The sequence below is a fragment of the Oncorhynchus mykiss genome, chromosome 2, assembly GCF_057628025.1.
Source record: "Oncorhynchus mykiss isolate SJ-2025 chromosome 2, ASM5762802v1, whole genome shotgun sequence".
NCBI classification, from domain to species: Eukaryota; Metazoa; Chordata; class Actinopteri; order Salmoniformes; family Salmonidae; genus Oncorhynchus; species Oncorhynchus mykiss.
Window position 1 is genome coordinate 35,094,513 of NC_143023.1, and position 141,462 is coordinate 35,235,974.

A 141,462-nucleotide genomic window follows, 5' to 3' on the forward strand; every position below is an offset into this window, starting at 1 on the left:
AGAATCAACAACAAGTGGGACACAATCATGAAGTGGAACGACATTTATTGGATATTTCAAACTTTTTTAACAAATCAAAAACTGAAAAATTGGAGGTGCAAAATTATTCAGACCCTTTACTTTCAGTGCAGCAAACTCTCTCCAGAAGTTCAGTGAGGATCTCTGAATGATCCAATGTTGACCTAAATGACTAATGATGATAAATACAATCCACCTGTGTGTAATCAAGTCTCCATATAAATGCACCTGCACTGTGATAGTCTCAGAGGTCCATGAAGAACAAGGAACACACCAGGCAGGTCCGAGATACTGTTGTGAAGAAGTTTAAAGCCGGATTTGGATACAAAAAGATTTCCCAAGCTTTAAACATCCCAAGGAGCACTGTGCAAGCGATAAAATTGAAATGGAAGGAGTATCAGACCACTGCAAATCTACCAAGACCTGGCCGTCCCTCTAAACTTTCAGCTCAAACAAGGAGAAGACTGATCAGAGATGCAGCCAAGAGGCCCATGATCACTCTGGATGAACTGCAGAGATCTACAGCTGAGGTGGGAGACTCTGTCCATAGGACAACAATCAGTCGTATATTGCACAAATCTGGCCTTTATGGAAGAGTGGCAAGAAGAAAGCCATTTCTTAAAGATATCCATAAAAAGTGTTGTTTAAAGTTTGCCACAAGCCACCTGGGAGACACACCAAACATGTGGAAGAAGGTGCTCTGGTCAGATGAAACCAAAATTGAACTTTTTGGCAACAATGCAAAACGTTATGTTTGGCGTAAAAGCAACACAGCTGAACACACCATCCCCACTGTCAAACATGGTGGTGGCAGCATCATGGTTTGGGCCTGCTTTTCTTCAGCAGGGACAGGGAAGATGGTTAAAATTGATGGGAAGATGGATGGAGCCAAATACAGGACCATTCTGGAAGAAAACCTGATGGAGTCTGCAAAAGACCTGAGACTGGGACCGAGATTTGTCTTCCAACAAGACAATGATCCAAAACATAAAGCAAAATCTACAATGGAATGGTTCAAAAATAAACATATCCAGGTGTTAGAATGGCCAAGTCAAAGTCCAGACCTGAATCCAATCGAGAATCTGTGGAAAGAACTGAAAACTGCTGTTCACAAATGCTCTCCATCCAACCTCACTGAGCTCGAGCTGTTTTGCAAGGAGGAATGGGAAAACATTTCAGTCTCTCGATGTGCAAAACTGATAGAGACATACCCCAAGCGACTTACAGCTGTAATCGCAGAAAAAGGTGGCGCTACAAAGTATTAACTAAGGGGGCTGAATAATTTTGCACGCCCAATTTCAGTTTTTGATTTGTTAAAAAAGTTTGAAATATCCAATAAATGTCGTTCCACTTCATGATTGTGTCCCACTTGTTGTTGATTCTTCACAAAAAAATACAGTTTTATATCTTTATGTTTGAAGCCTGAAATGTGGCAAAAGGTCGCAAAGTTCAAGGGGGCCAAATACTTTCGCAAGGCACTGTAAATGTTTCCCCTTAAACCCCCTTAAATGGCTTTTTTTCTGGCCACTCTTCCATAAAGCCCAGCTCTGTGGAGTGTACGGCTTAAAGTGGTCCTATGGACAGATACTCCAAGCTCCTCTGTGGAGTTTTGCAGCTCTGCAGCTCCTAGACCTGGTCCCTCAGTTTTGGTGGGCAGCACTCTCTTGGCAGGTTTGTTGTGGTGTCATATTCTTTCCATTTTTTAATAATGGATTTAATGTTGCTCCGTGGGATGTTCAAAGTTTTGGATAATTTTTTAATAACCCAACCCTAATCTGTACTTCTCCACAACTTTGTCCCTGACCTGTTTGGAGAGCTCCTTGGTCTTCATAGTGCCGCTTGCTTGGTGGTGCCCCTTGCTTAGTGGTGTTGCAGACTCCGGGGCTCAGTTGACAATGGATCTGATCGGACAGCTCAGAGCCTCTGCTCTTTTCTGTCCATAAAAAACAATTGGATTGGTGGAAGAGGCAGGGCAGGGCAGGGCAGGGCAGGGCAGGGCAGGGCAGGGCAGGGCAGGCCAGGCCAGGCCAGGCCAGGCCAGGCCAGGCCAGGCCAGGCCAGGCCAGGCCAGGCCAGGCCAGGCCAGGCCAGGCCAGGCCAGGCCAGGAGCAAGGAAGGAGGGTGTGGTCAAGCAAGGCATCAAGCAAGGCTAGACTCTGGGGCCTTTCAGAACAGGTGTATATATACTGAGATCATGTGACACAGATTGCACACAGGTGGACTTTATTTAACTAATTATGTGACTTCTGAAAGTAATTGGTTGCAACAGATCTTATTTAGGGGCTTCATAGTAAAGGGGGTGAATACATATGCACACACCCCTTTTTAATTTTTCATTCTTTCAACTTTTCTGAAAAAGTAATTTAAAAAAATTTCATTTCACCAATTTGAATTATTTTGTGAATGTCCATTACATGAAATCCAAATAAAAATCCATTTAAAATACAGGTTGTAATGCAACAAAATAGGAAAAACTCCAAGGGGGATGAAAACCTTTGCAAGGCACTGTATGTACACTAATGAAGTAGCTAGGACTGCTAAGCCTACAATTATGTACACAAAATATATTTATATATATATACACTACCGTTCAAAAGTTTGGGGTAATTTAGAAATGTCCTTGTTTTTGAAAGAAAATCACATTTTTTGTCCATTAAAATAACAGAAAATTAATCAGAAATACAGTGTAAACATTGTTAATGTTGTAAATTACTTTTGTCACTGGAAACATCTGATTTTTAATGGAATGTCTACATAGGCCCATTATCGCAACCATCACTCCTGTGTTCCAATGACACGTTGTGTTAGCTAATCCAATAATACAATTTTAAAAGGCAAATTGATCATTAGAAAACCATTTGCAATTGTGTTAGCACAGCTGAAAACTGTTGTTTGGATTAAAGAAGCAATAAAACTGGCCTTCTTTAGACTAGTTGAGTATCTGGAGCATCGGCATTTGTCGGTTCGATTACAGGCTCAAAATGTCCAGAAACAAATAACTTTTTTCTGAAACTCGTCAGTCTCTTCTTGTTCTGAGAAATGAAGGCTATTCCATGTGAGACATTGCCAAGAAACTGAAGATCTTGTACAACGCCGTGTACTACTCCCTTCATGGAACAGTGCAAATTGGCTCTAACCAGAATAGAAAGAGGAGTGGGAGGCCCCGGTGCACAACTGAGCAAGAGGACATTAGAGTGTATAGTTTGAGAAACAGATGCCTCACCAGTTGTCAACTAGCAGCTTCATTAAATAGTACCTGCAAAACACCAGTCTCAACGTCAACATTGAAGAGGCGACTGGGAAGACTGAATCTGCAATAGGTAAGCAGCTTGGTTTGAAGAAATCAACTGTGGGAGCAATTATTAGGAAATGGAAGACATACAAGACCACTGATAATCTCCCTCGATCTGGGGCTCCACGCACAATCTCACCCCGTGGGGTCAAAATTATCACAAGAACGGTGAGCAAAAATCCCAGAACCACACGGGAGGACCTAGTGAATGACCTGCAGAGAGCTGGGACCAAAGTAACAAAGTAACAAAAGAATGCTGAGTTGTGAAGCATGGGGGTGGAAACATCATGCTTTGGGGCTGTTTTTCTGCAAAGGGACCAGGACGACTGATCCGTTTAAAGGAAAGAATGAATGGGGCCATGTATCGTGAGATTTTGAGTGAAAACCTCCTTCCATCAGCAAGGGCATTGAAGATGAAACGTGGCTGGGTCTTTCAGCATGACAATGATCCCAAACACACCGCCCGGGCAACGAAGGAGTGGCTTCGTAAGAAGCATTTCAAGGTCCTGGAGTGGCCTAGCCAGTCTCCAGATCTCAACCCCATAGAAAATCTTTTGAGGGAGTTGAAAGTCTGTGTTGCCCAGCAACAGCCTCAAAACATCACTGCTATAGAGGAGATCTGCATGGAGGAATGGGCCAAAATACCAGCAACAGTGTGTGAAAACCTTGTGAAGACTTACAGAAAACGTTTGGCCTCTGTCATTGCCAACAAAGGGTATATAACAAAGTATTGAGATAAACTTTTGTTATTACTTATATACTTATTTTCCACCATAATTTGCAAATAAATTCATTAAAAATCCTACAATGTGATTTTCTGGATTTTTTTTCTCCTTTTGTCTGTCATAGTTGAAGTGTGCCTATGATGATAATTACAGGCCTCTCTCATCGTTTTAAGTGGGAGAAATTGCACAATTGTTGGCTGACTAAATACTTTTTTTGCCCCAATGTACTTTGTGCATGACACAAGTAATCTTTCAAAAATTGTTTACAGACAGATTATTTAACTTATAATTCACTTTATCACAATTCCAGTGGGTCAGAAGTTAACATACACTAAGTTGACTGTGCCTAAACAGCTTGGAAAATTTCTGAAAATTATGTAATGGCTTTAGAAGTTCTGATAGGCTAATTGACATAATTTGAATCAATTGGAGGTATACCTGTGGATGTATTTCAAGGCCTACCTTCAAACTTAGTGCCTCTTTGCTTGACATCATTTGAAAATCGAAAGAAATCAGCCAATACCTCAGAAAACAAATTGTAGACCTCCACAAGTCTGGTTCATCCTTGGGAACATCTGTACAAACAGTAGTACGCAAGTATAAACAACCATGGGACCACGCAGCCGTCATACCGCTCAGGAAGGAGACACGTTCTGTCTCCTAGAGATGAACGTACTTTGGTGCGAAAAGTGCAAATCAATCCCAGAACAACAGCAAAGGACCTTGTGAAGATGCTGGAGGAAAAAGGTAGAAAAGTATCTATATCCACAGTAAAATAAGTCCTATATTGACATAAACCTGATAGGTCCGCTCAGAAAGGAAGAAGCCACTGCTCCAAAACCGCCATAAAAAAGCCAGACTACGGTTTGCAACTGCACATGGGGGCAAAGATCATCATTTTTGGAGAAATGTCCTCTGGTCTGATGAAACAAAAATAGAACTGTTTGGCCATAATGACCATTGTTATGTTTGGATGAAAAAGGGGGGGGCTTGCAAGCACGGGGTGGCTGAATCATGTTGTGGGGGTTCTTTGCTGCAGGAGGGACTGGTGCACTTCAGAAAATAGATGGCATCATGAGGGTGGAAAATTATGTGGATATAATGAAGCAACATATCAAGACAACAGTCAGAATGTTAAAGCTTGGTCGCAAATGGATCTTCCAAACGGACAATGAACCCAAGCATACTTCCAAAGTTGTGGCAAAATGGCTTAAGGACAACAAAGTTAAGGTATTGGAGAGGCCATCACAAAGCCTGACCTCAATCCAATAGAAAATGTGTGGACAGAACTGAAAAAGCGTGTGCGAGCAAGGAGGCACAGAAACCTGACTCAGTTACACCAGCTCTGTCAGGAGGAATGGACCAAAAGTCACCCAACTTATTGTAGGAAGCTTGTGGAACGCGACCCAAAATGTTTGAACCAAGTTAAACTATTTAAAGGCAATGCTACCAAATACTAATTGAGTGTATGTAAACTTCTGACCCACCGGGAATGTGATGAAATAAATAAAAGCTGAAATAAATCATTCTTTCTACTATTATTCTGAGATTTCACATTCTTAAAGCAAAGTGGTGATCCTAACTGACCTAAGACAAGGAATTTTTACTAGGATTAAAAGTCAGGAATATTGAAAAACTGAGTTTAAATGTTTTTGGCAAAGGTGTATGTCAACTTCTGACTTCAACTGTATATATAATTTTAAAGGAGAGAAGGATCATCTTAATGTGCCACTTAACCCATTTTGTATCATTTTGCATAACAGTGTGTATAATCTGGCAAAATGATATCAAATGGATATGATATCATTGTGCCATTATTTTCATCAGTCAAGCAGTACGTTCGTTCTTGTATTGTTATACACTGCAAGAGCTTTCTTCCACTCCATGACATAGCTCTAGTCCAAGCCGTTGAGTGCTAACGATCTGGACCAGAGCTATCCATGACATACCTCACTGAGAGATGAACTCAGATGATCTCCAGGTAGATAGCTGTTTCAGTATTATTGTCATTGGAGGCAGGGCTTTGTCTGTCTCTTGTTCCTCTGTCCACCGTTCCCCCTTGACTCTCTCCTCCTCTTCTCTCCCCTCCTCGTCTCTCACCTCTTCTTCTCTCTCCCCCTCTCCTCTCTCCACCTCGTCTCCCCCCATCTCGCCTCCCCATCGGATGTGTCTGAGACACAACATAATGTGGTCAATCAGCCATTCAATTGGATATTTATGTTTCAATGGATAATAAAGCTACTGTATTGCATTGTATTGTAACATACCCATTTACAAGCAAAAATATATTTTTGGTACAATAGTAGGTGTACCTGTTTGGTCTGGACGAAAAGAGGGGTGCAGTTCTGGTAAACCAGCTGGTAACTGCCATTGTTGTAGATGTTGGTGACCTCAGTGCAGTTGATGTAGAGGGGCATCCGATCCTGGTAGATCCCCATGTCTCCAGGATACACCGGAGGTCTGCAGGTCAGCACACGCCTTTAAGGAATGAAGTTAAAGACAAGAGTTTGGATTAGAGAGGACATGATCATGAAACATCTACTTTTAAGATGTAATATTTCTACTCTTGCAACGGTTTTATATGTTCCTCTTTCATAATTCTATTCAATGTTATCTTAAATAAAACAACATATGTTTGATGTACTGGTATGTCATTTGGTTATTCCAAGTTTGTAAGACATCTGAAGTAACTGAGGCACAATGGTGGCAGACGTTAGAGAAGTCAGAGAAAGCAACTCTCAGAAAATATGTTTCTTACTTTCCTGACCTCTTTCGACAGCAGAACAGGAGGAGTAGAGAGAGGAGGAAGGTGGCCAAAGAGATGCATACTGCAGGTATCACTTTCCACAGCAGAGAACCTGTCAGTCAACAACAAAAACACAGCTATGTAAACTAAAGATACCACCTTTTTTGCTCTTCAACTTTCAGCCAACAGATGATCTTATCTTATATTATACTGTATTATTATATTATATTAATGGAACAGGTCAACCACCAGTTACATTGCAGGAATCATTCATACATTTGTAAGGATAATCTGAAAGAATAGGCCTTAGCGACCTTGAACGATTCATGCTTAGTATTTCACCCTCATATTTTACTCACAGTACAGATGCTTCCTACAATACACCATGTATAATGTGTGTGCATCTCAATTGTGTTTCCCTGTTTCCACATGTCCTCGCCTTCTTCTCAATATATATTGGAGGACAAGGTCAGAGGATCCTTTCCTCTGACCTTCTCCTCCAATGCGTTTTGAGAAGGAAGCGAGGAAAGGGGATGTGAGGAGTAAAGGAAATACAATTAATATGCACCCATGTATTTCTCTTGTGTGGTGTGGTGCCCCGATGCTTACCATCCTCTGCCTGAAGCAGTGTGTGGGAGTCATTGCCCAGTGCATTGATGGCGAAGCAGACTACCCTCAGTGGAGTGTCCATGTGGCCCTTCAGCATGGCTGTTAGTGTACCATTCTCTGAGCCCACTGATGTGTTGTATCTGTATGGTGGAACACTACCGTTGACACTCCAGGTGACGGCAGGCCGGGGGTTGGCGTCTACAGAACAGCGACACAGAACCTCCAACCTTTCCACAACACAGTAGGAGGAGAGATGGAGGATGACAGGCTTGTCTGGGGGATAGAAGAAGGGAGAACGAGAGAGAGAGAGAGAGCAATAGAAAGAGAGAGAGCATCATGGAAGTATCAGGGACGTTAGAGTACCAAAATATTGTTCTTGTATCACAATGTAAAGTGTACAAGTGTACAAACAGCAGCCGTTTAAATCCATACGCAGGAATTGGAAGTAAAATAATCGATCAAACATTGACTGTATAAAATGCTTACATTGAATGTTTAAGGAAGTCAATTTGGACTCTGCCCGTCCAATTAGGTTCTGGGCTGTGCAGCGGACCCTCATGTCTCGGGTCACATTGTACACCCGGACCGTAAATGTGCGCTGGTGAAGGTCTACAGTTAGCCCATGTTGGGTGTATGACCACCTGTACTCTGTCACAGGCGGGTCAGCTTTACAGGAGCAGGCCAGTAACACGTTCAACCCCTCCTGGACAGTCAAGGTATGGACCTGGACTGTGACATCTTTTGGAGGGACTTGAGGAGAGATGCAATAGCAATCAAGGCCAGTATTCATAAAACATCTCTGAGTTGGAGTCCTGATCTAGGATCAGCTCCCCCAGCCTATAAAATATTTTGAATTAAGTAAAATCTGATCCTAGATCAGTAGTCTGAAACACTATGAATATGGTCCCTAGCTTAGCATTGCAAACAATCATACATTTATATAGAAAGTACTTACATGTCACATGGAGCTCCTTTACGGTGTATACTCTTCTTCCTCCTGGATATACTGCCTCACACCTCATTCTGGGTTTGATGCGATACGATGTGATAAAGGTGAGAGAGGTCCGTAGTGTAGGCCCCTGACCCTGGGGCTGGAGTACATGCGGCTCCCCGTACTCGCTGCTGTTCTCCTGAGCTCCTCTCTCCCACCGCCACTGGAGGGTGGGGGCCTGGGAGGGACAGGAGTAACTGATGCTGCAGTTTAGTGACACCATCTGTCCTTCTGTAGCTGCCCTCACACCGCTGATCACTGGGAGCTCTGGGGACTCTGTCAGTGATGGGGACAAAGAGAGATAAGAACTGACTTGATGAACATAGTCTAAATGGGGATAAAGTAAATGTTTAGTCCATTAGCATTAGCGATAATTCAACTCAGTATGTGTAAAAATTGGTGTATTAACATGAGCCATATAAAATAACCCTCTTATCACGTATTAAACATGTTAACAACGAAAATGATAGCAGTTACTTTATCTCTATATAATAACAGATGAGAGGCAGAGATTCTGTTAAGTAACAATAGATTATAAAACATTTTGAACATCTGCTCTTCCAGTGACATAGACTGACCAGGTGACCAGGTGAAAGCTATGATCCCATATTGATGTCACCGGTTAAATCCACTTCAATCAGTGTAGATGAAGGGGAGGATTTTTAAGCCTTGAGACATGGATTGTGTATGTGTGCCATTTAGAGGGTGAATTGGCAAGACAAACGTTTTTGAACAGGGTATAGTAGTTTGTGTGAAGAACTGCAACGCTGCCGGGTTTTTCAAGCTCAACAGTTTCCCACAGTTTCCCGTGTGCATCAAGAATGGTCCACCACCCAAACGACATCCAGCCAACTTGACACAACTGTGGGAAGCATTGGAGTCAACACGGGCCAGCATCCCTGTGGAACGCTTTTGACACCTTGCAGAGTCCATGCCCTGATGAATTGAGACTGTTCTGAAGGCAAAGGGGGGATGCAACTCAATATTAGGATGGTGTTCCTAATATTTGGTATACTCAGTGTATGTAATTCTGTGCAATGAGATCCCTCTCACCTGACACAATGATGTTGACACTCCTCTCCTTCCCCCAGTCTTTCTGTCCATGGCCCTTCAGCGCCAGCTGATAGACATTGGAGTCAGCCAGGTGGACCTTGTCAATCATTACAGAGCAGTCTCCATCGTCCGTGTTTCCCTGGAGGGATGTCCGGCCCTGGAACTCCTTGCTGACCGTGGATTTGTCATCCGAACTGAAAGCTGTACTCCGCAGGAGGAAGATGTGACCAGTCCTGTAGCGCAGCCTCACGCCCACCACCTTCCCCATGGAGTGAGAGGCTGGAGGAGTGAAGGAGCAGGGGATGACCACGCAGGAGCCTGCCAAGGCAGGGACATAGTTTGGGACAGAGGGCACTGGGGACACAGCATAGGTGTCCTTCCAGAAGCCTGTTGGGATGAAGTAGCAGAGAAACATGAGCTATACTGAAAGTTAAAGCCCCATAGTGCAACAATATGACTTGGCAACAATGTGACTTTGCAACTATGTCACTGTCTGGTAGATGTGAATAAGATACTGTACAAGTAAAAATAGTAGCACCACACTATAACAGAACAGAAGTAACAAATAGCATCCTACAGACAATTAATCCTAGCTAAAACTAAATCTTAAAGTCATGCTATGGAGGAAGAACATTGTGTTCACAGTACAATCAATTATCAATGAACAATGAAATTAAATAGAATTGTACAAAATTAAAAGAATGACTCTCTGTCCAGCTGTTTGTTGCCGGGTAGTCTGGTACAATGTGGCATGGTGGGACATTTCACAATAGAGATAAATTAAGAAAAGGGGAAGGGGCATGCTTCGTTTTGCTTTGCTTGCATTATCATCCTACTGTACCAACGTGGTCTCTGCGCTTTAACTCCTTATTCTGTCCCCTTTTATATGGTTGATTACACAATTGCATCAGTGAATGGATAGAATTGTACATAAGTAATTTTCCCTCTTTTTATAATAGTCCTGAGCCTCAATACATGGGGCAAACTGCTCTGCAGCTCATTTTTGTCATATCTAAAAAATAGATATATATTTGTCAATATATCCCTTACTTTATGTTAAAATGCCACAATATAAAACTGGATTACTGGTCAAATCTCCATGTTGCATCATATGTAATGTTATGTCACTGTAAGCAAGTGACCAACTTACAGTTAGTTGAGGAGTTGTTAATTAAGATAAACAATTTTGACTATCCCTATTATCCTAGTGATAAGGCTCTTCACATTTTAAAACATGGCAGTTAGTATTTAAATATAACATCATAAGCAACTCACCAAAGATCACAGTACACAGCAGGAGCATTCTGTCCAGACACATGACTAGAAGCATGCTCAACAGACACAACAGAGGGAAGGATGGTGTGATGGAAGAAGAGGCGAGGAGGAAGTTGTTTTGGTTTCATAATGTCACGGTGACATGAACTTATTTTAAGACCCCTAACAATTTCCCCAATAGTTTAAAATACTATACAGTTACGCTAACAGATTTCAAAGTACGTCTCATATAATATCGGAATTTGTATAATTGTAATACATAGGCCTATAAAACACTCCTTGGCTGGCACACCACTTGCTATTGGCTTATGATCTTGCCTATGTTACTTGGTCATCGCTCATCCATATATTTATATGTACATATTCTTATTCCATTCCTTTACCTAGATTTGTGTGTATTAGGTAGTTGTAGTGGAATTGTTAGACTACTTGTTAGATATAACTGAACTGTCGGAACTGGAAACACAAGCATTTCGCTACACTCGCATTAACATCTGCTTGCCATGTGTATGTGACCAATGAAATTGAATTTGATTTTGATACATTGTGAGTCTGCGCATTGCACGGGCCAAGGTGAAAATACAGTAAGTGATGATCCTACAATCGTATGAGAAGAATAACTTTTAATACAGTCGGCCATTTTAAAAGAGGCCCATCACCCCTGAGACGGAGGAATCCATTGCCTAAGTGTCTAAGGAAAGAGAGACATCAGCAGTTATGTGTGTGAGGAGATGCATGAGGACAGGTGTGACTCACACCCATGCTGCTAGCTGTTTCCTAACATCACTAAATCTCTTCCCATTGACTCCCACTCATTATTAGCTGTAGGCCGTTGCATTCATGCAGGGAAAACAATCTTATTTTGGCATAAATGTAGGTTGATAATGTCGATTGTAAAATTCTATAGAAAGTTCATAATTAATCAGATAAATAAACAGTGTGACCTGAATTTTAGCCACTGACGTTTCATAGGTGGGCTACAGAAAATGATTTTGAACCTTCCAACAAAGTCCCTATTCCTAGTTTTAAATAAATATACTGAATAATGTTAGTGCACAAGCCAGGACAAACATTGCATGGAATGTTTTTCACGTAAAGCTGTAGTTCTGAAAATATCTATGAAAAACAATGTGAGGTCAAGAACAAGGTGAATAAAATGAATAAATGTCAGAAAAACTCTGCATGACTAAAGGTCAAGAGTGTCACGGTCGTCCTCCTCTTCATCTGAAGAGGAGAGGCGAGAAGGATCAGAGGACCAAAATGCGGCGTGGTATGTGTTCATGATGAATATTTAATAAAAGAACGCACTGAATACAAAAACAACAAATAACGACCGTGAAGCTATAAATGAGACCTGTGCTGACACAAGCAACTAACATAGACAGTCATCCACAAACAAACAGTGCAACCAGGCTACCTAAGTATGATTCTCAATCAGAGACAACTAATGACACCTGCCTCTGATTGAGAACCATACAAGGCCAAAACATACAAATCCCCAAATCATAGAAAAACAAACATAGACTGCCTACCCCAACTCACGCCCTGACCATACTAAATAAATAAATACATACAAAACAAAGGAAATAAAGGTCAGAACGTGACAAAGAGGGAGAAGGTTCAACCCATGTTAAAGGTGCAAAATAAGCAGTTACTTGGAAATTAAAAAGTAAATATATATATTTTTAATCGACCAGCCAGGCTGCAGACAAAACAAAAAGAAAGGAAAAGATCACTATTTTACTTGTTTATCTTTATTGTGCATGTAGAGTGAGATTGTAGACTGGAGCAAATGGTATCATTCCAAGCACAATACAATCAGTTTTGGGAAAGGGGCCAAAATCAGAGGAGGCTTTCACAATCACAAAGTTGACTCATGGGTATTCTGTATACCCCTTATATTCTACATATGAATTTACCTTGGTAAATGAGTCTGACCAATCGGAATCCGCACTTCAAGATTGTTTTGACTCAGTGGGTGAGTTTATAAGGAAGTGCATTGTAGATGTTGTACCCACTGTGGCTACTAAAACCTACCCTAACCAGAAACCGTGGATGGATGGCGGCTCTTGCGCAAAACTGAAAGTGCGAACCACCACATTTAACCATGGAAAGAGGACTGGAAATATGGCTAAATATAAACAGTGTAGTTATTCCGGGGCCGCAGGGTAGCCTAGTGGTTAGAGCATTGGGCTAGTAACCGAAAAGTTGCAAGTTCAAATCCCCGAGCTGACAAGGTACAAATCTGTCGTTCTACCCCTGAACAAGGCAGTCAACCCACTGTTCCTAGGCCGTCATTGAATATAAGAATTTGTTCTTAACTGACTTGCCTAGTTAAAAAAATAAAACAATTCCCCCTGCAAGGCAGTCAAACAAGCAAAATGTCGGCATGGGGACAAAGTGGAGTCACAATTCAATGGCTCAGACACGAGATATATGTGGCAGGGCCTACAGGAAATCACAGACTACAAAAAGAAAACCAGCCATGTTATGGACACTGACGTCTCGCTTCTTTGCCTGCTTTAAGGACAATACAGTGCCACTGCCATGGCCTGCTATGCCCCCCCCCCCCTTTCTCTGTGGCTTATGTGAGTAACCCTCGCAAGGCTGCTGGCCCAGATGGCATCCCTAGCCGCATGCTCAGACCAGCCAGCTGGTGTTTATGGACATATCCAATCACTCCCTATCCCAGTCTGCTTCAAGATGGACACCATTGTTCCTGTTCCCAAGAAGGGACAAGAAAACCGAATTAAATGAATACCGCCCCATAGCAATCACTTCTGTCATCATGAAGTGCTTTGAGATACCTTCACCTTCACCTTACCTGCCACCCTACACCCACTTCAGTTTGCATACCGCCCCAACAGGTCCACAGATGATGCAATCGACGCCTGCCCTATCCCATCTGGCCAAAAGAATGCTTTTCATTGACCACAGCTCAGCATTCAACACCATAGTACCCTCGAAGCTCATCATTAAGCTGGAGGCCCTGATTCTCAACCCCGCCCTGTGCAATTGGGTCCTGGACTTCCTGACAAGCTTCCCCTAGGTGGTGAAGGTAGGAAACAAAATCTCCACTTCGCTGACCCTCAACACTGGGGACCCACAAGAGTGCGTGCTCAGCCTCCTCCTGTACTCTCTGTTCACCCATGAATGCGTGGCCATGCACGCCTCCAGCTCAATCATCAAGTTTGCAGAGAACACAACAGTAGTGGGCTTGATTACCAACAACGACGAGACAGCCTACAGGGAGGAGGTGAGGGCACTCAGAGTGTGGTGTCAGGAAAACAACTTCTCACTCAACATCAACAGAACAAAGGAGTGAATCGTGGACTTCAGCAAACAGCAGAGGGAGCACCCCCCTATCCTCATCAAAGGGACAGTAGTGGAGAAGGTGGAAATGTTGAAGTTTTTCTGTGTACACATCACAGACAAACTGAAATGGTCCACCCACACAGACAGTGTGGCGAAGAAGGTGCAACAGTGCCTCTTCGACCTCAGGAGGCTGAAGAAAGTTGGCTTGTCACCTAAAATCCCGACAAACCTTTACAGATGCACAATCAAGAGCATCCTGTCAGGCTGTATCACCATTTGGTTCGGCAACTGCAACGCCCTCACCCGCAAGGCTCTCCAGAGGGTGGTGCGGTCTGCACAATACATCACCGGGGGCAAACTACCTGCCCTCTAAGACACCTATAGAACCCGATGTCACAGGAAGGCCAAAAAGGTAATCAAGGACAACAACCACCCAAGCCACTGCTTGTACATATTCTTATTCCTCCCTTTGGATTTGTATGTATTAGGTAGTTGTTGGGAAATTGTTTGATTACTTGTTAGATATTACTGCACTGTCGGAACTAGAAGCACAAATATTTCACTACACTCGCATTAACATCTGCTAACCATGTGTATGTGACCAATAACATTTTATTTGATTTTATTTTATTTGGTTCCTGTACTTTTCAGTGTTCTGGGCACTGTTGTCGTGAAATGGAAAAGAATCATGAAGATCAAATAAGATTATTTGTACAAAAATCTAATACGTAATCTAATAAGGATCTGGTAAGATTGTACATGTTTTGCATTATATTTCAGTGTTGTACAGTATTTGTACATGTGTTGACTTAAATAATATGCCTTATATGACATACACAATTTAGTACATGATTTTGGGGAATTTCCCCAAAAGATATGGTATGCCATATTTTAGAAACAATATATAAATTACATGAGTATTTTATGAATATTATAAGAACATGTGATGTTCTGAGAATGCAACCTCTTCAAAATAAACCCTTTCCTTATAGGTTTTACTTTTTTTTAAACATGCCAAATACGAAAAGAAAAATATAATATTTGTATATACATTTTCATTTAAAGGCATGGATTTCCATGGTTAAGCATGGGCAGCACTTCCCATTGGACAGTTGATTTATCTTCAACTATGCCTTTTGTTCTTCCATCAAGGTTTTTCACCATGCCCAGCCCTGCTTAGCTTAGATATTTGTCACTGACTACTGTACCAATGTGCTTTCATGAGAATGATTGCTGAAAGATCTCCACTTAATAACTAAATAGATTCACTGCTGCTATCAAAGTCATTCCTCATCCTCTTCCTCCCCTCATCCTCTCATCCTCCCCCTACTCCTACCTCTCCTCCTTTCCACCACCTCCTTCTCTCCTCCTCCTGCTCCTCCTGCTCCTCCTCTCCTCCTTCTGCTTTCACCCTTCCTCCTCCTCCTCCTTTCCTCCTTCTGCTTTCAACCTTCCTCCTTCTCCTCCTCTCCTCCTTCTGCTTTCACCCTTCCTCCTCCTCCTCCTCCTGCTTTCACCCTTCCTCCTCCTACTCCTCCTCCTCGAGGCGGACTTTGCTTCTTTTTCAATAAGTGTTACATTGCATGTGTGAATGACATCAGGCGGTGGTATACAAGTGCTTTGAAATGTGTATGTTCCATGTATGTGAGACCTTAGAGGTCTCAGCTTACAGGTCTCTCGTATGTTTTTTTATGCAAAACATGCAACAGCTTTTTATTAACATTATTCAAGTGCTTTGACATTTGTGTCCCATGTATGTGAGACCTTACATATCTCTTGCATGTTTTTTATCCAATACATGCAACATTTCTGTTGTCTAAACGTAAACCTCCCACATAAGTCAGATATTACAAGAATCTTCTATGAATCTTGTAAGTGTATTTGCTGCCATATGTGTTACTTACAAGTTCCAGGTAGAATTCATAAGAATCTTGTTAAATTATTCTATGTTTTCCATGTGGGCAGCGTTATTATCATAGCCATGAGAAGCGGTCTATCTAACACATTATAGAGTGATAAAACCGGTTCATAGACACATGATTGAACTGTGGACCATGGACTCCTTGAGCTGCTCTGTATTCGTAGTTCTGGGCGTGTCACTACCATTCCCACCATCTAACAGGTAAGACCGAGTATTCATACAATCCCTGCATACAGTCAACAGTATTTGGTCTAAAGAGTGCAGGGTGCAGTAGTGAATGTAGGCATATCTTCTGTTCAGGTAAGGGTTCTTACGGGCATCTCTTGCTGTTTTTTGTACCTCAGGGTTTTTGGCTTCAGTGTGGATGTTATGTTCTACAAAGTCGAATAACCAACTTTTTTTCTTAAACAATTCGAATGCGCTGTATAAGGATCCATATAAGCGGGCTCCCGAGTGGCGCATTGGTCTAAGACACTACATCTCAGTGCAAGACGCCTCACTGCAGTACCTGGTTTGAATCTAGGCTGCATCACATCCGACTGTGATTGGGAGTCCCATAGGGCGGCGCACAATTGGCCCAGCGTCGTCCGGGTTTGGCCGGGTTAGGACATCATTGTAAATAAGAATTAGTTCGTAACTGACTTGCCTAGTTAAATAAAGGTTCAATAAAAAATATAAGATCTGATTTCTATCTCACTTTTCAAATAGGATGTGCTGTAGCTCTTACTAGCTGGTCTTCTTTAATGATTATATACAGTACATGGATGTCCAAAACAATCGATCATGTGACACCATTCATTCCTATGTGAAGACTCAATAGAGCATTGAAGCCAAATGAAGTAGGTTAAGATGAAGTCTCATTGAGACATAACATGTGCAGTTTGAGCTACTCCAGGAAGTGACGTCGCAGGCTAGCTCAGTGCTACCCCGTCTCATATGATAACTAAAGTTGAAGGCCGACCGGGGTACTGCAGGCTGCTATTAGCAACTAAATTATCCTTATAACTTCTTCTGTGTGCAATTTTGTAAATAATCAGTTCTAGGACATACATTTGGTGTTTACTGGTACTGGTACCATGATTGTCTCCAAAAAAATGTTGTATTTATATGAAGATTGACCAAAAAAAATGCTATTTTTCCATTCCCTATAATGGGGGATCCCAATGCCTGCAGTTCCGCAGTCGGGCTAGAACTTCCGTGACTTTAATGAGAGAGGGCAGTCTTCTCCCCAGTCTTTTTATTAGTACAATATAAAATACTTTGCAACCTAATTAATGAATGTTGCAATATACAGTAAATAAAAGTAATTCAGATTCATCATTAATTCATAACCATACACTAACATATCTGCAGCACCAGCAGCACCACACCTCCATTGGATAATGACCTCTACAGCCCAGCAGCTGCTGCACTCCCAGCGGGATGTGCTCCTGGAGTGGACACGTGTCCACCCTGCCCCCCTACTACGCTGGCTATGTGACGCCAGGGTACTTTCTCACGCCCACTACTTGTCCCTGCTGGAGCGTTCACCCTCCAATGCCGTTGCGCAGGCCCTGGAGACGGTGTGCGCAAGTGAGGAGAGCAGCCGCGGCTTCCTGCAGGTCCTGAGGGAGGTGTGTATGTTGATGAACCACAGTACTTACAGTATAATAACCTGATATGTTACTTACGTTAAGCAGGGCATCGTCGTAATTCTGTTCCTGTATCTAACATAATGGTGTCCTGTGACTGTTTCCTTGTCTATATAAGGTGCAGGACTACTACTGTGAGGAGCTGCAGGTCTGGGTGGAGAGACACTGCAGGGAGAGGACAGAAGAGATGAAGGAGGCCAAACCGGTTAGAGTGGAGGGTGAGCCTGGCTGCAGGGGAGTTGTAGCCTGGTCGCAGATCTGTTTGTACCGTCTGCCAACTCCTATTTTCATTGGTTAGCTGAGCACAAACAGATCTGCGACCAGGATAGGTGGCAAGGCAGTGTTGATGTTTGTAAAAAAAAATACTGATGGTTGTAATAGTGTTGTCATTGAGGTTTAGCCAAAGGCAGGCTTCTGATTATGTTTGACAAAAAAATAAGACAAGATATTGGCAGTGTGAGCCAAACCTGATGCTGAAAAACTGGAAAATTAATGAATTAATTGTGACTGAATGCGAAGTGAAAGAGTTGATAAAGAATAATTATGTCAGATTTACTTATTGAACTATAGAACATTATGGGGAAATGATTAACAGAGTCAATTCAGGCTTGCAGTATTCAACTGAAGTGCAATTCCTTGAACTGTGGCAAAGCCTCTAATGTCTTGCCAAGGTCTTATCTACTGCAGATTGGACTGGCAAGCGGTTTGCATACATGCTCATCCTTGCACAGCGATAGAAAAGTCATTCATTGTAGCCTGTATATAGTAGTCAATAAAATACTCTGTCAATGTGACAAAACATTCTGTTGAGTTTCCATCTGAGATGGCATTTACATAACAATGGCTAACTGTGAACTTTAACACCTTCTCACAAAGCAACAGTCTTGATGATGCGAAGGTTGTTGATCATGCTCGCCCAAAGTCTTTAGTGTTACACTCCTAATGGAAAAACACTTACACTCGTGCTTACATTAATATAAAACACTGGCGACACACTGGTATAAGGTAAGTCTTAGGTGGAAGTACAGATAGTGTCAAAGACCTTTTCATTATCAACAAAGTCTGGGACAACATCTCACCTGATGCCGAGTTATGTTTTTCTAGTTTACGTCCATGCATTTTTTTCTATCTCATCTCTACAGAGAAGAAAAAGCCAAAAAGCCCCATTTCAAAACTGTTCAAAGGCAAGAGTAAATTCACTGTGACCCCTGAGGTCAAAGGTAATGAATTCCATTATCATCCACCATCAATAGTAAAGATATGAGATGATGAATCAATTATCACTAACATGCTTTCTAGTGTGCCCAAATGACACACATCAGTAATATGACACAATTAAATGTATTCAATCTCCAGGTAGGGAAAATGTATCTTTCAAACGTGTCAAATGTATAATTTAAATCGTTGTCTTGATAATTTAGTTGAGGAAGGGTTGAAACCTCGGCGGAGTGTAAAATCTTCTCATCTCAGAGGTAGGTTGATAATATTAAGAGTTGGGCCAAACTGTGTAACACTGACATTGAATTGACTGTTGAATCAATATTTGCTTATAAAGACATTATAATACACGAATTGCAGCAACATTTCTCGTAGATATGACTTGAGTATCTTATTGTAATGTGTTAGGTATGTGTGCCCATGTTGCGTGTAATTTACTTGTCTCTCTTCTATTGCAGTTCCCCTTTCAGCTCACAGAAATACCCTTCTAGAACGTACAGAACGACTTACATCTTACGCAGAAGGGGGAAGACAGGCCGCCAACTCTGCTTCTCACATTGAGATCCGATACACTGATCTCTTTGTGACCGAGGACAACGAGTCATTTGACAGCAGCCAGCATGAGTACTTCACCCTGGCCAGTCGACGGGCACGCATCTACGCCCACCAGGCCTGCCAACGCATCTGCCCTCGCCACCTCCTGAGCCCCCAAGGCACCACAGGGCGCCCACCTAAGCGGGTAAAGGTGAAGGGCATCGCTGGCATCGGCAAGAGCGTGGCAGTGCAGAGGCTGGTCTATGAGTGGGCGCTGGGGAAGCACATGCGTGAGTTCACCTGTGTGTTTGACCTCCGCTTCCGCGAGCTGAACCTGATCAAAGCCCCGCTGAGCTTACTGGACCTGCTCGAAGACCGATTCCGCTACTTCAAGACTGTCCTGCCAGACCTTCTGGCCTCGCCAGGTCCCTTGCTCTTCATTCTGGATGGGCTGGACGAGTTTCAATACCAACTGGACTGGAATGCTCCTGACAGGGACATCGGCGTGGACTCCAAGGTGCCTGTATCAGAGCTGATGATGGCATTGATCAAGGGGAGTCTACTCCCAGAATCCTCGGTCATCCTGACATCCAGGCCTTCCACGGATGCTCCTAAGCGGTTCTTCCAGCGTTGCTGCGTGGTCCTGGGATTCGAGCAGGACCAGGTGAAGGAGTACACCTCCAAGTTCTACAAGGACCCCGAGGTGTCTGAGAAGGTGTACAACTACATTGTGGACAATGACAACCTCTTTGTGCTCTCCTTCATCCCTCTCTATTGCTATATCATCTGTACCGCCTTGGCTGAGTTCTTCTCCTGTCAGGAAGATAGTGACTCACGGTCTCTAGAGTTGAACCCACCTAGGACAGTCAGCGAGGTTTACTACTGCTACCTGTTTACAGCCATCAAGCACCATGCGCTGAAAGGTAAGGCGAAGAGGAACACCCTCAGATCGGAGGTACTTTCTCTAGTTAGGCAACAGCTGACGAACCTGGGGAGATTAGCTTACGAAAACCTTCTAAAGAGTAAGATCATGTTCGACATACAGGACCTGGAACGTTATGGTCTCACGCCAGTAGATATACAGAGCACCTTCCTCAGTCAGATCCTGGTGCCTCTGAAAGAGGAGAGGGTGGAGATGTTTTCCTTCTTCCACTTGACCGTCCAGGAGCATCTGGCCGCCCTGTACTGTGCGATCAACCTCTCAAAGCAGGGTCACATAATCCAGGCTCTGGACTTCTGGTGCTTTGGTGAGATCCCCCCACCTTCCACCTCCCCAACTCTCCTACTGAGCCAAGACCTCCACCTGGACCAGACTAGGGTGGAGAACCTGCAGATGTTGACTCGCTTCTTCATGGGGCTTCTCCGGGCCAGGCTGGGGGGGCAGTTAGATGGGCTGGTGCTGGCCCCTCTGGAGGTGGGCTTGGAGGGGGTGGATATCCCCACCAGGCTGGGTATCTGGTTCCAGAACCAGTTTAAGGGTAGGCAGCTAGCCAACCAGACGGCGCTGAATCTGCTCCACTGTTTGATGGAGCTGCACATGAAGGAAGTCACCAGCAGGGCGTCACCAGAGATCCGGAGTCTGAACCTGTTCAAGATTAAGATGAGCGTGGTGGACTGTGCAGCATTACACTATGTGTTGCAGTTCTCCCCACATAGGCTCGAGGAGCTCAACCTGGGATACTCCAACATCGGAAACAGAGGTCTTAGCAGGCTAGCTCCGATATTGCACCGCTGTGAATCTCTTTAGTGAGTATTCATAGCATTTTCTTGTGTGACACAGCTCTGCACCGCCTGTTGCAAATGTTTGATCATTAACAGGGACTAACTGATGAGAAGTATAGTAATTAACTCATTAATGTAGGTAACTATAATTTGTATTTTTTCTCAGTCTGCGATATAACTGTCTGGAAAGGGAGGCAGCAATCCTGGAATCTGCAGTGTTGAAATCAAACGAGTGTCAGGTGAAGAAGCTTTTGTAAGTGACTCTGAAAATAACATCATTTCATTTCTAACACTGTTTCATAGCGCATCTATCTCGCCCTTGAACTCTTGACTCCTCTATTTTGTACAGTATGTGTGGTAACAACTTGGGTCCAGAAGGGGTTCTGGAGCTGTGGAAGGCCCTGGAGCAGAACATTACACTGGAGGAACTCTACTTGGACATCACTGGCATCACAGAGAGAGGAACAGAGAACATTGTCAATTGCCTCAGCAAGAACACCTCTCTGAAAACGCTGACGTAAGAGAAAGGGGAGAGAGAGATGGGCTATCTTTTTGTAATTTTTCTTTTATCTGACTTAATATTACTGCATTGTTGATGAAAAGCTTGCAAGTAAGCATTTCACTGTACTATTTATATCTGCTGTATACTGTGCAGGTCACAAACACACTTTGATTTGAGGTTGACAGTTTTCTCTGAAGTTACAATGGGTGTTGACATACTGCCATCTAGTGTATTTCACAGTTGCTGCTATGATAACATCCTGTCTGACCTGTTATGTTCTCCTTCCCAGCATCGTGGGGAATGACATTGGGGAGGTGGGGAAGAGGAGGCTGAGGGAGCTAGGGCATCGACGGCCGGAGCTCCAGATCATTGGGAACTTTGTGGACGACCTAGGACTGCTAAACGCCTACCTGGACTGGGTAGAGGAGATACGGGATGACCGGGACCAGATGGACTCAGTGAAGAACGCAGATGCCCTACAGTCCATCTTGAAGGGGCTGAGGGTGGGAGCAGGTGGGGAAAATGGGGAGGGAGGGGAAGGAGAGAACACAGCCAAAGCCCTGGAGCTGGAGACCAAGATCTTGGAGCTTTTGAACGCTCCCGCTCACCTGGCTGGAGTGAGATGACTTCACTTAACCTTTTGCTCTGTGAGGAGCACAGGTTATCCACAAAATGAGATGACTGATCAAGTCTAAATGGGCAAAATAAAATGCAGCCACACCTTTGCATCGTCACAAAACCAGAGAACAACCTCTGTCCAGTGAATTCCACAAAGCAAGCATATTGCATGTAACAAACTGTTACATGACCTACAGCATGGTCAAGCAAGTGAATGTTTCCAAAATGTTCTGACCACTAAACAACTATTGATTCAGAACCACGGAGAGTTACCACGAGTCTCAAAGAAAACAGGACCTGCCTCCACTATTCCAGCACCATTTCAACTTCAACACTTCAACCACATCAAATCACATGTTCTTAGTTTAACACAGTGACAATTAAAAGATACCAAAAACTATTTAGTCCATTGAGCAAAATATGATGTGGCTGTCCATGGTTCTAATTTCTGTGTGTGTGTGTGTGTGTGTGTGTGTGTGTGTGTGTGTGTGTGTGTGTGTGTGTGTGTGTGTGTGTGTGTGTGTGTGTGTGTGTGTGTGTGTGTGTGTGTGTGTGTGTGTGTGCTATTGCATGTAATTAAATATGTTGACTCACCCTACTTGTTGATGAAACGGTCAACCACTCTGTCATAAAGTACACGCTTTTATTCTTTGTTGTCCTAGGCTACATTTCTGTGAATGACGTATGCTCTCAATTCGATTTGATAGGAGTGACACCAAATTTCAAGCTGGCTTCCCTACACACTTTTTTTGATGCGCCAGGACCATTCACAATTGCGCTCGCTCAGTTTAGTTCAATGCAGATTGGCACATTTCTGAATACTTTTTTTTATCAAGGGAGGCCAAATTCTTGCTGGCTTCCCTTGCATTCTATTCAATGCAATTGGCGGCAGCAATAGATGGACAGAGATGGACAGACAGAGGGGCGCTGTTTTGCTCGCTTAGATACTTTGTCCGATGAGATACATTCAGCCTCTTGTCGAATTGAAGGAAAATGATAAAACACAGAGAGATGAAAGATAAATTTAACTAGGCAAGTCAGTTAAGAACAAATTCTTATTTTCAATGACGAACTAGCAACAGTGGGTTAACTGCCTGTTCAGGGGCAGAACGACAGACCTTGTCTGCAACCTTTTGGTTACTAGTCCAACGCTCTAACCACTAGGCTACCCTGACGCCCCACATTTTTAATGGTAAAACATTTTTGGGAAGCCTGGCTTCCCTTGGCATCCATGAATACACGCCACTGCCTATATGTCACACGGGACTAGGTGGGTGAGGAAGGAATCAGGCGCAGAGAGTTCCACTGGGAAAAAGTACTCTTTAATAAGGCACAAAAATAGACAAGCCCAACAACACAGGGCCCGGACAGTAAATGAGACTACACAAAACACAGGGTGCCAAGTCCAGAAAATTACACATCTCTACCTAAACGCACACGCGTAACACAAAGACAATCCCGCACAAAACAAGCGCGGGTACACGTACTTTAAATTAGGAAGCTCATTAAGCACATACAACAGGACACAGGTGAAACTAATAAGACAAAACAAACAGACAAACAAAAAAGGGATCGGTGGCGGCTAGTAGGACGGTTGGAGCCAACTTCGGTGGAAGTCATGACACTATAGCCCTAAATCCTAGCCCTTTTATACTTTTCTAATTGGGCCGTAGTGATTATGTTGCCATTGCTGTAAAAGCTGAAGGTGTAATAAAGCTCCTTTGCGTGTACTTTGCACTGTCTCTGTGGTAATGTTTGCCCGGGGATTTTAGAACTCTGCAAGTGACAAACATTGTTTCTGTGAAATTAAGTATCAGCTGAACAGCACTGACACTGAGAGCACTGACACTGTTACATCTGATACATTTACAGTAATTAGTGTCATGCTGAATGTAACTTGTGAATTAACACATGCAGCTCTGAAAGTTCCTAATTTTCTCAGTCAGAGAGTAGCAGTAAAAAATAAATACAAAAAATACACAAATAAAAAGACAATCCCAGCATGGCCAAATAGCTCTATTTTCATTTTGTTCAACATATGTAAACGCCTGGAGATTGCTCATTGGCATTTGGCTTGGAACATGTGCTTTGGTCAGATGACGTAAAAATTGAGCTCAGCAGTGCTGGGTTTGGCGTCAACATGAGAGTGCATAAGCAGAAAATGACCCCATAACTACTGTCAAATATGGACAATATTTGTTATGGTCTATTTTTGCTTCCACTGGTCCTGGGGCCCATGTTAAAGTCAACAGCATCATGAACTTTACCCAGGATATTTTAGCCACAAACCTGATTGCTTCTGCCAGGACTCAGGAGGCTCAAACTTTGGCCGCAAGTGGATCTTCCAGCAAGAGAACGACTCAAAGTACACATCAGAATCCACAAAGAAATGGTTAATTGGCCACAAAATCAACAATTTGCAATAGCCATCTCAGTCTCTGGACTTGAAACACATTGAAAACCTGTGGTTTAAATTGAAGAGGGACGTCCAAGTGTGGATATCAAGGATTGGATGGATTCTATATGGAGGAATGGTCTAAAACCCCTACCAATGTTTTCTACAACTCAAGCATTGTAGAAAAAGGCTCAGTGCTGTTATCCTTGAAAACAAGGTTGTCAATCATTTTGACCCTATTACTTGTTAAACACACTCTTTCTCTGTGCAATTGTATTAGTTTAAAAAAGAAACATGTGGCGCATACAATCCAGCTTAATTGATTTTCTAACTGACATTTTTGATCATCTTAATCAAGCGTGCCAATTTCAGACCCCACTGTACTTTACTACTATGTGTTAGAGAAACGTAGCTACAGTATGATTACGCAATACAAAAAAAAGTCTCACTTCCCTCCAAAATATCCTCATAGTATTGATAATGTGTGAAATAATGTGTCAAGTGGAGGATAGAAACAACATTTCCAAACCTGCTTGATTGCAATGAAATCCCATTAATGTCTAGGTTATTTTGTTTTAGATATTTTGCACAAAAGTATCTTTCAAATCAAGTCAAATCAAATGGTATTTGTCACAAGGTGTAGACCTTACAGCGAAATGCTTACTTACAAGCCCTTAACCAACGATGCAGTTTTAAGGAAAAAAAAACACCAAAAAGTAAGAGATAAGAATATCAAATAATTAAAGAGCAGCAGTAAATAACAACAGGTGGAACCGGTACAGAGACAATGTGTGGGGTCACCGGTGTCGAGGTAATATGTACATGTATGTAGAGTTATTAAAGTGACCATGCATAGATAATAACAGAGAGTAGCAGCAGCGCAGAAGGGTGATGGGGGAGTCTTATGGCTTGGGGGTAGAAGCTGTTTAGAAGCCTCTTGGACCTACACTTGGCACTCTGGTACCGTTTTCCGTGCGGTAGCAGAGAGAACAGACTATGACTAGGGTGGTTGGAGTCTTTGACACCGCCTGGTATAGAGGTCCTTGATGGCAGGAAGCTTGGCCCCAGTGTTGTACTGGGCCGTACGCACTACCCTCTGTAGTGCCTTGGGGTCGGAGGTCGAGCAGTTGCCATACCAGGCAGTGATGCAACCTATCAGGATGCTCTCGATGGTGCAGCTGTAAAACCTTTTGAGGATCTGAGGACCCATGCCAAATCTTTTCAGTCTCCTGAGGGGGAATAGATTTTGTCGTGCCCTCTTCACGACAGTCTTGGTGTGCTTGGACCACGTTAGTTTATTGGTGATGTGGACGCCAAGGAACTTGAAGCTCTCAATATGCTCCACTCCAGCCCCGTCGATGAGAATGGGGCGTGCTCAGTCCTCCTTTTCCTGTAGTCTAAAATATACACTGCTCAAAAAAATAAAGGGAACACTTAAACAACACAATGTAACTCCAAGTCAATCACACTTCTGTGAAATCAAACTGTCCAAGCAACACTGATTGACAATAAATTTCACATGCTGTTGTGCAAATGCAATAGACAACAGGTGGAAATTATAGGCAATTAGCAAGACCCCCCCAATAAAGGAGTGGTTCTGCAGGTGATAACCACAGACCACTTCTCAGTTCCTATGCTTCCTGGCTGATGTTTTGGTCACTTTTGAATGCTGGCAGTGCTTTCACTCTAGTGGTAGCATGAGACGGAGTCTACAACCCACACAAGTGGCTCAGGTAGTGCAGCTCATCCAGGATGGCACATCAATGCGAGCTGTGGCAAGAAGGTTTGCTGTGTCTGTCAGCGTAGTGTCTAGAGCATGGAGGCGCTACCAGGAGACAGGCCAGTACATCAGGAGACGTGGAGGAGGCCGTAGGAGGGCAACAACCCAGCAGCAGGACCGCTACCTCCGCCTTTGTGCAAGGAGGAGCAGGAGGAGCACTGCCAGAGCCCTGCAAAATGACATCCAGCAGGCCACAAATGTGCATGTGTCTGCTCAAACGGTCAGAAACAGACTCCATGAGGGTGGTATGAGGACGTCCACAGGTGGGGGTTGTGCTTACAGCCCAACACTGTGCAGGACGTTTGGCATTTGCCAGATAACACCAAGATTGGCAAATTCGCCACTGGCGCCCTGTGCTCTTCACAGATGAAAGCAGGTTCACACTGAGCACATGTGACAGACGTGACAGTCTGGAGACGCCGTGGAGAACATTCTGCTGCCTGCAACATCCTCCAGCATGACCGGTTTGGCGGTGGGTCAGTCATGGTGTGAGGTGGCATTTCTTTGGGGGGCCGCACAACCCTCCATGTGCTCGCCAGAGGTAGCCTGACTGCCATTAGGTACTGAGATGAGATCCTCAGACCCCTTGTGAGTCCATATGCTGGTGCGGTTGGCCCTGGGTTCCTCCTAATGCAAGACAATGCTAGACCTCATGTGGCTGGAGTGTGTCAGCAGTTCCTGCAAGAGGAAGGCATTGATGCTATGGACTGACCCGACCGTTCCCCAGACCTGAATCCAATTGTGCACATCTGGGACATCATGTCTCGCTCCATCCACCAACGCCACGTTGCACCACAGACTGTCCAGGAGTTGGCGGATGCTTTAGTCCAGGTCTGGGAGGACATCCCTCAGGAGACCATCCGCCACCTCATCAGGAGCAGGCGTTGTAGGGAGGTCATACAGACACATGGAGGCCACACACACTACGGAGCCTCATTTTGACTTGTTCTAAGGACATTCCATCAAAGTTGGATCAGCCTGTAGTGTGGTTTACCACTTTCATTTTGAGTGTGACTCCAAATTCAGACCTCCATGGGTTGATAAATTTGATTTCCATTGATAATTTTTTTGTGATTTTGTTGTCAGCACATTCAACTATGTAAAGAAAAAACTATTTAATAAGAATATTTCATTAATTCAGATCTAGGATGTTATTTTAGTGTTCCCTTTATTTTTTTGAGCAGTGTATAATTTTGATGTACAGTATGTTCTAAATGCAGCATAGTATATCGTCTGAAATTATTGTGCTTTACAAACAAATTGAATATACAGTGGGGCAAAAAAGTATTTAGTCAGCCACCAATTGTGCAAGTTCTCCCACTTAAAAATATGAGAGAGGCCTGTAATTTTCATCATAGGTACACTTCAACTATGACAGACAAAATGAGAAAAAAAATCCAGAAAACCACATTGTAGGATTTTTTTATGAATTTATTTGCAAATTATGGTGGAAAATAAGTATTTGGTCACCTACAAACAAGCAAGATTTCTGGCTCTCAAAGACCTGCAACTTATTATTTAAGAGGCTCCTCTGTCCTCCACTCGTTACCTGTATTAATGGCACCTGTTTGAACTTGTTATCAGTATAAAGGACACCTGTCCACAACCTCAAACAGTCACACTCCAAACTCCACTATGGCCAAGACCAAAGAGCTGTCAAAGGACACCAGAAACAAAATTGTAGACCTGCACCAGGCTGGGAAATCTGAATCTGCAATAGGTAGGCAGCTTGGTTTGAAGAAATCAACTGTGGGAGCAATTATTAGGAAATGGAAGACATACAAGACCACTGATAATCTCCCTCAATCTGGGGCTCCACGCAAGATCTCACCCCGGGGGTTCAAAATTATCACAAGAACGGTTAGCAAAAATCCCAGAACCACACGGAGGGACCTAGTGAATGACCTGCAGAGAGCTGGGACCAAAGTAACAAAGCCTACCATCAGTAACACACTACGCCGCCAGGGACTCAAATCCTGCAGTGCCAGACGTGTCCCCCTGCTTAAGCCAGTACATGTCCAGGCCCGTCTGAAGTTTGCTAGAGAGCATTTGGATGATCCAGAAGAAGATTGGGAGAATGTCATATGGTCAGATGAAACCAAAATATAACTTTTTGGTAAAAACTCAACTCGTCGTGTTTGGAGGACAAAGAATGCTGAGTTGCATCCAAAGAACACCATACCTACTGTGAAGCATGGGGGAGGAAACATCATGCTTTGGGGCTGTTTTTCTGCAAAGGGACCAGGATGACTGATCCGTGTAAAGGAAAGAATGAATGGGGCCATGTATGGTGAGATTTTGAGTGAAAACCTCCTTCCATCAGCAAGGGCATTGAAGATGAAACGTGGCTGGGTCTTTCAATATGATGATGATCCTAAACACACCGCCCGGGCAACGAAGGAGTGGCTTCGTAAGAAGCATTTCAAGGTCCTGGAGTGGCCTAGCCAGTCTCCAGATCTCAACCCCATAGAAAATCTTTGGAGGGAGTTGAAAGTCCGTGTTGCCCAGCAACAGCCCCAAAACAACACTGCTCTAGAGGAGATCTGCATGGAGGAATGGGCCAAAATACCAGCAACAGTGTGTGAAAACCTTGTGAAGACTTACAGAAAACGTTTGACCTCTGTATTGAGATAAACTTTTGTTATTGACCAAATACTTATTTTCCACCATAATTTGCAAATAAATTCATTAAAAATCCTACAATACGATGAAAATTACAGGCCTCTATCATCTTTTTAAGTGGGAGAACTTGCACAATTGGTGGCTGACTAAATACTTTTTTGCCACACGGTATCTAATAGTAGACATATTTTAGGGATGTTCTTTTAAACGTCAAACCAAATATTGAGTTTATTTAAAAAAAAAACATTGCTTGTTTACCCCTATCACTTCCGATGATTGTTAGCTAGCTCCTAGCGTTTGCTAAAGATAGCTGAAGTTTGTAGTTGCTGTTTAAAGAAAACCAATTACTGTTTCTCCTGGCCCATAGACTACTTTTAGGTTGATAAACCATCATCAAGTTGTAAAATGCTGAACTTCCCATTGAGGCCATGTTGATAAAACCATGAAGCACCAATCAACAGGAAGAATGCAGGACTTACCATCGTCCTCTTTTGACAACCTGAGAGAAAGAAAAACCTATTTACAGCAGTGATACTATGAGTTAGTTACTAATTATTGATGTTTCAATATAATGACTGGTGTTTTACAATATTCATAAATTTACTGTCTGAATTTGTACAAACCAACACCAACAGTTATGATGTAAAGGCAAACCATTGCTAGAATAATTATATATTCAGTCAATAGTTTTTAACTTCTTGAAAAAGAACATCACGGTAATTCCGTGCTAAAAGGTCACTTTAGAAATATAACTCTTGTTAGAAAGCCAATATCAAAGAAACCTCTTATGATTTTAATCATTCTCAAAAATAATATTGACTGTTGCACTTTGTGCAAAGAAGACCATTCATGTAAATACTCAAGTTAAAACTGAGATTACTTCAGTTGAGACGGACCTGCAGCTTTCATGTTGTATGGCCTGTGTGTTTGCAACACAAAAATGTTACTGATATACTTTACAGATGGTCTTTGAGTTAGCGGTAAAGCACCCATCAGTTCTGTTATTAATGCAGAAACACATATCCCAGTGATAAAGAGTGGTAAGGACACTTGACCTACATTTGGGCAGAAAAAGGATTGGTGTCTACAGGATCAGTGTCCCCCCGCGGGACAGTTGAGCTAACGTAGGCTAATATGATTAGCATGAGGTTGTAAGTAACAAGAAAATTTCCCAGGATATAGACATATCTGATATTGGCAGGAAGCTTAAATTCTTGTTAATCTAACTGCACTGTCCAATTTACAGTAGCTATTACAGTGAAAGAATACCATGCTATTGTTTGAGGAGAGTGCACAATTATGAACTTGAAAATGTATTAATAAACCAACATTTGGGCAGTCTTGATGTAACATTTTGAACAGATATACAATGGTTCATTGGATCAGTCTAAAAATGTGCGCATACACTGATGCTATCCAGTGGCCAAAATCTAAATTGAGCATGGGCTGGAATAATACATTATGGCCTTTCTCTTTCTCAGATGTAGTAAAAACAACAATATTTTCTTTAGTGTACACATGCAGCACTTGGTACTGTAGACTTCAGGGAGACTGTGATGCATTTCCAGTAAACTCTACCCACAGGTCCTACATAATCTGCTATAGACTATCCATCTTGATATCATTTTCCATGTATTATCTAATTTCTATTCACTGATGTGTAAGAACTGTCCATCTGCATCCTGTTTAATCAAACCAAAATGAAATTGGCAGAAGTAGTGACCTCATTGCAGTTTCGCATCCCTTTGCACATCAGCATGAAATATGTTTGTTTGGTAAAATATAGCCTTTGGTTACTGCAGTATAGCCTGCAGGGCTGCAGTATAGTGAAATGTTTTCAGTAGAAAGTATTTTTTTTTAAAAATATATATAATATTCTGAATGTATTTATGTTGTGATTCAATGTATAGTTGAAACTGAAATGTAATAAAAAGTACTTCATTGATGTAATTGGTTGATTGTTTTATAAACCTCAACAGCCTATCCATCACTAGCATCTGGACCCTACCAGACACTTAGTCACCTTAGACCCTTCTCATGAACATTTCAACTTTGTTGAAAGTGCTACATGTATAAAGAAAGACAATGAGAGAACCACATGCAGTATCTTTAACCTTTGGTCACAATGTGAGAAATGTGCTTACTGGCTACATACAGCACATTTTGTTCAGTGTCAATGTAGTGTCAATTACATATTTCTGTTTTCTGTTTCTATTCCCATTTCTGATTTCTCTGTGTGGATTTCAATAAAAAAAGTATATATATTTACTGAAAAGCAATAATTCATATTGCTGTAATATTGTATTTTTTGTATGTCATCATGATTGTTGTGGCATTTGTAGCCTCTGAAACATTAGAAATGTGTCCACTCGTCTGAGACCACTACACAAGCATGTGTTGTGCCAATGCTAAACAAGTGTATTACATATTTTTCCTGTCTTCTCTAATATGTGGTGATTATGTAGAAAATAAAGGATATTGAGAATCAAACATTCTGAGCCAGAGCTAAAGGGACAGTAGTTTTACAAGTGTCACAAAAAGACAACACTGGGCATAAAGAGTTTCCAAACTGAGACGTAGGTCACATTAATATATTGATAGACAGGTTAGAGATTGTTTCCCTTCTAGATTCTGCAAATATGGACAACCAAACATAGCTGTGGGAGTTAGGGGTGCTGAGCAGCGCCCCCTGATGAATCAGAAATCAGTGCACTAAGCCTTCATAACTCCTGTCTGAGTGGACAAAAATAGTTGTCAGCAGCGCGGGTAGAACAAAATCTCTTTCCAAGTTAGGCCAGAAAGGACAACCAAACAAATAGTAATAAAAGTACGATAGATGTTCTCCATATATAGGAAACCCGCAAAATAATTGATGCTTTCAAAGATATTAGTTTTTGATGGCATGATAGTTGGATTGGTCAAGTTGACCAATGTTGCTATTTCAGACAATATATGACTTAATTTCCAATGTAAATACCATTACACAATATTCTCAATGCTTTTGATCCATTTTGATGTGATTTTTATAGAATTTCACAATGTTCTACCATCAAAGCCTAATGTTGCATTTTTGCTGTTTCCAGAAATTCTTTCTACAAACAAAATTTAAAAAAAGAGATTATTTTCATAATCAGAGGCCTATTACAAGTATTTCTCAAGGGTAATAACATTTTTTTCTTCTAATTTGGATCTATGCTTGGGTCTCGCAGGGTTAAAGATTTATAATACATACAGCTTTGAAAGTTCCTCATTTTCCAAAGACACAGTCAGTCAGTCAATCAGTCAGACACAGTTGCAGTTGAATAGGACATAGAAACACAACATACTTCTTATTTGATCCTCCCTACTATTCTATCTGTTGGCAAAAAAAAGGTAAGTTATTTAATAATGTCATAATAAATGTATAGGAGCGAACATTTATTTACGGATCAAAATTGCTACCATTTTAGTGATTATACTCGGTAACACTTTACATTATGGTGCCCTTATTACTCAAATATATATATTTTTTTTGGTAATTGATTGGAACATTTTACTGTGTAGTAATTCCTGTAAGTACAGTGTAATAGGTGTTGTGATTAGTCATTGTTACACTGTGCTTGCCCTGTACTTACAGCAGTAACCCTTACCCTAAACCCTAAGTACAGGGTAAGTCCAGTGTAACAATGAGTAACTACAATACTTGTTACACTACAGGGACAATTACACAGCAATAAAGGCACTGGAATGTAAAATGAAACCGTTGAAGAGGAATTTACACTGTGTTAGCACCATCAAATCGTATTACAATCTGTCCATATACACCCTCGGGAAGAATATGTTGCATTTGTTTACATTTTGTGACAAGCAAGCATAAAGACATGCAAATGTTCATGTTCTCATCCATTCATAGAATGTTTGGAAATTATGTAGAGTCAGGTATTTGTAAAAAAAAATCTATATAAATACGAGTGGGAAAGTGGCCGTGCGTTTGGGCAATTAATAGACACTTCATTAAGTAAAAACACTGGACACAGACTGCTGCGCCATAACCAATCAGAGCTACACGGGCGTGTGCCATTCACTTTGATATTTTACTGCACTGGACTGTGTGTTTACAGGCAGCAGCACAGCACGGTTTTGGTTAAATCATTCTTTTGAAAGCAGTAGCACACAGCAGTAGTCACAAAATAAACCCTATCCCTCCACAAACAAACCTTTTGGAGTCCCGGAACGTCACAGGTGTTCACCCAAATTTGCCAGGACATTGTGTCATTGTCCCTGGAGGTTTTGTCTAGTTCCCGGTTTGTTCTGGAGATATCCCGAAGGTTTATAGGATGTTTTTAGAAGATTCTGTCATTGTCTCCTGGATATTTTTGTTTAGTTCCCGGCTTGCTCCGGGGATGTCACCTGATGCTCGCAAAGACCTGATGTGTTTTCAATTTACATACATTACACACTTTGACATACATGAATACATTGTGTGTTCATTTACAGTAATTATTATTCAACCTTTCCTGATCTGAACTCACACCCTCTTGGTTCATGGCATTCCGATCTTCTGGCAACGCCACCATGTCTGACTCAATGACGGATTTCACCTGTATTCCTACACTTAGTACTTCAAAGTAAATCTCAGATCTGTTAAAAATACACGGAAGGAAAACTATTGTATTCATCTGTAACGTTTTTCCTCCTCTTCTGACGAGGAGTATGAAGGATCGGACCAATGCGCAGCGTGGTAAGTGTTCATGTTATTTATAAGGAACAGAAACACAACAAAATAACAAAGAGAGTGAAACGAAAACGAAACAGTCCTGTAAGGTGCAGCAACACAAAACCGAAAACAACTACCCAAAACCCATACTGGGAAAACAGGCTGCCTAAGTATGGTTCTCAATCAGAGACAACGATTTACAGCTGCCTCTGATTGGGAACCATACCAGGCCAAAACCAGAAATACAAAACATAGAACAAAAACATAGAATGCCGACCCCAACTCACACCCTGACCAAACTAAAATAGAGACATAAAAAAGGAACTAAGGTCAGGACACGACATCATCATAGTGAAGTACTAAGCAGAAAGATCAGCAAATCCAGATGTTATGAGTTCAAATCTCACGGTCCAGATTCACATTTTTTAAATATGGATAAGAATGATCCGGATTCTGTAATCCACTTTTTTGCAATCCAGGATCAGATTGATCTAGATGTTTTTGAGCTGTTTTTTTTCTGTGAATTGAATAGATTTAAATGTTAGAATGTTAGAGTTTTTCAAAATGGAAATGTTTTATTCTGATCCTCCATATAGGGATCCGGATTTGGTAATCCAATCTGACCTTTAATCAGGATTAAAAGTTGTTTATTGCATTTTTCAAAACTCAAAGGTGGTGATTAGGATAGTTTTGATGCCGAAAATCAGGACTACCTTGATCCCATTCTAATCCAGATGAATCCATTTGAAAAACTGGCCCCTGATGACTGGTAAAGCAAATGTCTTGAGAACATTTTTACAAACGTCCTAACATGGTCCTCAATGACGTCCCGATAACTTACAGGGAACTCAGCAGCAGAGAGGAGGTCGTTCACTATCTTTACCAAGGCAGTTTCAGTGCTATGCATAGCCCAGAAGCCCGACTGGAGGGGTTCAAAAGTTCATGAGAGACCCTGTGCTGTTGGATTTGTGATGCTACCACCCACTCAAGCACTTTGCATGCATTAGCCTTGTACAAATCATCCTGATCTCGCAAGCTCACATTCTGTTTCGCTTCACGGACCGAGCTCACAATGGTGTGTACGAGGCTATATGATTTGGGCTAATGTGTTGTATGGAGATTACTACAGTTCCACTGTGATGCCTGGACGTTTTGGAATTCTAACCCCTGTTAAACTTTGCGTGTTTGAGCTACAGACTGCTGGACTATGACTCTCACAAGCCACACAAGAGTTGTTAGAATGTAAGAAGTTTCCAGGACATAGTGTCTATAATACTGTAATAAGCTAACATAGTTGCTGTCACAAACTCCAAACCCCAGACAGTTTTCACTGACTAGTTAGATATTATTTCCAACTGAGCAAACAGGTACCGGTACTTACAGCATTCTTATAAATACATTTTTCATTAGGTTTTTTACACCAATTTTTTTATTGACATTTGTCAAATCAAGTTCCATTTCCTGTAGTACACAATCAGCTCCTTTGTTGAGGGAGAGGTTGTTGTCCTTGCACCACACTGCCAGGTCTCTGATCCCCTACCTAATAGGCTTTCTTGTTGTCGTTGGTGATCAGGCCTACCACCATTGTGTCGTCAGCAAACTTAATGACGATGTTGGAGTTGTGCGCAGCCACACAGTCGTGGGGGATTAGGGAGTACAGGAGAGGACTAAGCATGCACCCCTGAGGTGCCCATGTGTTGAGCGTCAGCATGGTGGATGTGTTGTTGCCTACCCTCACCACCTAGAGGTGGCCCGTCAGGAAGTCCAGGAACCAGTTACAGAGGGAGGTGTTCAGTTCCAGGGTCCTGAGCTTCGTGATGAGCCTGGAGGGCATTATGGTGTTGAACACTGAGCTGTAGTCAATAAATACAATTCTCATATAGATGTTCCTCTTGTCCAGGTTGGAGAAGGCAGTGTGGAGTGCAATAGAGATTGCATCATCTGTGGATCTTTTGGTGCAGTATGCAAATTGGAGATGGTACAGGGCATCTGGGATGATGTTGTTGATGTGAGTCAGCCTTTGAAAGCATTTCATGGCTACAAAAATGAATGCTACAAGGCAATAGTGACTTAGACAGGTTACTTGAAGAGAGCAGGCGAGAAGATTGTTAGGTGTCCGACCCCATAGCAACCACCTGATCCTGGCAACCTATCAGTGGCCTGGTCACAGAGGTCACTGGGAGTTTGGGCAGACAGTTTATGACCCCCTAGTCTCTCTGGCAGCGTCAGGGGATGGGTGGAGTAAGTCTCACAGGCAGGGGAATCTATAACAGGTCTACCACTATACCATGAATAAATGCCACACAGCGGATGTTGACTGTAAAAAAAGGAATCCTTCATTTCACATGCAGAGGTAATACAAGCTAATAACTGTGTTATTCCCCCTGCTCTTCCCCGACAGAGACATGGCTGGCGCTTTAAGATTCCTCCTCAGTGGCTGTCTGCTGCAAGGTGGGTGGCTGTGGGAGTTGGGATCACTGGCCAAGATCAGGGGTGAAAGTAAGGCGGTACGGTCCAGTATGCCGTCCAGGCAAAATAAAGAGAGGAGGTACGCCGTACCGGTAATCATGACCCTATCACCATAATAATTTAAAAATATCATTAAAAAGTAGGCTATTACACTATTATGTATCATTACTGCATGTCAGAGGCTTGAAACATTTGTGAATTGACTTGAAAACGTGTGGTATTGCCTACGCTCCAAAATGTGATGTGGTTCGAGTGGATGAAGGTGCTCGGGTATAGCCTGGTAAAGGAGCCGTTCGGATTATGAAATCAGATGAAAACCTCATGACGGGTTGTGTTTATGACATAAATAAAGGTAATACATGTTAAATGTGAAATGACAAATCTTTACGACTAGGCCCACAGAGATCCTATTGAATTAACAGGGATTCTATAACTAATTCTATGATTAGGCCCATGAAAATGCACACATAAGACGTCCCGTACCGGGAAGGAATTAAACCTTCTTTCACCCCTGGCTAAGATGATATGTGCAGCAGCAATGTGTGGTAATAATAATTAATTAGTTCTTGATACACACTCACACCCTAACAAATGTCCTATGTTGATCATAAATATAAAAATTCTAATAAAGTGTCACCCAGCTGGAAAAATGGACTGGAGCGGATACACAGTACACCTAAAATACTGTCTTTCTTGAGTTGAATGAGTCAAATCGAACTCTATAAAGACTTGTGCTGTTGTGTGTGTGTGTTTTAGGTGTTCTCTGTGAAGATTGGACAGCCTTGATGCCTCAGAGTATAGAGGCTCTGAAGGGATCATGTGTGCGCATTCCCTGCTCATTTACACTTGGTTCCATAAAGGCAGTGGACTATGATCCCTGCCTAAAAACTCACTCATGTAATGCCATTTGGATGAGAGGGGGAACAGATAAGACAAACACAGTAGGCTCCAGTCCATCTGGGAACTTGAACCAGAAAGACTGTACTACAATCCTGGACAACATGCCTACTGGTGACAAGCTTTACTTCAGACTAGAATGTGGCAACTGTGTCAAGTTTAATTTTGGCACACCTGTTCAAATCAATATCGCAGGTAAGACACATAGCTATCCAATCAAACGGAATTACTGACCACACATGATTCTATACACTTTACCTTGACAAAAACTACATGAAATTGTATTTAACATATGTTTATTTGTAGACTTTGTTTTCACTTATCTTATTGAACAATTGATTGATTATCATTGATAGTGGGTGTGTTTGTTCCTTTTTGTTTCATTGAGCTAGTAACGTGTCTTTCTATTCTAGACACTCCCCCCACACCCACTCTAACCCCAGCTACAGTGGAAGTGAGGGAGGGGACCTCAGTGAGTTTGATTTGCTCTGCTGCAGCCCCATGTCCCTCTCTCCACCCAACTCTGACATGGACCCCCAGTCTGGGTCAAAGTGAGGAGGGACTACAGGAGAATCAGGATAAAACTCAAGTTAAGACCTCTTCTCTGACCTTCACTGCTTCATACCTCCATCATGAACAGAATATCTCCTGCACTGCTCTCTACAAACAACAAGATGGCAAGAATGTCAAATCACCTGAAACTAGTCTGACCGTCACGGTTCTATGTAAGATCATTTGGACTTTTTTTCCACCTCATATTAGCATCAGTTGTTTGGTTTTGTTTCAGTCAAACATGAATAACATTGTGTGCACTTTCTCTAAGTTTCTCCCAAGAACACCTCAGTGTCAGTCAGTCCCTCTGGTTCAGTGTTAGAGGGCAGCTCCATGACTCTGACCTGCAGCGGCAATGCCAACCCAGCAGTGAGCTACACCTGGTACAGAGTCAATGGAGTTCAGGTGACAACAGTGGGGTCTAGCAGAATGCTAACTATCCAGGTGTCTGCAAACAACAGTCAGTTCTACTGTGAAGCCAGAAATGACCATGGAACTGAGAACTCCTCTGTCATTCAACTAGATTTGCCATGTAAGTACTTGCACTATCTCAGTAGCAATGGGTGCAATGGCGGCACCACTAAATTCACTTGTCTCAAACGTTGTCCCTGTTTTTCAGATCCTCCCATGTATACCTCAGTGTTAGTCAGTCCCTCTGGTCCAGTGGTAGAGGGCAGCTCTGTGACTCTGACCTGCAGCAGCAATGCCAACCCAGCAGTGAAGACCTACACCTGGTACAGAGTCAATGGAGTTCAGGTGACATCAATAGGACATGGAGAGAAACATCAGACCCAGGTGTACACAGATCAAAGAAAGTTCTACTGTGAGGCTAAAAATGTCCATGGAACACAGAACTCATCAGTCTTTGAACTGGATGTTATGTGTAAGTATACAATGAAACTATGGATGGGCGCGAGTATTTGAGTACTCAGGTACTCGATTCAAGGTTTGTATTTGTTTCCTATAATCAAATGCAAGTATTTAGCTGGTTAAATTCATAAGCACTGACATTTCAACTCTAAGATGGATTTGATGTTTAGAGAATACAGTATGTCAAATGCAGTGAAAATATGTTCAGTTTGTTTTTCAGTTGTGTAAAGAATAACCAGCACAACCAGTACAACTTACATTTATTTTTATGAGAGTACTCAAACACCGATATTTTTTCAAATGCCCATCCATATTAAATACAAGTATTGAATATTTCTTTGCAATCACTTTGTACAGTTGAAGTCGGAAGTTTACATACACCTTAGCCAAATACGTATAACTTAGGATTTCATATTTCCTGACATTTAATCCTAGTACAAATTCCCAGTCTTAGGTCAGTTAGGATCACCACTTTATTTTAAGAATGTGAAATGTCAGAATAATAGTAGAGAGAATGATTTATTTCAGCCTTTAATTCTTTCATCACATTCCCAGTGGATCAGAAGTTTACATACACTCAATTAGTATTTGGTAGCATTGCCTTTAAATTGTTTAACTTGGGTCAAACGTTTCGGGTAGCCTTACACAACCTTCCCAGAATAAGTTGGGTGAATTTTGGCCCATTCCTCCTGACAGAGCTGGTGCAACTGAATCAGGTTTGTAGGCCTCCTTGCTCGCACACGCTTTTTCAGTTCTGCCCAAAAATGTTCTATATGATTCAGGTCAGGGCTTTGTGATGGCCACTCCAATACCTTGACTTTGTTGTCTTTAAGCCATTTTAAGCCAAGTATGCTTAGGGTCATTGTCCATTTGGAAGACACATTTGCGACCAAGCTTTAACTTATTTTGTGAAGTGCACCAGTACCTCCTGCAGCAAAGCACCCCCAAAACATGATGCTGCCACCCTCATGCTTCACGGTTGGGATGATGTTCTTCGGCTTGCAAGCCTCCCCCTTTTTCCTCCAAACGTAACGATGGTCATTATGTCCAAAAAGTTATATTTTTGGTTCATCAAACCAGAGGACATTTCTCCAAAAAGGATGATCTTTGTCCCCACGTGCAGTTGCAAACCGTGGTCTGGCTTTTCATGGCGGTTTTGGAGCAGTGGCTTCTTCCTTGCTGAGTGGCCTTTCAGGTTATATCGATATAGGACTCGTTTTACTGTGGATATAGATACTTTTGTACCTGTTTCCACCAGCATCTTCACATGGTCCTTTGCTGTTGTTCTGGGATTGATTTGCACTTTTCTCACCAAAGTATCTTCATCTCTAGAAGACAGAACGTGTCTCCTTCCTGAGTGGTATGATGGCTGCGTGGTCCCATGGTGTTTATCCTTGCATACTATTGTTTGTACAGATGAACGTGGTACCTTCAGGCATTTGGAAATTGCTCCCAAGGATGAACCAGACATGTGGAGATCTAGAATTTGTTTTCTGATTTATTTTGATTTTCTCATGAAGTCAAGCAAAGAGACACTGAGTTTAAAGGTAGGCCTTGAAATACACCCACAGGTACACCTCCAAATGACTCATTAACTCAATTGACTCAATTAGCCTATCAGAATCTTCTAAAGCCATGACATAATTTTCTGGAATTTTCCAAGCTGTTTAAAGGCACAGTGTATGTAAACTTCTGACACACTGGAATTGTGATACAGTGAATTATAAGTGAAATAATCTGTCTGTAAACAATTGTTGGAAAAATTACTTCTGTCATGCACAAAGTAGATGTCCTAACCGACTTGCCAAAACTATAGTTTGTTAGCAAGACATTTGTAGAGTGGTTGAAAAACAAGTTTTAATGACTACAACCTAAGTGTATGTAAACTTCTGACTTCAACTCAATTTATTTTGTTAGACTCCCCAAAGAACACCTCAGTGTCAGTCAGTCCCTCTGGTTCAATGATAGAGGGCAGCTCTGTGACTCTGACCTGCAACAGCAATGCCAACCCAGCAGTGAAGACCTACACCTGGTACACAATCAGGGGAGGTCGGGGGACACCAGTGAAGAATATGCCAGAGCTAACTGTCCAGGTGTTGACAGATAACAGCATGTTCTACTGTGAGGCCAAAAATGACCATGGAATCCAGAAATCATCTGCCTTTCAACTAGATATGATGTGTAAGTACACAATAAAATAAATGTGTATAATATATTTGTGAGCTATACACACAAAAACAATTGTTCTATATGGTACCAAATAAGGGTTATTTGGCTTGTAACCATAGCGGATCCTTTTTTTGGTATATATATATATATATATATATATATATATATATATATATATATATATATATATATATATATATATATATATATATATATATATATTTATGTTTATATATATATTTATACACAAAAATAAGCTTCTATAAATAACCATGCTCATAAGGTTCTAAATGGAACCTCTGTGGTGATAAACATAACCATTTCCTAAGGGTCTATAAAGAATCATTAATAAAAGGTTCTGAAGAACACCAAAACAGAGTTCCGCTATGGTTACAAGCCTTTTGGGGGCTACATAGAACCCTTTTTTCATGTTTTTTTATATAGAATCTTTATGGACAATAGTTTTATAAAGATACTTCCTCGGTCTCAAAGGTTCTTTGTAGATCTTTTTGAAAAACCATACAGGGTTCATTATTTTGTTTAACCATATCACGTTGTTAAAGTTCCAATGCAGCCATTTTTATCTCAATATCATATCATTTCTGAGTAGCAATTAAGTACCTAACTGGGATTGTTTTAAATAAAAATGTGTCCAAAAGAAACAAAAATATCTTCTTAGCAGAACAATTTCTCTGTCATCAAGCAGGCCAAAATTCCATCCCACCAAAACAGGCGGAAATTTCTGACCATCTTTTCAAGCAGTTGTTCCGTTAAACGGGCGTTATCATAAGTTTTTACAATTTCACAGTATTATTCCAACCCCATGGTGTGGAAATATAATCTGAGTGTACAAAACATTAAGAACACCTGCTCTTTCCATCACATTGACTGACCAGGTGATTCCAGGTGAAAGCTATGATCTCGTATTGATGTCACTTGTTAAATCCACTTCAATCAGTGTAGATGAAGGGGAGGAGACAGATTAAAGAAGGATCTCTAAGCCTTGAGACAATTGACACATGGATTGTGTATGTGCGCCATTTAAAGGGTTATTGGCCAAGACAAAATATTTTTGTGCCTTTGAACAGGGTATGGTTGTAGGTGCCAGGCGCACAGGTTTGTGTCAGGATCTGTAACCCTGCTGTGTTTTTCACGCTCAACAGTTTCCTGTGTGTATCAAGAATTGTCCACCAACCAAAGGACATCCAGCCATCTTGTCAGAACTGTGGGACACTTTTGACACCTTATAGATTCCATGCAAAAGTAGACGGGGACGGGGACTCAATATTGCAACTCAATATTAAGAAGGTGTTGCTAACGTTTGATATAATACATTTATATGAAACACAGGAATACCTATGTTTGACAGCACTGGGCTTTTAAAATTCTTTAGGTGTCATAATTGTGTTAATTGACAAGTTGAATCAGGTGTGCCAGCTCTAGAACAGCTGGAGACATCTGAGGAGAGAATTGTTCTCAGTTGACAGAAGGCCATACAGGAGTATTTCACAAGACACTGTGACTGACTGTAGTCATAATGATGATGAAATAGCATAACACAAAAAAGATGGAACTGGAACTGGAATCACACTCTCACTTGTGGTTGCACAAGAAGAGCTGTGAGCAAACCACATCCCAAAATATTTGAATGAGGTGCCGCCCCTTACATTTTAATTATCACTAAGAGAGGAAAGAGGAAAGAACCCTTTTCAGAAATGCAAAGAATCAATGAGGAGCTCAAAGGGTTCTTGGAGCCATTACCCTTCCAAAATAACCCTGGAGGAACCCTATTTTCTAAGTGTGTAGCCAGTATCATAACACACACTATGTTTACGTATTTCATTCAGCATCTGTTGTTTCTTTCCCCCAGACCCTCCCAAGAACACCTCAGTGTCAGTCAGTCCCTCTGATTCAGTGTTAGAGGGCAGCTCTGTGACTCTGACCTGCAGCAGCAATGCCAACCCAGTGGGAACCTACGCCTGGTACAGAGTCATTGGAGATCAGGTGACATCAATAGGACATGGAAACAAACATCAGACCCAGGTGTACACAGATCACAGACAGTTTTACTGTGGTGCCACAAATGACCATGGCACTAAGAACTCATCAGTCATTGAACTGGATGTATTGTGTACGTATAATTCTGGAACTATTGTTTGTGCTCAATTTTAGTTGTGAGGATAGCACCAAGTTTTAAAACTCTTTTTTTAAAGCCTTTTTACTATTTTTCACCTGTCTCTTCAGATCCTCCCAAGAACACCTCAGTGTCAGTCAGTCCCTCTGGTTCAGTGTTAGAGGGCAGCTCTGTGACTCTGACCTGCAGCAGCAATGCCAACCCAGCAGTGAAAAACTACACCTGGTACAGAGTCAATGGAGACCATGTGACACAAATTGCTAATGAAAGAGAGTTAAAAACGGAAGCATCTATAGACAACCACCAGTTCTACTGTGAGGCCAGAAATGACCATGGTACAAAGAACTCATCAATCATTCTACTGAATGTGCTATGTAAGTACAACATTACAAACATACTGGAGCCTCAAGTAATAACTTATTAAACAAACAAAAAAACAGGTAGAACATTTTAATTGCATATTCTTTGTTGTTTTTCAGACCCACCAAAAAACAGCTCAGTGTCAGTCAGTCCCTCTAGTTCAGCAATAGAGGGCAGCTCTGTGACTCTGACCTGCAGCAGCAATGCCAACCCACCAGTGGGGAGCTACACCTGGTACAGAGTCAATCAAGAACAGGTCACAGAAGTGGGATCTAGCAGAATGCTAACTATCAAGGTACCCGCAGACAACAGCCAGTTTTATTGTGAGACCAGAAATCGTCTTGGATCCCAGAACTCATCTGTCACTCAACTAGATGGGATGTGTAAGTGCAAAATTAAAACAAATGTACACAATAGTTTAGCACTATGGCTAGTGTCATAACACACTCTAAACTACCTGTTTCCACACAATATGCTTCTTCACATCTTCAGATCCTGCCAAGAACACCTCATTGTCGGTCAGTCCCTCTGGTCCAGTGGTAGAGGGCAGCTCTGTGACTCTGACCTGCAGCAGCAATGCCAACCCAGCAGTGAAGACCTACACCTGGTACAGAGTCAATGGGAGGGAGGGAGTCATTGTAGGATCTGGACAGAGCTTCACCTTCAATAAGATTGCTATCAATGATGGTGGGCGGTACTATTGCGAAGCAGAGAACAAGCATGGGGTGGACAACTCAACAACTACTTACATAGATGTGACATGTAAGTTGTTACACTTCTATATCCTGTGAACATACTTTAAAGGGGCAGTGCAGTCAAAAACGTGATAAAAAATATATATATTTCCAAGCACTGAGGTCATACTAACACTCTGAAATTGTGGAAACAATGCCCTTTTTGTGTAAGTGCTTAAAAAAAAATGTTTTTGAATACCTGGAATTTCAGCCTAATCATGTGGGATGGAGTTTTTGGCCCACAGCATGTCATCACATTCTGATGTAATTATTCTGACCAATGACCAGTCATCTTTTATTTGTATACAGTATGTATCCTCCTACTTTTAAGTGGTAAGTGGGGTAGGCTCTAGAGAGTCTGGACCAGGGGTTCCCAAACTTTTTCACTCAGGCCCCCTTCCAGCATTGGGAAATATCTCTCCCCCCGCGCGCACACAAAACGTCTATTTCTATGGGCACAAGCACGGTTCATGATACAACCTGTTCACACCCCTCTTGTTGATGGAGAGAACATTTTGCAGGTTTAAAGCTTATGTCCTGCAATTCTACACATTCTGTCATCAAGTGCAGAGAACATTTTGCAATTTTAAAACAACGTTTCTTGCAAGTCTATACATTTTGCCATGTCTAATGTGTATTCATGTGATATTTGAGCGTCACAAACATTACAACAAAATCTATGAGCTAAAAAACCTAGCTTAAAAAAAAACAGACGCTGACATGGGCTACTTAATTTGGACATTTCTGACAAGTTACAAATAGCTCTCCAAGGTATGAAATGACTGACATGACAAGAAGAAAACTGATGGTTCACTACCAAATTACGAAAATGCACCTTGTGCATTCTGTTATTACAACTTCCAAGTGTAAATTGAAAGCCGGACTGAGTTCCTTTAAACCCGTTCCATGACTTATTAAACATTATACAACGGGTGGGTCTAATCCTGAATGCTGATTGGTTAAAACCACATTCCAGTCGGTGTCTATTCCATAAATTACCACCAGCTAAATCTATGACATTAAAATGCCTATTTACTCTGTTCCATCTGACTGTGCAATCCACTGTCTCATCAGCCAAGCCAGGCACTTTATAAACTTGATCTTCACTATAAAAAGCATATTGACATTCTCTCACATTTCTTTTAGACTAACATTTAGTTTTCAACAGAGGACATTTGTATAAACCTTGCTGTCTATCTCTCTGACATTTGCAACATTGTTTCAATATTAAAATTAGATCTCCAGATGTCCCATAGTAATGACCTCGTCGGGATGACAGACAGGCAGGCAGGCAGCTTTTCTCAGCCATTCAAAATCATGAATAACATAATTTTTATGGATATATACAAAGAACTATCAATAGAAAACAGGTAAAACAAAACAATGTGTAATTAGGTTGCTGTCTTTCCAGATTCCGTTTAATGGGATTGTGTTAGCTGTGTTGCTGGCCAGCTCCTCTGAACAAGTGTCCTGACAAGAGAGTACATTTTCAATGCCAGGCGAAGTCGCGCCTTATTAGCTCATTGTTATGGATGTATCCAAATAAATATCACTAGAAAACAGCTTAAACAATCGCGGCTACTTTGCTGTTATTTTGTGGTTACACTGTTTGACGTGACTGTCAGTTAGCCGTAGTTGGCTAGCTAGCAAGCAATAGATAAGAACGTCGCCAGACAAGTATGGCAATGGAACATTTAGAACCAACGACTGGGTCGCGTCCATAGATACAGAACTGTTTCAATATGCTTTGTGTTGTAGTCACGGCAGACAAATATATATATTTAAGCAAACCTTACTAGGCTATTGCTACAAGAACAAAAATACTAAATGACTGGCTCGCGTCTCTGGCAACCGAACCGATAGAACGAACGATCAACCGGCTTGGATAGCAACCCTAGATATGTGTCGGGACTACGTCTTGCGGAAGGATGAAAGAGTATTAATAAATAGATCAAAATAATGTTTTTAATCAAAATATGTAAATCATTATTTGAATATGTTGGTGTCCCGTTGTATAAAAGTGATAATGCCCTCGAATGCCGGTGTTTGGAGGATATATTGGTACAGTTTGCCTGCCCTCAACTTCGTCTCGGCCCTAACAACATCGTGCCAATATATCCTCCAAACACCGGCTTCTCTGGCGTAATCACTTAATCGAACAACAGATATAACATTTCACTGCATCATTTGTTTTGGTTTTTCAGACCCACCAAAGAACACCTCAGTATCAGTCAGTCCCTCTAGTTCAGCAATAGAGGGCAGCTCTGTGACTCTGACCTGCAGCAGCAATGCCAACCCACCAGTGGGGAGCTACACCTGGCACAGAGTCAATCAAGAACAGGTCACAGAAGTGGGATCTAGCAGAATGCTAACTATCAAGGTACCCGCAGACAACAGCCAGTTCTATTGTGAGACCAGAAATCGTCTTGGATCCCAGAACTCATCTGTCACTCAACTAGATGGGATGTGTAAGTGCAAAATTAAAACAAATGTACACAATAGTTTAGCACTATGGCTAGTGTCATAACACACTCTAAACTACCTGTTTCCACACAATATGCTTCTTCACATCTTCAGATCCTGCCAAGAACACCTCATTGTCGGTCAGTCCCTCTGGTTCAGTGGTAGAGGGCAGCTCTGTGACTCTGACCTGCAGCAGCAATGCCAACCCAGCAGTGAAGACTTACACCTGGTACAGAGTCAATGGGAGGGAGGGAGTCATTGTAGGATCTGGACAGAGCTTCACCTTCAATAAGATTGCTATCAATGATGGTGGGCGGTACTATTGCGAAGCAGAGAACAAGCATGGGGTGGACAACTCAACAACTACTTACATAGATGTGACATGTAAGTTGTTACACTTCTATATCCTGTGAACATACTTTAAAGGGGCAGTGCAGTCAAAAACGTGATTAATATATATATATATATATATATATATATATATATACACTGAGGTCATACTAACACTCTGAAATTGTGAAAATTATTCCCTTTTAGTGTAAGAGCAAAAAAATATAGAAATATACACCACCGTTCAAGTTTGGGGCCACTTAGAAATGTCCTGGTTTTTGGAAGGAAAGCAACTTTTTTGTCCATTAAAATAACATCAAATTGATCAGAAATACAGTGTAGACATTGTTAATGTTGTAAATGACTACTGTAGCTGGAAACAGCTGATTTTTTTTATGAAATAGCCACATAGGCGTACAAAGGTCCATTATCAGCAACCATCACTCCTGTTTTCCAATGGCACGTTGTGTTACCTAATCCAAGTTTATAATTTTAAAAGGCAAATTGATCATTAGAAAACCCTTTTGCAATCATGTTAGCACAGCTGAAAACAAGGACATTTCTAAGTGACCCCAAGTGTATATGTTTTGCATTTCAGCATGTTCAGGTGGGATGAAGTTTTTGGCCCACAGCATGACATCACAATCTGATCTGATTATTCTCACCAATGACTAGTCATCTTTTATTTGCATGTGTATCCTCCTACTTTTAAGTCTAGACCCGGGGTTCCCAAACTTTTTCACTAAGGAGAAAATTTACCTGCCTGAATGCATAGTGCCAACTGTAAAGTTTGGTGGAGGATAAATAATGGTCTGGGACAGTTTTTCATGGTTCGGGCTAGGCCTCTTAGTTCCAGTGAATGGAAAGCTTAACACTTCAACATACAATGACATTTTAGACGATTCTCTGCTTCCAACTTTGTGCAAACAGTTTGGGGAAGGCCCTTTCCTGTTTCATCATGACAATGCCCCATGTATAAAGTGAGGTCTATACAGAAATGGTTTGTCAAGATTGGTATGGAAGAACTTGACTGGCCTGCACATAGCCTTGACCTCAACCCCATCAAACACCTTTGTGATCAATTGGAATGCCACTGCGAGCCAGGCCTAATTGCCCAACAGCAGTGCCCGACCTCACTAAGGCTCTTATGGATGAATGGAAGGAAGTCCCCGCAGCAATGTTCCAACATCTAGTGGAAAGCCTTCACAGATTTTTTTATGAGATGTCCACTTGAGCCAGCTATTTGCTGTTTCAAGTGGGGACTCTTCCGGCTGAGGAATAAGTTTCACACATACCAATGTGCTAAATTCACCCCTCAAACTTACTCAACAGCAACCCCAGCTTTGAGCTGAGCTCATCTGTAGATCTGAGTCACTAGGAGCTGCTGTAAAGGACGTAACACTGCTTGCTTAGCGAGTACTGCTTCCACCTGATTTGGCTCACACCAACCCTGATGTCAATACAGTTTTCTGTTCCTAAAACTAGAATCTGTTACGAATAGAGTGCAGTAAGTTTTGTAGATGTGACCCTTTGTCAAGGTTTCTAAAAGTTGTGTTGTTTACAAGGACCGCAATGGCAAATTGAGTTATTGCACACGCAACGCACACTTCACAGCGAAGGTGTTCCCTAACGGAAATGTGCAAATACATGCTAGAACCCACCAATAGGATCTTGCTAGCTCTTGCTTGGCTCTGCCCACCTCCTTGCTCGTTCTGCCCACTATGCTTATTTTTCCCCCATTGAAAACGACACAGAACTATCTCGGGTTAGTTATACATATTTTTGACTTAACTGTCTTCCTCCTCTGTTGTCTATAGTTTCTCCAAAGATTCTGCCCTCCTCTCGCTGCATCAGAACTGCTGATCAGATCAACTGTACCTGTGAGAGTCATGGGAACCCCTCTCCCAAAGTGGAGTGGCGATTGGCTGGACAGCCTGTCAATCACTTTACTAACACTGTCGTCAGAGAGCGAATGGGCAGCACAGGCCTGAGAAGCTCCCTCACCACCCACCAATCACAGGAGGAGGACACGCCCCCTCTGGTCTGCCTCAGCACCAACTCTGTAGGATCTTCCAGCCTCCAGTTCTGTATTCAATGCCTGGGGAGTCACCAGGGGCTGGGCAAAAGCGTTGAAGTTCTTGAGGGTAAGTGCTTTATGTAATCAAATGCCATACATACACGTTGTGCAGCATTTGGTGTTTTTCTGCAGTAAAAGCGATTTGGATCTGGTCAAAACATAATTGTATAGTATAGGTACTTTGAAATACACAAACCAGTCATCATCATTCATAAGGGATTTGGACACCAGAATCTTGATAACCTTGATAACAACTTTTGTAAGTCTATCGATGAAAGTTTTTTCTGTTCTCCCCTAGGTCAAGTTTCCTTGCCAATCTTCATCACTGCAATATTTGTTTCGGCATTAATGACAGCACTGATGTGTGCTTTACTGTATCTCCGAAGGTAAGGTCATCACTCTTTAAATGTTCCGGAAATACTGCATATATTTGTGTCTTTATACTTTTTGTGCTTTACATTAACTTAGTTCCTGACTCTGAAGTCAACACTTATTTATAGCTATCTGATTTGACCAGTTTTTTGTATGATGATTTCACAGGGTTTGGTATCCTTGTTTTACGGTACTCAGAGGTCATTACAAATATTACGACAGTGATGTGGGGATGAACCTAGTTCCGACCAGTGGTGAGAGGACACAGGTAAGCATCATCAGATTCATCCTGGAAATATGTTGATAATGAAATGACAACAAAACAAATCTGTTAAATGTCTATAAATGTATGTTATTGCAGGATCATCCTGCGCCAGAAGAAGACATATACGCCAACAGCAATGTACCGAGTCAGGCCAGGAGACAGGGACGCAAACAAGACCTAGAGGCCCCGAATCCGGGTCCCAAACCCCTGCCTTCCTCCAAAGCCATCTCTGAGACCGACCGAACCAGCCTGCCCAATCTAATCGCTGACACTGCTACAAATCCAGGAGAAGGCACTGCAAAGAAGGAGGGGGAGGATGTGTTTTATTCCAGTGTGATTTGGAAGAAGAAGAAGTGGATGAAGAAGAAGAATGAGGGGTCCGTGGACGGGGGAAGGGAGGCATCTAGCAGTTCCTATCTGGAGGAGGAAAGGTGTGTGCTGGGAAATGTAGGCAGACACAGAATAAGTAAGGTACTGGAGATGGATCACCTGCAGTTTCTCTAGTTTTTCATGAATATAATGTAGGTCTATTGTACTTTCACAGAGATATATTGCTCTTAATGAAAGTATAACGCTGTCTTTTTCACCACAAAACAAATAAAAACATGAAATGTCCACTTTATTGTACCCTAATGTAATTGTTCACAGCATTATGATGACCTACATTCTGTATAACATTTAATGTTGTCATGGTACTTAAACTTACTCTAATATCATTGAATGTACCAACACTAACAAAAAAACGAGAAAAAAAAATACGAAGATGTGTTTGAAAGCTAACAATAGAACAAACTCTTGGCCAATTGGAAAGTAGGCTCAGACAAACTCATTGAGTTTCCTGTTTGAAAAGATCAAAGGGGAGGATGATGTAGTGGGTTTCGCTTTGTGAGCGGAACAGAGGGCCAACACAGACAGACGCTCAACACCACCTCTGAAGGTAAGGCTAATTAGGTTAATCTCTAGTTTAATGGGGATTTGTGACCACATTTCAATGACAGGTTTATAATGTTGTTTTGTAGCCTGCAGGTACACTGTGATCCATTTCCAGTAACCTCTTCCCACAGGACCTATCACATAATATATAGTTTTATATTTGTTATTCACCAGGGGCAATGTCCAGAGCAATTCACAGCAGTGAATGAATACATTTGTATTATTTTCTCGTATTGGTCCCCCGTGGGAATCGAACCCACAACCTTGATTTTGTAAGTGTCACACTCTACCAACTGAGCCACATGGAAAAATAAATATTAAGTATTTATTAGGATCCCCATAAGGATCCCCATAAGGCAGCAGCTACTCTTCCTGTAGTACAAACAGGAACAAAATAATTACATCTCAACAAAACAACAGCCTACATCAAAAGTAAAACAATACATCATACAAGACATTAATTACATTATTACTCTATTATTACAAATATACTATATAAATGTATGAGTATTACAATATTAAAATGTGTGTTTGTGTTTGTGTTTGTTTTAGTGTGTGTGTGTGTGTGTGTGTGTGTGTGTGTGTGTGTGTGTGTGTGTGTGTGTGTGTGTGTGTGTGTGTGTGTGTGTGTGTGTGTGTGTGTGTGTGTCAAATAAAATAAATAAGGGGGCCTCCCGGGTGGCGCAGTGGTTAAGGGCGCCAGCTGTGCCATCAGAGTCCCTGGGTTCCCGCCCAGGCTCTGTCGTAACCTGACGCACAATTGGTCTAGCGTCGCCCGGGTTAGGGAGGGCTTGGTCGGTAGGGGTGTCCTTGTCTCATCGCGCACCAGTGACTCCTGTGGCGGGCGCAGTGTGTGCTAACCAAGGTGGTGGCTGGCTTCCGGGTTGGATGCGCACTGTGTGGTTGGCTTGGTTGGGTTGTGTAGGAGGACGCATGACTTTCAACCTTCTTCTCTCCCGAGCCCGTACGGGAGTTGTAGCGATGAGACAAGATCTTGTAGCTACTACAACAATTGGGGAGAAAGAGGGGTAACATTTTAAAAAATACACTTCGTAAAACTACAGTGAAATGCTTACTTACAGGCCCTTCCCAACAATACAATAATTATAATAATAGAATAAAACAATTGTAACACGAAGAATAAATACACAATGAGCAATGATAGCTTGGCTATATAGATGGGGTACAACTACCGAGTCGATGTGCATGGGTATGAGGTAATTGAGGTAGATATGTACATATAGGTAGGGGTAAATTGACTAGGCAAACAGGATAGAATGTAGACAGTAGCAGCACCGGATGAGATGAGTGTTTAAGTGTGTGTGTGTGTCAGTGGAGGCTGCTGAGGCTGCTGAAGGCTCATAATTATGTCTGGAACAGAGCTAATGGAATGGCATCAAGCACATGGAAACCACACGTTTCCATACCATTCCACTTATTCCGTTCCAGCCATTACTATGAGCCCATGAGTCCTCCCCAATTAAGGTGCCACCAACGCCCTGTGGTGTGTGGTGAATGTATGCCTGTGTGTACGTGTTGTGTGTGTGGGAGTGATTGTGTGTGTGTGTATGTGTTGGAGTATCAGTGTAAGTATGCGTGAGTGTGTGCGCATAGTGTCTTTTCACTGTCCGCGTTGTGGCTTGAGGTTGTTTAATCCTTTTTTTAAATCAGATTTTACTGTTCTCTTGAGTTATTTGATGTGGAAGAAAGTTCTCTGTATTCATGGCTCTACCTCAGGGGTATTCAACCGGGGGTCAGCGGAGGTACTGCAGGGGGTCCACAAATATACTGTATATTTTTGGGTGGAATTTTTATTTTGTTTACTTCAATGTTTTTATGAATATCGCAAGCAATAACAGAATAAACTCAATTTTAATTACATACCTAATGTAGAAAAGAGGAGAATATCTTGTTTCTAATAATGTCAACTTTATTTATGAACTCCAATACTGAGCCAATTACACTAATTGGAGTCAATTACACTCACTGGAGTATCTGACATAGGATTTGAAAAAGCTTCTCCTTGCCATTATCAATCGCCTGGTGATTTGACAAAATGTGATTCCCCCCCTAATGTATGAGTCACTGGTTTGTCTGGGAGGGGGTCCCTGGGCAAGTAAAGGTTGAAGAGCCCTGTTCTATGTAGTCAAGTGCTAGAGCTGCAGTTTGGTGAATGTTTTCATTAGAAAATATTCATTACAAAACACTAAATATTCTGAATGTATTTATGTTGCGATTCAATCCATATTAAAGCAGAAATGAAATAAAAGTACATAATTGACGTATGTAAGGTACTGGGTGTCGTGAGTGGGAAGTCAGGCACAGGAAAACAGAGAGTTCAATATAGTGCTCTTTTAATGCACATACGGTGAACCACGGCCACCCCACTAATCACTGGGTGCTCAAAACAAAATGCCCCAGACACGGGGAACGAAAACAGTCCAGCACTATACACGAACATAAACCAACACGTTCGACAATAACAAACACCAGGGTTACAATAATCAATCCCGCACAAAGAAACGGGCGGGCCGGCTGACTAATAAAGCCCAACTAATTACAACAAACTAAAACAGGTGTAACCAATAAACACATAAGGAGGGGGAGGAAAGAAATCAGTGGCAGCTAGTAGGCCGGTGACGACGACCGCCGAGCGCCACCCGAACGGGAAGGGGAGCCACCTTCGGTCGGACTCGTGACAACGTAAAGGAAAATACCCAAAATATTTTCCTTGTCAGCAATCTGTATTTCTGTATTTTGAAAGTTACATATCTTGAACCAAAATATAGTTTTCCTTTATTAATTGGTTGGGTGATTGATTGTTTGTTTAATAGCTACAAACTTCAGCATCCTATCCATCACATGACATCGGGACCTTAGTAGACTATAGACACCACCGACTGTAATGGACGTCCTCAGCTTCATCACAGGTACATTATACACATCTTATTAAATTACATTTGTTTGCATGGTAACATTTTATTTCTGCATCAACATGTGCATTATCTGACTTTAGTTTTCTAGCTTTAAGCCATTAAATGTCACCACATGTTAAATACTGTATGTTTACAGTAAATGCTACTTATTTTGCTTTGGAGCAGCTGGTGCTTCGGAAACTGATTTTATAATGGAACCCAATTATTTGGCGTCCCGTCACTCTGATTGTTGTGAACGTATGAAAAGTATGAAAGTATGAAAGTGATTGTTGTGAAAGTGCTACATGTATGAAGAAAGACAACGACGACGACAAAATGTGCAAAGATTAATAAAACCAAAATGTTCTTTGTCATTATGGGGTATTGTGCTTAGATTGATGAGGAGAAAAACTATTGAATCCAATTTAGAATAAGGCTGTAATGTAACAAAATGTGGAAAAAGTGAAGGGGTCTGAATTCTTTCCAAATGCACTGTACTACTGTGGATCAACCAACTCTTCTGTTCCTCAAATTGGGGAAGGTTATTTAAACTCCACTTGATACAGCTGGAAAAGTAATGAAAGAGAACTCATACAATGTAAACTGACTTGTTAGGTCTTCTTCCTCAGGGTGCACACTTGTCTCGCTTGGTCACTGTTGGATAGTGAAGGTGCCCAATACTGTGAAGGCAGTAGATGGTAGTTGTGTAGAAGTGTCCTGTCACACCGCCCCCCACCACAGGGTCATCTGGTACCGGTATCATAGCATTCTCTATCCCAAGGTTTATGATGGCAAGGAACCGACCAGTGTGGAGAGCAGCTTTAGAGGGCGTACATCAGTGCCAGGCAATGCATCAGAGGGTGACTGTACACTGAGGGTTGAGAGTGTGACATGGACAGACAATAACCTCCAGCTCTACGTGTGGATCAACCCTGATGAGTCAGCTACACAAAATTTCCATCGTCAGATCGCAAGGATTACAATTGAAAGTAAGCACACTCATGTAGAGGAGTATTAGATTGAATATTCGTTGTCGTTAAACAACTGAAAAAATACAACAGATTGTGATCAGATGAACAGTACTTCATTACTTTGACATCTGTATTTAAGAGTGATAGTGATAAGTAGTTGGAGCACTATGTTAAAACTGAATGAGAATTGCAGACAGGGCATTAAACCATGAGTCACGGGAACTGGTAATGCCTTGTTTGCCTTTGGTTCCAGCTAATAATCATTTATTTGAACTTGCAGATAGAAAAGCTCCTGCCTTATCCATGAAGAATGCATTGGTGGATGGAGCCTTATTCCAGGCCAACTGTACTGTCTGGCATTCCTGCCCATCCTCTCCTCCATCCCTTCACTGGAGCCGCTTGCCTGTAAATTCTACAGCAGTGACTTCCATGGAGGAAAAGGGAGGGCTGTGGGTGTCTACTGAGACAATACAAGGAAGAGGAACGTGCCAACTGTACAAAAAAGAGATGAAATGCACAGCTCAATTCGCTACAGTACAAACTGAGAGTCAACCAGTCATTCTTAACATCTCATGTACGTTTTTGGTCATTCTTGTTTGATCTCAGTTGTGTAATTATTCCGTTCACAGGCCATCACTTAAATAAATCTAAAATTTTACAGAACAAACGACTACAAAGTCACTACATGTTTCTCTACTTTATTAACAGATGCCCCTGTAGGTGTGAAGGTGATGGTGGATGAACAACCAGTCAGTGAAGGTCATAGTGTCAACCTGGAGTGTGTTGCTGACAGCAACCCCCAGCCAGGCAGGTATGTGTGGATCAGACGACGGGGAGGCCAAAGCATCCAAATGAATTCAACTCAGGGCAAAATGTCCTATCCCAACATTAGCAGAGACACCTCATTCTCCTGCATTGTCCAAAATAATATTGGATCAAATCAGTCAGCCTGGCTGTTTCTGGATGTCAACTGTAAGTATCTCATTGTATGTGTCTATGTGTGGTTGCACAGTTTCCAATGGAACTAACATTATATTTGTACTATGAGATGCTAATTCTAGCGACACATTATGTGTGTAAAATAGAAGAAAGGACTCCTTTCCACCCTAACATAGTTCTATTGTCATTGTTTCTCACTCACAACAGGAAGGAAGGCAAATGTGTAGTGTCAAAAAAACATTTTTAAACCCTTTGTGTCATTCTGTCACTCCAGTCCCCCCAGCAATCCTCTCTGACTCCACTTGCTCCTTGAAGGGTGGGATTCTGCACTGTGTGTGTAGAGCAGAAGCCCGACCTAATGCCACTCTGCACTGGCAGCCATCTTCATCGACCTGGCCAAGGCTTTCGACTGTCAATCACCGCATTCTTATCGGCAGACTCGATAGCCTTGGTTTCTCAAATGACTGCCTTGCCTGGTTCACCAACTACTTCTCAGATAGAGTTCAGTGTGTCAAATCGGAGGTCCTGTTGTCCGGACCTCTGGCAGTCTCTTTGTGGGTGCCACAGGGTTCAATTTTCGGGCCGACTCTTTTCTCTGTGTACATCAATGATGTCGCTCTTGCCGCTCTTGCTCTCTGATCCACCTCTACGCAGACGACACCATTATGTATACTTCTGTCCCTTCTTTGGACACTGTGTTAACAAACCTCTAGATGAGCGTCAGTGCCACACAACACTCCTTCGGTGGCCTCCAACTGCTGGTCTGGTTTGACTGTAAACTCTCCTTCCAGAATCACATAAAGCATCTCCAATCCAAAGTTAAATCTAGAATCGGCTTCTTATTTCGCAGCAAAGCATCCTTCACTCATGCTTACCAAACATACCCTCGTAAAACTGACTGTCCTACCGATCCTTGACTTCAGTGATGTCACTTACAAAATAGCCTCCAACACTCTACTCAGCAAATTGGATGACGTCTATCACAGTGCCATCCATTTTGTCACCAAAGCCCCATATACTACCCACCACTGCAACCTGTATGCTCTCGTTGGCTGCTCTCGTTGGCTGGCCCTCACTTCATATTCGTCGCCAAACCCACTGGCTCCAGGTCATCTATAGGTCTTTGCTAGGTAAAGCCCCACCTTATCTCAGCTACCTGGTCACCATAGCAGCACCCACCCATAGCATGCGCTCCAGCAGGTATATTTCACTGGTCATCCCCAAATCCAACTCCTCGTTTGGCCACCTTTCCTTCCAGTTCTCTGCTGCCAATGACTGGAACTAATTGCAAAAATCACTGAAGCTGGAGTAGGATTACCGAGTAGGTTACCGATCATTGCACCTGTACACAGCCCATCTGAAAATAGCCCACCCAACTACCTCATCCCCATATTGTTATTTATTTTTTTGCTCCTTTGCACCCCAGTACCTCTACTTGCACATTCATCTTCTGCACATCTATCACTACAGTGTTTAATTGCTAAATTGTAATAATTTCGCAACTATGGCCTATTTACTGCCTTACCTCCCTAATCTTACTACATTTGCACACACTGAATATAGATTTTTCTATTGTATTTTTGACTCTGCGTTTGCTTATCCCGTGTGCAATTCTGTGTTGTTTGTGTCGCACTGCTTTGCTTTATCTTGGCCAGGTTGCAGTTGTAAATGAGAACTTGTTCTTGTAACGGCTGTTTGAAGAAGAGGACCAAGGTGCAGCGTGATACATGTTCATGATTTTTAATAAAACTGAACACTACAACAACAACAACAACAACAACAAAAATAACAAAGCGGAACAAACTAAACAGTTCTGTCTGGTGCAGACCCACACAAAACAGAAAATAACTACCCACAAAACACAGGTGGGAAAAGGCTACCTAAGTATGGTTCTCAATCAGAGACAACGATAGACAGCTGCCTCTGATTGAGAACCACACCCGGCCAAACACACAGAAATAGAAAACATAGAACACAAAACATAGAATGCCCACCCCAACTCACACCCTGACCAAACCAAAATAGAGACATAAAAATGATCTTTAAGGTCAGGGCGTGACAGTTCTCAACTGGCCTAACTGGTTAAATAAAGGTGAAATAAAAAACAAAAATGCTGTGGGGATGTGTTTCAGCGGCAGGGACTGCGAGACTAGTCAGGATCGAGAGGAAGATGAACGGAGCAAAGTATTGAAAGGTCCTTGATGAAAACCTGCTCCAGAGGACTCAGGACCTCAGACGGGGGCGAGGGTTCACCTAACCAACAGGACAATGACCCTAAGCATACAGCCAAGACAACACAGGAGTGGCTTCAGGACAAGACTTAGAATGATGAGGAAAAAAACTATTGTATCCATTTTAGAATAAGGCTGTAAAACGTAATAAAATGTTGAAAATGTGAAGGGGTCTGAATTCTTTCCAAATGCACTGTACTTCTATGGATCAACCAACTATCCAACAATGGAGCCTTATTCCAGGCCAACTGTACTGTCTGGCATTCCTGCCCATCCTCTCCTCCATCCCTTCACTGGAGCCATTTGCCTGTAAATTCTACAGCAGTGACTTCCATGGAGGAAAAGGGAGGGCTGTGGGTGTCTACTGAGACAATACAAGGAAGAGGAACGTGCCAACTGTACAAAAAAGAGATGAAATGCACAGCTCAATTCGCTACAGTACAAACTGAGAGTCAACCAGTCATTCTTAACATCTCATGTACGTTTTTGGTCATTCTTGTTTGTTCTCAGTTGTGTAATTATTCCGTTCACAGGCCATCACTTAAATAAATCTACAATTCTACAGAACAAACGACTACAAAGTCACAATACATGTTTCTCTACTTTATTAACAGATGCCCCTGTAGGTGTGAAGGTGATGGTGGATGAACAACCAGTCAGTGAAGGTCATAGTGTCAACCTGGAGTGTGTTGCTGACAGCAACCCCCAGCCAGGCAGGTATATCTGAATCAGACGACAGGGAGGCCAAAGCATCCAAATGAATTCAACTCAGGGCAAAATGTCCTATCCCAACATTAGCAGAGACACCTCATTCTCCTGCATTGTCCAAAATAATATTGGATCAAATCAGTCAGCCTGGCTGTTTCTGGATGTCAACTGACGATCAACGGAAGCAGTGCTCTCCCATCCTCTTTCACTTCCATCACAATATACAGAGAAAATATGGTGTCAACAGAACTCACTGGGCCTGTGGAAAGAGGCCCGAATGTCTCCTGTGTAGCCAGTAACTCACTGGCCACTGACATCCAGCAGCTGCCCCTTGACACAAAATTCACAGCTGGACAGTGTAAGTAAGCATTCAGTACAGAATTTCTGCTGTTTATCTTCTGATATCATTATAATCGGCACACAGTGACTGTCATTCTTCCTCCTCTGCCCCCCCATGTGTCCCCACTCTCTCTCTCTCTCTTGCTCTCACTGTCTCTGTCTGTCTGTCTTTCTTTGAATACAGTTCTGCCATGGATGCTGACTGCTCTGGCAGTTGTAAGTGTCTTTCTGTGGGGAGCTGTAATGTTTGTATGCAGAATACGTTGCAGAGAGAGGTTTGTATGGTTCTTGATGATGATGATGTCACATATTAAACCATATTAGGTGTGTCATTTTGAATGATGTCTCCCTTCTACATTATCTGTAGACCAAAGGCCAGCTCTAATCTCCCCACTTTGGATATCCCTCTAAGGTACTTTCATTTTTGCATCTGTATTTTACATACAACAAATAATAATGTTCAAGCTCATTGACATTGAGATGTTTTTGTCTTTAAGGCAACCTGTCCCTAAGGTACAGCAATCCCCAAAAGTAACATAGGATAACCCTTTGAAGAACCCGTTTTGGTTCCTAGTAGTACTCTTTTGGTTCCAGGTAGAACCCTTTTGGGTTCCAGGTAGTACCCTTTCTACAGAAGGTTCTATATAGAACCCAACCTGGAACCCCAAATTTGACATCTGCTCCTGCCACGCCCTCTACTGCTCATCCGGTGTCTCCTTGACCTGCCTCCACTCCCCCAGTGCTCTTTCCTTTTCTGTGTGTGTGTGTGATTGTGTGGGCAGAGACAGGTGTGCTGGAGTCAGAGCAGATTCCCACCAGCTGCAACCTGTTCCATAATCAAGACCTCTACAAATACTCAGCCCTGCCACTTACTTCCACACCGTCAGATCGTAATCTCTGCTCAGTCAGTCTATGTTCCTTTTTAGATCCTGTTGTCCTGCTGTGCCTGTCTTCCCTTGACTGACACTGTTTTCCTCTCTACTACAGTTCTGCCCACTCTGACTCTGGTCCCTGTCTCCAGTCCTACTTCTCGTCAGTCCTGCTACTCTGTCCTGGATCCCCCACTCTACGGTTCCCTTGGATTCCCCTCTGGATCTGCTTACCCTGTCCCAACACGTCTCGATCCAGCCTCGGCCTCCGCACCTGGTTTACTGCAACCTGCCTTAGCTCCCCCTGCCCTGCCCTCAATCTTACCCCTGTGTTTTAATAAATACCTTGGTCACCTCATCCCAGTCACCTGTTCACCTGGGTTCACCTGTTCCGCTTCGGATGACACAAAAGGGTTCTAACTGGAACCAAAAAGGGTTCTCCTATGGGGACAGCTGAAGAACCCTTTGGAACCCTTTTTCTAAGAGTGTAGCACCTTAATTAACCCCCTAGTCAAAGGGACACCTTATGGTGACAGTTATGCAAAACTTCAATGATTTAGGCCCAGTGATGGCTGTTACACTTGGTTTATTACACCGTTGCTTATCTCATTATATACAAACCACCCATTCATTGACTGCTTACTTGTTCTGATAAAATGAGCTATAGAGAACATTTTTTCAAGTAAAAGTAGGAGCATGTAAATAGAAAGAGGTGGACAGTCCTCCCCAACCAAGCTGAGGAGAGAAGTGACTTTAATCTGCACAAATAACTTTCCATGAAGCCTGTGTAGCGGATAGCCTTGGACTTTCCACCATATCCTCTGTTTGATGAACTGTTGATAGCGTGAGTAATACTTCAATGACTGTTCATTATTGTTATTTAAGCCTTGGTCCTGACAGCGCACTGCAAATGTATGTTATTAGATAGCCTAATACTGGGAGCTGATACAATCATCTCAAAAAACAATCTAAACAATCTACATTATACCATGATGCTTTTGTTTCGACATGGCGGAGCTTCGGTTTGAACTATAAAAAATGGAATAGGAGATGATTTCATGGATGGTTTCATTTTCATTTAAAAATTTCCTCAGCAAGCTGCATCCATTACATCATCATTTGAGATAATGGTTGATCTTAATTTAGAGTTGATCATTTTTCAGCTAAAACCGTGTGCTATATGATCAAATATAGATAATAGTTGCTGTCATTCTCTGCTCGTCCTCAGTTGAAAGCCATGGTGGTGAGGAGTGGGGTGATTCTGTCTGTCTACATCATCACCTTCCTGGTTGGCCTGCCTGGCAACATCCTGGCACTTTACGCCTTCAGCGTCAAGATCCACAACAAACCCACTCCCACAGACATCCTCCTGCTCAACCTGACTGTGTCCGACCTTATCTTCCTGCTCTTCCTGCCCCTCAAGATGCACGAGGCAGCCTCCGGCATGGTCTGGACTCTCCCCAGGCTTCTCTGCAACGTTACCTCTTTCGTCTTCTTCTCCACCATCTACACCAGCTCCCTCCTGCTGATGGTGGTCAGTGTTGACCGCTACCTGTGTGTGGCCTTCCCTGTCCAGTACAGGCTCCGCCGCAAGCCCTTGTACGGAGTGGTGAGCAGCCTGGTGGTGTGGGTCTTCAGCTCGGTCCACCTCTGCTTCATCTACATCGTGGAGAACCAGACCTCATCTGATTTATTTACCTGCTATAACAACTTCACCCAGGAGCAGCTGAAGGTGGTGCTTCCCATGCGCTTGGAGCTGTGTGTGGTTCTATACATCGTGCCACTGCTGGTCTGTGTGTTCTGCTACCTGAACTTCATCCTCATCCTCAATAGGACCCCTAACCTTTGTGCAGAGAAAAGGAAGAGAGCCGTCGGAATGGCTGTGGGGACCTTGCTTGTTTTTGTTGTCTGCTTCCTGCCCTATAATGTCACCCATGTACAGGGGTTCATCATCCAAGACAACGTGGAGTGGCGGCTCTACGCTCTGCTCCTGACCACGGTCAACACCGTCCTGGATCCTGTGACGTTCTACTTCTCCTCCTCCATGTTCCAGGCCACCATGAAGAGGATCCTAACTGGGAAGCGAAGGAACAGCACCCCTGGTGTCTTCATGACAGCTCAAAACAACACTAGAGACATAGAGGGACACTGTAACCCAGCCACAACTGAGGGAGGTTTGTCTGACAAGTGACAGAGCTTTTGATGACAATTGAAGACTTCCTAATATGGATGCCATATTACGGGGCAGACATTCACCAGTTCACAGCCAATGATGTAGACAAGAGAGAGACCTGCCAGCAGCATACCTGCCAGTAGAATACCAACCTACATCCCACTGCTCACTTAACTATGAAGCTAAGCAGGGTTGGTCCTAGTTGGTCCCTGGACACATACAACCACATGGACACATACAGTAACAATTAGTGGTTTGTTGCTACAGTACTCGTCAAGTGTTAGCAAAATGCTAATACACATATGATGTTACATCAACCTTGGGCACATGGAAAAATATGTGTTAGGATTCTGTTATCATTTACATGACTGTTTTCTTGGGAAGTCAATGTCTGTTTCCACACTATTTACAAAATCGATATTAAAATTAGACATGGGTATTTCCCTCCCTCCTACACATATGTAATATCAGATGTAAGCACAGCAATGTTTTGCATTTTAGTTAATCGTTACCATGCACTCTCACCTCCTCATGTTTGCACTGTTCAATAAGTCTGCTGTGCACTCAAACAGGTCTGCTTGACTGCTAGATATGCTAGAACATGTAAATAGAACATTCTGCTGTTTTGACCAAAGTAACGACCTTCTTGGGAAGCTTGAATACACATGGCTGAGCTCTCCAATTCCTGATTAAAAATAAATACACATCCACAGCCAGGTAGGTTATGACCATTTGGAATTAAGAATGTGTTATCCTTCTCCCTTTAAGGTTTTCACTGTTGAGCTGCAAGTGTACTGTGAGGAGAATGTAGCTATAAGCAAATTGTGATTCATTCATTGGTAATAAGGAGTTGGCTGAGATATTGTAACAAAAACACATTGATCATTGAAAACAGCTACATTTGTATGATTTTAAAATATGATTATTGGGCACCCTGAATGTGTTATTTTTGGTTTTGTTGACCTTATAGCTTCAGAGCCATGGTGTGGGTGAAAAGTGAGGTGATTCTATCCGTCTACATCATCACCTTCCTGATTGGCCTGCCTGCCAACATCCTGGCACTCTACGCCTTCAGCGTCAAGATCCATAACAAACCCACTCCCACAGACATCCTCCTGCTCAACCTGATTGTGTCCGACCTCCTCTTTCTTCTCTTCCTGCCTCTCAAGATGTACGAGGCGGCCTCCGGCATGCTGTGGAACCTGCCCGAGTTCCTCTGCTCCATCACTTCCTACACCTTCTTCTCCACTATCTACACCAGTTCTCTCCTGTTGATGGCTGTCAGTGTGGTCCGTTACCTGGCGGTGGCCTATCCCATCGCCTACCACCAACTTCACAAACCGTTCTATTCTGTGGTGGCCAGCACAATCATCTGGCTTCTCTCCACCGCCCACTGCAGCATCGTGTTCATCATCCAGCACCATCCGGACCTCTCCCCAAGCAACACCTCCGTCTGCTACGAGGACTTCACCGAACAACAGCTGGCCATCCTCCTCCCGGTGCGTCTGGAGTTCTTCATCATGCTCTGCTTGGTTCCTCTCATAGTTTGCGTCTTCTGCTACCTCCGCTGTATCTGGATCCTGTACACGCTCCCCAGGATCAGCCCGGGCCAGAAGCAGAAGGCCATCGGGATGGCGCTGGGTACTCTGGCCGTCTTCCTTGTGTGTGTCTTTCCCTACAACTTCTCCCATGTGCTGGGTTTTTTCACAGGCTCCAGCGCCTCGTGGAGGTACTACACCCTGCTGCTTAGCGCCTTCAACACTTGCCTGGACCCTATCATCTTCTACTTCTCCTCCTCTGCTTTCCGCATCACTACCAAGATGGCCATCTGCAAGATGCTGGGACTGCGACAGGGTCAGGCTGCAGTCCAAAGGGAAAGCACAATAGCCAATATTGGCCAAGAGTAGAAAATGTAATCACCTTACTCCAAGGTGCCTTTTGGGTAATTTTGTTAAAAATAACTATTCATTTCACCAATTGTTTTAATTCTATCATAAAGAGCAAATGTTCAACTTCATTCAAAAAAACATGTTTTCCCATCTCAAGAGGTTCAATTAAGAAGAATAACTATACAAATTCAAATTAAAGTGACAGGATTGACTGTAATAGGGTTAACAATGTTATCTTAAATCCGCCATAACTCCCTTTGTGACAGGGTGAATGGAAGCATGTTGTGTGCAGCAGCGGGAGGCAATTGCAATGCAAGTTCAACAAAAACATTTCTAGTAACTTGTTGAAAACATTTCTAGCCTATCTATCTATGGGTAACACAGGGTTGATGGGTTATGCTCGACGTGTTTTCCAGCACAAAGCAAATGGCCTAAAAAAGTAGAACCAGCTCACCTGCTTTTACACTATGATATGGCTATATTACCAGATGGTACATTTTTCTTTGGATTCAATCATTTAAAATCTAATAGTTTTACCATATTAAAACGTGAGTTCAGGTCATGTTACAGGGTTAACATAAACCTGAGGGACAAATCTAAATGAATCATTAAATAAGTAGGAATCTTCAGACATTACTTGGACGTAATTAAGTAGATATATTTCGTAGAAGGTGAACAAAGATGACATTGGACATGCCAAATGGGGATTTTCAGAGAGAAACAAATACCTTACTTTAATGAAAACACACTGCTATTAGAATGTGTAAATAAATAAAATAAAAAAAAGTCTTGGCTTAGTTAAAGCATAGATGCATGTGATTCCATTGAAATGACAAAAGGCACTCTATTCGTGGAGAGACCTAGCTATGTGCAGTATATTTCAAGATAATATGTAGTTTGTGTTTTACACATTTCTGTGAACTGTACCTTTCTTGCCAAAGTCATTCATATTTAAATGTTCAAAAGTTTACATTCCATTTACAAAAGTGAGCACTTCATACATGATTCATTTGTTTCATCACAGTAGCTTCTGTTACACTTTTGAATTGCACACTATGTGAAAGCTTGGTTGTTACCCTTTAAAATTATGAATTTGTTTGGTTAGAGTATGTGCTGTGTTACCCATTTTAATTGACACATAATGCTAAATATTTTCTACCTCCATTTGTATTGGCATGAATCAGCTTGTGTTGCAAAGACCTTTCTGTATTCAAGAGTTTCAAGGCTGAATTTAACAAAGAGTATACATGTTTTACTGCTAAAGAGAGTTATAGCTTTATTAAAATGACACGTAAACTGCTCAGGCAGAATCAAACATTTGTATTAATCTTTGGTTCTCAATTTTCCAGTACAGTTTCTATATTTCAGTGATATGTCTATTGGTGTAGGCTTGATTCTTTCATCGAGTTGGAATTGCGGTGCCAAAATGTCCCGATTTTCTTTCCACTGGCTTTCCTCTCTCTTCTAGCGTGCACCCACCACTCTCCTGCATTCATGCATTCTGTAGGCACACATGTAAAATATTCCTGCAAAAGAAAAAATTGTAAATCAACTGTCCAGCATCAATGCTACTTGAGGTCGTTCCCATATAGATAGATAAAGAATAGTGTCTTACCTGCTATCAATGAACACCAGTCTGCATGTTTCATCAATAAAACTAGAACAATTGATGATATTCTGCAGTGTTTGGTTTGACAATTCGACTAGCAATTTTGGATTTCAAATAATTACTTAGGAAATGAGAAGAACATGTGCCATTTGATTCTAGTTCTGCTTATCCATAGAGAACAAAAGAGGGCATACTCCTATATTTGCCATTGATCGCTTCTGTGACAGCATTGGCAGCTCCTACATTTTTTTATTTTTTATTTTTTTTATTTGACTTTTATTTAACCAGGTAGGCCAGTTGAGAACAAGTTCTCATTTACAACTGCGACCTGGCCAAGATAAAGCAAAGCAGTGCGACACAAACAACAGCACAGAATTACACATGGAATAAACAAGCGTACAGTCAAAAACACAATAGAGAAAAAAAGAGTCTATATACAGTGTGTGCAAATGGCTTGAGGAGGTAAGGCAATAAATAAGCCATAGTAGTAAAGGAATTACAATTTAGCATATTAACACTGGAGAGATAGATGAGCAGATGATGAAGAGCAGATGATGAGTGTGCAAGTAGTGAAACTGGTTTGCAAAAGAGCAGAAAAGTAAATGAAAACAATATGGAGATGAGGTAGGTAGATTGGGTGGGCTATTTACAGATGGACTATGTACAGCTGCAGTGATCGGTTAGCTGCTCAGATAGCTGATGTTTAAAGTTAGTGAGGGAAATGTAAGTCTCCAGCGATTTTTGCAATTCGTTCCAGTCACTGGCAGCAGAGAACTGGAAGGAAAGGTGGCCAAAGGAGGTGTTGGCTTTGGGGATGATCAGTGAGATATACCTGCTGGAGCGCGTGCTACGGGTGGGTGTTGTTATCGTGACCAGTGAGCTGAGATAAGGTGGAGCTTTACCTAGCATAGACTTATAGATGACCTGGAGCCAGTGAATCTGGCGATAAATATGTAGCGAGGGCCAACCAACTAGATCATACAGGTCACAGTGGTGGGTGGTATAAGGGGCTTTGGTAACAAAACGGATGTCACTGTGATAGACTGCAACCAGTTTGCTGAGTAGACTATTGGAAGCTATTTTGTAGACAACATCGCCAAAGTCAAGGATCGGTAGGACAGTCAGTTATACGAGGGTAAGTTTGGAGACGTGAGTGAAGGAGACGTTGTTTCGAAATAAAAAGCAGATTCTAGATTTGATTTTGGATTGGAGATGTTTGATATGAGTCTGGAAGGAGAGTTTACAGTCTAGCCAGACACCTAGGTATTTGTAGTTGTCCACGTATTCTAGGTCAGAACCGTCCAGAGTAGTGATGCTAGTCGGGCGGGCGGGTGCGGGCAGCGAACGGTTGAAAAGCATGCATTTGGTGTTACTAGCGTTTAAGAGCAGCCACGGAAGAAGTGTTGTATGGCATTGAAGCTTGTTTGGAGGTTTTTTAACACAGTGTCCAAAGAAGGGTCAGATGTATACAGAATGGTGTCAGCTGCATAGAGGTGGATCAGGGAATCACCCGCAGCAAGAGCGACATTGTTGATGTATACAGAAAAGAGTCGGCCCGAGAATTGAACCCTGCGGTACCCCTGTAGAGACTGCCAAAGGTCCGGACAACAGGCCCTCTGATTTGACACACTAAAGTCTCTCTGCAAAGTAGTTGGTGAACCAGACGAGGCAGTCATTTGAGAAACCAAGGCTATTGAGTCTGCCGATGAGAATGCTGTGATTGACGGAGTCGAAAGCCTTGGCCAGGTCGATGAAGACAGCTGCACAGTACTGTCTTTTATCGATGGCGGATATGATATCGTTTAGTACCTTGAGCGTGGCTGAGGTGCACCCATGACCAGCTCGGAAACCGGATTGCACAGCGGAGAAGGTACGGTGGGATTTGAAATGGTCAGTGATCTGTTTGTTAACTTCTTTGGGCTAAGGGGCAGATCTGACCAAAGTAGGGGGCAAATCTGCCCAAAGTAAACTGCCTGTTACTCAGGCCAAGAAGCTAGGATGTGCATATGTAGCATTGGATAGACAACACTAGTCTAAAATATTGTCTGTGGGTATATTAGAACTGATATGGCAGTTGAAACCCCGAGGACAATCCATCCAGGAATTATTTTTTTGAGGTCAATGGACTTTTCAATGCTTTTCTATGGGAAAGTCTGATAATTAGGACCCAGATTGCAGTTCCCATGGCTTCCACTAGATGTCAACAGCCTTTAGAAATTGTTTCATGCTTGTTTTTTGAAAAATGAAGAAGTATTCGAATTCTTTCAAAGTATCCATCAGAAGGACTCTAGTCTTTTGGCACGCGTGAATGAGTGCGCACTCCTCGTTCTTTTTCTCCGGTATTGAACACTGTATATTCCGTCTTAAATTTGATCGATTATTTACATATTAGGGTACCGGAGGTTGGATTAGAAACATTGTTTGAATTGTTCGGACAAGGTTTTACCTGTAACTGCATTTTGGGCGAGTTGGATCAAGTGGATTTCTGAATCAAACGTGCCAAATAAACTGACATTTTTGGGATATATAGAAGAACTTTATCGAACAAAACAACCATTCATTGTATAACTGGGACCCTTTGGATTGCAAAAAGATGAAGATCTTCAAAGGTAAGTGATTTATTTTATCGCCATTTTTGAGTTGTGACACCTGTGCGTACATATGAATTCATGTTAATGCAGGAAGTGGGTGAGGCGCTGTCCTCAGACGATCAAATGCTATGCTTTCAAAGCCTATTGTAAATCGGACAAAGCGGTTAAATTATCAAGATACTAAGCTAAAGAATGGTGTATAACACTTGTATTTTTCTGAATGTTTAATATTACTACTTTTGTATTTTGAATTTCACGCTCTGAATTTCACCGGACGTTGTCGAGGTGGGACGCTAGCGTCACAATGATCCGAAATAAGTTAACTTGGCTTTCGAAGACTTTAGAAAGGCAGAGCAGGATGTATATAGGTCTATAACAGTTTGGGTCTAAAGTGTCACCCCTTTAAAGAGGGAGATGACCGCGGCAGCTTTCCAATCTTTAGGGATCTCGGACGATATGAAAGAGAGGTTGAACAGACTGGTAATAGGGGTTGCAACAATGGCGGCGGATAATTTTAGAAAGAAAAGGTCCAGATTGTCTAGCCCACCAGGTTTTGCAGCTCAGTCAGAACATCTGCTATCTGGATTTGGGTGAAGGAGAAACTGGGGAGGCTCGGGCAAGTAGCTGCAGGGGGTGCGGCGCTGTTAGCCAGGTTTGGGGTAGAAAGGAGGAACGCATGGTCAGCCGTAGAGAAATGCTTATTGAAAATTTCGATTATCGTGGATTTATCGGTGGTGACCGTGTTTCCTAGCCTCAGTGCAGTGGGCAGCTGGGAGGGGGTGCTCTTGTTCACCATGGACTTTACAGTGTCCCAAAACTTTTTGGAGTTAGAGATACAGGATGCAAATTTCTATTTGAAAAAGCTAGCCTTTGCTGTATTGATTCCTGACTTCCCTGAAAAGTTTCATATCGCGGGGACAATTCGATGCTATTGCAGTCCGCCGCAGGATGTTTTTGTGCTGGTCAAGGGCAGTCAGGTCTGGAGTGAACCAAGGTGTTCTTGAACCAATCTGTTCTTAGTTCTGCATTTTTTTGAAAGGGACATGCTGCCTGCTACTCAGGCCCAGAAGCTAGGATATGCATATTATTAGTATATTTGGATAGAACACACTCTGAAGTTTCTCAAACTGTTTGAATGATGTCTGTGAGTATAACAGAACTTATTTGGCAGGCAGGATCCCGAGGACAAACCATCCAGGAAAACATTTTGAGGTCACTCTTTTCAATGGGTTTTCTATGTGGATCTAGAATTCTAAGGCACTTGCTTGCAGTTCCTATCGCTTCCACTGGATGTCAACAGTCTTTAGAAATTGGTTGATGTGTTTCCTTTTGTGAAATGAAGAAGTAGGGTTGTTCAGAACGAGGGTCGAGTCTAGTGTGCTGTTGTGGTTGGGGAGCATGACCTGAAAGCTCGCTCCCCTTTTTTTTATTCGCTATTGAACGCAGTTTATCCCATCTTAAATTTGATCGATTATTTACGTTTAAAAATACCTAAAGTTGTATTAGGAAAGTTTTTTGATTACAGGTAACTTATTAGATATTTTGTAGTCATGTTGCGCGAGTTGGAACCGGTGTTTTTCTGGATCAAACGCTCCAAATAAATTGACATTTTGGAGATATAACGACAGAATTAATCAAACAAAATGACCATTTGTGATGTTTATGGGACATATTGGAGTGCCAACAGAAGAAGCTCTCCAAAGGTAAGGCATGAATTATATCGTTATTTCTGAGTTTTGTGTCGCACCTGGCGGGATGAAATATGATTGTCTGTGTTTGTTTGATGGGGTGCTGTCCTCAGATAATCGCATGGTTTGCTTTTGCCGTGAAGCCATTTTGAAATCTGACACAGTGGCTGGATTAACAAGAAGCTAAGCTTTATTTTGACATATTGCATGTGTATTTTCAAGAATGTTAAATATTTACAATTCTGTAGTTTGAATTTGGCGCCCTGCACTTTCACTGGATGTTGGTCAGGTGGGACGGTAACGTCCAGACTTTCTGGCAAGTGTGCCCTCTATCCATATGTATGTATTTTTTTCATTTTTACCTGCAAAGAAGGTCATGAGCAGTGCCACCCAGCCCAGTATGTAGGACCAAGAGAAGCGCCAGTCACCGAATCGCTTCCCCAAGAAGTTCACCGTCACTCCAGTGTAGATGGCCATTGCAAGCAGAACAAATAGAGCTGGCGGAGAGTTAATACAGGACAAATTCGGACTCCCAATTTACAGTAGACAGAATTCTAGGTAAAATAGCGGTCGGGTCTGTAAACAGAGACAAAATGATTTGTCCTGGATTCATTTACATTTGTGTATTGAAGCTGTGACTATTTGTGTATTGTGTCTAGCTAGCTCTGTTAGCTTCGCAATGTCCAGTGGGACTCACTGGAGACAAAGAACATGATCCCTGCAGCGAAGGAGCGGTTGAACCTCTCGAAGGCGGAGAAATGGGCGAAGGAGAGAATGCCTGCGATGATGCCGGCGAAGCACGACATGGCCGACAGGATCATGAAGGCACGGGTGGCATTCCAGTAGGCTGAGAGAGAGAGAGAGAGAGAGAGAGAGAGAGAGAGAGAGAGAGAGAGAGAGAGAGAGATAGAGAGAGAGCGAGAGAGAGAGAGAGAGAGAGAGCGAGAGAGAGAGAGAGATAGAGAGAGAGAGAGATAGAGAGAGAGAGAGAGAGAGAGAGAGGAATAAAACAAGAAAAAGAGAGGACAGATACAATTTCAAAGATTAGAGAAAGTCGCAAGCCCACACGCCAGTCTAATGCTCCAAATATAATTTTTCACCTAAACTAGTACCAGCCAATTAGGGACAACGGGTGCATGATTTGCCTCCATAGCTAACTGTAAAGACATGTTGAGTCTAAAAAAAACGTATTGATTCTATTGAGTCTGAGTCTAATGACACATGTTGCTATTTCAGTCATTCAGTCGTCTCCTTCATTTACAGTCCTCCTTGGTAGTCCTGAACATGGGTAGGACAGGCATACAGCATTCACATTAGGAAGTCATTCAACTAAGGGAGTTTCGTCTGACAACTGAGGGACGTCCTAATATGGATGCCGTACAGGCAGTCCCAGTGGTGCTATGGGTCCCCAGTGCGCCCCACTCACCGATGCTGTCTGTCTGCATGTAGCACTTGCCCGACATGCAATACCTCCACAGGCCCTGGTGGGCGAAGCTGCCCGACAGGCGGTACTGCATCCAGTAGTCTGTCGCAGTTGAGACCACCAGCAGGATGTTCCCCACTATGGCGCAGAACAGGCCCCCTCCCATAAAGCTGTGCATCCTGAGTGGCACTGCGACGGTGGCGAGGCTCTACGCACTGCAGCGCACAGCAAGGCAGAGGGACAGGGTCAATGGCACAGTCAATACAGGGAAACATCAAGCACAGGCAACACAGTCAACCATGGGGCACAGGCAACAAAGTCAACCATGGGGCACAGGTAACACAGGCAACCATGGGGCACATGCAACACAGTCAACTATGGGGCACAGGCAACACAGGCAACCATGCGGCACAGGCAACACAGGCAACCATGCGGCACAGGCAACACAGTCAATCATGGGGCACATGCAACACAGTCAACTATGGGGCACAGGCAATAGAGTCAGCTATTGAACAATGCAATATTTTGCGGATGCCTTCAAGGTCCTACTACACAGAGTTGCAGGCAGCCAGGGTTGGGGTGAATTCCATTTTAATTCAGTGAATTCAGGAAGTGAATTGCATGTCCAGAATTACAAATAGCTGCTTATCTTTATCATTATTTTTTTTGAATATAAATAGAACTGACCCCAGTACGGCAGGCCACAATGCCACACATTGTGCCCACACACTAAACACAACACACAGATCTAGACAGACGCATCAATGGTGCACAGAACCAGACAATGCAGGCAGTGCTTCACTCAGCAACAGCGCAGAGACGTGACACACACTCAGCACAAACCAGATGAAGCAACACAGTATCACTTCCTTATTTGCAGGGACACACGTGAACATGTGTCATATTCAATAGCACAGGATGGCAAAGTGTCTCTGTAGTTGCACAGAGACCGTATGGACCCTATTTTGAACTGTACATGGTTCATTTTCTGTATCACTGTCAACACTGTGCAATCCACTTACGCCATCCATTACCCGCATGCATTGTAGAGACGTCAGCTCAGTAACATCAAACACATACAAAATGACACAAACACTCCACAAGCGTGGTTATACTGAAATATGGAAGTGTTACATTTCAAAGTGAGAGTGGAGGAGGGGCAGTGGTGTAAGTATTTACCAGCTCCAAATAAAATGCTTATCTAGAACTAACCAACAACAAATGATGGATATAAAAGCTGGATGGTATTTCCTGAGACAGTGATTCATGACAATCCAGCCAACAGTCATAACACCTCTGGAACACCTGTTTCCAGATGATAAAACGTCCATAGAGGTTCCTTTAGGGTTGAGGAAACGAAGAGCTCACTGTTTTACTCATTGATCTTGCACCCGAGGCGGAACTAGAAAATAAACATTCAGTTCAGGGGTTCAACGCAAAGTGAATGCTATTTGCAACACAGTCAGACCATTCACCAAGGCCCTATGTACTGCAGAGACTAATGGATGCCTCATACTTTTTGCATCCATCTTGGCCATCCAGTCCATGTACGACATGCGCTACATTCAACATGCTTGCATTGAACGTTACTTGAGGTCAAGCGTTGAAGTTAATATCTGTAGAATGCTCAATTGGTTGTGATTGCATTTATTTTAATGCATACTTTGACATAAAATGACAATGATGGAAGAAACATGATTTACTTATTTCGCTTTAGAGACTCAAGCATTATCTCATTCTGATTAGTACTGAATGATTTCAATCTAATTAGCCCTTAACCATTTAATTGCCCTTCAGACCAAGTCTTCCTTAGTCTACGAAAAATATGCTCACATTCAGGAGCTCTGCTATTTTTCTCCATGGAAGGAAGTGTCCCTCTTTGCCCACCTGTGCCCCATATGGCTACAATGTTTTACTCCACACAGATTTACTGTATACGCTTGCTTATTAGTCCAATCAGTCCAAACGGCCCAATCTGGCAACACAACATAACAGCACCAGGAGTAAAGTACCAGGATGCATCTTACCTGAGTTCTTCAGGATAAATAAACCCTCTTAAGTGTCAACCTTTCCGCAGGGAAAGACTGAGAGAGAAAGAGAGAGAGTGCAAGCCTGGAGTGAGCAAAAAGTCAAAGAGGACCCCCTAGGCCGAATTCCAAAAAGTTATCCGCTCCGCTTTTCTGTCTATGGAGGCAAATCCTTTACAACAACCATCAGCGAGAACAAATGCACTTGAGCTGGTGGGCGCAGAGGCACGTGGCTCTTTCCCATTGAGCGACCATGGGGATTGTTGGAGGGGGGATTGGGTTGATAGTATGGGACAGTGGTGGATTGGGGGGGAGGGGGGTGAGGCCGCCACCGGTGTGCCTTGGTCTCCTTTCTGTTGTTGTATCTGGTGTTCTAGAACTGTGAATGTGCAGAGGCTTGCAGTACTGGGGGTGGTCAATGCAACATGCTGAAGCTCACACTTTCTTTCAGTTGGAGGAGGCAACTGTCACCTGGGTATGGCCATGAGAGCAGATACACGCTCAGATACATGCCCACACGCATGGCTTAAATGAACTCCCTCTCTCCATCTCGCTCTCTCACTCACGCAATGACATGCACTCACATGCACATGCTCACAGACACACACAATGTCAACATACATACGCAGTATCATCCTGACATCGCAGCCACTGATGATCACTTTTAATTTATTCAAAATGATCTGTTGCCAAGTAATTACAATATTATTATTTACACAGAATTTCCATGCATGCATATTAGATAACTTGCAGTCAGACAAATTGGTTTGATCAGTCAATAAGGAGCTTAATTAAGTATTAACATTCATGCCCAGAATTCAAGGATAAAAAAATTGTATGGTAAATAAATACACCAGTGAACTGTACCAACGCAGAGGGTGAAACAGAACTGATTGTGCGTCTGTCTCTCAGTTATTTAGCTCCAGGCCTCATAGACCAAATCCAGTGAACAAGGGGCATCTGGGCTGCCTAAACAAACACAGGAAATGATTCTATGATGATCATTCAAAGATGTTCTCGAGTCCAGTTCTCACTGACCTCTTGTTCTAATAAACATATTTCCATATCTATTGGTCTGTGTGCTAGTGTGTTTTTTATTATCTCCCATCTCCAATATTATCCTCCCAGCTTTATACAAAGGAGGAGACAGCCATTTTGAACATTTTGAACACACATTATAGGGGGAGTCCTCTTCTGACACCATCAGAGTGAGTGTGTTACCTGGGCAGTCAGCAGGCTCATGGTGTATCACCTGCAGTGCCCCCTTCAGTTCAACCTCCTCCAGTGCAACGCGGCAATCTCTTCTGTGATGGGAAGACCACAGTTATTAGATGACATCGCTGACATTATAGTTTAATGTGTAGTGCAGTCCAAAACGTGATTTTCCTATGTTTAATATATATATATTTCCACACTATTCGATTGGAATAATAGTGTTAAAATTATGATAATGTCCTTTTAGTGTCCTGAGTGGCTCAGTTGGTAAAGTATGGCGTATGCAACGCCAGGGTTGTGGGTTCGATGCTCACGGGGGACCAGTACGAAAATGTATGCACTCACTACTTTAAAATCGCTCTGGATAAGAGAATCTGTGACATGACTCAAATGTAAATGTTATCACACTCTGATCTCTTTCACCTGTCTTTGTGATTGTCCCCACTCCAGGTGTCACCCATTATCCCGTGTATTTATGTCTGTTGCCAGTTCATCTTGTTTGTCAAGCCAACCAGCGTTTTTGTATCAGCTCCTGTTTATCCCCAGTCTCTCTTTTCTCGTCCACCCGCCTGACCCGTCTGCTGACCCTGCCTGCCGTCCTATACCTTTGCCCCACCTCTGGATTACCGACCCTGAGCCTGCTTGCCGTTCTGTACATTTTCCTCTGTTGCTGTAATAAACATTGTTACTTCGACACAGTCTGCACCTGGGTCTTACCTTGATACCTGATAAATGTGTATAAGTGTGTAAGCTGTGTATAAGTGTATAGTGTATAAGCTGTTTGAAAAACTGGTAGTGCTGCTGTCCTTGGACCACAACGGCTTGATCCCCCGTTCCACCAATCACTCTCTCGCCTGCATCCCCAATAAACACTACCATCTCATATTCTGATATGCAACTGTCAATAAAATGTCAAAATACCCTAAATAAAGTATTTCAGGGAAACACATGACATGGACTAACCAGGTGAGATCTAGGATCCCTTATCGATGTCGCTTGTTAAATCCACTTCAATCAGGGGGAGATGAAGGGGAGGAGACAGGTTAAATAAGGATTTTTAAGCCTTGAGACAATTGAGACATGGACTGTGTATGTGTACCATTCAGAGGGTGAATGGGCAAGACAAAATATTGAAGTGACTTTGAACGGGATATGGTAGTATATTGTGTCAAGAACTGCAACGCTGCTGGGTTTTTCACGCTCAACAGTTTCCCGTGTGAATCAAAAATGGTCCACCACCCAAAGGACATCCAGCCAACTTGACTCAACTAAGGGAAGCATTGGAGTCAACATGCGCCAGCATCCCTGTGGAACGCTGTCGACACCTTGTAGAGTCCATGCCCCGACCAATTAAGGCTGTTCTGAGGGCAATGCTTGGTATACTCAGTGTGGGTGTGCAATATTGGTTATGAAGTCGGAAGTGTTTATAAGATCAGTAACTTATGGTGTTTTATCATCGTGCTCACCTCTTGGTGGAGTAAAATCTCCAAAATAAAATGGAGGCAAAGGAGAGCACCAGCAACAGGGCTTCCCCAACTCCTACATAGAACAGGGACTGCTGGGCAGACGTTTCACCTGCTATTGAAAAATCCACAAAGGGATCATCAGTCTTACTACTTGGAGCTTTCCAACGTTCTACATTCACATGAAATATCGTCTGGATTCATTCAAGCTCCAAAGGTACATTAGGGCAAGCCAGACGCTACAGTAGCAATACGATACGATAACACTCCAGCTGCATTTTCACTCTTTGAATTTATCTGACTCTCTTCACTACGTTGTAGTGAATGTGGTATAGCTTCTGCTTGATAAAGATGGCACATTTCACTATAAATTCTGTCCTTTAGGTATTGATTTCTTTAACATTTTGCCAATGACCCTATGTCCTTCACTCAGATAAGGCCAAACTTACCCTGAAGGCTCATTGGTTGAATTGCAGAGGACATCACCCATGTCATCACCCTTGGGCCCAATGAGAATGGACCTCAGGATCCTCCAGTTGAGCAGGTCAGTGATGTTGTGAGTCTGATTGTCCTGGATGCTCCATGGTGTCCAAATAATCTTCGCCACAGGGTGAGAGTCCACCACACAGGCACACCTCACCTCCCCATCATTCACAGGACAGAAGGAGATGGGAGGTATACAGCCGGAGCATCTAAAAGAGAGGAAGAGAAATGGAAAGAGAGAAAATGACAAAACGACTGTGGCAAACGTCCATATATAACATGGTTTATAAGATGGTTACAGAAACGTCTATTGCATAATGATACATACCCTCAATGTTCACAGGCGTGGCGTCTGAACTCCACTCTCCCATCTCGTTCAGAGCAGAACAGCGGAACTGCCCCATGTCTCTGGTCACAGAGAGACTCACACTCCCAGAATCCTCTCTAAGCAGGACTGACTGCTCCCCGAACACACGGTACCACCTGTAGGAGCTGACTGGGAGGTAACCGTGACCCAGACAGGACAGAGTGACCTTTTCTCCCACCAGAGGCCGGGCTGGGAGCAGGCTGATGGACACATTGGTGGGTGGTGCTGATGAAGACAAAACATTTAGGAGAATACAGGCATGTTAAAAATGTATCCAATAGCTCTCACAGTGACATAATCATTCAAGTACATTTATGTTGAGTAGAAAAGGTGTTGTGGAAAGCATAAATGTCACAAATGAGTGTACAGTCTCTAATTTCTTTAATTGAACATAATTCATACAACATATTCAATTAATAATGACCATTACAAAAGGAGACCCTCATCTACCACCGAGGACATTTTCATCACACCTTTCACAAATACACTCAGGAGAAGCTTATCATGGACATGTGTGTTGTTGACCAGACAGGTGAGAGACACATTTTCATAGGTGCACTCTGCAGCCCAGATATCCATCACCATATGGTTCTGGGGGGAGGTGGTTCAGTCAGAGCCAGGAAACAGGGGTCATCCATCCACCATCCACAGCACTGTGGCCCTTGGTCAAGCCCAGGCCTGAAACCTGCAGATGACTTGGCCAGTGTGGTAGGAGAAGCTGGAGTTTGCCAATATAGATGGTTTGTCTGGAGAATGAAAATACGTTCAGTGTTAATTCCATTAACTATGAATAAAAGTTCACATTTAGGCCTACTTCATATTAAACTAAATCTCACAGTCCATATTTTGGCAGTAGTAGTCAATGCGCTCCCCTCCATGGTCTGCATTTTGTAGTGGTGGAATAATTCTGGACAAACACATTTTCTCTTTTTAATACATTTTTTTCCATTGGAATAGATTTGATTTCAAGACACTAAATCCACATATCCATTCAGTAAACCTCAGATCAACCTAAAACTCACATTATGCCGTGACCACAAAACTAGAGGAGGGCTTGGACCTCCCCAGAGGGTTGTTAGCTGTGCAGTAGAAAGCATTCTCGTCTGGGGGCAGGTCTGTGACCGCAGCGGCCTCTGTGCTGTGGTTCATTGGCATGACCAGGCCAATCTCTCAGAAAGTACCACAGGTAGGAGCTGGCAGGGGTGTTGGCATCACTCACACAGGACAGGGACAGGTTAGTGCCAACCTGGACCACAATGCTTCCCCTGAGACACTCACAGACCTGGGGGCATCTGAAAGAGAAGAGGGACAAAGGAGAGATGAGCCTTTAAATGGAGTTCATCATTCGTTATTGATGGGGGAATTGCTCCTAATTTTCAAATCGGATGTTCCTATATCCCAAGTTGTATCACAGAATGCTCCCAGCCTAAAAAGCAAAGCTCCTACTGCAATACTGCAACATCTGTTGTGCAGATCTAGAACCTCACTCAAAGACCTTTGAAAATACGTTCAGTGTTAATTCCATTAACTATGAATAAAAGTTCTGAGGTACACAGTGAATAGAAACAAATTGAACAGTAAGAGTAGAGTAGAGTGACTCTAGCTGAAACTCACAGCTCACGTCGAGCACCACCTGCCCTGCAGCTGTCTGTTCTCCTGGATGTGTCACGTTACACGCCACCACTTTCTCATGATCCTCTGCTCGGGCCACAAATGAGATGGTGGAAAGGTCACGCAATCGACCTTGTATCTCCTCGGTGTGGTACCCCTGGACCACCTCCCTCTGGTCCCCGAAAGAGAGGAAGGGAGGGGAGGAGGGGCAGGTGTGGGGGACAGTACAGGAAACAGTGATGTTGCCCCCCCTCCTTCTGCCATTCACTGAGTGACAGCTGTGGCCTTGGTGCTGTATCTGGAAATAACAAGAGACACTAAGTCTAAGACACTAACTATGGGTTCACTCATTGGGTTATCGGTCATTCCTCGCAGAAGTCTGCTAACATCTACATAATGTAACCAACAAAAACTACATTAAGACACATTTTCTTTTGGATTCATGTTATCATATTTGGTTAATTTAAAAAATCTCAATCCATCTTCAGGAGCCCTTTTGTCGGGTAATGCATAATTCATTACCTGGAACCTCCAGTGTCACCCTCCACTGAAAGAATGCAAAGACAGACTTGTGGACCTCATCCACCCAGGGGAAAATGTCCTCTCCGTTATGTTCTAATATCATTCCATTGATCATCAGGCAGCAGTCTCCATCAGAGGCCCTTCCCACCAGTTCAGTTCTACCACTGTAGTGCTCTATGATATCCGCTGGTTTGGTGCGGCTGAAGACGACTGGGTATTTACCAGGCAGCTTGGAATGCTGGTACCAGGTGACATTAGTGGGGTTGTAAGAGTTGGGGTGTGTGAAGGAACAGGGGATGAGGATACAAGACCCAGTCAGGCCAGATATCTGATTAGGAATGGTCACGGTCCACTCCTCGGGCCACTACCAACACACACCACAACATTGGACAGAAAGAGAGAGGGTGAAAAGAAATGAGAGAAAGACAGACATTTGATGAGTATTGTTTGATAGCTGAATGCTGTCATATATGGCAAAATAATAAAACAATTAACAGCATTTAATTTGTGGGCTCAAATGTATCAGAAATGTGTATTGATATTGAGAATATAAAGATCCAATGTACATTTATCTTGGAAACAGAAGACAATACATTGTCTTATCTGCCAGATTCATTGTTCATTGTTGAATCTAGGAAGCTCTTTTCAAAGAGCAGAGGATAGAAATGGATTTGAAAGTGGTTGTCAGAGATGACCATGTTTATATGTACAAGGGGCACAACCATAAGTAACCCTTAAAGACACTAAAATAGGCCCGTCTTTAAAACCAGAACAGAGTGGTTATATGAACTGTAATAATCCCCCAAGTTATGAAACTTGTAAATTGGTGGAAAAAGGAATTTCTTAAAATATCAACTGTCATGGGTTGCTTAAAAAGTGTTGAAAAAAACTGGATATTGTGTAACTGACTGAACGGCATTGCAATCACATCGGACTGAACGCACAAAACATTAATAACACCTTCCTAATATTGAGTTGCACCCCTTTTTCCCTCAGAACAGCCTCAATTCGTCGGCGCATGGACTCTCCGAGGTATCGAATGCGTTCCACAGGGATGAAGCTGGAATGCGTTCCACAGGGATGAAACTGAAATGCGTTCCACAGGGATGAGATTGGAATGCGTTCCACAGGGATGAAACTGAAATGCGTTCCACAGGGATGAGATTGGAATGCTTTCCACAGGGATGAAACTGTAATGCGTTCCACAGGGATGAAACTGGAATGCGTTCCACAGGGATGAAATTGGAATGCTTTCCACAGGGATGAAACTGGAATGCGTTCCACAGAGATGAAACTGGAATGCGTTCCACAGAGATGAAACTGGAATGCGTCGTTCCACAGGGATGAAATTGGAATGCTTTCCACAGGGATGAAACTGGAATGCGTCGTTCCACAGGGATGAAACCGGAATGCGTTCCACAGAAATGAAACTGGAATGCGTTCCACAGGGATGAAACTGGAATGCGTCGTTCCACAGGGATGAAACTGGAATGTGTTCCACAGGGATGAAACTAGAATGCGTTCCACAGGGATGAAACTAGAATGCGTCATTCCACAGGGATGAAACTAGAATGCGTTCCACAGGGATGAAACTGGAATGCGTTCCACAGAGATGAAACTGGAATGCGTTCCACAGGGATGAAACTGGAATGTGTTCCAAAGGGATGAAACTGTAATGGGTTCCACAGGGATGAAATTGGAATGCTTTCCACAGGGATGAAACTGTAATGGGTTCCACAGGGATGAAACTGGAATGCGTTCCACAGGGATGAAACTGGAATGCGTTCCACAGGGATGAAACTGGAATGCGTCATTCCACAGGGATGAAACTGGAATGCGTTCCACAGGGATGAAACTGGAATGCGTTCCACAGAGATGAAACTGGAATGCGTTCCACAGGGATGAAACTGGAATGTGTTCCACAAGGATGAAACTGGAATGCGTTCCACAGGGATGAAGCTGGAATGCGTTCCACAGGGATGAAACTGGAATGCGTTCCACAGGGATGAAATTGGAATGCTTTCCACAGGGATGAAACTGTAATGGGTTCCACAGGGATGAAACTGTAATGCGTTCCACAGGGATGAAACTGGAATGTGTTCCACAGGGATGAAGCTGGAATGCTTTCCACAGGGATGAAACTGGAATGCGTTCCACAGGGATGAAACTGGAATGCGTTCCACAGGGATGAAACTGGAATGCGTCGTTCCACAGGGATGAAACTGGAATGTGTTCCACAGGGATGAAACTGGAATGCGTTCCACAGGGATGAAACTGGAATGCGTCGTTCCACAGGGATGAAACTGGAATGCGTTCCACAGAGATGAAACTGGAATGCGTTCCACAGGGATGAAACTGGAATGTGTTCCACAAGGATGAAACTGGAATGGGTTCCACAGGGATGAAACTGGAATGCGTTCCACAGGGATGAAACTGGAATGCATTCCACAGGGATGAAACTGGAATGCGTCGTTCCGCAGGGATGAAACTGGAATGCGTTCCACAGGGATGAAACTGGAATGCGTCGTTCCACAGGGATGAAACTGGAATGCGTCGTTCCACAGGGATGAAACTGGAATGCGTTCCACAGGGATGAAACTGAAATGCGTTCCACAGGGATGAAACTGAAATGAGTTCCACAGGGATGAAACTGGAATGTGTTCCACAGGGATGAAACTGGAATGCGTTCCACAGGGATGAAGCTGGAATGCTTTCCACAGGGATGAAACTGGAAAGCGTTCCACAGGGATGAAACTATAATGCGTTCCACAGGGATGAAACTGAAATGCGTTCCACAGGGATGAAACTGGAATGCGTCGTTCCACAGGGATGAAACTGGAATGCGTTCCACAGGGATGAAACTGGAATGCGTCGTTCCACAGGGATGAAACTGGAATGCGTCGTTCCACAGGGATGAAATTGGAATGCTTTCCACAGGGATGAAACTGAAATGCGTTCCACAGGGATGAAATTGGAATGCTTTCCACAGGGATGAAACTGGAATGCGTTCCACAGGGATGAAACTGGAATGCGTTCCACAGGGATGAAACTGGAATGCGTCGTTCCACAGGGATGAAACTGGAATGCGTTCCACAGGGATGAAACTGGAATGCGTTCCACAGGGATGAAACTGGAATGCGTCGTTCCACAGGGATGAAACTGGAATGCGTCGTTCCACAGGGATGAAATTGGAATGCTTTCCACAGGGATGAAACTGAAATGCGTTCCACAGGGATGAAACTGGAATGCGTTCCACAGGGATGAAACTGGAATGCGTTCCACAGGGATGAAATTGGAATGCTTTCCACAGGGATGAAACTGGAATGCGTCGTTCCACAGGGATGAAACTGGAATGCGTTCCACAGGGATGAAACTGGAATGCGTTCCACAGGGATGAAACTGGAATGCGTTGTTCCGCAGGGATGAAACTGGAATGCGTTCCACAGGGATGAAACTGAAATGCGTCGTTCCACAGGGATGAAACTGTAATGCGTTCCACAGGGATGAAACTGGAATGCGTTCCACAGGGATGAAACTGGAATGCGTTCCACAGGGATGAAACTGGGATGCGTTCCACAGGGATGAAACTGGAATGCGTTCCACAGGGATGAAACTGGAATGCGTTCCACAGGGATGAAACTGGAATGCGTTCCACAGGAATGAAGCTGGAATGCGTTCCAAAGGGATGAAACTGGAAGTAGGGATGAGTTGAAAGTAGTACAGAAGGAAATTAAAGGTCTGATCAGGAAAGGCAAACATGAAACTGAAGCTAGAACGCAAGCTGCAAGCGAACAACATTGAGGATGTCTGGGATGGTATTAAGAAGGCTACAGACTACAGCACCAGGGGACAACTACAGAGTGATGAGGGAAGGGACAGAGCCACAGAGTTTAACCAGTTTAGTTTTTTTTACCAGATTTGATGAGTATGATTTCTCAGCAGAGCAACAGCAGATAGGGGGGGGGGGGGGGGGGGGGGGTGCTGGATTCTGATCTGGGAAGCACTGAGCTCATGAGCATCTTGGAGGATCAAGTGGTGAGGCAGTTGAAGAGGATCAATCCCAGTAAGTTAGCAGGGTCTGATGGGGTTAAAACCAGAATACTCAAGGTATGTTCTAATCAACTAGCTTTCATACTGCAATATATTTTCAACCTGTCCTTAATAGTATCAGATATTCCTACTAAATGGAGAACAACCTGCATGGTGCCCATCTCAAAGAAATCAGGAGGGACTGCAAAGGAGTCATTTAGACCAGTGGCTTTGACATCACAGGTCATGAAAACCGGTTTTTAATATCCTTAAAAAAGGTGACTTCTCCCGTACATATACATATCCAATCTGATACTGCCTGGTTCGGTCTTACAAACTGTCGTCAATTGGTCAGGTAGTTCACAATCCATTTGATTGTATGTGGATTTACATGAATGTCCTTTAGCTTTTGGGCCAGCAGGTGGGGTTGTATGGTATTGAAAGCACTTGAGAAGTGGAAGAACATTGTTCTCGCCACACAGCCGGGCTTCTCCAGACCGAGCAGAGCATCGTCAACACCAGTTTTTGGGCGGTGGTCAAATTGCAAAGGTTCCAGATAGGCTTCCGCCTGAACTCTTTATGTTTACTCTTTACACAAATGACTTCACACACAACAACGAACTGAGCCACTTACCGAAATTCTCTGATGACTTTGCTATAGTAAACTGTGTCATGTGGGGGACGATGCTCATCATAGGGATATAACGGAGTCCTTTGTAAAATGGTGTGAGGCCAAGGAGCCATGGTAGATTTTTAGGAAAAAAGAAAGATGTTTTGAATCCCATTTCTATTAATTGTGAAGAGATTGGCCATGTTGACTCTTTTAAATACTTGGGTGTAATAGTGGACAACAAACTGAACTGGAAGGAGAATCCTCAGTGTCTATTAAATCTTTTGAATTATGTGACAAAATGCGTCATATGTTCTATAGCAGTGTGGTGGCGAGTGTAGTGACCCATCCCATTGTTTGCTGAAAAGGGAATTTAGCTAAGGAAGACTTAAACAATCTTGACAAAATAATTAACAAAGCCAGTGCTACAATTGGCTGCAGCCTGGAATTGATGCAGGACATGTTCATAAAAAGTCACTCCACAGCACTCTGATGACCCACACCCACTCCACAGCACTCTGATGACCCACACCCACTCCACAACACTCTGATGACCCACACCCACTCCACAGCGCTCTGATGACACACACCCACTCCACAGCACTCTGATGACACACACCGACTCCATAGCACTCTATTCCTACACAGGACCAGCTTGAGTAGCAGGTTCATCCTGCCCAGATGTTCCAGAGGTTAAGACGGTCATGAGGCTTTTTAACGAGTGTCATGGAATAACTTGTTTATGCAGTCTTTCTATTGGAAAATGTTGTTGCCTGTTTTCCCAGAGTAGGATAGAAAACAGAATTTTGAATCAGACTATTATTTTAGGGATACTATCGTTGGTTCATGTGCCTTTGTCTTAATAATGGGTTTCTATTTTTGATCGTGTGTTGGTCATGGTTGTAGGTTCTGACATTGATGATGCATGCATGCCGTGATATAACAATTTCCCAAGTTGAGATTAATAAAGTAACTCTACTCAACTCATGCTGGCTCATGTTGACTCCAATGTTTCCCACAGTTGTGTCAACTTGGCTGGATGTCCTTTAGGTGGTGGACCATTCTTGAAACACATGGGGCACCGTTGCGTTTTGAAAACCCTAGCAGCGTTTCCAGTTCTTGATACAAACCAGTGTGCCCGTCTCCTACTACCATACCCCGTTCAAAGGCACTTAAAGCTTTTGCTTTGCCATTCCCCCTTTGAATGGCACACATACACAATCCTTGTCTCAAGGCTTAAACATCCTTCTTTAACCTGTCTCCTCTCCTACATCTACACTGATTGAAGTGGATTAAACAAGTGTTATCAATAAGGGATCATAGCTTTCACCTGGATTGACCTGGTCAGTCTATGTCATGGAAAGACCAGATGTTCATCATGTTTTGTACAATCAGTGTATCTATACAATAGACACTGCCATTTTTATCATATTTATTTAAAATAAACATCAGTACAAAGTTTGCTGATCACAGACATTGGCGTTCGGATATACATGTATTTACAATTTGGTTGAAGCAGAAACACAATTTTGATTAAGAAACACCATAGTCAGTTCTGCAGTTACAGAGAGCAACATATCCCCATATTAAAATCAACCTCACATACACAAGAGCTTTTCACATTAGTGATAAAATAATATGAAGAATATAAAATATGAAAACATTCAAGACATAAAATATTGCACATCACAGTGAAAATAAGTTTTATTCGTTTACACAATTGTGGCAGTTCTCACAGGGGGAGGAGCGACAAACGTTGGGAGAGGGATTGACCGCTCAGCCGGAGCCTGGAAAAGATATCAGATACAAAGCATGGCTGGTAAATCATTTCTGAATAGACATTCCTACATTTCTATATAACAGTTCTAACCCAGTAGCAATTCCACAGGGACCATATTCACAAAGCGTCTCAGAGTAGGAGTCTTATTCATTATGGTTTAAAAGGCAAAACTGATCCTAGATCAGCACTCCTACTCAACTATGTTTTGTGAATACGGGCCCTGACGTGTACTTCAGATATTTTGAAAGTGTATGTCATGACAAGGCGAGGTGAATTACCGCCTGCGATGTCATTCTGTTGTAATCAGGCCGTGGTTTGAGTCCTCCAGTCAGCAGGTGGTTGGGAGTGTTTACGTCTGGTTGGGTTGACACCACCTGCATGGGGGGGGGGGGGGGGGGGGAGAGAGAGTTCTACAGTACTGGTAGGAACATGACATTTGTGCAATAACAAATTTCCCCAGTTACTGACATTACCTTCTCTACTGCTCTGGGCACAGGATATCTGTTCTGTTGACCTGTGAAAGAGAAACACAATTTTAGATTGAAAGCCACTTGATTCCGGATGTGATAATAAAAAAAAGGAAGGTAGATCAGGGGATTGAGAGTAGTGCTCCTACGTTTCTTCCTGCAGCAGTAGACACAGAGGTATATGAGGCCGATGAGGAGGAGGAGGAAGAGGAGGCCACAGGGGATCCCGACAGCGAGGCCTATAATCTGTGGTCTGCTCAGACCACCTGTCATACCAGCACAGACACAGTACAATCTGTTAGAGCAGCACTCACAGAGCCTACTCTACACTGATGCGCCAAAGGCGACATGGAAGCATAGTGTTTACTATAAGTTTAACTTTACCAGTATCATGTAGAAGTCTACCTTTATGTTAACATCCAGCTCATTCAACAATACAACAGACTATCTTATAAAGAAATGAATTAATTGCTTCACATGAAACAACGCCAAGCCTACTAGTAAGTGGCAATCAAATTAGCACCCTCCAAACAATCTGAATAGGAATATTATCCAAGTCAGTTCAAATACCGGGTCCAATTCTCTGCACCGCTGATGGTTCCCCCTGAGTTCGGCCAGCAATGGGGATGACCCGGAAGTAGTATGTGGATTTGGGATCCAGAACAGAGATATCAGTGCTCCGGGAGGAACCGGGCCTCTGCTGAATGCTCCGGAATCCCTCTATGGCTCTTTTCCTTCGGCTGCCATTTTTAGTGACAGTTAGGAGGTCTGGTCCGCTCATCTGAATGTCAAAGCCTTCAAAGCAACGGAGGGACAGAAACCAGTGTTGAGCAGTACTTACAGGGATGTTCCATATCATTTGACATTAACTACAGTCAAGATACATGGAAAACCTGGTCAAATTGTATCCCGAAGCTGTCACTACAGAGTGGTATTTTACAAGGTTCTCAGCCAACTGCTTGAAGACAGACTTATAGACCCAAAACGACATAAAAGGAAAATGGCAACAAGAAAGCACTCATTTAAAAAAAAAAAATTGGTTAAGACCTATTAGGCTACAATATCAGTTTCTCACACCAAAGCATTTTGCACTCTAGAACAAAGCCAGATAGTCCAGATGGTCTCAGACATTAAGCAATATTTACAGTACACCCCCATCTACTGTGTTTGGATTTGCATCTTTTCCCAGCAGCATTATTGGTGAGGTCTAGCAGTTCAGCAGTGAGATCAAAATCATTTGAACAAAAGGTTGTCAAATACCAATGGCTAAATTGTGGAAAACACTACTCTTAGATTCTGACAATATTGTTTTTACAGGAACATTTGAGAGAGTAGGTACGTCGGCAGCTTTACCTGTAATCACAGAGGTGGGAGGGACCTCCCAGGTCATTGTGACGATGGTTCCATTTCGATTAGGGAAAAGACTGGAATCTGAGATGGTGGGTCCTGGAGAGGGGTGAGAGGAATACTATGGAGCTTTGTGTAAAAAAAAAAAAAAAAAGCATGTTTTTCTATACACAGTCTAAGACCCCATTGTGCTGCTTCAGTCGAGTAACTCTAGTGCTCCAAAACTTTCAGGTAACATCGGATTCTCCAGTCATTTAAATACAGTATAACTCCTTCCCAGTGCTCAGCACAGAGATCACATTATGTATGCTTAACCACATGCTGTAACTACTGTATAGCGTAAAACACTACTATAACAGTGGATCAAAATCTTACATAAAAGTCTTCCAAATTTCACAGTGACCCACCAAGTAAGCAAAACCATGTATTTCGCTCTAACTCTATCCATGACCCAAGAGAAACAGGCCGCTAACCACCACCTGAGAAACTGGTCGATGACATACCCAGTAGCTGAGTCTTTTTTCCATTGCTGCCCAGTGGGTTGCTACAGTTACAGGTGTAAGTGTAGAGCTGAGCGGTGCTGGTGTTAAAATCATGGATGTTGAGCTGCGCAGTGTCCACGCTGATCTGGTACTGCAAGCCATTGGCTAAGAGCTCGGTACCTTTGGACCATGTGACCATAGCCTTGGGCGTGGCCTGGCTGTTGCAGTGGATGGTGACCACTATTTTACCCTCTCGGTCCACTGTGGTCAAGACCATCGGTAAAAACTTTGCAGGTCCAGCTAAGGAGTAATGAGACCACTAGTTATCCTGTGTGATCCTCAAACATTCTGTTTGTTGTGCAGACCTGCAAAATGCATGGACCTTACATAGTCTAGTATGGAATAAGTAACTCACTGGCAGTAATATTGCACCATGTCTGACGGAGGGGGTGATTGGCCCTACAGAGGACCATTTTCCCATTGAGGTCCTGAGAGGCAGGTATGGTCAGGTTGAAGTCTCCAGCACCGCTGGTGGCGTTAGTCAAGGCAGGAAAGGACAGCAGGGCTTCTGGGGTGCCTCCTGGCCACCGGCAGTGGAACTGCAGGTCGACATTTCCGTTCACTGCATTGACTGAGCACAGTGGGCTGGCTGTCGGGCTCTCTGTAATGGTAGGAGGACAAGGGGCGGCGGAGTAATTAGAACACTTGCACCCTAAATAAATGCAAAAAGCTTATCGGTTTGGCGCACACACACAGGTTGTGTAGCACAGGCACAATGGTCCATCCAGATGTTTAAAGACCCCTTACGCTAAGATCAATGATATCAACCACCACAAGACATGTGTACCGTATTACCCCTCAACAGACGCTAATACTCTACCATAAACGTTGACTGTCAAGTTCCTCTTGCGCTGCACTCCAGTGTTCACATTGACCAGCACACAGGTGTATATGCCCCCCTGGCTAGTTTGGACATTAGTCAGATTGAGACTTCCTCCTTGGGAAACGGGCAGGGTCTGACCCCCAAACATCCAGGAGGCGGAGGGTTGGGGAACCCCCTCGGCCTGACAGGAGAGAGAGAGGGTATCTCCAGAAACAAAGAAGGCCTGGGACGGACTGGCTCCAAGCATGGGCTCGTCTGGTCCATCTACGGGAGACGACAGGTAGTGGAAAGGGAAGTCAGATGACCATTTAAGGGCATTTCGGTGTCATCAAATGGCTGGTTAAAGTGGATGTAATTTGTGTGACAGCATTTTTTGTTCAGTGTAGGGTAGAAGAGCAAGAAAGTGAGGAGGACTATTGCCATTTCCACATGCGAGTTCCATATAGAGGAGTTGAAGGAAATAAAAACATGCAGTGGGAAAGTGGATTTGTGAGACAGGGAAACATGTTGTTGCTTTCAGTAAAGGATAAAGGATTCAACTACAAAACTAGAGACATGCGAGTAATTACGGGTGCACAAGACAGAACATAACTAATAAAGTAGAATAAAAGTAATGCTCAGACTAATGCTTCGGACAAATAAGGCGAGATTCAAATTTTCCTTCTTACAGAGAACAGTTATTTTCCTATGAAATGTGACAGTGCTGAAAGGGTTGGTCAGGACCAAGGTGTAAGGTCCTGTGTCGTTCCGGTTGGGCTGATGGATGACCAGGCTCTTCTGGCCCACTGTGTAGTGAGAGTTGTTCTGTATCTCCACACTGTTAAAGTACCACCTCCACTGGTCGGCCTCACCCTGCAGTGTGCTGTACTGCAAAGTGAACTTTTCGGCTCCCTCTAAGGCATCGGCAGGCTCTGTGTTCACAGACACGTTCCGGATGTAGTCTGAAAGCAGAAAGGAGAGCAACGGTTGGGGTAAAGGACACAGATGGATGGACAAACCATATTGCTTCACCATGGTGAGGAGGACAATGGAGCTGCATAATTCCTTGAACAGGTAAAAGAAACATACATGAAATCCTAACATGACTAAACTCTACATGAAGTCTAATATTCAACTAAAATGTGTAATATTCAACTAAAAGGTGTGCTCAAAGGAGAATATCTATTGAAACTGCTTTTTACTAAAGGAATATGATTAATCTGGGTCTGGGAAACTGGCACCAAATGACCAATACTCACCATAGACCTTCAGCACAAATGTGGCTGAGACAGTTTTGAATCCAGACTTGACTGTCTCCACAGTGTAGGTGTTACTGTAGACATATGACACATTTCGGAAGGTGAGGGACCCATCGGTCTCAATCTTCAGCACATCACGGTGAATGATGGCTATGTCTGGTGCAACACTGGAGCCAAGGGTCCAGGTAACCACAGGTAAACTCCCCATCTTCCATGTGACCACAGGGTCAGGTGCACCACTGAGGGTCACTACCAGAGTCACATTGCTGCCAACAGTGGTGTTGACCAGTGAGGGTCCCAGGGGAGAGATGGTCAAATCACAGTTTACACCTGTAGTTGATCATGATGAAGCAAAGAATTAATGGAAATGTTAACATTAATACAAAGTTGATTAAGGGTCACAAATTGTAACTAAATCCTACACAAAAATAGGATCTCAATCATCTCGTGATACATTCTATATGGTCACAATTTATTGGGTAGTTAATTATGTGAATCAATAATTTATTTATTGTATAATTTATAGGTTTACAATATGGTGTAGGCCTATTGAAAGCAGGCTCGTTTTGTTTATTGGTAACATACGTGACATGCAAAATTAAACAGCATGATAAATTAAAACGTACCTCCAATCATAAATATCAATAGAATGAACTTAAAAATGTGCCATTTGTGGACACCAAACTGGTCCGAGGACATTATTCTTTCTTTTTTTTTTACTTGAAAGAGAAATCCACGAAAACTGAAACCATAAATTGCCCACAGCTTTCACATAAAAATAATATTCCACATTTTAGCTTTTTAAGATACCGCAAAAAAAATCTGGGTAGTCCTTGTGAAAGTTCGATGGACAACTGATGTAATACAATCGCTCCTGCGTTGTGTCCTCTATTGCACTCAACCTTGCTTCACTGTCGAGATGTCCGGGCTATCTGTCATCAAGATTCGAGAGCAATTCACCTGTGTCGATGTCAAAGCCTTGATTGATAAAATATTGGTAAACGTGGGCTTTACTTTTACAGGCAAACGTTCAATAAACAATGCAAACGTGACTGCTTGTTGAGCTTTGAGGCGGGACAGTCCTTTACTATATCAATATCTACAGGTAAACTAGTCTAGAATGGCATATTCAACCAAACAGTAATGTGAGAAAGAAGAGGAATATGATTTATTGCGCAGTCACCTAGACGTTGACACAAAATAAAAAGGTGTAGGCTGGTGATTTACCAGTGTTTCAGGTCTATTGTAACAGAATGATCTGATTAAAATGAAAGGTAACCGGTTGGACTGCATTCTTTCCATCACCTATTGCGCTTGTCCTCTGGGAGAAACCAAAGATCTCCCCGCCTTAACAACCGGAGTTGTTGTTCACAAAGCAACACGGCTGGGCTGCCTAGCTCTCGTCTATCCTTTATTTGGATTGGTGGACACATCTCAATATTGTAATCTCTTTTGAATATTCGAGGAGAGTTGTTGACGTCTGTAATTCAATGGAGACGCTATGATACTAGCTTCATGCCATGAATAGTCAGTCAGTCCTTGAGACAACTCCGATTTAGTGGGGTTTTTTTCTCAAGGTTGCCGGGATGTCACGTTTCCTACTTATCGGTACACTCGTAATAATTTAAGATTTTTTCATTTCTATTTGATCAAATAAACCTTATGGAGCAAATATGCCATAATGTTTTTGTTGTTGACCAAATTCGACACTCATTAACCTCAATACAAAAACGCCACCTGCTGGAGGGAGAAAGATTTCCTGCTGAGTTTGGACTATTCCTCTCTGGAGAAACAACCTTGGTGTCTGGTCCCAATGAATGGGCCAATCATACACAGCTATTCCAGTTATTGGTTACCACTGATATAGTTTAGTTCCATTGAGGGAGTTCTATTAACCTGAGCTGCAGTACACCCGTCAATGGCCCGTGACTTGAACGGGCAAAAGCAGAGGGAGGAGCGCCCTTCTCAAATCGAACAGTAATCTGTGCCTCATGGTCAGGTTGTCAACAAGGCAGCACAGTGCATGACCTAGAAACATGCATCTCTTTTCCATAAAATATGTTGTTGGAATTTTCAAATCAAGTTGTTTTCATTGAGAAGGCATTTGTATCAAAAGCAATCATTTTTGCATATAAAAACAGAATCCAACTCATTAATCCCATGTGCCACTAGCCTAGGCTGCACAACTTTTGTCTTGAGCAGACTTCATTGTGGCTTTGAACAGCCCCTGGCTCACGCCCGGGAGGCAGCCCAGTTCCAAAACAAATGCAATCACTTTTCACCTGGTGCAAATTCCTCCCACTGGCTAACCTGGGACAGATAAGCAAATCCTCTCATTATAAAATTACTTTTGCTACACAGTTAGGAAACCATTTAAGATAAGAGTACCATCTTCCTGAGGGATTTAGGGGGTTTGGAACATGCCCTCTAATGACTGGATGGCTGTTGCCAAGTACTTGCTACTCAAGAGACTATCTTAAAACCAAAACAATATGGAAAGACAGAATACAACAACATAGAATGACAGTGGAAAACAGCAGATGTAGATAGGAAAAAGATACCTTTATTGTTATGGTAGGATGCTGTACAATCTAAACAGAAGAGGCGCTTATGGTAAAAAGTAAACTGTGTGTTTTTTAAATCATTTTCCCACATCTGAGAGACACTGTCCAACCGGAGCTGCCACCCAACTCAGAAATAATTATATTTATATAAACTTTATACAAACCAAGTCAGTAGACATATCACAAACCCTGAATGCACATTCAGCACTGCAACTTTGGGTTCTTATTTACACATAGCATCCAACTCAAACTGCATAGCCCAGATGTGTCATTGTAGGGCTTCGTGATAGGGTTTTCATAGGTCCATGTTACAGATGAAAATGCTATTGTGACACTCTTGAATGTACAGTGCAACACATACAGAAACATGGGTGAAAGAAAGTTACTGACATATTACTGGCTTGGAAGTTGTGCATTTTTTGAGTCTAGGTCCTCCATACCTAGTTACCTATACTCACAGGCAAGATACATTAATTACAATACAGATGTACCATGTGGATTAAATTGCACAATAACAACAGACCCTCTTCTTCTTCACCCTCTGGGCTGTGTGGGTTCCTATAGGACAGTGTTTCTCAGTGTCCCTTTATTCCAGGTCAGTAGGCTACTATCATGGAAGTCAGAGTTAAACACAGAGGGCCGGGTGGCGATGGGTTCTGCCTTATGCAACCAGTCCTCCACGTTTGCTAAATTACTTTGTTCCATCTCTCAAACAGAGACCTGCAAAATGAAAGGGGGAAATGACATATTACAGCCAAATAGAAACAGAAACACTGAGCTTGGTCAAGTACAGCACACTATGGCAAAGGTCTGCGTTTACAGTTGAGGAAATTTGGTGGAAGAAGCATTTGATTGTACAATCTTCACTATTCCACAAAAATGAAAAATTCTCTCAACATTCACAAGAGTAAGTTGTTACATGAACATGAAATTCATCAGTGCTCTGACATTTTCTAATGGGTTACAAATATTATCTCAAACAGTCATACTGATTTTAGGTATTGAGACTCACCCCTCTGTGTGTCCCCTGCACTCCCCCTTTGGCTCCCACAGGGCCTCTAGATTGTTCCGTTAGCCTTGAGTTTGGCGACCAGGTCATCCACCGTCTCCACCTTCACTCCAGCCAGTCTCGTTGGGGGCTCGTCCACCCTCAACACCTCCACTCGTGACACCATGTCCACCCCCAGGTCTGCTGGCTTCATGTTGGCTATCTTCTTCTTCTTGGCTTTCTGGTAGGTGGAGGGAGAAGGAGATGAGTTAAAGTGCTATGTGTGTGTGTGTGTGTGTGTGTGTGTACACTTTGTGAGGAAATGTACATTGTGTGTATTACCATGATGTTGGGCAGGGTGGCGTATCTGGGGGTGTTGAGTCGAAGGTCTGCTGTGAGGACAGCTGGCATGCTGATTTTTATGGTCTCTAGACCACCATCGATTTCCCTCACCACCTTCACCTTTTCCCCATCGATGGTCACCTCAGAGGCAAATGTGCCCTGCAAGAATGGGGGGTCCTACATTTAGTAGATGTCATAATCCACATTGAGATTAGGCCACGAGGCAATCCAAGTGTGACATCTGGTGGTTTAACCATGTAAATACACCCTAATTTTGCCCTTCATTTGGCCTTTGGTCTACTTTTCAGTGCAGACTGTGTTGACTGTTGTGACATAATCTAAGGCCTGCTAGTTCAGCTGGTCTCTTCACCTGACATTACATCGATATGCTAATGCTTATAAAGACTCTGCTCTGAGATCAGTTTAGTGATTCCTGCTGAGAAAAAGGATTACAATCAGAAGAAACCACTACTGACCTGAGGCCAGTCTAACAAGGCTGCCGTCATCTGACCTGTCTGGTTACAGTCATCGTCAATAGCCTGTCAAAAAATACCAACACAATCAGTGAGCATTACATGAGATCATGAGGTTTGATTTCAAAGTCAACTGGCATTGGTGTGGCAGTGGCGCAATCTATTGCATCGGATGACCTGTTTGCCCAGGATGACGAGTGAGGCCTCCTCCTTCTTGGCTAGGGCAGCAAAGATCTTGGCGATCTGCAGGGGTCCCATGGCCTCGTAGTCTTTTCCTGAGACCTCCACGTGGATGCCGCGGTCACACCCCATGGCCAGTGCAGTACGGATGGTCTCCTACACACACACACACACACACACACGGTAGGGTTCTCAAAATTATATAAGAACACCATCTGAGAACAATGGCAGAATAATACAATCATTAGCACATTCAAGTTGGAGGTGACCATCTGCAGAATCCGTCTTACAATAAAATGAAAACATACTCATGACCGCTATCCTAATGAAGAAACAAGATCCAAAGCTTCCCTCCAAATGTTAGCTATTGAAGGCCTGTGAAGGAAGATGAAGCCTAATGATACAGAACGTTCAGGTAGAAATGAAGCCTAAAACTATAGGATCTTAAGATAGAAATGAATAGAGTAGAACATATATGTATAATGTCATGTAGAACAAGGAAAATGTTCTGCATCGTTGAATACACCTGACTTCAAAATGGTGTCGCCAGAGCATTCCGTCACTCTTACCGTTACTTGCGTGGGCCCACAGCTGACGGCCACCACCTCTTTGATGAACTTCTTCTCCTTGAGTTTGACGGCCTCCTCTACAGCGATCTCACAGAAGGGGTTCATAGAGTGCTTGACGCCATCTGTCACCACCCCGCTGTGGTCGGGCTTTACGCGGATCTAGGGGAGAGAGCAGGGTTGTCTTCATTAGGCACCAAACAGAAAAAAACAGACTGAAAAGGGGTGGGACTACCTGAACTTCAATAAGAAATGCTAATTCAGTTTCAAAGAGCTTTGCCCTATAAGTGACTACTGGATAGTCACTCAGAAGGGTCAGAGAGAGACAGACAAAGACAGAGGCTGGAGACATAAAGTGCATGCAGTCAATGTGTCGGAGTTGAGTGTGGGGACACTGTGCAGTCTGGGCACTTGGAAATAGTTGCTGTGGGCCCAATGTAGGTGTGCTCTCAGAGCTTTCCAATTGAGTATGAGGCAGTCAAACCAATTCTGGAACACTTTTCAAAGCCTTCCACCATCCCAATTGCATTGAACAGCCATTGTAAATAAACCTTTTAAAACGCCAAGATTCTGTCTTGAGTCCATCCCATATACATTAGTCACCTCATAAATACATGACTGGCCCAGACTATGTCTCTCTCTCACAAACACACCGCCCTCATGCCTCCCTTCCTCTGTCTGATAGGAGTTGGGGCAGCATATGGGACGGGGGAGAGTACAAACATAGCTTAACCGAGTGCATGGAGAGACAGCTACAGGGATCTAGTTGGGTGCAGCTGAAGCAGGAGTGCTCAGACTGTATGTAGTATGAAATAACTGGTAATATATATGGTGTTAGGCTTCCTTTACAGAAAAAATATTACCTTGGAACTATCTGATAGGAGTGGCTTGGATAGTGATAGCCTACTAAGTTATCTAACTGTCCTGATGCTGTGACACCTAGTTGATTTTATGTTTTTAAATCACTCTGATGAAGCCTGAATGATGATTATACATGTAGCTTAATATTTGCAATACACTGCACAACACAGTGACAATGTATTGTTAGCTAGCTTTCTTTTTTAATGGTGACAGTCGTTTATCGTTTTACCAATTCTAGAAGTAGCACGCTAGACAAATTAAACTGTTACCTAGACAACCCTGTAATGACCTTGGCATTTTCCTTGAAGTTATGGTTGTTAGTTGAACAGACTTGACATTCAAACAATGAATGCTAGCTTGCTAAACTAACCCTTCATCCATCTACCCACCTTAACGTTAGCTAGCTACCATAGCCATATGAAGTCTCGAATGGAAATTCCGCACGTTAAATGTTGAATTGTTTTAAAATAGAAGACAGTGGGGAAGTAGCTACCTTGACAGCATAGTCAATTACACGTTTAACTCCAACAAGAACCCGCGACATTGTTAGCGATTCTTCGGTTCAGCAATGTATAGTAGCTAGTTACCGAGTCACCACAACGAACCTTCACCCAAGAAGCAGGAGACTCCTATATCTTCTAGCAGCACAAATGATAACGTCACTTCGGTATGGTAATGAGGAAACCTTTCAAATAAATGGATAACTCATTCAAAAGACATTGAATTGTAATTAATAGCCACCTCCATTGTGACAACAAGAAAATGCAATGAGTAAGTTATGAAAACAAATCCCAAATATGTTTTTAAATTATTTATTTTTATACCAATAATGAAAAAGACATGACACTGGGGGATATTGTGTCCCCCCCAATAGCCCCCAATGCAAGACACCGTAATAGACTGTACATGGGTTCCATATTGGCTCATAGAGATAAATGTTCTACCTGTTTCAGTTAAAGTGGGTGGGAAATATTAATTAGGGTCTCTACTAACCAAATATTATGGTTCGTTTTGGAGTGGGACAGTGTTGTACATATCCAGCAGGACTTCGTTCTCAGCCAGCAGCAGTCCTCCTCCAAAACTACACATATTTGGTTGGTAGAGACCCTACTGAATATTTCCCACCCCACTTTAGCTGAGACAGGTAGAAAGGTTTTCTCTCTACAAGCCAATAAGTATCCCATCTACTGTGCATTGCGTTGCAGTGAAAGGAGTGGGTGGAGTAAGGAGTCACCAGTACTCTGTATTAAACCAGTTGCCCAGCACAAGACCAATTAAAGTTTTGCAGACTGTGTTGATTATTCCCAATAACATATATTTGTATTTTATTAAAAGTGTATTTCTTCAAACATAGCCTATGTAACAGTATTACTTTAGACCGTGCCCTCGCCCATACACATGAACAACCCACACCCACGAAGCATCGCACCACCGCTAACTAAGCTAGCCGTTTCACATCCATTACACCTACACAATAATTTTCAACATACTGGCATAATTAATTTAATATTGCAAATAAAATACGTCAAATTATCAATACATTTTTTCAGAGTGGGTTGCAATGCTGTGAAAAACAGTCGAATTTTGAGTGTCTCTGCGGGGGAACTATTATTTTGAAAAAGAAAACCGCGATCTACTGCCAGCATAATATCCTGCTGCTAGGAGAACGTTAACGCAGGAAAGGTCGGAAAGATTTGAGAGCGATTCCGTTGAAATGAAAGAAGGCGGGTCTAAACGGGACCGCCCATTGTTGGAACCAATTAAACTATGTGAAATGGAAGACTGTCAGCAAAAGTGACCTGTAACCAATCACAGAGAACAAGCTGGTGCTCCTACTATTTCAGTCGGACACAAAGCCCAGGAAATGTGTTCCACTCTTGGGTCAACTAGGGTAAAGGTCATGGTGTATTTAAAGGAATATCTCATCTTTATAAACTACTTACATGACGTGAAAACAACTCTTTATGTAAAAAAAATAAACATGTATTTGCACCGAATACAACAGGTATTCGGTGCAAATACAACAAGCCCTTAACCAACAATGCAGATTTTTTTTTTTAAATAAGTAAGAATATATTTGCCAAAAAATTAAAAATAAACTGAAGTTAGAAAAAAAGTTATATTTGCCAAAAAAATTAAAATAAACTAAAGTTAGAAAAAAAGTAACACAGTAAAATAACAATAACGAGACTATATACTGTGGGTAACGGTACCGTGTCAATGTGCAGGGGTACAAGTTAGTTGAGGTAACTGAGGTAATATGCTACGCTACAGGACTGTTTTACTAGCACAGACTGGAATATGTTCAGGGATTCATCCAATGACATCGAGGAGTATACCACCTCAGTCACCAGGTTCATCAATAAGTACATTGACGACGTCGTCCCCACAGTGACCTTACATACATATTCCAACCAGAAGCCATGGATTACAGGAGACATCTGCTCCTGGCTAAAGGCAAGAGCTGCCGCTTTCAAGGAGTGGGACACTAATCCGAAGGCTTATAAGAAATCCAGCTATGACTCAGACGAACCATCAAACAGGCAAAGCGTCAATACAGAACTAAGATTGAATCCCACTACACCGCCTCTGACGCTTGTCGGATGTTGCCGGGCTTGCAAACTATTCCGGACTACAAAGGGAAACACAGACGCGAGCTACCCAGTGACGCGAGCCTACCAGACGAGCTAAATGTCTTTTATGCTCGCTTCGAGGCAAGCAACACTGAAGCATGCATGAGAGCACCAGCTGTTCCAGACGACTGTGTGATACCACTCTCTGTAACCGATGTGAGCAAGACCTTAAAACAAGTCAACATACACAAGGCCACAGGGACAGATAGATTACCAGGACGTGTACTCAGAGCACGTGCGGAACAACTGGCAAGTGTCTTCACTGATATTTTCCACCCCTCCCTTACAGAGTCTGTAATACCTACATGTTTGAAGAAGACCACCATAGTCCCTGTACCCAAGAAAGCGAAGGTAACCTGCCTAAATGGCTACCACCCCGTAACACTCACGTCAGTAGTCATGAAGTGCTTTGGTAGGCTGGTCATGGCTCACATCAACGCCACAATCCCGGAAACCCTAGACCCACTCCAATTTGCATACTTCCCCAACAGATCCACAGATGACACAATCTCAATCGCACTCCACAATGCCCTTTTCCACCTGGACAAAAGGAACATGTATGTGAGAATGTTGTTCATTGACTACAGCTCAGCATTCAACACCATAGTGCCCACAAAGCTCATCACTAAGCTAAGGACCCTGGGACTAAACACCTCCCTCTGCAACTCGATCCTGGACTGCCTGACGGGCTGCCCCCAGTTGGTAAGGGTAGGCAACAACACATATGCCACGCTGATCCTCAACACTGGGGCCCCTCAGGGGTGCGTGCTTAGTCCCCTCCTGTGAGGGCATGACCATGCATGACTCCAACACCATCATTAAGTTTGCTGACGACACAACAGTGGTAGGCCTGATCACCCACAACGACGAGACAGCCTATATATGGAGAAGGTCAGAGAACTGGCAGTGTGGTGCCAGGCCAACAACCCCTCCCTCAATGTGAGCAAGACAAAGGAGCTGATCATGGACTACAGGAAAAGGAGGGCCGAAAAGGCCCCCATTAATGACGGGGCTGCAGTGGAGCTGAGTTTCAAGTTCCTTGGTGTCCATGTCACCAACAAACTATCATGGTCCAAACACACCAAGACAGTCGTGAAGAGGGCACGACAACACCTTTTCCCCCTCAAGAGACTGAAAAGATTTGGCATGGGTCCTCAGATCCTCAAAACGTTCTACAGCTGCACCATCAAGAACATCCTGACCGATTGCATCACTGTCTGGTATGGCAACCGCTTGGCATCCAACCGTAAGGCGCTACAAAGGGTAGTGCATATGGCCTAGTACATCACTGGGGCCAAGCTTCTTGCCATCCAGGCCTTCCGTCAGAGGAAGGCCACAAAAATTGTCAAAGATTTCAGTCACCCAAGTCATAGACTCTTCCCTCTGCTGAAACTGAGACTGAGACTGCTGAACAATTAATCAAATGGCCATGGACTATTTACATTGTTCTATCTATGCATAGTCTTGTTTTTCTTTTTTTAAAGTTTATTTAGAAAATATCTTCTTAACTCTATTTCTTGAACTGCAATGTTGGTTAAGAGCTTGTAAGTAAGCATTTCACGGTAAGGTCTACACCTGTGGTATTCCACGCATGTCACAAATAAAATGTGATTTGAATATATACATTTAGGTAGGGATAAAGTGACTATGCATGGATAGGGTTCAATAACACTTCATAGTAAAACAATGTTTTATGGGAATAGAAGTCTGGTTCAAACAGGGCAGGCAGGTAATCTAAAGATTGTCTGTAGCAGTGGAGGCTCCTCAGAGGAGGAAAAGAGGACCATTCTCCTCAGTGAATCTCATAAAATGTTAAATGTTGTAACATTTAAAAACTTATAATTTTTAAATAAAATTATACTAAATATAATCACGTCATCAAATAATAGATTAAAACACACCATTTTGCAAAGAAGCTCTACATTAGCCTCAACAGCACTCTGTAGGGTAGCACCATGGTGTAGCCGGAGGACAGCTAGCTTCTGCCCTCCTTTGGGTACATTGACTTCAATACAAAACCTAGGAGGCTCATGGTTCTCACCCCCTTCCATAGATTTAGACACAGTAATCATGACAACTTCTGGAGGACGTCCTCCATCCTATCAGAGTTTTTGCAGCATGAACTGACATGATGTCCACCCAATCAAAGGATCAGAGAATTAATCTAGTAGTGGAAGCATAAGCAACAGCTATCTAGCACTGCGGTGTATACAATGTGGTGAGTAGTTGACTCAAAGAGAAAGATAATAGTTGAACAGTTTTGAATAAATTAATTTATTCCAAAATGAAGGAGAAGAGAGATTTTTTTTTTTTTTAAATCAATTTCAGTTTCACTTACTTAGCTAGCAAATGCAGCTACCTAGTTTAGCCTACTGAAACACCCTGCTTAAACAGAAGGATGCTGTGTTAGCTAGCTGGCTATGACTTTCCAACACAACACTGGAACTCTTCCAAGTCAAGGTAAGCTTTTGCTATTACTCATTTAATGCCACCAGGGCCCGCCGGTGTAACTGCTGACTGACTGTACACTGTAACGTTACTGCATGATTGTAGCGCGTTTACTAACGCCTTAGTTCTATTAGCTATGCTGACAATGACGTAACTTTAACTAATATGGTGACAACGATGTGTGTAGGGGTTTGGCTTGGAAAGGTTTTTCGCATGGTCACACAGCTGAGCTGATGTGTTGTGCATTGAAGTCCAGAAGCAAATGGGAGAGGTGAGAGGAGAGCGCATAGATGCAAGAAGGAATACGTGTTTACACCTGGTCAGGGGTGTATTACATCCTATATCAGCGAGATGCAGGCAAGAGTTTGCAAGGCGGTATTAAACGTATGTTCATGTGTCAGTGTCTGTCAACTCAAATTTGGCTCTCGACTTGTGTGCACCTACTTTGTAAACTTTCATTCATAGGCTAGGTTGAAGCAACCTCATAATGGGTATAGGGAAATTTGAGTATCAGTAGCCTAAACCTATCGCGGTTACATTGAACTTGGTGAATGGAATATGAATGAGAATCATCCAAAATGCTGTAATAGAAATACAAATATTCCTCCCTCATCTTAAACGGCACTGACCGTCACTGATCTGTCGATACTTTTATGAACATGTTGGCCAAACAATCACACATTCAGTTAAAATCATACCTGAAAATATATACTCTTTGGAGGCCTCTCAGACTTTGAGAAAACACTCTTTGGAACCAGAAGCATAATCAAGCCCATGATATACAATATTTCCTGAGGAATGGAAGAGTGAGTTGGCAATGGCATTAAAGATTAATAGAAATACCAATGGTTGCCATAAGCAGACAAGAGGTCAACCCAGAATTTCAGTCCCCACTGAAAGGCTCCAGGGCTTGGTTTCCAAAAGCATGTTATGGCTAAGTTCATCTTAGAACCATAGATGGTTCTAAGATGAACTTAGCTATAACATGCTTTTTGGAAACCGGGCCCAGGTCTTTAATAGGCCCAGAACACAGTTACTTGCACAATTTCAGCTGCTTTATCACTAGGGATCTTTGTTCTCTGGCAAACTCCTAAGACTGAGCTACTGTAGATCATATTTAGGGAAGATGTCAAGAAAATTATCATGCTCACACAATCTAAAACGTATTAAATCATATAAAATATGCAACATGTTCCTTGGTGGTCAATAGAAAACATTAGTGGAAGAAGAATCTCCTACACATATCCTCTTAAATTTAGCTATTTAAATGGAACTATTATATATCAACCACTGTCTCTAGGTAGACTTTGCACACGATTTTTATTTTATTGATTCAATGTTTACAAATTGCTCAATGCCCCACAAAAGGGTGCGATTTATTATCGTATATCACTTTTATTTAAAAAGGGTAGTCATGTGGTTAAAGCAAAAACCCGGATTCGATCTCAGCTCTCACCTGAGTAAACCAACGTGATCAGCAGCATCATGTCACATGAGCTTGATTTGTACTCCGAACACAGTTTCTAAACCATCTTTGTTGTAAATATCAGACATGAATATAGACAGAAAAAAAAATCTGAGGTGTATTTGTAATGTTGTGTAATGATACAAAATGGTTGGCACGCAATGGATATAATGGAATTGAGAAGGTTGACATTCATTTTAAACAGGGGCACCTCAAATCAACATTGCCGTGTAGCCTACTGTACATAAAACACATTTCTACATACTCCTCTTCCAAGATCAAAAGTTGAACAAAAATAGATGCAGGGCGGGGAATTACATTTTGCTAACACCAACAGTCCACTCCATATTTTGTGAGACACGACGGACGCTGGTTTACTGCAGAGGTTGAGAGGATAAAAAAACCGAGAGTGAGAAAACATTTACCGAAATTACTCGACGAATCACTGTGCCATAACCTTGCAAAGAAACAATTCCAACCGTCCAAGTTGCTATCCTGACGACACTGACTCAATTTAGCAGTGCGAGTGAAACCGTGAGAACGAAAGCTTCGAGAGCGACATAAACCCCAGCCAGCGGCAGCGGTCTCCATTTTAACTTCGAGTCCGATCTATGCCTCACGTGTCTTGGACTGTCTCTCTCACATGACCCGAGTGTTTGTTCCCGTGATCAGCACTTCCATCTACGCGTCTGTGTCAGTGAATATCACATTTTATTCCAACCCTGATGGATATGCACCTCGAACAGAGTCTGGACACCGCGACAAGGTAATCCAATGTCCGCCACTTCCTCCATCACGTACGGAAGTCTCCTCTAGCAAGCGAAGGCCTGGCCTCCATTTTCTAGAGAACAGCTTGATTATGTGTAGTATAAACTAGATAGAATAAAGTGGTTTAATTTAGTAATATTTTTGCACAGTTAAGCTAGCAAATCAAATTAGGAAATGGTTACAGTATAGCAAACGATTGCAACATTTCATGCAAACACTGTTATCTACGGTAGTGAATTTACAGTAGTTAAGTAATCTACATCTTGCTAGTAGTAACGCTAAGCAGCTAACGTTACCTAACTTTAGTTAGAGATCCAAAGTTAATTCGCTAGCTTACAGCTCTACACTATAGTTGCTACATCCATTTTTGGACTTGTAAATTAAATATGCACTATGTAGAAATCGCTCTGCCACAAAACAAGCAACTATAGTGTAGAGAATCATAGTACCATCTAAACCACAGTGAAATATATTTTCCATAACCAAACATATTGTATTTTCTGCTGTTTTGAAGGAGATGTACAAAACTGAAAGTAAAAGACAAAAACGAAACTTTAAGACCGGGAAGAATAGAAATGGAACAGAGAGAATAGATCTGCTGCTTCATAGACTTGCTTTCAATGAGAGTGACACATCTATAATGTACTATTCTATGTGAATTTGGTCAGGTCATATAAGGAAATCGGTCAATTTAAATAAATCTATTAGACCCTAATCTATGGATTTCACATAATTGGGAATACAGATATGCATCTGTTGGTCACGGATACCTTAAGGTCAGAACCTCCTCTCACACCTCTTCAATAGCTGTGCGAAGTTCCTAGATATTGGTGGGAACTGGAACATGCTGTCGTACACGTCGATCCAGAGCATCCCAAACATGTTTAATGGGTTACATGTCTGAGTATGCAAGCCAGGGAAGAACTGGGACATTTTCAGCTTCTAGTAAGCAGTGGCAACTTTGAAGAATCTCAAATATAAAATATATTTTGATTTATTTAACACTTTTTTTTTGTGACTACTACATTCCATATATGTTATTTTATAGTTTTGTTTTCACTGTTATTTTACAATGTAGAAAATACTTTCAAGTGTAATTGATACAGGCTAGGCTATTCTACATGCAACAGACCGAAGACTGAACACAAGCTTGCATCACTAGCCATGAGAATGCTCATGCAAGGCAGTGCCCAGGAGAGAGGATGGGGCCGGCAGAACCATGCCTATATGATCTCTTGGTATCTGCACCTCGCAATGTTTTGTCTTGCATGTCTTGCATATTCACTAAAGTTTGCCTCTTCCTCCCTATTTTTATTTAAATTACACAACTTTCCCCAGGCCTTTTATTTTCTATTGTCTAGTTGGGCTATAACAGGGAAAATAATGTTTTGTGATAACTGTCCTGTGATTTTAATTATGTGGAAGGGGGGGGGGGGGGGACTGTGTTTTTCGGTTAGGGATGTCGTTTAATGTTAATGATCCCAACTTCATGTAAACGTTTAAACATTCACACCTAGTATATGAGTATACACCTGCTCTGACAGCTATGATCCCATATTGATGTCACTTGTTAAATCCACTTTAATCAGTGTAGATGAAGGGGAGGAGACCGGTTAAAGAATGATTTTTAAGCCTTAATACAATTGAGACAAGGATTGTGTATGTTTGCCGTTCAGAGGATAAATGAACGAGACAAGATTTAAGTGCCTTTGAATGGGGTATAGTAGTAGGTGCCAGGCACACACTGGTTTGTGTCAAGAACTGCAACACTGCTGGGTTTTTCCATGCTAAACAGTTTCCCGTAGTAATAAAGAAGGACATCTAGCCAACTTGACTCAACTGTGGGAAGCATTGGAGTCAACACGGGCCAACATCCTTGTGGAATGCTTTTGACACCTTAGGTGTTCCTAATGTTTGATGTACTCTGTGTGTGTGTTTGGTTTTTTTAATCAAATTTTTTTGCAGCAGTGGCAAGAATGTAGCAGTTGTGGGCCACCACTGCTAAATGAATAGAGGAAAACACTGCTCATTGATTCTTGAAGAATTAAACATACTACATTTAGAATATCTCATCCACGTGGATGCTAGGTGAATTGCAACAACACTTTGAATATAAACAACTCTCCCCCTTCCCTGCATCAAATTTTCCCACAATTCTGTGAGGAAGTTAATGTCCCAAGGATCCCAGATATCATACTGTAGACCATGGTGGTTACCTCCCCCAAGGATTCAAGATTGCATAGATGATGGTGTAGACTATTTTACTTTAAGTTCACCAACTTCAAACAGCCATGTTTTTTTTGTTTTTGTTATTGAAAATGTATTGTCCTGTGATTTAGATTATTCCCTGCAGAATGATTCCCTACACTATTCAAATTGTGTGACGAGTGTAGAATTTTTAGCAACCGGGAAATGACAGAGCGATTTCTCCATCGGCCCCTTGCCCCAGTCTGCCATTGTTCGTTGTGATTGAGGAGGCGATGACCATGCCTTTTAATGAAGCCGATGTAAGGGAGGGAGCAGCGGTGTAAAAATACTGCTTAGTTTGTTAATGATGTCTGAGTGTTGGAATATGCCCCTGGTTATCCATAAATAAATAAAACAATAAAAGGATGCCGTCTGGTTTAGAGGTCGACCGATTATGATTTTTCAACACCAATACCGATTTATTGGAGGACCAAAAAAATCCGATACCGATTAGTCGGCCGACTTTTAAAAAAACAACATTTTTTTGTGTGTGTGATGATAATTACAACAATACTGAATGAACAATGAACACTTTTCTTTTAACTTAATTTAATACATAAATAGCATCTATTTAGTCTCAAATAATGAAGCATGTTCGATTTGGTTTAAATAATGCAAAAACACAGTGTTGGAGAAGAAAGTAAAAGTGCAATATGTGCCATGTAAAAAAAGCTAACGTTTAAGTTCCTTGCTCAGAACATGAGAACATATGAATGCTGGTGGTTCAATATTCCCAGTTAAGAAGTTTTTTAGGTTGTAGGAATTATAACGCATCGACTATTTCTCTCTATACCATTTGTATTTCATATAACTTTGACTATTGGATGTTCTTACAAGCATTTTAGGATTGCCAGCGTAATCTCGGGAGTTTATAGACTTGAAGTCATAAACAGCGCTGTGATTCAAGCATTGCTAAGAGCTGCTGGCAAACACACGAAAGTGCTGTTTGAATGAATGCTTACGAGCCTGCTGCTGCCTACCACTGCTCAGTCAGACTTCTCTGTTAAATATCAAATCATGGACTTAATTATAATATAATAAACACAAAAATGCGAGCCTTTGGTTATTAATGTGGTCAAATTCCGGAAACTATCATTTCGAAAACAAAACATTTATTCTTTCAGAGAAATACGGAACCGTTCCATATTTTATCAAACGGGTGGCAACCCTAAGTCTAAATATTGCTGTTACATTGCACAACCTTTAATATTATGTCATAATTATGTAAAATTCTGGCAAATTAATTATGGTCACACAGTTAGCAACGAGCCAGGCGGCCCAAGCCGTTGCATATACCCTGACTCTGCTTGCACTGAACGCAAGAGAAGGGACACAATTTCCCTAGTTAATATTGCCTGCTAACATTAATTTCTCTTAACTAAATATGCAGGTTTAAAAATGTATATACTTCTGTGTATTGCTTTTAATAAAGGCATTGATGTTTATGATTAGGTACATTTGTACAACGATTGTGCTTTTTTCGCGAATGCGCTTTTGTTAAATCATCACCCGTTTGGCGAAGTTGAAGTAGGCTGTGATTTGAAGATAAATTAACAGGCACCGCATTGATTATATGCAACACAGGACAAGCTAGTTAACCTAGTAATATCATCAACCATGTGTAGTTAACTAGTGATTAGTTACTTAGTTATCTTACTTATAAGATAAGTTTACTGCTAGCTAGCAACTTACCGTGGCTCCTTACAGCCACAAGGTCCTTTTGACGCTGCACTCGCGTAACAGGTGGTCAGCCTGTTACTCAGTTTCCTTGTGGATTGCAATGTAATTGGCGTCCAAAAAGGCAGATTTACCGATTTGTAATGAAAACTTGAAATCGGCTTAGCCGATTTTAAATCGGTCGACCTCTAGTCTGGTTTGCTTAATATAAGGAATTTTAAATGATTTATTATTTTATTTTTTATACTTAAGTATATTTTAGCAATTAGCCAGGTCACTGTAACATTTGTACTCCACTGCCATCCCTATTCTGTTAAGCTTGTCTGCTAGACCTTGCTTGCCTATATTTAGGATTGTTCCTTGTTTATGTCTTCCTAGTCACGAAAAACAAGAAGAGGAGGTCGTCCAATTAGAAGGTAAGAATTTATGTTGGGATGTATGTGTTTCGGATGCATGTGTGCCATTGTGCGTAACTTCACCATTCTGACTCTTTCACACATTTCAAAGTACTGACGTTTCAGACATCCTCTTTAAAAACCGACCAAAGAACAGACCAAAAACACACGCTTAAGTGTCAAATAGTTTTAGGCCTAGCTTTTTTTTTGCAATAATGCACCTTGCCTCACTAATTTCTCATCAATGGATATCTGAGTGTTATTTTTCTCTTCCATCCTTCTATCGATCCTCTCATTCCACTGTCCTTCGCTCAGGAGACGGGGAAGGGGAGCAGACTGCTGTTACCATAGGCAGTATTCAGCAGGCCCAGGCATTCGCGGACCACAACATTCAGTACCAGTTCCGCTCTGAGGGTGGTCAGGTGGGTGTCCTGTGAACAGCGTTTTGCTGATTTTAGAAACATTTAACTAGCTGAATTCACATAGGTTTGTTTTTGCTGTATGAGGTCAGTTTACTATATCACTCACTCACACTAGTACAGGGATGGGAAACTCCGGTCCCCAGGGGCCAGAGTGGTGTCATACTCCCCCCCCCCCCCCCCCCCCATCCATAGCAAACACAGCTGATTTGAACAAATTGCATTCTCTACTTAAGTTCATGATTAGTTGATTATGTCTGGTGTGTTAGCTGGGGCTGGACACCCAATCAGGCCCCAGAGGACTGGTGTTGTCCATCCCTCCACTAGAGAATCAACCGTATCACACAATGGAAAACCCTGAATAACCCTGTAATTCAACACTAGCCTCTCCGTTGAATTGAGAGCCTTGTGTGCGTTCACTCTGAACCCAGACAATAGAACCGGCCAGGACACTGATATAGGCCTACAGGTTTGGATGTCAAATTGGTTCAAATTGGTTCTTAATTGTGACTGTTTACGTCTACGCTTTTGTGGATTGTCACAGAAAATGTTATATCTTCACATAAACCATTTTTTTGGGGGGGGGGGGGTGAAGGAATAAGCTAGTTAGAGCTGGTCCTTTCGCTGCTCATTTGGAGTAAACAGAGCTGGTGTGAGTGATCATGTGATTCCAATCCCCTTCCTGGATTGGCATGCGGCTGGTGTCACATGTTAGTCAGGAGGCAAGTCACACGATGAAGGGGTACAAATACTGATTATTTTGAAATGAACACGTGCTTTTCTGGATCTGGCTGTTTTTATATTGAATTAGGAACATTCTGCCATATAAGCATACGTTGGGTGCGTAGATCACTTAAAGGCCTAGTGGTATCATTCAATGTGCAAGGTCTTAACTACAATAGCCTAGGGTGTGAACCTCAGTATGAGGTAAACAACCTGCAAGTACTGAAAACAGTGACATTAAAATGACCATGGTCAGGCTAGAAGGCATCCCACGCTCTTTGTTGTAGAATTAATGACTCTGGTTTCTCTCTGTCTCTCCATCTCTCTGTCTCCCTCTCTTCCTCAGGTGACTTACCGCGTTGTCCAGGTAACTGACCAGCAGCTGGAGGGGAGAGATGACGGGGGAGGGCCGGTTAGCGTGGTCTCCACGGCCGCCTTCCCCGGCGCTCCTCAAGCAGTGGCCCAGGTAGGTATCAGAACACCAGGAACCGAGGCCACTACTGTCACCCCTTCCAATAACACAGTTCCCTAATGGCTACGGAGCCTGACATACTTCAATGTGTCAAACTATTGATCGTTATACAAGTTATCTGTATTGTTGTTGTGCCGGAATCAGGGCACTTTTATTTATGTGTGTATATATTTATATAAATATATAACTTGTTGTAGTTAATTATTAAGTAATATCCGTGTTGTAAGTTAGTTGTCAGTAGGGCTTGCTAACCCTTCCCACCTTGTTCCCTGTCAGGCTGTGATCCAGAACCCTTTCAGTAATGGGGGTAGCCCCGTGGGAGAGACGCTGGGAGGGGAGACGCGCTTTGCCTACTTCCCAGCTACGGCTGTGAGCGACGGCACTGTGTCTGTGCAGACCACCTCCGACCCCACTCAGGCCGGGGGTGAGTCAGCTCTACTTCTAATGCTAGTCTAGCAGTCTTCTGAGGGCAAAATACTGTCCCTCACTTTTGGTTCAAGTCGAAACAGACATAAAGAAGAATGACCACTTATCAAATTGACATTTTGAGTACCATGACCCGGTGCTGACTGAGAGAGATTAACTGTTCATCCCCTCAGCCACAAGGTTTGTCTCGGTGCTGGAGTCCAGTGTCACTCAGCAAATTCTCCCTTAAGACTTTGTCACTGAGATCTCCAACCTGCCCCATCTCTCGCTCTCGTTTCCATGTCATCTCTTCTCCCACAGGTCAGTTCTACGTGATGATGACCCCTCCTGACATCTTGCAGACAGGCACACAGCGAACCATAGCCCCGCGCACACACCCCTACCCTGAGTGAGTATCAACCACACTGCTTCTTCCTCTCCTCCTATGGCCCTCATTTTAGGGGGACTCTGAAAGGAGAGCCCATTCACACAGCAGTCTGAGCCACTCCAGATGTTAAGCAGTCAAAAACCTACCTATGCAGTCCTTAAGTTCATCTTCCACAAGCATGTCAGACATGTTTTGCAAGTAGAACCTAGCCTATACGCCTAGGTGTTATGTGATAATTTCAACTCTTCATCAATGACTTATCGTTTTCCAGTCTAACTGATACATCTCAGAGTCAATGTAAACCAACTCTTAGATGCTCTCGAAAAATCCAGTCAAATTACTTCTTAACAGGTCAACCTGTTAAGAAGTAATTTGACTGGATTTTTCGAGAGCATCTAAGAGTTGGTTTACATTGACTCTGAGATGTATCAGTTAGACTGGAAAACGATAAGTCACTGATATTGACTATTGAAAAAATAATATATTGACTATTCTCTCCAAAATCTGAAAGTAAAGTTGCACTGCACACCCCCCCCCCCCCCCATTCACTTTCACAGAGATTTGGGTTGAGCAAGAGAGTGACCTGGACCTGGGTCAGACAGGTGTGTGTGTGTGTGTCGTTTCCTTGAACACTCAGCTGTTCTTGTGGGATGGATGATGTCATCACAGGGTTGTGTCCCTGTCCTTGTTGCCCTGGTTTCCCAATTCCTTGTCTACTTCCTCATTTGTTTATATCTTTCAATCATCAATATCATTATCATGTGATTTAAATTATTTTCCTCAAACCACTCTGAATGAGTAACACTGAATCAAAACCAAACTGTTAAATCTGGTTAATCCATTCTGAAAATCAAAATAATCTCTCATGCCAAATGGATGATTAATGATATGTGTGTCAGTGAATTAATTTGACATTAGTGTTCTGGTTAATTTAGGAAATGAATTATTTTTCAACGAAGACATACTGCATGCCCAGTGCCAAGGGGTGTGAGTAAATTGTAAACATGCTCATAAACTAGACATATAATCTAGAAGGGGGGAGTGCCAGGCAAGTGTTTGAATATAAAACAAGGAGTTGTGTGTTTATGAGATTGTGTTTCTATAGTTGTGCACATAAGGGAAATGGTTTGGAAGAATAGGTCAAAGTGCTTTTTAAAAAATTTGACATAATGCCGTGCTTGTTTTGCCATCCAGAACGAACGCATGATCCTCTGAAATGTAATTTGTGTTGGACTGAATGGATATCCCTTGCCTTGCAATTTCCCTGCCTGTATATGATGAACACTTATTCTCAGGCCTGTAGAACAACATGGAGATTTTGCACCTCTTATACTCTGAAAAATACATTTTACAATATAGCTTTAGGTAAAGGGGATGGCCATCAATTTGCACACAGTAAGGTGGGGCTATGGGTTTGTTATTATGACTGATCTTGACTCTTCCCAAGTTCTCTAGGCTACTTGGGGCTTTTGTGTGGGACGTTCGTACAAGACTATCCCAGTTGAGTTTCTAGTATCAGGCTGCAGTGATTCTCCTGGGCTACCAGTAAAGCTTTTATCTACTTCACTGTTAAATATACAGTCTTAAAGGGCTGGATACCACTGCAGTGTGTGCTGTTGTCTAAGGAGGACTTGTTTTTCTGTGGTTTGCCATTCTATTCCCCCTGTCCATATGTTTTTCTTGTGTGTGATTAATTTGTCTTTTTTTTTTATTCTTACATCAACAACGCATAAACTAATCCATGACTGAACATATTTGATCTGTGAAAATACATGAAATTAAATGAAAACTTCCACCGCTTACCTGCCGTTCGCAGAGACGAAACCGAGATGCTGCAACATGACGGTTTAAACTGGTGAGGACAACTTCCACATCCCCCCCCCCACTGTAACCAATCAAATTAGGCCTTGATCATATACCACAAAGAAGAAGGAACAATCATACCACCTATTCCCCCTTCATTCCCTTTAGTACAATTCCCTGGTGATTATGTTAGACCCTTGATGTGATTGAGCTGTATTTAGCATTGGAAAATGTGTGTGTACTCTTTGATGGTAGTCCTGATGCAGTATTGAGTTGTTTTCAGTTCAGTTCTGTAAGACGTTGAAGAGCTAGTGTAAAGTATAAACAGCCCACTTTGTTTTTGCTGGCTTTTAATTGCTTTTACTCATTAGATGCGAAAAAGGTAAGTGCACTGTGCGAACACCAGCCGTTTTGGTTTAATTTATGACACAATTCATTAGACGGATTAAAGCTTTGTCAAAGTAAGTGCTGTTGAATTGTATTAGTTTACTGCCACGGCCCTGCGCATCTCGTCCCCAGTGCCTTCATGAGCTCATCTGGCTGTCACGTATGGGGAACTTAATTAAAGAATACCTCGGGGAAGACACACACACACACATGAAAAACAGTTGTCATTAGCCATACTCTGGACACCAATGCGACAACATCGCAATTTAGGATTATAATGATGCCCGCGCCTTAGACTCCCTGGGGTATAGTGGGGAAGGGCACGTATACCTCCAAGAAATCTGCCTGTCCAGACGGCCGTCAGACAATCAGTAATACAGTAATTCCAGTCACTGCGTCTCGCTGTCAGCACCAAGGTGGTGTTATTGCCTCATATACTGGCCCATACGGCTGCTTCAGATCAGCACGGCTGCCCAAGGCAGTGCAGGGCGGCCCCCCTGCAGAGTACGGCTCTGGTGCCTGAGTGGAGTGTAATTGTAAAAGGGTCAGGTGCTTTCAGATAGTGGTTCTGGTGGGGGATTTCTGCACTAGATTAGTTGCGTGGAGCGCTGTAGTCTGAAGATTTTTTTTTCTTTTAGTCTGAAGAGTTGCACCTGTTTTGTACAGAGGTGGCCTGAGGACTCCCGGGTTTAGAACATGGCTGAAATGTGCTATTTGTTTTTGTCTGTAGGAAAATGGATGGCCCACGGACACCCAGAGATGAGAGGAGGAGAGCTCAACACAATGAAGGTGAGCAAAGAGAAGGGCCTACATCACCCACAATCCTCCCTGCTCTCAGAGCCAATCTTTTTTCTTTTTTTTTTTTACCTTTATTTAATTAGGCAAGTCAATTAAGAACAAATTCTTATTTATTTTCAATGACGGCCAAGGAACAGTGGGTTAACTGTCTTGTTCAGGGGCAGAGCAACAGATTTTTACCTTGTCAGCTCGGGGATTCGATCTTGCAAACCTTTCGGTTACTAGTCCAACGCTCTAACCACTAGGCTACCTGCCGCCCCATTCTATCTTAACCATGCAACTCTGTGCTTTACTTCTGCATTCCAAGATACACTACATGGCAAAAGTATATGGTACTTTTGTATACATTCTAAAATCATGGACATTAATATGGACCCCCCCCCCCCCCCCTTGCTGCTATAACAACCTCCACTCTTCTGGGAAGGCTTTCCACTAGATGTCGGAACATCGCTGCAGGGACTTACTTCCATTCAGCCACAAGCATTAGTGATGTTGGGCGACTAGTCCTGCCTCACAGTCGGTGTTCCAATTAATCCAAAAGGCGTTAGATGGGGTCGAGGTCAGGGCTCTGTGCAGGCCAGTCAAGTTCTTCCACACCGATCTTGACAAACCACTTCTGTATGGACTTTGCATTGTGCACTAATTGTCATGCTGAAACAGGAAAGTTGCCACAAAATTAGAATGTAATTTTATGCTGTAGCGTTAAGATTTCCATTCACTGGAACTACGGGGGCCTAGCCCGAACCATGAAAAACAGGCCAAGACCAATTTACCTCCTCCAAACTTTAAGGATGGCACTGTGCATTCGGGCAGGTGGCATTCTCCTGGCTTCCGCCAAACCCAGATTCATCCGTCGGACTGCCAGATGGTGACGCGTGATTCATCACTCCAGAGAACGCGTTTCCACTGCCCCAGTGTCCAATGGCGGCGAGCTTTACACCACTCCAGCCGACGCTTGGCATTGCTCATGGTGATCTTAGGCTTGTGTGCTGCTGCTCGGCCATGGAAACCCATTTCATGAAGCTTCCGATGAACAGTTCTTGTGCTGGCGTTGCTTCCAGAGGCAGTTTGGAACTCTGTAGTGAGTGTTGCAACCGAGGACAGACGATTTTTTTTACACACTTCAGCACTTATTGGTCCTGTTCTGTGAGCTTGTGTGGCCTACCACTTCACGGCTGAGCCGTTGTTGCTCCTAGACGTTTCCACTTCACAATAACAGCATTTACAGTTGACCGGGGCAGCTCTAGCAAGGCAGAAATTTGATGAACTGACTTGTTGGCAAGGTGCCACGTTGAAAGTCACTGAGCTCTTCAGTACGAGCCATTCTACTGCCAATGCTTGTCTATGGAGATTGCATGGCTGTGTGCTCGATTTTTTAAAAAATATTTTTTTATACACCTGTCAGCAACTGGTGTGGGTGAAATAGTTGAATCTACTAATTTGAAGGGGTGTCCACATACTTTTGGCCATGTAGTGTATGCAATATCTTGTTGAATTTCTTTTTAAATTAGTTGCACCTTGTGATGTTTTGTTTGTTGAAGCCAAAGCCACATTAAGTGGACAGTAGATCTTTTCTTATTCTATCCCAAAGACTCTTCTCAAGTGGAGGCACTTTTTGGGAATTTCATTTTGTATATCAACCAACCACTAGATGCTGCTGTTGAACTGTCTGTTGTTCCCACAATGTCACAATGTCACTAAGTGACTATTCAAGGCATACAGAGAAAAATATCCATGTAGACACTAACCACTCCCCATATGTATCCCTATTGTTTCTCTTTCTCTGAACCTGTTCTGTGTGTCTGAACAGTTGAGAGGCGGCGGAGAGACAAGATCAACAATTGGATCGTCACACTCTCCAAAATCATCCCCGACTGCAACATAGACAGCACCAAGACGGGGGCTGTAAGTCACTCTGTAAGGCACTCTCAGCAACTTTGTTGTGTGTGTGTGTGTGTGTGTGTACACATTTTAATATACTTGTGAGTACCAGAATAATGGTAAACCATCTTAAATTCAAAGAGGTGAGGACATATTGCCGGTCCTCCCTTTTATAAAGGCTATATTAAGCCTAGGGGTTAGGTTAAGATTTAGGGTTAAGGGTAGGCTTAGGGAAAATAAGATTTAGACGTGTGTGTGCATGCACGAATATTGGTATTTTATTAGGATCCCCAACAGCTGTTGCGAAAGCAGCGGCTACTCTTCCTGTCGTCCCCACGGCAGGATGTCTTAATTAACTCCTCTCTCCTTCCCCCAGAGTAAAGGGGGCATCCTGTCTAAGGCGTGTGACTACATCCGAGAGCTCCGTCAGAATAACCAGAGGCTCCTGGACGGTGTCAAAGAGGTGGAGAGAGTACAGGTGGACAACGAGCTCTGCAGACAGCAGGTAAAACAGCCTAGAAAGAAGGCTATCCCAAAGAATCAGAGGCCTAGCCTGGACTCGGATCTGTTCGTGCCGTCGTGCCAAATTCTATGGTCATTGTCAGGCACAACATAGGAATTGGCAAGACTGCACAAACTGATTTTGGGACCAGGCTATCACATTCCTGCGAACAGAAAGGGTTAATGTTCGAACAAATGTACGCGTTTGATTATGTTTAACGTTCATTTTACATCTGACGACCGAAGTGCCGTTTTTACTTCAAAATTAAGTTATAGCATATATTTGCACGGCGAGTGTTTTGCCTTTTCATTCCTTACTGAATCCCAAAGCACTGTTCTTCATGTTCCTCATTCTAATGCTCAGAAGTGAAGTCTCCAGTCCTGTGGGGGAGAGAGAGGCCGTGAGTGTGTAATAGCCCAGAGGAGAAACTGGGATGAAAGTACAGTACCTTGAGATTTAAAACAGATGGCTGTTGTGGCCAAAATTGTCTAAAACTTTTGTTTGAAAAGTGTATACAACAGACGTTTCTGTCCAGAATCATTGAAAGAACAAGTGAGGCCTAGAAGTTGACTTTGTATTTTGCTAAGTTGCTGCTAATTCATTGATTACATTGAGGACACCCATTTTGTTGTTCGTCGGCGGACATGGTTTGTTGTTGTTTGTCTCAGATCGAGGAGCTGAAGAATGAGAATGCCCTTCTCCGAGCTCAACTCCAGCAGCACGGCATCGAGAGCGTGGGCGAGACGCCGCCACAATGAACGAGGGAGACTGGGAGAGCAGGACGGGTAGAAGGAGGACGAGGCAGACTGGAGACGACACGTAGGAGCAGAACAAAACGAACGAGCTACTGACGAATCACTCTTTTTCACAGTCGCTGACAGTTAAGACAGTCTTCCCTGGCCTCGTCTTTGAGGCTGCATCCGAGACTCTTGGCAGGCTCCTGCTGCTTTGTTGGCTGCACTTGACTGATCCAGGATCAGTCGAAATGACAAAAGACGCCACCGTGTAGACCATAGACATGTCTCCGAGAGAGAAGAGGTCACAACCACCAGAGGAAAAACCCTCTACTAGCCCAGAGAAACCCACTGCACAACTCCTCCCTCCCTTTCTATATTTATTTAGTTCCTCACCTGTGGACTGTGACATTGGATATTTTGTTGTTGAGTTGTTTTTTTTCCCATTCTCTTCAGTCATGTTTTATTTTAGTCTGTATTTGTGGTTGAGGGTCATATTACAATTTTGTTACGTTAGCAGTTTTTAATTTATTAGTTTGTGTATTGTTAAAAATCTGCCCAGAAAGACTCATTTAGAAAAGCTCATGTATCCTAGAGGAATAGATGATGTATGAGTGAGTGTTAGGCTACCAGCCAGTAGAACAGAAACACGATACAAATAAACCGCTGCATTGCAGATCTATGTGAAAGAATGGCTTGATAGTTGCCAATATTATTAGAAGTATTGGGACAGTGACACATTTTTAGTTTTGGCTCTGTACTCCAGCACTTTGAAATGATATAATGGCTATGAGGTTAAAGTGCACACTGTCAGCTTTAGTTTTGGGGTATTTTCATCCATATCGGGTGAACCGTTTAGAAATTATAGCACTTTTTGTACATTGTCCCCACCATTTTAGGGGAACAGAAGTATTTGGATGAATTCACTTGTGTAATAAAGTAGTCAAAAGTTGAGTATTTGGTCCCATATTCCTAGCATGCAATGATTGCATAAAGCTTGTGACTCTACAAACTTGTTGGATGCATATGCCATTAGTTTTGATTCTATTGGGCACAAAATAATCTGAAACTATGGTAAATAATGCATTGTCATTTTGGAGCCCCTTTCATTGTACATTTATTGTACATTCTAAACACTTGTACATGGATGCTACCATGATTGCGGATAATCCTGAATGAATCGTGAATAATGATGAGTGAAAGTATCATAACTCCAAGACTTGCTAACCTCTCACCATAACGAGAACGGGAGGTTAGCATATTTTGGGGGGAGGTATGATGTTTATGCCTCTAACTTTCTCACTCGTCATTGTTCTCGTTTCATTCAGGGCTGTCCGTAATCATCAAACACAAGCAAACAAACAGCAAATGCATCTAAGAAGTTTGTAGTCACAAGCTTGACGTAATCATTGCGTGCTAGGAATGTGGAACCAAATACTAAACCTTTGAGTACTTTACAGCACTTTTTATATATATATATATCTATATATATACATTTTTTAAAATTATTATTATATATTTTTTTACATAGTTCCCCCCTGATTTTTAGGGGACCAAAAGTATTGTGACGAATTCATTTGTGTATTAATTACTAAACGGCACCGATATTGATGAAAATGCCCTCAAATTAAAGCTGACAGTCTGCACTTTAACCTCAGTCATTGCATCATTTAAAATCCAAAGTGCTGGAGTACAGAGACAAAACAACTATCTCAAGGATGCAATTTTGGTATACCCAGAGGAATAGCTGTGCTTTGCCCAATATCACAGTTTTACAGTGCTTGCATTAACAGAGTTGTTGTTAAAATAGCAACAATGCAACGTTCTATAAATGTGTCATGTTGAAGTATGGCCACTGGCGTTAGTGGGAAAATAAATGGTAATCAATAATTCATTTACTGTGTACGCTGGCCCTTTTCTACAATTATGCAATTTAATACACAATCTTTAAGGCTGGTTTGAGACTGGCCGGGTTCGCTTATAGAGCATTTGATAGACCACTGATACGGCCTCTGAGAGAAAGGTGGAGCTCTTAAAATGTCACCTGACATATGAAGTGAGTGCAAATGTATATGATTCTGGGTGGAACATCACAGGTTGCATCAGAAATGGCACCCTATTATGTAGTGCACTACTTTTGACCAACAGTGATTTATGTAAGGGATAGGGTGCCATTTCAGACACCACCCAAGTTTTTAATTTCAACATTGTGTCACGTTTAAAACTCACTCTTGAGAAAGCGCATTGAGTTCACTGCTGAGCTAAATTTAGCGGCTACAGAAGTCTGGATGTTTTTTGCGAATGTGTGTGTGATGCATCTGTCTTGATATGTGTAAGAATAACCACAAGTATCATGTCTAGCGTTTGGCTTTTTATTTTTCTAACCAACACATCAAATGGAGATTTAATGCACCCTCCAGAGATTTAATGCAATCTCCAGAAAGACTCTGGAGAGAATAAATGAACCAACTCACTGCTCAAGATAGAAGCCAAGAACAGAGAAACTTCCTGTTCTTGCGCCTCGTTTCTGTGTTCTGACTTGCCTCTCCTTGCAAACGAATGGATGCTAATAAAGACTTGGGAAAACATTTTCATCTCAGACACTCTTTCACTCATCTAGGACAAGAACCAAGTTGAAATGCGTTCAACGTGCAAACAGGCAAGTTGATGATGATACCAATGTTACTGATGACTGGATTTGCATTGTGTATTTTGTCCTGAATTTGGGGAAATGGGAATAGGTCAATTTGTGTTTTAGTCTCTGATCAGGGTGTTTTAGGCATGTACTGTCTGGCTCGGGAATCAGCAAAGCAGCACTAATACTCAACCCGATGAAAAGTCATGTATACTCAATGATTCCACCTCGACAAGCTCTCCTACTCTGTGACCTTGTGCTTTTGTAAGTGCAGAATAAAATTGTTATCCTGTTTTGCTCAACTGTCTCTTAGAACTGTTGCTCTTCAGCTGAATATAGCCAAAGTTGACTGATAATGTTTATTTTGCAGTTGAATTCTACACATTTAGTGGGAAGTGAGCACGGTCAATTATGGTGAAAATAAGGTAGCGAAAGGAAATTGTTGGCTGTAGTTAATTTGATCTTTTTTGAAATATCAAAAATGAAATTTACCAGCCTCTATCCCCTGTAGCAGACGTGCTATTCTCAGGTTAGATTATAAGACTTTTTATAAGTAAAATGGCAGAAAAATAAATAATTTACTTGCTTGTAACCTTGTCAGCATGTGTTCTGGGTCATTGTCTTTTCCCCTATATGGAATGTCTTCCCTTCTAATGTATTCATAATTGTTAAAGTACTTTGGATGAAGGAAGGCCTACTAATACTGTATATTAATAGCAAAGGTTTAAGATAATTAATGATAGACATTGAGGGCACATGGGTGAATAATGTAGCCTGGTTGCCAGTCTGTTTCTGCTCTTGCCAACCCCCTTTGGAATTGTCAGGCCAAAGATAACATGTTTGACACGGACAGCAATGGAGTAGACAAGCACAAACAGATCTGTGCCCAGGCTATGAATAATGATAAAGGTAGAAGAGCAGTTCTCATTATAAGCTGCAACAGATGGTTACTCATTTTTTTTCCTGAAATAAATCCAAAATCTGGTCATCTTTAATAAGAAGATTATCCTTTTATTTAACTATGTTCAGCAGCAGGTGTGTGGTGTCACATCCACACGTGTGTTTCATTCTGTGTAGATGGACATCTCATAGGCATTGGGGCAACTCCTGCCTGGGCCCCTCTTTCAGGTGGTCTTTCAGCAGGGATTTGGGGGCTGAGATGGGCAAAATTCATAAAAATACAAAAGACCAAAATATACAACAAAATACTGTTGCCAAAATATATTTAATTAAAATACATGTATTTTGTATTTTTAAAATATAGAAAATACATTTGCAAGTACCCTCCTTAATTATACTGTACTAAAATACAAACTCAATATGTAACAATTTCAAGGATTTTACTGAGTTACAGTTCATATAAGGAAATCAGTCAATTGAAATGAATTCATTAGGATCTATGGGTCTATGGATTTCATGTGACTGGGCTTGGGCGCAGTCAAATTCTCTAAAACGACATTGGAGGAGGCTTATGGTAGAGAAATTCAATTCTCTGACAACAGCTCTGGTGGACATTCCTACAGTCAGCATGCTAATTGCATGCTCCCTCAAAACTTGAGACATTTGTGGCATTGTGTTGTGTGACAAAACTACACATTTTCGAGTGGTCTTTTATTGTCCCCACCACAAGGTGCACGCACCTGTGCAATGATCATGCTCTTTAATCAGCTTGAAAATGGAGAAATGCTCACTAACGGGGATGTAAACAAATTTGTGCACAAAATTAGAGAGAAATAAGCTCTTTGTGCGTATGGAGCATTTCTGGGACCTTTTATTTCAGCTCATGATTATAGGACCAACACTTAACATGTTGCATTTATATTTTTGTTTAGTATAGTTATAAAACAAACTGTGACCCTTGGTTAACATGCTATGAACAGTACCAATAGCCCAGACAAATGACACAGTTGTTAGTCCTCATAGCTTTGTGGCCCTCTATTCCAAATTCAAAGGTGTTTGAATGAAAGTCGAGGCACAAGACACAGTGTCGTGACAGTGTGACAATAATAACATAATGTGTTCGCTTTCAAAGTCCAGTTAACTTCCCCCTTTAGGACCAAATTCACTGTATTATCCTCACTCTGGAAGTACATCCATGTGCATTAACTTTCTTTCAAGCTTGTGCACTGATCCAGTGCCATAAGACTTAGTTTACCAAAAATGTGTAGTATTTTTTGTTGTTTGAAAACACCAAACACAAAAGTAAACTACATGTCCAAAAGTATGTGGACACATGCTCGTCAAACATCTCATTCCAAAATCATGGACATTAATATGGAGTTGGTCCCCCCTTTGCTAATATAACAGACACTATTCTTCTGGGAAGGCTTTCCACTAAATGTTGGAACATTGCTGCGTGAACTTGCTTCCATTCAGCCACAAGAGCATTAGTGAGGTCAGGCACTGATGTTGGGCGATTAGGCCTGGCTCGCAGTCGGCGTTCCAATTCATCCCAAAGGTGTTCGATAGGGTTCAGGTCAGGGCTCTGTGCAGGCCAGTCAAGTTCTTCCACACTAATTTTGACAAACCATTGCTGTAGCTACCTCGCTTTGTGTATGGGAGCACTGTCATGCTGAAACAGGAAAGGGGCTTCCCCAGACTGTTGCCACAAAGTTGGAAGCACAGAACTGTCTAAAATGCTGTATGCTGTAGCGTGAAGATTTCCCTTTAATGGAACTAAGGGGCTTAGCCTGAACCATGAAAAACAAGAGCATTATTCCTCCTCCATCAAACTTTACAGTTAGCACTATGCATTGGGGCAGGTAGCGTTTTCCTGGCATCCGCCAACCTCAGATTAGTCCATCGGACTGCCAGATGTTGAAGCGTGATTCATCATCTCTCCAGAGAACGCGTTTCCACTGCTCCAGAGAACAATGGCCCCAAGCTTTAACTCCACTCCAGCCGACGCTTGGCATTGCGCATGTAGCCAACCTTTGCCTTGATGACAGCTTTGCACACTCTTGGAATTCTCTCAACCAGTTTCATGAGGTAGTCACCTGGAATACATTTCAATTAACAGGTGTGCTTTGTTAAAAGTACATTTGTGGAATTTCTTTCCTTGTTAATGCGTTTGAGACAATCAGTTGTGTTGTGACAAGGTAAGGGTGGTATACAGAAGATAGCCCTATTTGGTAAAATACCAAATCCATATTATGGCAAGAACAGCTCAAATAAGCAAAGAGAAACGACAGTCCATTATTACTTTAAGACATGAAGGTCAGTCAATACGGAAAATTTTAAGAACTTTGACATTTTCTTCAAGTGCAGTCGCAAAAACCATCAAGCACTATGATGAAACTGGCTCTCATGAGGACCACTACAGGAATGGAAGACCCAGAGTAACCTCTGCTGCACACGATATGTTCATTAGAGTTACCAGCCTCAGAAATGTATTTATTTTTATTTTACTAGGCAAGTCAGTTAAGAACAAATTCTTATTTTCAATGACGGCTTAGAAACAGTGGGTTAACTGCATGTTCAGGGGCAGAACAACAGATTTGTACCTTGTCAGCTCGGGGGTTTGAACTTGCAACCTTCCGGTTACTAGTCCAACCAACGCTCTAACCACTAGGCTACGCTGCCGCCCGGCAGCCCAAATAAATGCTTCAAAGAGTTCAAGTAACATACACATCTCAACAACAACTTTTCAGAGGAGACTGCATGAATCAGGCCATCGTGGTCGAATTGCCTCAAAGAAACCACTTCTAAGAGACTTGCTTGGGCCAAGAAACATGAGCAATGGACATTCGACCAGTGGAAATCTGTCCTTTCGTCCAAATTTGAGATTTTTGGTTGCAACTGCCATGTCTTTGTGAGACGCAGAATAGGTGAATGGATGATCTCCACATGTGTGGTTCCCACCGTGAAGCATGGAGGAGGAGGTGTAATGGTGTGTGTTTGTGATTTGCTGGTGACTGTCTGTGATCTATTTAAAATTCAAGGCACACTTAACCAGCATGGCTACCATTCTGCAGCAATACGCCATCCCATCTGGTTTGTGACTATCATTTGTTTTTCAACAGGACAATGACCCAAAACACTCCTCCAGCCTGTGTAAGGGCTCCTTCAAGACTGTTGTTAAAGCATTCCTCATGAAGCTGGTTGAGAGAATGCCAAGAGTGTGCAAAGCTGTCATCAAGGCAAAGGGTGGCTGCTTTGAAATATCCCAAATATATTTTGATATGTTTAACACTTTTTTGGATACTACCTGATTCCAAATGTGTTATTTCATAGTTTTGATGTCTTCACTATTATTCGACATTGTAGAAAATAGTAAAAATAAAGAAAAACCCTTGAATGAGTAGGTGTGTCCAAACTTTTGACTGGTACTGTACATGTAACGGATGTTTGGGGGCACGGGTGGACTGGCCGTTGTTGGGGACACTGCTGTAGGTGTACGTACGGTCGGTGTAGGTGTACGTACGGTCAGTGTAGGTGTTCGTACGGTCGGTGTAGGTGTACGTACGGTCGGTGTAGTTGTACATACGGTCTGTGTAGGTGTATGTACGGTCAGTGTAGGTGTACATAGGTCAGTGTAGGTGTAGGTACGGTCGGCGTAGGAGTATGTACAGTCGGTGTAAGTGTACGTACGGTCGGTGTAGGAGTACGTACACTTACACTCTCTGTAGCAGCAGTGGGACACGGTTTCTTCATTGTACACTACTGTGCAGCATAATGGCAGTGGTACACTCTGCAGGAGTCTTCGGGGTCAGAGATGGACCTGCCGTTGCTGAAAATAATGCTCTTATTGAATTCATTCTCCACCTTTGGAGCATTGGGGCACTCCGTCGTCCTCTCACAAATCTTTGAGCCGTCATTGCAGGTGCAGTTCCAGCAAGAGTCTCTTGGGTCAGGGAATGAAAGGGAAAAGGGGGATACCTAGTCAGTTGTACAACTGAATGCAATTCAACTGAAATGTGTCGTCTGCATTTAACTCAACCCCTCTGACTGGCCGTTGTTGAGGACTTTGGTTACATTCTCCACAGCAGTGTCCTGGTTGTGTGTAAGGGTCGTTGCACAATGTATAACAGTGTATGTCTTCGCAGAGAGGCGTGCCTCTGTAACACATACAAAACCCACATGAGACAGGAAACTGTTCCCCATCCCTGGCTCATATACAGACGACTTTAAGATATTCAGAGACTTTGTCGCCAGCTGGTTCAGAGAACACAGTAACAGTTAAACTCAGAATGACCAGGATCTTCATCCAAAGGACCTCCATCTCCACAAACAGAGAGTGTCGTAAACAGTCTCCCAGTATAATTTTTGGGTTACTCCTAATTATTATTTGGTGAATTCATTAATAAATGATCGTACAGCATATTAGTCTCTAGATGCATGTATACATCTATTTACATAATCAGATGTACAGCACATAAAAAATACATATTTAGCGCGAAAGTCACAATGTTAGACAGTTCACATTTGTCTTGTTTTCTCTCTGTTTACATCTTTATATGAAAAATCCAATGAATTTAACAAGTAACCACAATATCTTATCACCAGTAAATTCATCATAGCTATGAATCCCTGTATTTATTTAAATTTGCACGGTCCGTCACTCAACTCTCACAGATGGACAGAAGCTGCTGCAAAATCACCAGGATCGTTATTAATACTGATGCATCTCATTTTTCTCCTCTGCCACACGATCTCACCACCTCCACACGCCTCCCCTACTTCCCCCTCCACCTTCCCTCCCTCCCTCTGTGCTTGTCTCTCGGCCAGTCTAACAGCCGCCAATCAAACACACACAGCCAGCCAGGCGCCTGTGTGCCCCCTGCTCTGTTTGAATGGGTTGATCTCTGATCCCATGTACCTCAGATTGAGACATACTCTCTCTCTCTTTCTTTCCCCACAGTTGGGATGGTACTCCAATAGACCGATGCAGACAACTGGCTTATTCAAAGAGTAGCAGCCTACAGGGTTTGAGTTATGATACACCGGACAACCCCATAATAAGCCTTAAAAATGTCAACATACAGTAGGTACCATGTTAAGAATCAACATGGTCTCATTAGATATGACAAAATAGGGACATTTAACCATTGTAGTTATTCAGAATGTCACCAAGGCTGACATAATATCGCGCTGTTTTTTACCAAACAAATGTATTTATTTCCCCCCCGCTTTTTTAATATTTTTTATTTTTTATGTGTGGATGTTGAATCAATGTGGAAAACTGATTGGATTTGCAAAAAGTCATCAACATAAGGGAATTTAGCTTTTTTTCACTCAATGTTGAACCTAAATCCAATGAAAGGGTGATATTTTTAGTTGATTTCACGTTATGAATGTAAATCAAAACTAGAGGTTGAACTGAAGTCTGTACCCAGTGGGATGTCCTCAAGGCTGACATAATATGTCAGAAATGTATTTAAACATTTATTGTAATAAATGTAGCAATACTGTAATAAATATAGCTAGGTCACTTATTTGTTATTTTAGAGTGTTTGAGTAGAACTATGAATCCTCATATGGTTATTTGTTTGAAACAGTCTGGGTGCGTTTCATATCATACCTGAGATTCACTTTTTCCCCGCTAGCTACCTCTACTATTCTTATTCTCGTATGCCTTAAATAGCACTATACAACACAACTGTCCTCAATTCTTCGAGGAGAATTTGAACAGGATGTCTTTATAATTACAATGCTTACCCAGCGAGAGTTGCTGGCTAGTAATAAACATGCATGGTTGACTCCAACAAATGCCACAGTCCTCAATACGCTCTTGTACTGTAGGCCCAATGAATAACCCTTAACACTCAAGAGTTCGAAAACGCTGCATGAATGACTGTCTCTCCTTTGTGTGCTGAGATGTTCTCTACCTTAGAGAAATTGCATTTCAACAACGGCTATGGTCTCCAAACTCAGCCTGTCCAGCTCTGTCAGTCTGAGGCTTGTTCGTGTCAAGAGTGCAAAGCAGAAGAGCTTTAGTGATTCACACTTCCCCCAGTACCTCTATTCTCCACAGACTCTGATCTAGCTCTACAGTAAGCACTACAGGATACATCTTTTCTTATTTACAACAAGAGACAGAGTAGCCAATCAGTGGTGAGAAGGACAAGTCATGTGCTCACGGGGACCTACAAGACAAGTTCTCTGCGTTGCTTATGTGGATATTTCAGTTTGTCTCTGGCAGGTTCTGCTAGACAAATGGGAAGCAAGATGGTCCATTTCTCAATTGAACATTTAACTTGGTCCATATTACTCTGCTAAAAGGAGACTGGAATTTCCCAAGAAGATTCGCAGTAGCACAGTATCTGCACTGGGAAAATCGTGACCCCTGTACTAACTGTGTCTGGCTTGCTCGTACATTTCACTAAAACAGTCAGGGAAAACACTGCCCCGTGAGGCAGATAATGTCACAGCAAAAGGAGGACTAATTGGACAGAGTTGCTATAGTCAGGTTTAGGGCAGGGTGTTTGAATACTAAATTCTACTACAGTTCATTAGCATACTGTTTACGTTTTTCCCTAATGAGCTGATAGTGACCCAGTTCTACATGAACAAATTATCCACAGTAACCGTGCAAGACGACAGGCTTTCTGGCAGGTCTGGAGAAGGTGGGGGGTCGGAAGAAATATGACTATTGGGTTTTTGCGGAGTTGGCTATTTCAGTAGTAAAAATGATTTTTCTGAACTTTTGGGTCAAGTGCCAGAACAAATAAAGTACATATGAGGTGGTGAGAGTGGGGAGGGGGGGGGGGGGACAGAGGTAATTAGGATGACAGAGGGGGGAAACAGGGGGCCAATGCACCGGCACCAGGAGGAGCGAGTGGTGGACTGGCGCCTGTCTAGGTGACTGTGTCTCTGTGTCCGCCCCACTGGAGCCGAGCTCTGTTTGACCAGAAGATTCTCAAAGATAGTGCTGGCGGCTGGTGACACTGGCAAAAACCTCCTACCTCTCCCCCGCGCTCACTAATACTCAACCAATTAAACTTGCTGGGTGGATTCCATTGAGGAGTCATTCGTGGTTATATTTGTTGACACTGATGTTCCGGTCACCCAAAGTCAACAAGTGATGGCAAATAGTTCTCTATATACGAGACAGACTGACGCAGGGGTTCCCACAACATGTTATTTCACTTAATACTTTGGGATGATTTTGGCAATAAGGACCTTTATCTACTTTCCCAGAGTGAGATTAATTGTGGATTAATACCATTTGTATGTCTCCGCGTGCAGTTGGAAGTAGATAAAGGGCCTCATTGTAAAACTCCTGAAGTATCCCTTTAAAGAGACAAGTTGGGCAGAGCAAATAAAATACTTAGTGAATAGATTAAAACCTAATAGTATAATGATATAATATCCAACAAGTTGAGCCCTTGAGTGAACATCCAATTAATTATTATTAGGCTATTAACCACTTATCAACTCATCACAGACTCTTTGAGGATGCAAATTAGGCATTCACAGGCTTACAATTTGCAGTGTGATTTTGTGTACATGAAATATGATTTACACTGAGTGTACAAAACATTAAGAACACCTGCTCTTCCCATCACTTGTTAAATCCACTTCAATCAGTGTAGATGAAGGGGAGGAGACAGATTAAAGAAGGAATTTTAAGCCTTAAAACAATTGAGACATGGATTGTGTACATGTGCCATTCAGAGGGGGAATGAGCAAGACAAAAAAGTACCTTTGAACGGGGTATGGTAGTAGGTGCCAGGCGCGCTGGTTTAAGTGTGTCAAGAACTGCAACGCTGCTGGGTTTTTCATGCTCAACAGTTTCCTGTGTGTATCAAGAATGGTTCAACACCCAAAAGACATCCAGCCGACTTGACACAACTGTGAGAAGTATTGGAGTCAACATGGGCCAGGATCCCTGTGAAACGCTTTCGAACACATTATATAGTCCATTCCCCGATGACTTAGGAAGGTGTTCGTAATGTTTTGTACACTCAGTGTAGCAGCATAGCAAGACATTAAATGTGTCTTCTTTTTTTTTCAACTACAAAATACCTTTATGAAGCAATTCAAGTGTGAATCACTATTATATAACCTGCCTGACCTTTGAAATGTATTTTTCATTAGGTCTGATAAACACAACATGATGCGTGTCACATATTATTGTCATATTCCTCTGTTTCTAATAACACTTGAAACACCCTGAATGAAGTGATCAGTTTGCACCTCTCTTTTCCTTTCTACTCTTTTACTGCTCCTTTTCTTTCAAATGAAGTTCATTCTGTTAGACTGCAGGTTCCTCACATTACACCACATTATACGTCAAATGAAAGCGTTGCTAATTACATGTCAAAATAGGGCTAATTATTCCATTGGAAGGGTTATAATGAAGTCCTTTAGACAGAGGAATAGATACTGTAATGGCTCACTCCCTCATGTGGAGGGATTTCCCAGGTCAGACAAAAGGGCTGTGCAGCCAGCCATGCACTTCCAGTAACTGTTCGTCCATGACTCCTGCTGTTGGGTAATTTCCACAATTCTTTCAGATTTCGAATGAGGAAATAAATTATCATCAATTTTCAGTTATCCACCCTAAAGGAAAGACAAAAAAAACGATACAATTTCCCATTTTTGAAAACGGGAAAGTGGATTAGGTAATATGTGACGGGAATGCGCTCCATTGTCCAAATGGGGGGGGGGGCATGATTGCACAATTGTGGCCAAAGTGTGTATAAATACCAGTGCACCGCAGTCTCACCACATGACAGAGAAGTCCCTCATCCGCTGACATCAAAAGGACAATCAATCAACTTTGGACTCGTCTAGTGCATTGAAAATTGTGCATTGGAGAGCGCCGCTATTTGGGAAAATTGAAGAGCTCTGATCTTCATCATAAACTGTCACTTCAATTCCAACTGTTTTCAACAGGACTTTTAAATAGGCTATAAGCTTCCTAACAAAACCGAGAATGAAGGCCTTCAGTGTTGCAGTTGCAGTGGTGGTCGTCCTCGCATGTATGTGCATCCTTGAAAGCACCGCTGTTCCTTTCTCCGAGGTATGGCTAATTCTCCAACACTAACCCACTACAAACATGTGTGTATCGATTTTAGAAGTTGGTCATTACTCATTTGTACATAATGTCTTTGCAGGTGCGAGCGGAGGAGGTTGGAAGCATTGACAGTCCAGTTGGGGAACATCAACAGCCTGGCAGCGAGTCCATGCATCTGCCGGTACGTTCAATTGAGTGAATGAATTAAGTAATTACCTTTGGCAAATTAACATCTAAGTGGTTGCGTTTCACCCTTGGAATTGAATTAGCCCACGAGCGCTAGTTGTTAACCATTTGATTGTGAGCCATTAGCAAGGGCTTCAGGGCGAGCAGTGTGCAATGTGCTTGTGAAGGGGAGACTTGGACAAAAGTACTTACCATGTGCTTGTTCCCACCTTTTTCATTTTCTTTTCTTGGCGGGATACAGGAGCATTTCAGGTTCAAGCGTCAGAGCCACCTCTCCCTGTGCCGTTGGTGCTGCAACTGCTGTCACAACAAGGGCTGTGGCTTCTGCTGCAAATTCTGAGGACCTGCCTGCACTAAAACCATCTTATTAACTTATTGCCTTTAATTTCCCCCCTATTCTTCTACATTTCTTTTGGACTCTGTGGAGAAGATGCTATCTCATTGATGTCTTTCTCACTGCACAACCTCAGTCTTGTACATAAATGTTTTGTATCATGTCGTATATGTATTGTATAATGACGCAGGAAAAAGACATAGCCAATTGAAATAAGTGGGGATTTTTATTTTCTATTGTGTAAATTGTTTTGTACATTTTCTAGTTTGTACATGTTTGCAATATTTTCTTTCTAAGATGTTGTTTTTGTAGCTATGATAATGATTTGTTAAACGATTTCTTACAGTGACACTTTTTTAAATATAAATAAACACATTCTTTGAATAACAAACATGGTTGTTTCTGAATTATGAATCTGCTATAGATGTGTACCCTGTGGCTAAATGTTCAGGCCTGACAGCCAGAGGCTTATTCAAATTAGTCGCGTCTGGGAATGGAATCCACAGTGCCTTCAGAAAGTATTCACACCTCTTGACATTTTCCACATTTGTTGTGTTACAGCTTGAATTTAAAATTGATTAAGTTGAGATTTTGTGTCACTGGCCTACATAATGTCGAAGTGGAATTATGTTTTTAGAAATGTTTACAAATGAATAAAAAAACAAAAAGCTGAAATGTCTTGAAGTAATAAGTATTTAACCCTTTTATTATGGTAAGCCTAAATAAATGGTGTAGTAAAAATGTGCTTAACAAGTCACACAATAAGTTGCATGTGTGCAACTCTGTGTGCAATAATAGTGTTTAAAAAACCCTAAAGTCGATGTCCGAGCCCCAACGGAAATCCAAGCCCCCACAGGAAAAAAAATTGCATAATAAAATCCTCATAAAAATCTGTCAGTTTAAGCTAGAGATATCTGTTTTTTTATGCATCTCCATCCACTGAATCCGCCGATGTCGCACTTCCGCATCTGTGGTGAAAGGTGACAGAGCTATAGCAGTGTTTGTCAGACCATGAGACTTCCCGAACATTGGTCTTCTTACAAAATCCTCTGTTGCGAAAACTTTGGCCTTCAAACTATTATGGAAAGTGAGACTCTCATAAACATGATGGTTTTCTCATTTTTTTCTGGGAAAGCTAGTTTGCCAACTAGTCTGCCAACTTCTGTCTGTAGCGTCTGAACCGTTTGGGCTAAAATGACTCCTCCATGGAAGGTGAGACTCTAACAAATACGTACATGTTGGTTGTTTTGCGCTAGGATGCCCACAGGCCTCACGGGACTCGTCTGAAGGTCCCCAGGTACCAGTTGAAAAAATTAATGGAAGTAGTATATATATGGAAATGGTTTAGTGCAAAAATAAGTGGTTAACTACATGTAAATATATACAGTTGAAGTCGGAAGTTTACATACATTAAAACTCGTTTTTCAACCTCTCCCCAAATTTCTTGTTAACAAACTATCGTTTTGGCAAGTCGGTTAGGACATGTACTTTGTGCATAACACAAGTCATTTTTCCAACAATTGTTTACAGACAGATTATTTCACTTATAATTCACTGTATCACAATTCCAGTGGGTCAGAAGCTTACATACACTAAATTGACTGTGCCTTTAAACAGCTTGGAATATTCCAGAAAATTATGTCATGGCTTTAGAAGCTTCTGGTAGGCTAATTGACATCATTTGAGTCAATTGGAGGTGTACCTGTGGATGTATTTCAAGGCCTACCTTCAAACTCAGTGCATCTTTGCTTGGCATCATGGGAAAATCAAAAGAAATCAGCCAAGACCTCAGAAACATAATTGTAGACCTCCACAAGTCTGGTTCATCCTTGGGAGCAATTTCCAAACGCCTGAAGGTACCACATTCATCTGAACAAACAACAGTATGCAAGTATAAACACCATGGGACCACGCAGCCGTCATAACGCTCAGGAAGGAGACACTTTCTGTCTCCTAGAGATTAATGTACTTTGGTGTGAAACGTGCAAATCAATCCCAGAAGAACAGTAAAGGACCTTGTGAAGATGCTGGAGGAAACAGCTACAAAAGTATCTATATCCACAGTAAAACGAGTCCTATATCGACATAACCTGAAAGGCCGCTCAGAAAGAAAGAAGCCGCTGCTCCAAAACAGCCATAAAAAAGCCAGACTATGGTTTGCAACTGCACATGGGGACAAAGATGGTACATTTTGGAGAAATGTCCTCTGGTCTGATGAATCAAAAATAGAACTGTTCGGCCATAATGACCATCGTTATTTTGGGGGGAAAAAGGGGAACGCTTGCAAGCCGAAGAACACCATTCCAACCGTGAAGCACGGGGGTGGCAGCATCATGTTGTGGGGGTGCTTTGCTGCAAGAGGGACTGGTGCACTTCACAAAATAGATGGCATCATGAGGCAGGAACATTATGTGGATATATTGAAGCAGCATCTCAAAACATCGGTCAGGAAGTTAAAGCTTGGTCGCAAATCTGTCTTCCAAATGGACAATGACCCCAAGCATACTTCCAAAGCTGTGGCAAAATGGCTTAAGGACAACAAAGTCAAGGTATTGGAGTGGCCATCACAAAGCCCTGACCTCAATCCTATAGAAAATTTGTGGGCAGAATTGAAAAAGCATGTGTGAGCAATGAGGCCTGCAAACCTGACCCAGCTCTGTCAGGAGGAATAGGCCAAAAATTCACCCAACTTATTGTGGGAAGCTTGTGGAAGGCTACCCAAAACCTTTGACCCAAGTTAAACAATTTAAAGGCAATGCTACCAAATACTAATTGAGTGTATGTAAACTTCTGACCCACTTGGAATGTGATGAAAGAAATAAAAGCTGAAATAAATCATTCTCTCTACTATTATTCTGACATTTCATATTATTAAAATAAAGTGGTGATCCTAGCTGACCTAAGACAGGGACTTTTTACTAGTATTAAATGTCAGGAATTGTGAAAAACTGAGTTTAAATGTATTTGGCTAAGGTGTATGTGAACGTCCGACTTCAACAGTATACATTACCGTTCAAAAGTTTGGGTTCACTTAGAAATGTCTAAGTGAAAAGCACATTTCTTGTCCATTGAAAGAACATCAAATTGATCAGAAATACAGTGTAGACATTGTTAATGTTGTAAATGACTATTGTAGCTGGAAACTGCAGATTTTTAATGGGACATCTACATAGGCGTACAGAGACCCATTATCAGCAACCATCACTCCTGTGTTCCAATGGCACGTTGTGTTAGCTAATCCAAGTTTATCATTTTAAAAGGCTAATTGATCATTAGAAATCCATTTTGCTGTAAGCACAGCTGAAAACTGTTTTCCTGATTAAAGAAGCAATAAAACTGGCCTTCTTTAGACTAGTTGAGCATCTGGAGCATCAGCATTTGTGGGTTTGATTACAGGCTGAAAATGACCAGAAACAAATAACTTTCTTCTGAAACTCGTCAGTTTATTCTTGTTCTGAGAAATTAAGGCTATTCCATGCGAGAAGTTGCCAAGAATCTGAAGATCTCGTACAACGCTGTGTACTACTCCATTCACAGAACAGCGCAAACTGGCTCTAACCAGAATAGAAAGAGGAGTGGGAGGCCCAGGTGCACAACTGAGCAAGAGGACAAGTACATTAGAGTGTCTAGTTTGAGAAACAGACGCCTCACAATTCCTCAAATGGCAGCTTCATTAAATAGTGCCCACAAAACACCAGTCTCAACGTCAACAGTGAAGAGGCAACTCCGGGATGCTGGCCTTCTAGGCAGAGTTGCAAAGAAAAAGCCATATCTCAGACAAGCCAATAAAAAGAAAAGATTAAGATGGGCAAAAGAACACAGACACAGGACAGAGGAAGATTGGAAAAAAGTGCTATGGACAGACGAGTTTGAGGTATTCAGATCAAAGAATAACATTTGTGAAATGCAGAAAAAATTAAAAGATGCTGGAGGAATGCTTGACACCATCTGTCAAGCATGGTGGAGGCAATGTGATGGTCTGGAGGTGATTTGGTGGTGGTAAAGAGGGAGATTTGTACAGGGTAAAAGAGATCTTCAAGAAAGAAGGCTATCACTCCATTTTGCAACGCCATGCCATAGCCTATGGACAGCAATTAATTGAAGCCAATTTCCTCCTACAACAAATGACCCAAAGCACAGCTCCAAACTATGAAATAACTATTTAGTGAAGAAGCAGTTAGCTGGTATTCTGTCCATAATGCAGTAGCCAACACAGTCACCGGATCTCAACCCTATTGAGCTGTTGTGGGAGCAGCTTGACCGTATGGTACTTAAGAAGTGCCCATCAAGCCAAGCCAACTTATGGGGGAGGTGCTTCAGGAAGCATGGGGTGAAATCTCTTTTGATTGCCTCAACAAATTGACAACTAGAATGCCAAATTTCTGCAAGGCTGTAATTGCTGCAAATGGAGGATTCTTTGATGAAGCAAAGTTTGAAGGACACAATCATTATTTCAATTAAAAATCATTATTTATAACCTTGTCAACGTCTTGACTATATTTCCTATTCATTTTGCAACTCATTTCATTTATGTTTTCATGGAAAACAAGGACGTTTCTCAGTGACCCCAAACTTTTGAACGGTAGTGTATATGTTTCCTGATCTTTCTTATATCTCTCAAATATAGGACAGACACTTCAGAACAAACTTCCTTTAGGTTTATTTTGAGGACTATCTGTTGTTCCATGTAGTTCATCTGTTATTCAATGCATTTGTATGGGCTAATAACAATAAGGCCCAACATTTTCTTTCCATAAAATATATTTTTTATATATTTAAGGCTACTTCAAGGGGTCTTAAAATATAATCGCTAAATGATCCTTGTCATGACCGTATTAAAATAATTCCATTATAGTTTAGAAAGGGCTTAGACTGTTATTGGTTAATTAACATGATTTTTGAATGACTACCTCATTTCAGTACCACACACATACAATTATCTGTCAGGTCCCTCAGTCAAGCAGTGAATTTCAAACACAGATTCAACTATAAAGACCAGGAAGGCTTTCCAGTGCCTAGCAAAGAAGGGAACTTATTGGTTGATAGGTTAAAAAAAAGAAACACGCATTGAATATCCCTTTGAGCATGTTGAAGTTATTCATTAGACTTTGGATGATGTATCAATACACTCAGTCCCTACAAAGATACAGGTGTCCTTCCTAGCTCAGTTGCCAGAGAGGACAGAAACCGCTAAGCAATTTCACCATGAAGCCAATGGTGACTTTAAAACAGTTGTACAGTTTAATGGCAATCTCATAGAAACTGAGGCTGGATCAACAATTTTGTAGTTGTTCCACAATACTAACCGAAGTGAAAAGTATGAATCCTGCTTGCAACAAGGCACGAAAGTAATACTGCAAAAAATATGGCAAAGCAATTCACTTTTTTTTCTGAATACAAAGTGTTATGTTTGGGGCAAATCCAATACAAAACATTTCTCAGTACCACTCGCCATATTTTCAAGCATAGTGGTGGCTGCATCATGTTATGGGTATGCTTGTAATCGTTAAGGACTGGGAGCTTTTACAGGATAAACAATTTACGGAATGGAGCTAAGCACAGGTAAAATCCTAGAGGAAAACCTGGTTCAGTCTGCTTTCCACCAGACACTGGGAAATGAATGTACATTTCATCAGGACAATAACCTAAAACATAAGGCCAAATCTACACTGGAGTTGCTTACCAAGAAGACAGTGAATGTTCCTGAGTGGCCGAGTTACAGTTTGACTTAAATCTACTTGAAAATCTATGGCAAAACCTGAAAATGGTTGTCTAGCAATGATCAACAAACAATTTGACAGAGCTTGAAGAATTTTGAAAATAATAATGGGCAAATGTTGCGCAATCCAGGTGTGGAAAGCTCTCAGGCACTTACCCAGAAAGACTCACAGCTGTAATCACTGCCAAAGGTGCTTCTACAAAGTATTTACTCAGGGGTGTGAATACTTATGCAAATTAGATATTTCTGTATTTCATTTCAATACATTTGCTAATATTTCTAAAAACATGTTTTCACTTTGTCATTATGGGGTATTGTATGTAGATGGGTGAGTGAACAAAATATATTGAATACCTTTTGAATTCAGGCAGTAAGTAACACAACACAATTTGAAATAAGTATGAGAAACTTTCTGAAGGGACTGTATTTCAAAATAGGGATATTTAACCACTCTGAATGGCACACATTCCATGACATAGACTGACCAGGTGAGTCCAGGTGAAAGCTATGATCCCTTATTGATGTGACTTGTTAAATCCATTTCAATCAGTGTAGATGAAGGGGAGGACACAGGTAAAATGTTTTTTTTAAAGCCTTCGAGACAACTGAGACATTGATTGTGAATGTGTGCCATTCAGAGGGTGAATGGGAAAGACAACATTTTTAAGTGCCTTCCCACAGGGTATGGTAGTAGGTGCCAGGCACACTGGTTTGTGTCAAGAACTGCACCGCTGCTGGGTTTTTCACGCTCAACCGTTTCCTGTGCGTATCAAGAATGGTCCACCACCCAAAGGACATCCAGCCAACTTGACACAACTGTGGGATTGGAGTCAACATGGGCCAGGATCCCTGTGGAACGCCTTCAACACCATGTAGAGTCCATGCCCCGATGAATTTGCAACTATTAGGAAGGTGTTATTTTTTTGTACACTCAATGTAGCCCATACTACTCTGCTAAAAGGAGACTGAAATTGGGATTAGTATATGCACTTTGAAAATCCTATCTCCTGTATGAACTAGGTCTGGCTTGTTAGTACAGCCTAAAAAAACAGTCAGTGCTCAACACTGCCCCAGGAGGCAGAGAATGTCCCAGCAAACAGGGGACTAGTTGGACAGAGTTGCTGTAGTCGGGGGCAGGGTCTTTGAACACTGAACACTACTGGAGTTCATTAGCATATTGTTTACCTTTATTTCAAATAATGAGCTGATAGTGACCCAGTTCTACATTATCAAATTAGCCACAGCAATCGTGCAATCCAACAGGCTTTCTGGCTGGTCTGGAGAAGGTGGGGGTTGGAAGAAAGCTGCCGATTGTATTTTTTTGGCGGTTGGCTATTTCATTAGTAAACATTTTTCTTAACTTAATTTTTGGGACATTTTGTGTCAAGTGGCCAGGCAAATAAAGTACATGAGAGGGAGGAGGGAGGAGACAGACGTAGTTAGGATGACAGAGGGGGGAAACAGGGGGCCAATGCACCGGCACCAGGAGGAGCGAGTGGTGGACTGGCGCCTGTCTAGCTGACTGTGTCTCTGTGTCCGCCCCACTGGAGCCGAGCTCTGTTTGACCAGAAGATTCTCAAAGATAGTGCTGGCGGCAGGTGACTCTGCAGAAAGTTCCTACCTCACCCCCACTTTCACTACTACTCAACAAATGAAGCTAGGTGGGTGGATTCCAACGTGAAGTCACTCGTGGTTATATTTGTTAACACTGATGTTCCAGTCACCCAAAGTCAACAAGCGATGGCAAAGGGTTCTCTGTATACAAGACAGATGGGCTCAGTGGTCCCCACAACAATGCTATTTTTACTTACAGAGACAAGTTGGGCACAGCCAACAAAATAATTATTGAATAGATTCAAATGTAATAGTATAGTATCAAACAAGTTGAGCCCCTGAGAGCACATCAAATGTGTTATTATTAGGCTATTAACCACTTATCAGACTTTTTTGAGGATGCAAATTACAATTTTCACAGTATAATTTTGTGTTAATGAAATGTGATATAGCAGCATAGCATAAAATGTGTCATTGTAATTTTTTTTTAAAGATACACTCTTATCCAGAGCAACTTACAGTAAGTGTATTAACCTCATACTTTTCCCCCCTTGGGAATTGAACCCACAATCCTGGCATTGCAAGCAACATGCTCTACCAACTGAGCCACACAAGACATTCCAGTTGCCTACACTTTCCAATAAATCTTTTTTTTTTCTCAACTACAAAATTACCATTGCCTAATAATTCCTTGCATGAATCACTATTATATAGCCTACCTATACCTTTTAAAGAAATGTATTTTTCATAAGGTCTGATGAACACTACATAATACAATACCTGCCACATAATAATATCATATTCTTGTATTCCTAATAACACTTGAAACAACTGAATGAAAGGTGCCACAGAGGAATTTTGTTCTTTCATTTTTGCATTGCAGTGTAATGAACATGTCCATAATATATCTGCTGTAATAGTGGAATGATATTGTTTCACAGTATTACTTACAGTGTTGTGATTGGCCGGGATATTTGTCAATTGATTACTTCCGCAGGAGCGGCATCCTGTTGTCAAAATGGGAAAGCTGTTTTGACTTTGTGGCTGTGTTATCTAGTGGGAATCGGGTCAAGTGGCAGGATTGCACAATAATGGCCAAAGTGTGTATAATACCGGTGTACCACAGTCTCAACAAAAGACAGAGAAGTCCCTCAACCACAGACACCAAAAGGACCATCAACTAACTTGGGACTCATCTATTGCATTTAAAATTGTGCGTTGGAGAGTGTTGAAGAGTTCTGATCTTCTTTATAAACGGCCACTTGAATTCCAACTGATTTCAACCAGACTTTTTAAATAGGCTATAACCCTCCTAACAAAACCGAGAATGAAGGCCTTCGGTGTTGCATGTGCAGTCGACCTCGCATGTATGTTCATCCTTGAAAGCACCGCTGTTCCTTTCTCCGAGGTATGGCTAATTTTCTAACACCAACGCACTTCAAACATGTCTGCATCTATTTAAGGTTGATCATTATTCATTTTTGCAAAATGTCTTTGCAGGAGAAAAAATTAGGAGGTTGGAAGCATTGACAGTCCAGTTGGGGAACATCAACAGCCGGGCGGCGAGTCCATGCGTCCACCAGTACGTTCAATTGAGTGAATTAATGAAGTAATTACCTTTAGCAAATTAAAATCGACGTGGTTGCTTTTGCCCCGCAGAATTGAATTAACCTACTTGCGCTACCTGTTATCGTTTGATTGTGAGCCGTTAGAGAGGGCTTCAGGGCGAACAGTGCACAACGTGCTTGTGAAGTGGAGACTTGGACAGAAATACTTACCATGAGCTTGTTCCCACCTTTTTTCATGTTCTTTTCTTGGCCGGGATACAGGAGCACTTCAGCTGGTTGGTGCTGCAGCTGCTGTCACAACAAGGGCTGTGGCTTCTGCTGCAAATTCTGAGGACCTGCCTGCACTAAAACCATCTTATTAACTTATTGCCTTTAATTTCCCCCCCTATTCTTCTACATTTCTTTTGGACTCTGTGGAGAAGATGCTATCTCATTGATATCTTTCTCACTGCACAACCTCAGTCTTGTACATAAATGTTTTGTATCATGTTGTATATCTATTGTAATGACACAAGAAAAATACTTAACTATTTGAAATAAGTGAGGATTTTTATTTTCTATTTTGTACATTTTATAAAATAAAAAAAATCTAGTTTGTACGTGTTTGCGATGTTTTCATTCTAAGATGTTGTTTTCGTAACAATGATAATGATTTGTCGAATCATTTCTTATAAGGATTTTTATTACATAAACGCACACACTCTTTGAAGAGGTATTCAACCCCTTTTTTCATGGCAAGCCTAAATAAGTTCAGTAGTAAAAATGCACTTAACAAGTCACACTCATTGAGTGCAGTAATAGTGTTTAACATGACTTTTGAATGATTACCTCATCTCTGTACCCCCACACATACAATTATCTGTAAGGTCCCTCAGTCGAGCAGTGCATTTCAAACATAGATTCAACCAAAAAGACCAGGGAGGTTTTCCAATGCTTCGCAAAGAAGGGCACCTACTGGTAGATGGATAAAAAAAGGAGACATTGAATATTCCTTTGACCATGGTGAAGTTATTAATTACACTTTGGAGGTTACATCAATACACCCACATATACAGGCGTCCTTCCTAACTCAGTTGCCGAAGATGAAGTAAACAACTCAGGAATTTTACCATGAGGCTGATTACTTTTACTTATGGGCAGAGGCAACTCATTCCATTCTGAGGCTCCAGTATACAAGAGAGTACCTTTCCCAGCATTAGTCTTGATTCTGTATAAGCACACATCAGCAACACCTGATCTGGTGCTGTGATTGTGTGCATCCCTAACACGGGGAAAGTAATCAGTTAGATATCTGGGCGCAGATCCATAATTACTCCTGTAAACGAAACCTAGTCTAATCTGGGACACCCTAGCCTCAACAGGCAGCCAGTTTAGTTCCTGAAAGCAGCTCCTGCCTATGTGAGTATGTGGACTCACCTTCAATACTACCCCGATCAGCTTATTCTAGGCTATCTGGAGCTTCCCCTTCATAAGCTTAGATAAGCCCCCAAACCAGGAATTACTAGCATCGTCAACATGGCATTGAATGAGGGCAGTGGCTAGCACTTTCATGGAGTCCTTATCAAGCAGCTTGGACTTTCTAGCCAAAAACTTAGTGCTGGCATTAACCTTCCCTAGCACTTGCACACACCTCCCAAGCTTCCATCAAGGATACATCTAAGGTAGCTAACAGAGGTTTTAGTAGTCAGCACCTCACCATTCTAACTTAGCGTATTATCTCCAAGCCATTTGCTAATGTTAGTAAGCTCTGTGCTAAGTATGCTTTCCAACATAGTTTTACTTTTGTGAGACACCAGAAGTGTAGAGTCATCCACATAAAGGAAAAGACGTCAAGAATAAGCATCTTTCATATTGTTAATATACAGTAAAAACAGTAGAGGCCCAAGCACGCTCCCCTGCGGAACACCACAACTCATTGATTTTGCTCCCATTAACCTCTACTACTTGCTCCCTACCTGATAAATAGGAATTTACCCAGCCTAGAGGGATAATGCGTAACCCCAGTGCCTCTATTTTGGAGATTAGGAGACAGTGGTTAACTGTATCAAAGGCCTTTTGTAGGTCAAGCAATACCATTCCATAGAGATTTCCCTCATCAATCTCTTTCCTGATGTAGTCAGTCAAGTAAAGTAGACATGAATCGGTGGAGTATGTTTTTCTAAAACCCAACTGAAAATCATATATTAGACTTTGTTAGTTGATATATTCATAAATTTGCTCATGTACAACTCTCTCCAGGAAACTTTGATGTTATACTGAGAATAGATACAGGCCTATAATTCCCAGGGTCAGACTTTGACCCCTTCTTATACAGAGATATAACTTTAGCTTGTTTCATGTCGCTGGGAAAGATGCCTTGTTCAAGAGAGATTAACAATATGCGTAATATAAGGGCGAATTTGCTCAGCAGAATCTATAAGAAACCATACAGGAATATTATCCAGGCCTGCAGCTTTGGAATATTTAAGCTCTGCTAGCGTACTGTCTCTTTTGGCTGTTGCTACCTTTTCAAAAGAAAAAGAGTTTGGCTGAACCCCTAACTCGGCTTAATACTTTTTGACTTGGTTGTTTCCATACAAACCAGAACTGGTAGACAGCTTGCTAACCGGCTTGCTGGCAATATTCCATCTCCCCTTGATGTTCAGTCCAATACTGTTTAGTCTGTTTTTGGTAGTACTACTACAGCCTAGTTCCTTAAATGATTTCCAAAGCATTTTTGTTCTCAATTATTTTCTCAACAAAGTAACCCCTCTTAGCTTCATCCATCCTACTCTGTGCTTCCTTTCTGTGACGTTTATATAGTTAAAAAAATCAGGCTGCTCTTGAGACTTCACCATTTCTTAAAGGCCTTATTCCTTGCCTGGATAGGTTCTAGAATCTCATGATTAAACCAAGGGCTAGATCTCTGTTTTACCCCGACCCGTCTAATGGGATCCACCACATTCACCACATCAAGGAATCTACATTTAAAGGCTTCCCAGGCACTGTCTACCCCTACACTATCCAACACAGGTGACCAGTCAATTTTACCCACCTGCTCCCTAAACATTTCAACACAGTATTTTATGTCCTCTGATTCTAACGGTTTTGTGACAAATAAATGTATCTTTAAAAACCTTCCTTCTGCAAAATGTAATAAAATGATCACTGATTCCATATACTATTACTCCACTCTGTGATATTTTGGATTTATCAGACACCAACATTAAGTCAATTGTACTTGGCACTGTTTCACATACCCTGGAGGGATCTTTTATCATTTGGGTCAGAGCAAGTGATCTACAGAAGTACAAAAATACACTGTGGGTTGGGTTATTCTTTTTACAGACATCAGCATTGAAATCCTCAAACAAAATGATTTCCTTCACCAGGGAATCTTTACAGTTTGACAACACAATTTCGAGACCTTCATAGAATGCACACCCCCAACAAAATCGGCTTGGTTTTGGGAAGGCAGAAATCCAGTCAGACAATCTCCAGATCAACGCTTAAATCCGATCTGACGTTAAAAGCAATGTCCGATCTTACAAACGCACATATCCCCCACCGTTCCGATTTCCGATCCTTCCTGACAACAGAGTAATTGACTATCTCAATTTCTGAGTCACAAACAGATGAATCTAGCCATGTCTCGGTAAAACATAAGACTCCCACCTCTGATTTGCAAACCAACAAGCATATCTCATCAATCTTCGGTAGTAGGCTTCGGACGTTTAAGGGCACAAGATGTAAACCCTTCTTCCCAAAGGCCTTCTTCCCGATCCACGTGTAACTCGCCTCCCACTGCACTACCATCTTCCCGCTGCACTGCCTCCAGTAGCCTCTCTGCCGCCATGGAGCACCCCTCCCCAGGTGCTGCTCCAACGTCCATTGTTGAAAAGGACATATCTGTGTTTCATTTTCAATAAATATGCAAACATTTCCAAAAACATGTTTTCACTTTGTCATTCGGGTGTATTGTGTGTAGATGGGTTAGATTTTTTTTTAATGGGGGGATGGTTCAGGTGTGGTAAGTCAAGGGGTATGCATACACACACACACACACACACACACACACACACACACACACACACACACACACACACACACACACACACACACACACACACACACACACACACACACACACACACACACACACACACACACACACACACACACACACACTATTCATTCCTGGACTGTTCTGAGTCTAAGTTGTCAATATTGTCAATGTTTTATGATCAGTC

At 42.3% G+C, this 141,462-nt stretch overlaps 12 protein-coding genes across 23 annotated transcripts; 7 read left to right on the top strand and 5 right to left on the bottom strand.

Moving 5' to 3' along the window:
• Positions 1-5,684: 5,684 nt before the first annotated feature.
• Positions 5,685-10,791, bottom strand: LOC118936742 (sialic acid-binding Ig-like lectin 5). Of its 2 annotated transcripts, XM_090198298.1 has the most exons (9): positions 10,710-10,767; positions 10,235-10,237; positions 9,435-9,821; positions 8,346-8,657; positions 7,877-8,140; positions 7,391-7,663; positions 6,794-6,893; positions 6,348-6,513; positions 5,685-6,205 (listed from the first exon to the last, which is right to left on the bottom strand). In XM_090198298.1, the coding sequence occupies exons 1-9, from the start codon at positions 10,762-10,764 to the stop codon at positions 6,002-6,004; spliced, it is 1,764 nt and encodes a 587-aa protein (XP_090054424.1). In that variant the 5' UTR covers positions 10,765-10,767; the 3' UTR covers positions 5,685-6,001. The 2 variants fall into 2 exon arrangements, with proteins under 2 accessions (XP_090054424.1, XP_036789727.2); XM_036933832.2 differs by lacking the exon at positions 10,235-10,237 and having other exon boundaries at positions 10,710-10,791.
• Positions 10,792-16,143: 5,352 nt separating this feature from the next.
• On the top strand, positions 16,144-22,821 carry LOC110488622 (NACHT, LRR and PYD domains-containing protein 12). The gene is made up of 9 exons (XM_021560908.3): positions 16,144-16,245; positions 17,299-17,558; positions 17,695-17,794; positions 18,719-18,796; positions 18,998-19,048; positions 19,253-21,074; positions 21,217-21,303; positions 21,400-21,567; positions 21,842-22,821. Exons 2-9 carry the CDS (start codon positions 17,328-17,330, stop codon positions 22,176-22,178), a joined length of 2,874 nt encoding a protein of 957 aa, XP_021416583.3. The 5' UTR covers positions 16,144-16,245; positions 17,299-17,327; the 3' UTR covers positions 22,179-22,821.
• A 9,395-nt stretch (positions 22,822-32,216) lies between these two features.
• Positions 32,217-49,970, top strand: LOC110488629 (B-cell receptor CD22). 3 transcript variants are annotated; one of them, XM_021560918.3, is made up of 17 exons: positions 32,217-32,339; positions 36,065-36,114; positions 36,889-37,224; positions 37,443-37,754; positions 37,853-38,113; positions 38,201-38,464; positions 40,369-40,632; positions 42,491-42,751; positions 42,865-43,128; positions 43,234-43,497; positions 43,607-43,876; positions 46,053-46,316; positions 46,426-46,695; positions 48,459-48,785; positions 49,017-49,104; positions 49,259-49,358; positions 49,452-49,970. In XM_021560918.3, the coding sequence occupies exons 2-17, from the start codon at positions 36,069-36,071 to the stop codon at positions 49,857-49,859; spliced, it is 3,999 nt and encodes a 1,332-aa protein (XP_021416593.3). In that variant the 5' UTR covers positions 32,217-32,339; positions 36,065-36,068; the 3' UTR covers positions 49,860-49,970. The 3 variants fall into 3 exon arrangements, with proteins under 3 accessions (XP_021416593.3, XP_090054441.1, XP_090054451.1); XM_090198315.1 differs by having other exon boundaries at positions 32,224-32,339; positions 36,065-36,211; XM_090198325.1 differs by having other exon boundaries at positions 32,257-32,339; positions 38,201-39,998.
• Positions 49,971-53,193: 3,223 nt separating this feature from the next.
• LOC110533750 (B-cell receptor CD22-like) lies at positions 53,194-58,791 on the top strand. Its single transcript, XM_090215060.1, has 7 exons — positions 53,194-53,218; positions 53,833-54,192; positions 54,455-54,748; positions 54,883-55,146; positions 55,388-55,490; positions 58,226-58,410; positions 58,576-58,791. The coding sequence occupies exons 1-7, from the start codon at positions 53,194-53,196 to the stop codon at positions 58,713-58,715; spliced, it is 1,371 nt and encodes a 456-aa protein (XP_090071186.1). The 3' UTR covers positions 58,716-58,791.
• On the top strand, positions 58,759-61,887 carry LOC110488639 (free fatty acid receptor 2). The gene is made up of 3 exons (XM_021560940.3): positions 58,759-59,295; positions 59,379-60,104; positions 60,489-61,887. Exon 3 carries the CDS (start codon positions 60,498-60,500, stop codon positions 61,449-61,451), a length of 954 nt encoding a protein of 317 aa, XP_021416615.1. The 5' UTR covers positions 58,759-59,295; positions 59,379-60,104; positions 60,489-60,497; the 3' UTR covers positions 61,452-61,887.
• A 526-nt stretch (positions 61,888-62,413) lies between these two features.
• LOC110488644 (free fatty acid receptor 2) lies at positions 62,414-64,637 on the top strand. Its single transcript, XM_021560951.3, has one exon. The coding sequence runs from the start codon at positions 62,414-62,416 to the stop codon at positions 63,338-63,340; it is 927 nt and encodes a 308-aa protein (XP_021416626.2). The 3' UTR covers positions 63,341-64,637.
• Positions 64,573-73,163, bottom strand: LOC110488647 (lens fiber membrane intrinsic protein-like). The gene is made up of 5 exons (XM_036947200.2): positions 72,661-73,163; positions 70,637-70,848; positions 69,908-70,057; positions 69,573-69,707; positions 64,573-64,848 (listed from the first exon to the last, which is right to left on the bottom strand). Exons 2-5 carry the CDS (start codon positions 70,809-70,811, stop codon positions 64,787-64,789), a joined length of 522 nt encoding a protein of 173 aa, XP_036803095.2. The 5' UTR covers positions 70,812-70,848; positions 72,661-73,163; the 3' UTR covers positions 64,573-64,786.
• Positions 73,108-82,598, bottom strand: LOC149985081 (Schwann cell myelin protein-like). Its single transcript, XM_090215061.1, has 10 exons — positions 82,518-82,598; positions 78,341-78,685; positions 77,803-78,097; positions 77,467-77,480; positions 77,218-77,355; positions 76,662-76,779; positions 76,146-76,413; positions 75,788-76,030; positions 73,835-73,964; positions 73,108-73,131 (listed from the first exon to the last, which is right to left on the bottom strand). Exons 1-10 carry the CDS (start codon positions 82,596-82,598, stop codon positions 73,108-73,110), a joined length of 1,656 nt encoding a protein of 551 aa, XP_090071187.1.
• A 1,780-nt stretch (positions 82,599-84,378) lies between these two features.
• vsig10l (V-set and immunoglobulin domain containing 10 like) lies at positions 84,379-90,666 on the bottom strand. The gene is made up of 12 exons (XM_036947203.2): positions 89,784-90,666; positions 89,158-89,487; positions 88,588-88,860; positions 87,917-88,183; positions 87,452-87,697; positions 87,058-87,336; positions 86,561-86,653; positions 85,778-86,002; positions 85,357-85,473; positions 85,214-85,254; positions 85,019-85,114; positions 84,379-84,747 (listed from the first exon to the last, which is right to left on the bottom strand). The coding sequence occupies exons 1-12, from the start codon at positions 89,854-89,856 to the stop codon at positions 84,673-84,675; spliced, it is 2,115 nt and encodes a 704-aa protein (XP_036803098.2). The 5' UTR covers positions 89,857-90,666; the 3' UTR covers positions 84,379-84,672.
• A 1,034-nt stretch (positions 90,667-91,700) lies between these two features.
• LOC110488667 (electron transfer flavoprotein subunit beta) lies at positions 91,701-95,792 on the bottom strand. Of its 2 annotated transcripts, none has more exons than XM_021560982.3 (7): positions 95,625-95,792; positions 94,274-94,432; positions 93,702-93,860; positions 93,528-93,590; positions 93,052-93,210; positions 92,734-92,950; positions 91,701-92,441 (listed from the first exon to the last, which is right to left on the bottom strand). In XM_021560982.3, the coding sequence occupies exons 1-6, from the start codon at positions 95,673-95,675 to the stop codon at positions 92,780-92,782; spliced, it is 762 nt and encodes a 253-aa protein (XP_021416657.1). In that variant the 5' UTR covers positions 95,676-95,792; the 3' UTR covers positions 91,701-92,441; positions 92,734-92,779. The 2 variants fall into 2 exon arrangements, with proteins under 2 accessions (XP_021416657.1, XP_021416664.1); XM_021560989.3 differs by having other exon boundaries at positions 95,521-95,771.
• A 5,801-nt stretch (positions 95,793-101,593) lies between these two features.
• LOC110488684 (upstream stimulatory factor 2) lies at positions 101,594-118,511 on the top strand. 8 transcript variants are annotated; one of them, XM_036947216.2, is made up of 11 exons: positions 101,594-102,443; positions 106,748-106,785; positions 107,080-107,186; positions 108,253-108,372; positions 108,655-108,802; positions 109,105-109,192; positions 110,988-111,026; positions 112,092-112,150; positions 113,970-114,076; positions 114,417-114,545; positions 115,211-118,511. In XM_036947216.2, exons 1-11 carry the CDS (start codon positions 102,403-102,405, stop codon positions 115,298-115,300), a joined length of 966 nt encoding a protein of 321 aa, XP_036803111.2. In that variant the 5' UTR covers positions 101,594-102,402; the 3' UTR covers positions 115,301-118,511. The 8 variants fall into 8 exon arrangements, with proteins under 8 accessions (XP_036803111.2, XP_036803121.2, XP_036803119.2 ...); XM_036947226.2 differs by having other exon boundaries at positions 113,970-114,064; XM_036947224.2 differs by having other exon boundaries at positions 107,083-107,186.
• An 8,801-nt stretch (positions 118,512-127,312) lies between these two features.
• LOC100653444 (hepcidin) lies at positions 127,313-128,783 on the top strand. The gene is made up of 3 exons (XM_021561032.3): positions 127,313-127,878; positions 127,973-128,053; positions 128,300-128,783. The coding sequence occupies exons 1-3, from the start codon at positions 127,792-127,794 to the stop codon at positions 128,396-128,398; spliced, it is 267 nt and encodes an 88-aa protein (XP_021416707.2). The 5' UTR covers positions 127,313-127,791; the 3' UTR covers positions 128,399-128,783.
• The last annotated feature ends 12,679 nt before the right edge of the window (positions 128,784-141,462 follow it).

What these genes read in the sequence shown, in the direction of transcription:
- LOC118936742 (XM_090198298.1), bottom strand. Translation starts at nt 10,764, where the DNA reads ATGCTTCTAGTCATGTGTCTGGACAGAATGCTCCTGCTGTGTACTGTG. An exon ending in TGTCAACATCATTGTGTCAG is followed by an intron (nt 8,658 to 9,434) that starts GTGAGAGGGATC and finishes CATCACTGACAG; the next exon opens with AGTCCCCAGAGCTCCCAGTG. An exon ending in TGTCGAAAGAGGTCAGGAAA is followed by an intron (nt 6,514 to 6,793) that starts GTAAGAAACATA and finishes CATTCCTTAAAG; the next exon opens with GCGTGTGCTGACCTGCAGAC.
- LOC110488622 (XM_021560908.3), top strand. Translation starts at nt 17,328, where the DNA reads ATGACCTCTACAGCCCAGCAGCTGCTGCACTCCCAGCGGGATGTGCTC. An exon ending in TGTGACCCCTGAGGTCAAAG is followed by an intron (nt 18,797 to 18,997) that starts GTAATGAATTCC and finishes TTGATAATTTAG; the next exon opens with TTGAGGAAGGGTTGAAACCT. An exon ending in TGTCAGGTGAAGAAGCTTTT is followed by an intron (nt 21,304 to 21,399) that starts GTAAGTGACTCT and finishes TATTTTGTACAG; the next exon opens with TATGTGTGGTAACAACTTGG.
- LOC110488629 (XM_021560918.3), top strand. Translation starts at nt 36,069, where the DNA reads ATGGCTGGCGCTTTAAGATTCCTCCTCAGTGGCTGTCTGCTGCAAG. An exon ending in TCTGACCGTCACGGTTCTAT is followed by an intron (nt 37,755 to 37,852) that starts GTAAGATCATTT and finishes ACTTTCTCTAAG; the next exon opens with TTTCTCCCAAGAACACCTCA. An exon ending in TACTTACATAGATGTGACAT is followed by an intron (nt 46,696 to 48,458) that starts GTAAGTTGTTAC and finishes TGTTGTCTATAG; the next exon opens with TTTCTCCAAAGATTCTGCCC.
- LOC110533750 (XM_090215060.1), top strand. Translation starts at nt 53,194, where the DNA reads ATGGACGTCCTCAGCTTCATCACAG. An exon ending in CGTCCTCAGCTTCATCACAG is followed by an intron (nt 53,219 to 53,832) that starts GTACATTATACA and finishes CTTCTTCCTCAG; the next exon opens with GGTGCACACTTGTCTCGCTT. An exon ending in AGTCATTCTTAACATCTCAT is followed by an intron (nt 54,749 to 54,882) that starts GTACGTTTTTGG and finishes CTTTATTAACAG; the next exon opens with ATGCCCCTGTAGGTGTGAAG.
- LOC110488639 (XM_021560940.3), top strand. Translation starts at nt 60,498, where the DNA reads ATGGTGGTGAGGAGTGGGGTGATTCTGTCTGTCTACATCATCACCTTC.
- LOC110488644 (XM_021560951.3), top strand. Translation starts at nt 62,414, where the DNA reads ATGGTGTGGGTGAAAAGTGAGGTGATTCTATCCGTCTACATCATCACC.
- LOC110488647 (XM_036947200.2), bottom strand. Translation starts at nt 70,811, where the DNA reads ATGCACAGCTTTATGGGAGGGGGCCTGTTCTGCGCCATAGTGGGGAAC. An exon ending in CATGCAGACAGACAGCATCG is followed by an intron (nt 70,058 to 70,636) that starts GTGAGTGGGGCG and finishes TCTCTCTCTCAG; the next exon opens with CCTACTGGAATGCCACCCGT. An exon ending in GCTCATGACCTTCTTTGCAG is followed by an intron (nt 64,849 to 69,572) that starts GTAAAAATGAAA and finishes TTTCTTTTGCAG; the next exon opens with GAATATTTTACATGTGTGCC.
- LOC149985081 (XM_090215061.1), bottom strand. Translation starts at nt 82,598, where the DNA reads ATGACCTGTGATGTCAAAGCCACTGGTCTAAATGACTCCTTTGCAGTC. An exon ending in CCTGTGAACATTGAGGGTAT is followed by an intron (nt 76,031 to 76,145) that starts GTATCATTATGC and finishes CCTCTCTTTTAG; the next exon opens with ATGCTCCGGCTGTATACCTC. An exon ending in TCAACCAATGAGCCTTCAGG is followed by an intron (nt 73,965 to 75,787) that starts GTAAGTTTGGCC and finishes TTCCCATCACAG; the next exon opens with AAGAGATTGCCGCGTTGCAC.
- vsig10l (XM_036947203.2), bottom strand. Translation starts at nt 89,856, where the DNA reads ATGTCCTCGGACCAGTTTGGTGTCCACAAATGGCACATTTTTAAGTTC. An exon ending in TAGGAAAATAACTGTTCTCT is followed by an intron (nt 88,184 to 88,587) that starts GTAAGAAGGAAA and finishes CGTCTCCCGTAG; the next exon opens with ATGGACCAGACGAGCCCATG. An exon ending in AAAAAAGACTCAGCTACTGG is followed by an intron (nt 86,654 to 87,057) that starts GTATGTCATCGA and finishes ACCCCTCTCCAG; the next exon opens with GACCCACCATCTCAGATTCC.
- LOC110488667 (XM_021560982.3), bottom strand. Translation starts at nt 95,675, where the DNA reads ATGTCGCGGGTTCTTGTTGGAGTTAAACGTGTAATTGACTATGCTGTC. An exon ending in TAATTGACTATGCTGTCAAG is followed by an intron (nt 94,433 to 95,624) that starts GTAGCTACTTCC and finishes TCTCTCCCCTAG; the next exon opens with ATCCGCGTAAAGCCCGACCA. An exon ending in GTGGGCCCACGCAAGTAACG is followed by an intron (nt 93,861 to 94,273) that starts GTAAGAGTGACG and finishes GTGTGTGTGTAG; the next exon opens with GAGACCATCCGTACTGCACT.
- LOC110488684 (XM_036947216.2), top strand. Translation starts at nt 102,403, where the DNA reads ATGGATATGCACCTCGAACAGAGTCTGGACACCGCGACAAG. An exon ending in TCCGCTCTGAGGGTGGTCAG is followed by an intron (nt 107,187 to 108,252) that starts GTGGGTGTCCTG and finishes TCTCTTCCTCAG; the next exon opens with GTGACTTACCGCGTTGTCCA. An exon ending in GAGAGCTCAACACAATGAAG is followed by an intron (nt 112,151 to 113,969) that starts GTGAGCAAAGAG and finishes GTGTCTGAACAG; the next exon opens with TTGAGAGGCGGCGGAGAGAC.
- LOC100653444 (XM_021561032.3), top strand. Translation starts at nt 127,792, where the DNA reads ATGAAGGCCTTCAGTGTTGCAGTTGCAGTGGTGGTCGTCCTCGCATGT. An exon ending in CCGCTGTTCCTTTCTCCGAG is followed by an intron (nt 127,879 to 127,972) that starts GTATGGCTAATT and finishes ATGTCTTTGCAG; the next exon opens with GTGCGAGCGGAGGAGGTTGG. An exon ending in GCGAGTCCATGCATCTGCCG is followed by an intron (nt 128,054 to 128,299) that starts GTACGTTCAATT and finishes GGCGGGATACAG; the next exon opens with GAGCATTTCAGGTTCAAGCG.